A 144179-nucleotide genomic window follows, 5' to 3' on the forward strand; every position below is an offset into this window, starting at 1 on the left:
TTGGCAGTAGAATGGCCTTACTGAAGAGCTCGATGATTTTCAACATGTCACTGTCATAGGATGCCACCTTTCCAACAAGTCAGTTCGTCAAAATGCTGTCCTGCTCGAGCTGCTCTGTTTAACTGTAAGTGCTGTTACTGTGAAGTGGAAACGTCTAGAAGCAACAAAGACTCAGCCTCGAAGTGGTAGACCAAACAAGCTCACAGAATGGGACTGACTAGCGCTGAAGCGCGTAGTGTCTAACAATTGTCTGTCCTTCATTGCAACACTCACTACCAAGTTCCAAATGGCCTCTGGAAGCAATGTCAGCACAAGAACTGTTCGTTGAGAGCTTCATGAAATGGGTTTCCATGGCCGAGCAGCCGCACAAGCCTAAGATCACCATGCGCAATGCCAAGCATCAGCTGGAGTGGTGTAAAGCTCACCCCAAATTTGGGTTTGGCGGATGCCAGGAGAATGCAACCTGTCTCAATGCATAGTGCCAACTGTAAAGTTTGGTAGAGGAGGAAAATGGTCTGGGGCTGTTTTTCATGGTTCGGGCTAGGCCCCTTAGTTCCAGTGAAGAAATATCTTAATGCTACAGCATACAATGACATTTTAGACAATTCTGTGCTTCCAACATTGTGGCAACAGTTTGGGGAAGGCCCTTTCCTGTTTCAGCATGACAATGCCCCCGGGCACAAAGCGAGGTCGATGCAGAAATGGTTTGTCGAGTACTGTGTGGAAGAACTTGACTGGCCTGCACAGAGCCCTGACCTTAACCCCATCAAACACTGTTGGGATATTGGAACGCCGACTGCGAGACAGGCCTGATCGCCCAACATCAGTGATCAACCTCACTAATGCTCCTGTGTCTTGTGGCTGAATGGAAGCAAAGTTCCAACATCCTGTGGAAAGTCTTCCCAGATAGTGGAGGCTGTTATAGCAGCAAAGTAGAGACCAACTCCATATTAATTCCCATCATTTTGGAATGATATGTTCGACGAGCAGGTGTCCTACATTTGGTAGTGTAGTGTAGGTTTACAATAGATAAAAAATGGGTGAGACAAAATGCGTCACTCATTTTATATACAATATTATATAGGGAAAATTAAAAGAGCATCAATCTGTGAGCAGAACACATTTTATAGACAAGGTTTCATGTGTAGTTCATTGCGTATGCCTCTTGGAGACAGAGTGTTGAGGAAATGTATCCAAAAGGACTTAAACCAAGGTAAGTTGCTAGCTAGCATTAAACTTATCTTATAAAAAACAATCAATCATAATCACTAGTTAACTACACATGGTTGATGATATTACTAGATATTATCTAGCGTGTCCTGCGTTGCATATAATCTGACTGAGCATACAAGTATCTAAGTATCTGGCTGAGCGGTGGTAGGCAGAAGCAGGCGCATTAACATTCATTCAAACAGCACTTTCTTTGCATTTTGCCAGCAGCTCTTCTTTGTGTGTCAAGCATTGCGCTGTTTATGACTTCAAGCCTATCAACTCCCAAGATGAGGCTGGTGTAACCGAAGTGAAATGGCTGGCTAGTTAGCACGCACTAATAGCGTTTCAAACGTCACTCGCTCTGAGCCTTCTAGTAGTTCTTCCCCTTGCTCTGCATGGGTAACGCTGCTTGATAGCTGGTTCGAGCCCAGGGAGGAGGGAGGAGACGGACGGAAGCTATACTGTTACACTGGCATTACTAAAGTGCCTATAAGAACATCTAATAGTCAAAGGTTAATGAAATACAAATGGTATAGAGGGAAATAGTCATATAATTCCTATAATAACTACAACCTAAAACTTCTTACCTGGGAATATTGAAGACTCATGTTAAAAGGAACCACCAGCTTTCATATGTTCTCATGTTCTGAGCTGTTACGAGTAAATGAGTGAAGAGGTGTGGAGTCAGGCGCAGAGAGCAAAGGATGTGGGAAAAACAACACGCTTTAATGTCCTGGAAACATAACATGTACAAAAGTGGAAACACAAATGAACAGAAATATAAACGGACAGCGTGAAACCCAAATGCCAACAAAATACACTCAAACAAAGAAACAGGAGAACAAGCCCGCACGAAACAGAAGCGGGCTGAACAGACTATATATAACCCTATCCTAACAACCAAACAAGAAACAAGTGATACCAATTAGACAGAACTAAACGAACACAGAACAACGGATCAGCGATAGCTAGTAGACCGGCGACGACGACCGCCGAGCGCCACCCGAACAAGAAGGGGAGTCACCTTCGGTAATATTCGTGACAGTACCCCCCTCCTGACGCGCAGCTCCCGCAGCGCGCCGAAGCCGGCCTCGGGACGACCCGGGGGCCGAGGCGCTGGGCGATCCGGACGGAGGCGATGGAATTCACTCAACATAGATGGGTCTAGAATATCCCTCACCGGGACCCAGCACCTCTCCTCCGGACCGTACCCCTCCCAGTCAACGAGGTACTGCAAGCCTCTCACCCGGCGTCTCGAGTCCAGAATAGCCGGGGACCCCTCGATGTCCAGAGGGGGCGGAGGAACCTCCGGAACCTCATCTTCCTGCATAGGACCAGCTACCACCGGCCTGAGAAGAGACACATGAAATGAGGGGTTAATACGATAATACGAAGGAAGTAATAATCGATAACAAACCTCATTTATTCTCCTCAGGACTTTAAATGGCCCTATACACTGCGGACCCAGCCTCCGGCAGGGCAAGCGGAGAGGCAGGTTTCGGGTCGAGAGCCAGACCCTGTCCCCAGGTGCAAACACTGGGGCCTCACTGCGGTGACGGTCAGCGCTCTTCTTCTGCCTTATACTCGCTTGGCGTAATGACTCTTGGACCGCCCTCCAGGTCTCCTTAGAGCGCTGTACCCACTCCTCCACCGCAGGAGCCTCAGTCTGGCTCTGATGCCACGGTGCCAGGACTGGCTGGTACCCCAACACGCACTCAAATGGTGACATGTTGGTAGAGGAGTGGCTTAGTGAGTTCTGGGCTATTTCTGCCCAGGGAATATATCTCGCCCACTCCCCTGGTCGGTCATGGCAATACGACCGCAGAAACCTACCCACCTCCTGGTTAACTCTCTCCACTTGACCATTACTCTCCGGGTGATACCCAGAGGTCAGGCTGACCGAGACCCCCAGACGTTCCATAAATGCCCTCCAAACACGGGAGATAAATTGGGGGCCCCGATCAAAAACTATATCCTCGGGCACCCTGTAGTGCCGGAAGACATGGGTGAAAAGAGCTTCCGCAGTCTGTAGGGCGGTAGGGAGACCGGGAAATGGGATAAGACGGCAGGACTTAGAGAACCGATCCACAACGACCAGGATTGTAGTGTTACCCTGAGAGGGGGGGAGGTCAGTAAGAAAATCTACCGAAAGATGGGTCCACGGCCGTTGTGGAACGGGAAGAGGTTGTAATTTACCTCTTGGCAGGTGTCTAGGAGCCTTACTCTGGGCGCACACCGAACAGGAGGAAACATAGAATCGCACATCCCTCCTCAAAGTGGGCCACCAGTACTTCCTCTCAAGACCTCGCACTGTCCTATAAATACCTGGGTGACCCGCCGAGGGTAGACAATGAGCCCATCGAATCAATTGATCACGGACAGCCAGCAGCACGTACCTACGACCCTCCGGACACTGTGGAGGCGCAGGTTCCCCCCTATGCGCCCGCTCGATGTCTGCGTCGACATCCCATACTACTGGTGCCACCAGCTTAGCTGCCGGAATGATGGGAGTAGGATCGATGGACCTGTCCTCAGTGTCATAGAGTCTTGACAGCGGTCAGCCTTAGTGTTGAGGGAACCTGGTCTATAGGAGATAGTGAAACGAAATCTGGTGAAAAACATGGCCCACCTTGCCTGACGAGGATTCATTCTCCTAGCTGATCGGATATACTCCAGGTTACGATGGTCAGTCCAGATAAGGAAAGGGTGCTTAGCCCCCTCAAGCCAGTGTCTCCACACCTTCAGGGCCTCAACCATAGCCAACAACTCCCTATCCCCCACATCATAATTCCGCTCCGCTGGCCCGAGTTTCTTTGAAAAAAAGGCACAGGGGCGGAGTTTCGGAGGCACACCCGAACGCTGTGAGAGCACCGCTCCAACCCCAGCCTCGGATGCGTCCACCTCTACTATAAACGCCAAAGAAGGGTCCGGATGTGCCAACACCGGCGCCTCAGTAAACATCGCCTTCAACTTATGAAAAGCTCCGTTCGCCTCTGCTGACCACTGCAAACGCGCCGGACCCCCTTTCAGCAGTGAGGTAATAGGGGCAGCTACCTGACCAAAACCCCGGATAAACCTCCGGTAGTAATTGGCAAATCCCAAAAACCGCTGCACCTCCTTTACTGTGGTCGGAGTCGGCCAATTACGCACGGCCTTTAATGCGGTCACCCTCCATTACCAAACCAGAGCTGGAAATGCGATAACCCAGGAAGGAAACTGATTGTTTGGAAAACTCACATTTCTCCGCCTTCACATACAGGTCATTCTCCAGCAGTCGTCTAAGAACCTTGCGCACAAGAGATACATGCTCAGTGCGTGTAGCGGAGTAGATCAAAATATCGTCAATATACACCACTACACCCTGTCCGTGCAGGTCTCTGAGTATTTCATCCACAAAGGATTGAAATATAGCTGGAGCATTCTTTAAACCGTATGGCATGACGAGGTACTCATAATGGCCCGACGTAGTGCTAAATGCAGTTTTCCACTCATCTCCCTCCCGAATACGCACCAAATTATAAGCACTCCTGAGATCCAGTTTAGTGAAGAACTGCGCTCCGTGAAATGATTCCACTGCTGTAGCAATGAGAGGTAGTGGGTAACTAAAACCCACTGTGATGGAATTTAGACCTCTATAATCAATACACGGACGTAACCCACCATCTTTTTTCTTCACAAAAAAGAAACTCGAAGAGACAGGTGACATGGAGGGCTGAATGTACCCCTGTCCCAGAGCCTCGGTGATATAAGTTTCCATAGCCACCTTCTCCTCCTGGGGACAAAGGATACACATGACTCCTGGGGAGTGCAGCGTTACCCTGGAGATTTATCACGCAATCCCCTGCCTATGGGGTGGTAATTGGGTCGCTTTCTTTTACTGAAAACGATAGCCAAATCGTCATACTCAGCTGGAATGCGCACGGTGGAAACCTGGTCTGGACTCTCCACCGTTGTCGCACCGATGGAAACCCCTACACACCTGCCTGAACACTCATCAGACCACCCCTGTAGAGTTCCCTGTTTCCACGAAATCGTAGGATTATGAATAGCTAGCCAGGGAATCCCCAGAACAACTGGAAATGCAGGTGAATCGATAAGGAACAAACTAATTCGCTCCTTGTGATTCCCCTGCGTAATCATCTCCAACGAAATTGTGGCTTTCTTTACCAGCCCTGACCCTAATGGTCGACTATCTAAAGAGTGCACGGGAAAAGGGGGGTCTACTTTTACTAACGGAATCCTCAACCTCTGAGCGAGTCCGCGATCTATAAAGTTTCCAGCTGCGCCTGAATCTACCAGTGCCTTATGCTGGAGAGAAGGAGAATAATTAAGGAAACAAATTAATAGGAACATGTGACCAACAGGAAACTCTGGGAGAGTGTGGTGCTTACTCACCTGGGGTGACCGATGAGTGTTCTGCCTGCCCTCACGATTCCCAGATGAATTCCTCCAGCACCGACCAGACATGTGCCCTCTCCGGCCACAACTGGTACAGGAGGAGCTTCCTCCTCCGATCTCCCTTGACGCAGTCCCTCCTAGCTCCATCGGGATAGGGGCAGGATGATCAGGAGGTAGAACTGACAGGACCCTTTCGGAACGTCCACGAGCAGCTAGCAGATGGTCCAACCGGATCGACAGGTCTATCAGTCCATCCAGGCTAAGCGTAGTATCCCGACAGGCCAGCTCCCTACGAACGTCCTCTCTCAGGCTACACCTGTAATGGTCTATCAGGGCCCTGTCGTTCCAGCCTGCTCCCGCAGCCAAGGTCCGGAACTCCAGCGCGAAGTCCTGCGCGCTCTTCGTCCCCTGTCTAAGATGGAACAATCTCTCACCCGCCGCTCGACCTTCTGGAGGGTGATCGAACACGGCCCTGAAACGGCGGATGAACTCCGGGTAGTTGTCCTTCGCTGAGTCGGGCCCGTTCCAGACCGCATTAGCCCACTCCAGGGCTCTACCGGTCAGGCAGGTGATGAGGACCCCTACTCTCTCCTCCTCCGAGGGGCCGGCCGAACGGTGGCCAGGTAGAGGTCTAATTGCAGCAGGAATCCCTGGCACCCCGTCGCTGCTCCATCGTAATTCCTCGGAGGCGTCATGTGCAGAGCGCTGGAACCGGATCCAGATGGGGGAGATGGTAGAGTTGCTGGTAGGAGGGTCGGTGGGGTAGTAGTAGGGACCATTCCTCTCCCAACGATCCATCCTCTCCATCATCTGATCCATCGCTGATCCTAGGCGATGGAGGATGGACGTGTGATGTTGAACTCGCTCTTCCATAGTGGGAAGAGGAGTGGTCGCTGCTCCTGCTGACTCCATAGAGGGGTGCGGGCTTCTGTTACGAGTAAATGAGTGAAGAGGTGTGGAGTCAGGCGCAGAGAGCAAAGGATGTGGGAAAAACAACACGCTTTAATGTCCTGGAAACATAACATGTACAAAAGTGGAAACACAAATGAACAGAAATATAAACGGACAGCGTGAAACCCAAATGCCAACAAAATACACTCAAACAAAGAAACAGGAGAACAAGCCCGCACGAAACAGAAGCGGGCTGAACAGACTATATATAACCCTATCCTAACAACCAAACAAAAAACAGGTGATACCAATTAGACAGAACTAAACGAACACAGAACAACGGATCAGCGATAGCTAGTAGACCGGCGACGACGACTGCCGAGCGCCACCCGAACAAGAAGGGGAGTCACCTTCGGTAATATTCGTGACATGAGCAAGGAACTGAAACGTTAGCTTTCTTACATAGCACATATTGCACTTTTACTTTCTTCTCCAACACTTTGTTTTTGCATTATTTAAACCAAATTGAACATGTTTCATTATTTACTTGAGGCTAAATTGATTTTATTGATGTATTATATTAAGTTAAAATAAGTGTTCATTCAGTATTGTTGTAATTGTCATTATTACAAATACATAAAATCTAAAAAATTGTCCGATTAATCGGTATCGGCTTTTTTGGTCCTCCAATAATCGGTATCGGTATCGGGGTTGAAAAATCATAATCAGTCGACCTCTACTTGAGAGGTCTCAGTAGGAAACCGCTTCCCATGACTATGGTAGTAAATTGTCAATATCGCCCCCTCTTACGTGGCATTTTCACATGTTCAATTCCCAGGTAGTGGAGAGAGGACAAGTTGTGCTTTCCCCGTGAAATGTGCACAGCAAGGGGACTTTTGATATCGTTATTCATTATGCAACTCCTGCATTTCGTGATTTCTCCCAGGCACGCTAATCCGCATGGACATTTGATCAAATAAATGACGTTTGTGGTGTTGCAGAACATTTTGCCTTTGGTTTCTATCGCTTTGCCGGTTTCTGAGTGATAAGAAACCTGCCATTCGTGAGTAAAGTTGTCCTGTGTAATGCCCACGTACATAATTCCCATCGGAAATATCGCTGAGAAAGTGTCTAGCTGTGGGCGAGGGTGGGAGGTCCGCTTTCATTAACATGTCTCTGAGATTTTGTGGCCTCTTATTAAACACCTATCTTGGTGGTTCTTTAAAGATAGTGGGGCATCTGGGGTTTGAACTGATAATATGCCAATGTTTTTTAATTGTGTCTTGTATTACATTTCCCATATGAGAATATTACATTGTATTGTATTACTCTTTTTGCACACTGAGGGTTTCAAGCTATGCAACTGGCTAGTGTCCATGACGCACTCCACAGCTGATTGTAGGCACTCCTCAGAATAACCTCTCTCCCGGGAATCTATTCATCAAAACGGTACTTTGTTAGGAGAAAGCAGCTTCAGTGCCACAGATTCTATGGACATGTTTAAATGGACTGATAGGGTGGCTTTTCTTTAGAGGAATGGAGTGGAAACTATCGCTTCTTAAAAGTGGGTTTCGATCTTATTTTATTTATTTTTATTTAACTAGGCAAGTCAGTTAAGAACAAATTATTATTTACAATGACTGCCTACCAAAAGGCAAAATGCCTCCTGCGGGGATGGGGCCTGGGATTAAAAATATGAAATCAATACAATATAAATATAGGACACACATCACAACAAGAAAGACAACACAACACTACATAAAGAGAGACCTAAGACAACAACATTGCAAGGCAGCAACACATGACAACACAGCATGGTAGCAACACAACATAACAAAAACATGGTAGCAACGAAACATGGTAGCAGCACAAAACATGGTACAAACATTACTGAGCACAGACAACAGCACAAAGGACAAGAAGGTAGAGACAACAATAAATCACACAAAGCAGCCACAACTGTCTGTAAGAGTGTCCATGACTCTTTGAATGAAGAGGTTGAGATAAAACTGTCCAGTTTGAGTGGTTGTTGCAGCTTGTTCCAGTCGCTAGCTGCAGCGAACTGAAAAGAGGAGCGACCCAGGGATGTATGTGCTTTGGGGACCTTTAACAGAATGTGACTGGCAGAGCGGGTGTTGTATGTGGAGGATGAGGGCTGCAGTAGATATCTCAGATAGGGGGGAGTGAGGCCTAAGAGGGTTCTATGAATAAGCATCAACCAGTGGGTCTTGAGACGGGTATACAGAGATGACCAGTTTACAGAGGAGTATAGAGTGCGGTGATGTGTCCTATAAGGAGCATTGGTGGCAAATCTGATTTCCGAATGATAAAGGGGCACCCTTACCTGCCACTCGAGGGCACCCTTACCTGCCGATCTATAAATGTTGTCTCTATAATCTAGCATGAGTAGGATGGTCATCTGAATCAGGGTTAGTTTGGCAGCTGGGGTGAAAGCGGAACTATTACGATAGAGGAAACCAAGACTAGATTTAACCTTAGCACTGTCTAGCCATACTCCCAAGTACTTGTATGATGTGACTACCTCAAGCTCTAAACCCTCAGAGGTAGTAATAACACCTGTGGGAGGAGGGGCAATCTTCTTATCAAACCACATTACCTTTGTTTTGGAGGTGTTCAGAACAAGGTTAAGCGTAGAGAAAGCTTGTTGCACACTAAGAAAGCTTTGTTGTAGAGCATTTAACACAAATTCCAGGGAGGGGCCAGCTGACTAAAAGACTGTATCATCTGCATATAAATGGATGAGAGAGCTATGTTGTTGATGTAAATTGAGAAGAGCGTGGGGCCTAGGATCGAGCCTTGGAGGAACTCCCTTCGTGACAGGCAGTGGCTGAGACAGTAGAGTTTCTTTATACACTGCACTCTTTGAGAGACGTAGTTAGCACACCAGCCCAAAGACCCCTCAGAGACACCAATACTCCTTATCCGGCCCACAAGAATGGAATGGTCTACCGTATCAAAAGCTTTGGCCAAGTCAATAAAAATAGCAGCACAATATTGCTTAGATTCAAAGGCAATGGTGACATCATTGAGGACTTTTAAGGTTGCAGTGACACATCCATAACCTGAGCGGAAACCAGATTGCATACTGAAGAGAATACTATAGACATCAAGAAAGCAAGTAAGTTGACTATTGACAAGTTTTCCCAACACTTTTGATAAACAGGGCAAAATAGAAATTGGCCTATAACAGTTAGGATCAGCTTTAATCTCTCCCTTTAAATAAAGGACAAACCGTGGCTGCCTTCCAAGCAATGGGAACCACCCCAGAAAGGTTGGAGATAGGCTTTGCGATGATAGGGGCAGCAACCTTAAAGACGAAAGGGTATAAACCATCTGAACCAGATGTTTTTTGGAGGTCAAGTTACAGAGCTCCTTTAGAACCTCAGACTCAGTGACTGCCAGCAGGGATAAACTTTGTAGCAGGGCATGGAGAAAAGAGGGAGAAGCGTCGGGGATAGTCACATTAGAAGGGGTGGGAGATGAGTAAATGTTGGGCGGGCAAGTAGGGGCAGAGCCAGAGGTGTGTCCAGGGGGGCACTGGACACCCCTGACATCTAATTGGCCACCCTGTGTACCACCCCAAAAGGTAATTCGCTACTGGCAATTTGATGCTGATTGACATCTCATTTCACCTCTTGTTGAAGGAAGCATTTATTTTGATATTCGGCGGCGCATTTTTCAAATCAAGGACGAGGAAGAGAGAATATTAACATTGGTTGCGAGATACAGAAGAAGAAGAGGGAATGTTTCCTCAGCTCCACAAGCTCTTTTTGCGATTGTCGAAAGCATCATATTTGAAGTAAGTTTTAAGGTTTAGCATCGGGTTTAGGTTTCCTGAACAACTTTTACGAAAGTTGAGTAGCTATGGAAGTTAACTTTAGAACTTTGGCTCCATTAACAGAGTTAATCAGAAAAGACAGATCGGTTCCCACTTTAGCCTAACATTATGTTTACATCTGTGCTAGTAATACACACATATACAGTGCAGTGTCGTAAGTTACATCATATAAATGTTTAGCTAATGTGGGGTTACTAGTAGGCTACAGCTGTCAGTGTTCAGCAAGTTAACATTCAGCAATTTGAAATCCATTAAATCAGGTCGATTTTTGTACTTGAACTGAAAACGAACAATTGTTGTTATCAATCTGTTAATGTTACTCAAAAGATGACCACAATTTGCAGATAACCTGTTTGCTATCATATAAAGGTGTAAGAAATTATAGCTACAGTGGGGCAAAAAAGTATTTAGTCAGCCACCTGTTGTGCAAGTTCTCCCACTTAAAAAGATGAGAGAGGCCTGTAATTTTCATCATAGGTACACTTCAACTATGACAGATAAAATGAGAAAAAAAATCCAGAAAATCACATTGTAGGATTTTTAATGAATTTATTTGAAAATTATGGTGGAAAATAAGTATTTGGCCCAGTATTTGAATTTGTATTTATTTTGGATCCCCATTAGCTGCTGCCAAAGCAACAGCTACTCTTCCTAGGGTCCAGCAAAATGAAGGCATTTTATACCATTTTAAAAACATTACAATACATTCACAGATTTCACAACACACTGTGTTCCCACAGGTCCCTACCCCCACTACCACATATCTGCAGTACTAAATCCATGTGTATGTACAGTGTGTACTGTATGTTATTGTGTGTGTGTGTGTGTGTGTGTGTGTGTGTATGCATGTGTCTGTGCCAATGTTTGTGTTGCTTCACAGTCCCCGCCGTTCCATAAGGTTTTTTTTAAATCAAATTTTACTGTTTGCGTCAGTTACTTGATGTGGAATAGAGTTCCATGTAGTCATGGCTCTATGTTGTACTGTGTGCTTCCCATAGTCTGTTCTGGGGGGGACTGTGAAGAGACCTCTTGTGGGATGTCTTGTGGGGTATGCATGGGTGTCCGAGCTGTGTGCCACTAGTTTAGACAGATAGCTCGGTGCATTCAACATGTCAATACCTCTCATATATAAAAGTAGTGATGAAGTCAATCTCTCCTCCACTTTCAACCAGGATAGATTGACTTATTAATATTAGCTCTCTGTGTACATCCAAGGGCTAGCCGTGCTGCACTGTTCTGAGCCAATTGCAATTTTCTGGTCCTTTTTTGTGGCACCTGACCACACGACTGGACAGTAATCAAGGTGTGACGAAACTAGGGCCTGTACGACCTGCCATGTTGATAGTGTTGTTAAGAAGGCAGAGCATCACTTTATTATAGACAGACTTCTCCCTAGCTTAGCTACTACTGCATCAACATGTTTTGACCATGACAGTTTATAATTTAGGGTTACTCAAAGCAGTTTAGTCATCTCAACTTGCTCAATTTCTACATTATGTATTACAAGATTTGGTTGAGGTTTAGGGTTTAGTGAGTGTTTTGTTCCAAATACAATGCTTTTAGTTTTTTTTATATTTAGGGCTAGCTTATTCCTTGCCACCCACTCTGAAACTAACTGCAGCTCTTTGTTGAGTGTTGTAGTCATTTCAGTCACCGTAGTAGCTGATGTGTATAGTGTTGAGTCATCCGCATACATAGACACTCTGGCTTTACTCAAAGTCAGTGGCATGTTGTTAGTACAATTTGAAAAGGCAAGGGGCCAAAACAGCTACCCTGGGGAATTCTTGATTCTAACTGGATTATATTTGAGAGGCTTCCATTAAAGAACACCCTCTGTGTTATGTTAGACAAGTAACTTTTTATCCACATTATAGCAGGGAGTGTAAAGCCATAACACATATGTTTTCCAGCAGCAGACTATGATTGATAATGTCAAAAGCTGCACTGACGTCTAACAAGACAGCCCCCACAATTTCTCTCAGCCAATCTTCAGTCATTTGTGTAAGTGCTGTGCTTGTTGAGTGTCCTTCCCTATAAGCATGCTGAAATTCTGTTGTCAATTTGTTTACTGTGAAATAGCATTGTATCTGATCAAACACAATATTTTCCAGATGTTTATGAAGGGTTGGTAACAGGCTGATTGGTAGGCTATTATTCTTGGGTAGCGGAATGACTATATCTTCCCTCCAGGCTGAGGGCACACACTCTCTAGTAGGCTTAAATTGAAGATGTGGCAATATTGTCTGCTATTATCCTCAGTAATTTTCCATCCAGATTGTCAGACCCCGGTGGCTTGTCATTGTTGATAGACAACAATCATTTTTCACATCTTCCACACTGACTTTGAGGAATTCAAAAGTCCAATTATTGTCTTTCATAATTTGGTACAATATATGTGGATGTGTAGTGTCAGCGTTTGTTGCTGGAATGTCATCCCTAAGTTTGCTTATCTTGCTAATGAAGAAGTTGGAAATATCAGTGGGCTTTATGATGAATTAGCCATCTGATTCAATGAATGAAGGAGCCGAGTTGGCTTTTCTTCACAAAATTTCATTTAATGTGCCCCAAACTTTGTACGATCATTCTTTGTATAATTTATCTTTGTTTCACAGTATAGTTTATTTTTCTTTTGTTTAGTCACATGATTTCTTAATTTGACCAGCCAATATTCTTTACATCATCAACGTATGAATCAATACAAAACGTCTTGTATGACCTCTTATACACTATACTAGGCGCAGCCTTTGTAACTTCGGTTTTCCTAGATAAGGCTATTATATTGTGATTGCTACATCCTATGGATTTGGATACTGCTTTAAAGCACATTTCTGCAGCATTAGTAAAGATGTGATCAATACATGTTGATGATTTAATTCCTATGCTGTTTGTAACTACCCTGGTAGGTTGACTGACAACCTGATCTAGATTGCAGACATTGGTAACAGTTTGAATTTTTTTCATGGGTGGGCAGCTTGATGATAGCTAATCAATATTTAAATCACCCAGAAAATATACTTCTCTGTTGATATCACATACATTTCAAGCATTTCACACATATTATCCAGATACTGACAGTTAGCAGTTGGTGGTCTACAGCAGCTTCCAACAAGAATTAGCTTTAGGTGAGGCAGGTGTACCTGTATTTAACATTAGATCGTCTCTAAGCTTTACAGGAATGTGCAATACCGCCTCCGTTGGCATTTCAGTCTTTTCGGTAGAGGTTATAACCATGTATTGCTACCACTGTATCATCAAATGTATTATCTGATTGTGTTTTAGAGACATGAAAATATGAAAATATGAATGCCATCTGTTACAAGCAAGTTATTGAGTTCATGGACCTTGTTTCTTAGGCTACATATGTTAATATGGGCAATTTTTTAGCACTATTCTGGGTTGCTTGATTGTTTTGAATGCTTTACTGAGAAGCTTATCCTCTTGATGCACCCATCCCATTTGCGGGGTCATTTTCGTCAACATCCGCTGAATTGTAGAGCGCCAAATTCAAATTATATTACTAAAAATATTAAATGTTCATGAAATCACAAGTGCAATATAGCAAAACACAGCTTAGCTTGTTGTTAATCAACCTGGCATGTCAGATTTCAAAAAAAGCTTTTCGGTGAAAGCATACCAAGTGTTTATGTAAGGACATCTCTCTCAGTAGACAAAACATTACAAACAGCTAGCAGCCAAGTAGATTAGTCACGAAAATCTTCGGATGTTTGGACTCACAAGACTCCCAGTTACACAATAAATGTTTCTTTTGTTCCATAAAGATTATTTTTCTATCCAAAATACCACCATTTGGTTGGCGTGTTATGTTCAGAAATCCACAGGCTCGAGCGGTCACGACATCGCAGACGAAAATTCCAAATAGTATCCGTAAAATTTGTAGAAACATGTCAAACGTTTTTTATAATCAATCCTCAGGTTGTTTTTACAATATATAATTAATAATATTTCAACCGGGACTGTAGCTTCTTCAATAGGAGAGAGAAATGTCTGCTCCAAGCTGTTGCGCATGCAAAATGCTGCCAGCGTTCAGCCAGCCATCTGGCATCCAGCAAGCCATATTTCTCGCTCATTTTTCAAAATAAAAGCATGAAACTATGTCTAAAGACTGTTCACACCATGGGGAAGCCATAGGAAAAGGAATCTGGTTGATATCCCTTTAAATGGAACGAAGGCAGGCAATGGAACAGAGAGCTTTCAGGAAAAACAGCACCTCCGGGTTGGATTTTCCTCAGGTTTTCGCCTGCAATATCAGTTCTGTTATTCTCACAGACAATATTTTGACAGTTTTGGAAACTTTAGAGTGTTTTCTATCCTAATCTGACTTGTGGGGTTATTATATGCATATTCTATATTCTGGGCCTGAGAAATAGTCAGTTTCATTTGGGTACGTTTTTCATCCAAACATCAAAATACTGCCCCCTACACTCAAGAGGTTTTAACAGTGGTAGACTTACTCATGTTATTTACATTGGAGCTGATAAGGCAGGGTAGGCTGCATGAAGTGGTCTTCCTGCTAGTGCACACCGCCTCAGTGCTAACAGTGTAACTCTGGTTTATAGTCTCATGATTACTGCTTACAATAGCAGTAGGATAAACAGAGGGATACATAAATAAAATTACTTACATTGTGTTTGCCAATGCCCCTAAGATCATGTACATTTGATGCAGCATTATGACGACTAATTGTCACAATGGTAGGGATTAACTGAGCTGGTCTTGGATCAATTAACAGTCATTGTTTCAACGGAGCCTAGAAATGTGTGGACAGAGTCCAGGAGCTAAAATGATTTAGATGGACTCCGTCATTCCTGTAGAGTATCTTCTGTTTCCAGAAGGTGTCAAACTTATCAATAAAAGTGACTCCAGCAGAGCTACAGTAGTATTTTAGGCAGGTGTGTAATGCCAGCAGTCTGCTGAATCTTTCACACCTGTGGCCCAACGATGGTACTGGACCTGAAATTACTGGCCGTTTTCTGGAGTCTTTTAATGCTAAAATCAGTTATTTTAAAACTTCTTATGGCTTGTGGGCAGTATTTCAACGTCTGGATGAGAAGCGTGCCCAAAGTAAACTGCCTGTTACTCAGGTCCAAAAGCTGGGATATGCATAGAATTGGGAGATTTGGATAGAAAACTCTCTAAAGTCTCCAACTGTTAAAATAATGTCTTCGAGTATAACAGAACTGATATGGCAGGTGAACACATGAGGAAAATCCATCCAGGAAGTGGGATTATTTTTGATGTGGGTTTTTTCAATTGAATGCCTATAGTGTCTATTGGGTTATGACCCAGATTGCAGTTCCTATGGCTTCCACTAGATGTCAACAGTCTTTAGACATTGTTTCAGGCTTGTTTTCTGAAAAATGAAGAAGATTCTCAGTGGACTGTAGAATCATGCAGTGCTGGTTTGCGCGTGTGTGACTGAGTGCGCGACCCTTCATTATTTTTCTTTTCTATTGAATACGCTAATGTCCAGTTGAAATATTATCGATTATTTAGAGAATTGACAACCTGAGGATTAATTATAAAAATCTTTGACATGTTTTCGACGAACTCCACCGGTACTATTAGGATGTATTCGTCTGCATGTTTTGACCGCCAAACAGATTTTTTGGGGATATAAAGAGGGACTTTATCGAACAAAACAAACATGTATTGTGTAGCTGGGACTCTTGTGACTGCAACCATGTGAAGATCTTCAAAGGTAACTATTTCTGACTTTTGTAATTCCTTTACATGGTTGTAAATGTTTGTATGCTTTTGTAAGCGGGGAGCTGTCCTCAGATGATTGCATGTTATGCTTTCACCGTAAAGCCTTTTTGAAATCTCACAAAGCAGCTAGATTAATGAGAATCTTTAAGCCAATGTATAACACTTACATTTTTTATGAATGTTGATTATTTCTGTATTTTGAATTTGGCGCTCTGCAATTTCACCGGATGTTGTCGAGGTGGGTTGCTAGCGGAACACCTGCGACAGAAAGGTTCAAATCAATTTTCAAATGTTCCGAGCCACTGTAGCCCTCCTGATGTTGTTTGACCCCACATGAACTATGACAGTGTCAGCTCCCGGCATCTGTGGTAGAACAGTCGGAAGCAGCCTTGTTATGTCCTGTACTCATGTTCCTGGGTAGCTCAGGGTTTTTGCCTTGGGGACCGAGACATTTCTCACCATAGAGCTGCCTATGATGACAGCTGGTGATGATGAATGGGCCGGTCTCTCAGACAGCCTCCTTAGTCTGGTGAGGCTGGGAGCTCCGAGGATCTGAACCAGAGGTAGAAGCCACCGGAGAGGGAGACAGAACCGAGGATGAAGATGGAGGTACTTCTGGATCCAATCTTGATTGGGAAGCCACCAAGGAAGAATCCAGGATCCAGGGAGGCAAAGCTGTTTCTGTGTCAGTTCCGGACTCAACATCTCCATGGAGACCCTCGTTGCCAGAGGACGCCTTCTTTGACTTCCATGGCGAGTGACGTACCTCCATGGCTGGTTGGTTGGGTCTAGAACAGTTCCGTTCTACCAGGGAAGGGGGAGACATCTTCGGGGATGGAACCCTACCGATCACCAGGCAGATAGCTGTGGAGAGTCGAAGCGGCGACGTAACTTCCACCAGACCAGAGCAGCGTCCGGCTACTGGTATGGTAACTGCTCAGCCTCCAGCTGCAATGCACTACATTCGAGCTTCTACTTTTAATAATGTACCTTTCCAGAAACAAGTCTCTCACCATTTCCACTTGCTATAGACCATCCTCTGCCCCCAGCTGTGCCCTGGACACCATATGTGAATTGATTGCCCCCCATCTATCTTCAGAGCTCGTGCTGCTAGGTGACATAAACTGGCACATGCTTAACAACCTGGCCGCCCTACAATCTGAGCTTGATGCCCTCAATCTCACACAAATTATCAATGAACCTACCAGGTACAACCACAAATCCGTAAACACAGGCACCCTCATAGATATCTCCATAACCAACTTGCCCTCCAAATACATCTCTGCTGTTTTCAACCAAGATCTCAGCGATCACTGCCTCATTGTCTGCGTCTGTAATGGATCTGCAGCCAAACGACCACCCCTCATCACTGTCAAACGCTCCCTAAAATACTTCAGCAGGCAGGCCTTTCTAATCGACCTGGCCCGGGTATCCTGGAAGGATATTGACCTCATCCCATCAGTAGAGGATGCCTGGTTGATCTTTAAAAGTGCCTTCCTCACCATCTTAAATAAGCATGCCCCATTCAAAATCTTTAGAACCAGGAACAGATATAGCCCTTGGTTCACTCCAGACCTGACTGCCCTTGACCAGCACAAAAACATCCTGTGGCGTACCGCATTAGCGTCGAATAGGCCCCTTGATATGCAACTTTTCAGGGGAGATAGGAACCAATATACACAGGCAGTTAGGAAAGCAAATGCTAGCTTTTTCAAACAGAAATTTGCATCATGCAGCACAAACTCCAAAAGGTTCTGGGACACTATAAAGTCCATGGAGAATAAGAGCACCTGCTCCCAGCTGTTCACTGCAATGAGGCTAGGAAACACTGTCACCACCGATAAATCCACTATAATTGAGAATTTTAATAAGCATTTTTCTACGGCTTGCCATGCTTTCCAACTGGCTACCCCTATCCCGGTAAACTGCCCTGCACCCCCCACAGCAACTGGCCCAAGCATTCCCAATTTCTCCTTCACCCAAATCCAGACAGCTGATGGTCTGAAAGAGCTGCAAAATCTGCTGGGCTGGACAATCTGGACCCTCTCTTTCTAAAATGATCTGCTGAAATTGTTGCAACCCCTATTACAAGCCTGTTCAACCTCTATTTAATATCGTCTGAGATTCCCAAAGATTGGAAAACTGCCGTGATCATCCCCCTCTTCAAAGGGGGAGACACTCTAGACCCAAAATGCTACAGACCTATATCTATCCTACCCTACCCTTCTAAGGTCTTCGAAAGCCAAGTTAACAAACAGATTACCGACCATTTCAAATCCCACCGTACCTTCTCCAGTATGCAATCTGGTTTCAGAGCTGGTCATGGGTGCACCTCAGCCACGCTCAAGGTCCTAAATGATATCATAACTGCCATCGATAAGAGACATTACAGTGCAGCCGTCTTCCTCAACCTGGCCAAGGCTTTCGACTCTGTCAATCACCACATTCTTATCAGCAGACTGAACAGCCTTGGTTTCTCAAATGACTGCCTCGCATGGTTCACCAACTACTTCTCTGATACAGTTCAGTTTGTCAAATCAGAGAGTCTGTTGTCCGGACCTCTGGCAGTCTTTATGGGGGTGCCACAGGGTTCAATTCTTGGGCCAACTTTCTTCTCTGTATATATCAATGATGTCGCTCTTGCTGCTGGTGATTCTCTGATCCACCTCTATGCAGACGACACCATTCTGTATACTTCTGACCCTTCTTTGGATAGTGTGTTGACTATCCTCCAGACGAGATTCAATGCCAGACAACGCTCCTTCTGTGGCCTCCAACTGCTCTTAAATGCAAGTAACACTAAATGCATGCTCTTCAACTGATCGCTGCCTACACCTGCTCGCCCGTCCAGCATCACTACTCTGGACGGTTCTGACTTAGAATATGTGGACAACTACAAATATCTAGGTGTCTGGCTAAACTGTAAACTCTCCTTCCAAACTCACATTAAGCATCTCCATTCCAAAATATAACCTAGAATCTGCTTCCTATTTCGCAACAAAGCATATTTCACTCATGCTGCCAAACATACCCTCGAAAAACTGACCATCCTACCGATCCTTGACTTCGGCGATGTCATTTACAAAATAGCCTCCAATACTCTACTCAACAAATTGGATGCAGTCTATCACAGTGCCATCCGTTTTGTCACCAAAGCCCCATATACTACCAACCACTCCGACCTGTACGCTCTCGTTGGTTGGCCCTCACTTCATACCCGTCGCCAAACCCACTGGCTCCAGGTCATCTACAAGTCTTTGCTAGGTAAAAACCCCGCCTTATCTGAGCTCACTGGTCACCATAACAGCACCCACCCGTAGCATGTGCTCCAGCAGATATTTCTCACTATTCACCCCCAAAGCCAATTCCTCCTTTGGCCGCCTTTCCTTCCAGTTCTCTGCTGACAATGACTGGAACGAACTGCAAAAATCACTGAAGCTGGAGACACATATCTCCCTCACTAGCTTTAAGCACCAGCTGTCAGAGCAGCTCACAGATCACTGCACCTGTACATGGCCAATCTGTAAATTGCCCATCTCATCCCCATACTGTATTCATTTATTTATCTTGATCCTTTGCACACCAGTATCTCTTTTTGCACATTCATCTTCTGCACATCTATGTGTTAAATTTGTATATTGTAATTACTTCGTCACCATGGCCTATTTATTGCCTTACCTCCCTTATCTTACCTCATTTGCACACACTGTATATAGACCTTTTCTACTGTATTATTGACTGTATGTTTGTTTATTCCATGTGTAACTCTGCGTTGTTGTATGTGTCGAACTGCTTTGCTTTATCTTGGCCAGGTCGCAGTTGTAAATGAGAACTAGTTCTCGACTAGCCTACCTGGTAAAATAAAGGTGAAATTTAAAAATAATAAATACATCTACAGAGGGTAGTGCGTACGGCCCAGTACATCACTGGGGCAAATTTTCCTGCCACCCAGGAACTCTATACCAGGCGGTGTCAGAGGAAGGCCCTAAAAATTGTCAATGACTCCAGCCAACCTAGTCATAGACTGTTCTCTCTGCTACCGCACGGCAAGCGGTACCAGAGTGCCAAGTCTAGGTCCGTTGCCCCCCCCCCCCCCCCCCTTTACGCTGATGCTACTTTCTGTTATTATCTATGCATAGGTCACTTTAATAACTCTACCCACATGTATATATTACCTCAATTACCTCAACTAACCGGTCCCCCACACATTGACTCTGTACCTGCACCCTCTGTATATAGCTTCGCTACTGTTATTTTACTCCTGCTCTTTAATTATTTGTTACTTTTATTTATTTATTTGGTTGTATTTTTCTTAAAACTGCATTGTTGGTTAAGGGCTTGTAAGTAAACATTTCACTGTAAGTTCTACCTACACCTGTTGTATTCCGTGCATATGACAAATACAATTTGATTTGATGTGCTCAAACTAAGCTTTGGACATCATTGATCACATTATAAAGTTTATTTGAAACGAGCATCAGTACATTGTGTCAGATCTGTAGTGCTTTGAAAACTACATTGGAGCGTCAGAGCTCTGGTATCAATCGTCCCATCACTAGATTTGGATGAAATGTAAGTCTCACTTTGTTAAATGATTCAATAAAACAATGCAATGGTTTATTGTGAAGGTGTTCATGTAGTAATATCTTGCAATGTACAAACTATAGCCTGCATGCACTCATAAGCAAGTGCTACACTAAGTTGATAAATCTGTTGACAGACTGTCAGTTCCATTTGTGCTTTGGTGCATGGAGAAAAAGTGGGTGCGCTCGATTCAAGTTAACACCAAGGGTTCCCAAACTTTCATACTCAGGCCTCCCTTCCAGCATTGGGAGACTTCCATGCTACAAATATTGTCCTGAAATGTGATTCTCAAAATAACTTTTTCATGAGTCAATATATTACTTATAAATATAAATGTATAGCACTTTGTGACATCTGCTGAATTTGATTAATTGATTGTGAGCTTAGTTCAACTGTCATACCCCATCAGAACCCAAAATATTAACTTGTTTTATAGTGTAGAAAACAAAGATAATATAGCCTCAAAACATGTTTAAAACTATACTATTGATGTAATGTAAGTTACATACACAGCTCTGTCTGCGAATTTGAGACATTTATCCAGCCCCATCCATAAGCTTTTACTGAAACAGGGGCGGGGAATTCGCTTTGTTATTGTTTCAACTAATGATCAAAAACTCAAAGGAAATAGAGTGAAAAATATTATTATAGTCTATATTATAGTATCCTATAAATGGACACTATCCCGCCCACCTCCCGTGCACTATTTGTAAAGTGTGTGTGTGTAAGCAACGTGTATGAACGTGCGCCTACGAGAACGCGGAAAAGAGTTTCATTCAATGGGACTAAATTCAATGGGCATAGACTTTGACCTTATGATAATTTTGCAGATAACGATTAAGATAGCCTATACGTGCACTTGGTAGCTTAATACATTGCACACGCAAGCGCTCAAACGCTCCACCTCTTCTTGCCTCCCTCTCCCACTCACTTCGGCTCGTGTGATATACCCATATTTCTATGTAGACAACAATTTACATGTATTTATATTTATGTCCTTTACTCTGTCGTCGGAAATGGCCTCTAACGGAGATGGACTGAGTAATTTTTATGCATTGCCGTTGTATTTTCTCAGTTAACGGTTCTTAGGCTTTGCCCAATCATTATGTAGCCGTTTTATTAATGGCATTTCTACAGACGAGATTGAAAGTGCTGAGAGCTTGCTCTGGGTGACTCTGGATGTCTTTAGACCATGTCCTATGTCTCTTCGCAAGGTAAGATAGCCAGATATTTAACAGCTCTTACCATCTCCCTTCCTCTGGTTGCCTCATCACCCACAAAGAGTGAGGAAGTGGCACAGTGCAGGTTGTGAGATTGTGTCGGGTTGTATAATTTCGTAAGGTATGAAATCGTGTTGCTTTGTCAACTGGACTATTGGATTTGCTGTTAACAGTGGTGGCCAAATGTTGTGCGTTTATGCACTGTATCTGAAGTGTTGCTGTATGTTTTTTTAAAAGGACGTCTTGACTATTTCAGTTGACGGAAACACTGAATGCGTGACTAGTTGGTCCTGAAATACTCTGAGATTATTATACAGCATTAAAGGTACTTGATGTTCTAATAGTGTGTATAGTTAAGTCACTATTCAATCATTGATAGGACATTTATTTTTGTTATCAATGCACAACCTGACCCTTTCTACAGTGCACTTCTCATTTGTAGAGGGGAGGTGTTAGCCTCGGGGTATTTTACTAAATCCTACGCCAGCCACTGCACTGCACACATAGTGTATTTTTAGATTTCGAAATAGCCCAACGGTGAAGAGTTGTGGAATTGAGGTGAGAATATTTGGAGCAGGGGGTCATGGGAGTTGGAGTATTACACCAATGAGTTGAGGGTCATGAGAATTTGTGTTGTGCATAGCCCCAAAACATGAAATAATTTATTATTTCTTAAATATGGATATACACAGGATCAAGCTGATACAGGTTTGTGTTATAGCTTTAAAACTTTGGAAGTCTCAATGTCGAACTGTTAATCGGAACTGTGTATCTGTCGTGGATTAATTTCATGTTGTAAATATATTACTAGACTAATTGGTTAATCACCCTATTAAGCAAATATATAATTAACAGACCTTGTATATATAGTTTTAAGGCTCATGCTAATACTGTGATGCAGTCAGGGGTTAACTACACTCACACGGACATGAATATACACTGAGGGTACAAAATATTATGAACACCTGCTCTTTCCATGACATAGCCTGACCAGCTGAATCCAGATGGAAGCTATATGACCCCTTATTGATGTCACTTGTTAAATCCACTTCAATCAGAGTAGATGAAGGGGAGCAGACAGGTTAAAGAAGTATCAAGGCTTGAGACAATTGAGACATGGATTGTGCATGTGTGCCATTCAGAGGGTGAATGGGCAAGACAAAATATTTATGTGCCTTTGAACGGGATATGGTACCTTCGCTGGTGCCAGGCGCACCGTTTTGAGTGTGTCAAGAACTGCAACGCTGCTTGGTTTCCCTTGTGTATCAAGAACGTTCCAACATCCAAAGGACATCCAGCTGACTTGACAAAACTGTGGGAAGCATTGAAGTCAACATAGGCCAGCATCCCTGTGGAACGCTTTCGACATCTTGTAGAGACAAATTGAGGCTGTTCTGAGGGCCAAAGGTGAGGGGGGGTGCAACTCAATATTACAATGGTGTTCTTAATGTTTTCTACACTCAGTGTATGTTTGAAGCAACTTAGGCTGCCTTTACACTGGCAGCCCAATTCTGATTTGTTTCACTAATTGGTCTCTTGACCAATCAGATAGGATGTTTTGCTAACATTTTTGCAAAATATCAGAAATGGGCTGCCGTAAGGCTTATGTTAAAAAAAAAAACTTTAATTCATACCATAATAAGGAAATCAAAAGGCCTTGCTCAGTCAGAACTCATTTGTTTAGTTCATTACAAATATAACATTAATAATCTCAAAGTCCATCTCAATCTTAGTCTGAGTACGCCCCTCCACAAAATAAAGCACAATAAACATTTACCAGCTTAGCTTTTGTAAATTGAAAAATAATAGTTTTGTTTCCTTAATATTTCAAATAGCAAACATGCAACTTCACACACACATGTTTTGACATTCTGAAGACATTCATCTGAATATATATATATAATGATCTCAGTTTATCAACCGAATTGTCAAACATGTTCGATTTTCTTTCCCCAAAACATTTTGAAATGATCTGGATTTACAGATGACTGGAGACATTAACATTACTGTATGTGCTGTAACTCAATCATTGAGCTTGTTGCTGTAATGCACAGGTACTTCCTTGCAAGTTTACTAAGCTTTGAGAAGGTCACTTCGACCTTTAAAGTGTCTCATAAAGTGTATCAGAAAATATCATAATTATGGTATGTGTTTTTAGGGTTTTCGTCCTAAACCACTCCTAACTCAGAGATGGGTGTTGAAATATGTTATGAAACTGTTTGACAGTTCATCAGGTGTTACATTTTGATTTGGTGTAACTCTTTATTTGAAGGGTACTTAATATAAGGACATCTTAAAGCAATGTTATTCAAACCTTTTCAGCGGGGACGCCATTGCTTAGCAAGAGTTTCTAGGGACCACATTTATTCCCCAATCATTTCTTGTGACCCCACCCCACCCCAAATCTAATGTGCCAACCTTAAAATCGTTAACCTTAGATTTGTACCTTTTTACAATAACCTTATCAAAATGAAAAGAAACCAATAAATACCCAATCTCAGGGCGGCAATCCGTGCCAATGTATCCTCAAAACACAGCTTCGAGGGCATTTTCAATTTTATGCAACGGGTTACCAACATATTCAAACAATGATTAACATATTTTCATTAAACGTTATTTGATGAATTTATTCAAACGATTTTATCCTTCCACAAGATATAGCCCAAAAATAAATCCAGGGTTGCTACCCAAGCCAGCTGGTCGTTCCTTCTATCGGTTCGGTTGCCAGAGACACGACCCAGTCATTCAGTCTTTTTGTTCTGTATCTATGGATGCGCCCCAGTCATTCATGGCTGGCAACATTCTTATCCCTTGCTTACTAGCTTGCCAACTACGGCTAACTTACAGTCACGTCAAAAAGGGCAGCCAAAATAACAGCAAAGTCGCTGCATTTGAATTTGTTTAAGCTGTTTTCTAGTGACATTTATTTGGATGCATCCATAACAATGAGCCAACGAGGCGCGTTTTCGCCTGACATAGAAAATGTGCTCACTCGTCGGGACACTGTTGTTCAGAAGAGCTAGCCAACACAATCACTTCAAACTGAAGCTGGAAAGACTGCAAGCAAGTTGCACTTGGTTTCATTTTACCTTTTTTCAATTTATATTTCTTTGTCAAATATATATCCATAAAAAATGATGCCAGCTGATTCATGATTTCGAATGGCTGTGAAACGTTGCCTGTCTGTCTGTTTCGTCCCGACACATTCATTACTAAAGGACAGCTGGAGATCGAATTTGAATCTTGAAACAATGTTGCAAATGTTGGAGAGAGACAGCAAAGTTTATACAAATCTTTGCTGTTGAAAACTAAATGTTAGTCTAAAAGAATGTGAGATAATGTCTAGATGCTTTTTATAGTGGAGATCAAGTTTATAAATTGCTTGGCTTGGGCTGGTGAGACAGTGGATTGTGCAGTCAGATGGAACAGAGTAAATAGGCATTTTAATGTCATAGATTCAGCCGTTGGTGACTTGTGGATTATAAACTGGTTGCTCGAGCCCTGAATGCTGATTGGCTGACAGCTGTGGTATATCAGACCGTATACCACAGGTATGACCCACATTTTGTTTACTGCTCTAATTACGTTGATAACCAGATTTTAATAGCAATTAAGGACCTTCGGGGGTTTGTGGTATATGGCCAATATACCATGGCTAAGGGCTGTATCCAGGCACTCTGTGTTGTGTCGTGTATAAGAGCAGCCCTTAGCTGTGGTATATTGGCCATATACCACACCCCTGTGTGCCTTATTGCTTAAATAGACATCAGCTGGATTGTGGTTTTAACCAATTAGCATTCAGGATTAGACCTACCCATTGTATAAAAATGAATAGAGGACGTGTAGAGGAAGTGGCTTTGGTCGGGCATTTTGGGGAGGGAATTTTGACTGTGGTCTCAGACCCTCGTAGCTATGTCACAATGGGATGCCGGACTATCAACTCTCAGCATCTGTGGACCCTGAATTACTCTAAGACAATTAGTTACTCACCCTGTGAAACAAACCTAGTGTGTTCCATTTCAACTAGAGAGAAATGGAAATGCAGTTTTTGTCCTGTGAGATGCAGAATATAGTAATCTGTCCTTGATTCATAGATAGGCTGAAAGGAATGTAATAGCCCCGAGGAAATGCATCATCACTTCCCTGGCACACACCCCAACACACCCACCCATTTACTGATAGAGCAGCATGCACACAAAAAGAAACAGTTTCATGCATACACTCAGAGTAAGTAGAAGTTTGCCAGTGTAAATCCAGGGCTGACTGAAGGAATCTGGCAGGTGTGAGGTGGACAGATACTAGTGTTACTGAGTGAGTTCAGACACGGGTCCCCATCTAGGGTGACCACATTTAAAATACCCATCTGGAACAACAGTATGATTTTGTGGGACATTCGCAGGACAGTGTCGCCTAAGCATACCAGTCATTTGATCTCAATCAGTTTCATGGGAATATGCATTTAGATCTTCTTGAATGACTGTTTAGTGAACAAATTAGAGCAGGATGTTAACAAACTATACCCTAGCCTTCAGCCTTCCTGTATTTTGTTTAAATCCAAGTACATTTTGCATAGTGGCCGCATGAGAACAAAAACAAAAAAATTCCTGTTGATGTAACAGTAACGTTATACTATGCTGTTATATTTGTTTGTGTTATATAGAATACCAATTCATCATTATGTTATCTTCCAAGACACTGATTCAGCTTTGATCTAGCTACTAAAAGAGCACCATTGTGAGAAGTGGCGGAGCGACACTCCGGTGTTCTCCAGCAGCACTACCATCCCTGTTCCAACTGCACCAAACAAGCTAATTGAAGTGCACCTATTCTATTTCTTTGCCTCGCTCAACATTTTGTGATGAAAATAAGACACCACATGTGTGAATGTTTTATCAAAATCTGGGAATATTTGGCAAAGGAAACATTTCTGGATGGTAAAAACATTTAGGAAGGGTGACTTGTTTTAAAAAGGGGATTGAGAGAAGTAGCATTGTGTTGAATGAGCAACTATTGAGAATGAAGAGACCCATAAGTTTGACAGAATTACCTTATTTCTTTGTCTAATACGGCTATTTACTTATGCCTACTTCTGTAGGTCTTCATCCAAAGCACGTTTTTTTGTAAGTAGTTAGTCCTAACTGTCCTGTTGAAGTTTAACTGGAATTTAACCCAAAAGGATTTGAGAAACGTGATTAGTTGACAATAGGCCTATGACATTGGCCAACCACACATCTTGCGCTGCACAGAATTTCAAATTTCAACAGCCATCTGAGAAAGAAGTGTTTAGCATCACCAGTACCACATCCTTAAGATATATATACAGTATCTTGTCATAAGCCAACATAACTCCAAGAGACAGATTGGAATGTCTCACTCAAATATGACACAAATCAACTTTTTTCTAAATGAGTGGTGTTTGTTTTTGTTGATCAACTGTGGCACATGATTGTTTGGTTGAGGGAACAAAGGGACAAAATGTGTGGGACTGTCCCGCACAAACTGGGACATGTGGTTACCCTAGCCCCATGTGGTGTGTTTTGTTGTTGATTGAGAGTGATATGTGGTATGCATTGTAAATACATAATTGTGTAAAAAAAATAAGTTCATTATCATTACTGATACAAAAAAAAAGTCATGTTGCTTTATGGTCTAGTCAATGCTAGCTAGCTAACTAGCTCCGCTGATGTTGCTATAGTTCTAGAAATCCCTTGTTGATATTAGCCAAATAGCCACAGCTATATAACTAGCTAGCAAGATGACACAAAAAATGAATACAGCGCATAGCTACATGTTTAACCTTTTTGGTTTAGGGGGCAGCATTTTCACTTTGGATGAATAGCGTGCCCAGAGTGAACTGCCTCCTACTCTGTCCCAGATGCTAATATATGTATATTATTAGTATTATTGGATAGAAAACCCTCTTAAGTTTCTAAAACTGTTTGAATGATTTCTGTGAGTTTAACAGAACTCATATGGCAGGCAAAAACTTTAGAAAAATCCAACCAGGAAGTGGGAAATCTTAGGTTTGTAGTTTTTCAAAGCTTGGCCTACCGAATACACAGTGTTTATGGAGTCAAGTTGTACTTCCTACGGCTTCCACTAGATGTCTACCGTCTTTAGAAACTTGTTTCAGGCTTCTGCTATAAAGGAGGGGGGAATGGGAGCTGAATGAGTCAGTAGTCTGGCAGAGTGTTTCAGGCTCGTGACGCTCGTTCCCGACAGAGTTAGCTCTCGTTCCATTGCTTTTCTTCAGACATAGGAATTCTCCGGTTGGAACATTATTCATTTTTTATGTTAACATCCTAAAGATTGATTCCATACATCGTTTGACTTGTTTCTATGACCTGTTATGGAACTTTTTGAGTTTTTGTCTGGACGAAGGTCTTGCGCCTCATGAAGATGGATTACTGGGCTGAACACGCTAACAACAAGTGGCTATTTGAACATAAATGATGGACTTTATGGAACTTTATGGAACAAATCAGTAATGTATTGTCGAACTGGAATTCCTGCGAGTGCCTTCTGATGAAGATCATCAGAGGTAAGTGAATATTTATATTATTTATTTATGTTATTTCTAACTTCTGTTGACTCCAACATGGTGGATATTTCTTTGGCTGGATTGGGCTCTGAGCGCCGTTCTCAGATTATGCTTTTTCCTAAAGTTTTTTTGAAATCTGACACAGTGGTTGCATTAAGTAGAAGTCTATCTTTAATTCTGAGAATAACACTTGTATCTTTTATCAATGTTTATTATGAGTATTTCTGCAAAATCACCAGATGTTTTGGAATCAAAACATTACTGCACATAACGCGCAATGTAAACTGAGATTTTTGGATATAAATATGCACATTATCGAACAAAACATACATGTATTGTGTAACATGATGTCCTATGAGTGTCATCTGATGAAGATCATCAAAGGTTAGCGATTAATTTTATCTATATTTCGGCTTTTTGTGACTTCTATCTTTGGCTGGAAAAATGGCTGTGTGTTTTTTTGACTTGGCTATGACCTAACATAATCATATGTTGTGCTTTCGCTGTAAAGCATTTTTGAAATCGGACACAATGGGTAGATTAACAAGATGTTCATCTTTCATTTGCTGTATTGGACTTGTTAATGTGTGAAAGTTACATATTTCAAAAAAATATTTTTGAATTTCGCGCACTGCCTTTTCAGCGGAATGTTGTCGAGGGGTTCCGCTAGCGGAACGCCTGCCCTAGAAAGGTTAATTAGCTGGCTAACATTAGTGTAGCCCATGCCCTCTACTACTACCAATTAATGCCAGGGAAGATGGCACAAACGGGGCAGTTAAATTGGGCAGAGCATAAGTTAATTCCGTTTCCACCAATAGCAAGCCTGAGGGCCTGAGGGGACTGGTCTGGTGTTGAAGTTAGAGCAAGCAACTGTGTGTTTCTGAGAAGACTTTCATCCCCAGTGAATGGCGGACAGCTGTGACCGTTTGCTGGATTGTAAATAATGTGTGTGTAGAGTATAAACTGTGTGAGTGGCTAAGAAGAGTTGATCATCAAGTGACGAGACCAGATAACGACATCTATACCAGCAATTCTAGAGTTACTGTGTGTTCAGAGTAGCTATTGAGACAGTTGTATTGTGTGTCAGAGTAGTTTTGGTCTCGTGACGAAACGTCATCTGGCTTGCCCTCTGTTTCCTATCACTGCACTGAATACGGACCGCTCTTGATGCATTTTTTACTCCTGCTCCCAGAACTCACACACACCCACACACACACAGAGAAGCACAAGGACTGCACTTGCTCTTGTTCATCTAGTCCCGTTGAGGGACGAAGCACTGCAACGTAGTAAGATAATTGTTACATTTCAGAGCTCTGAATAATAATGAGGGGTACTCCAGGTTTTTAAAGGTTGCAACCAGGTTATACTTTATTGAATGTTTATATTTTTTCTGATGTTGGATTGCTGAGTTAACTATGAGTTAATGAATTCTAGTTCTCGTGCATGATAAAATACTGATTGGTTTTGTTTCTGATTGAAGCCCTTTCTCTTGCATGATGCCATACTGATTGGTTTTGTTTCTGAATTGTATTGCACCATACTATTTGGGTTTATTCTGAGTTATATGCCTTACATTTGATTCCAGTCTAAAGAGTTATATTTCTGTACATTACTGAATTAAGCCCGAAGGTAATTTATACTGTAAAAATGTACATTTTCCAAATACAAAATACGACAATTACCTTCCTTTGGTTATTTTTTAGTATGTGGTCACCTCTGTTTTACATCCTACAAAGCTCAGTTACAGTAGGGGGATTACATTAGCTAAATGATGAGCATGATTCGCTGGCTAGCTGTTGTGCTAGCTAAGTAAAGTAAAGACGTTACATTTGCTCTCGGCAGCCAGCTACAGGCAGCTGCTTCATGGGCAGCCATTGTGATTTAATTATAATGTTACTAGCTACAGTGGCCAGATAGCTGGCTTGGTAAAGCATTTAGTGGTGTGCATTGTGCTGCACTTACTACGCCATCCGTTTCATATGAAGTCTGTGTGACTGCCTCGCTCAGTTAGCAAGCTAACATTAGCCAGCTAGCTAGCTAACTTAATACGCCAAGAAAACTTGCTCAAGAAAAAAAGACGTACGCCCTATTATGCAGCTCTATTGTTTTAGTTGGAACAATTCTGATGAAAAGAAGGTGGATTCGACTGGAAAAAGTGCCCTATCCTTTTAATTTTGTCTTGTCACTCCTGTCGGTCCTCCACATATAGGTTTGTGCCTTCTGATTGGCTCAAAGTCAAGTTGTCGGCCACTGCCGACTATTGTGATGTACAAGTAGAAACAACAAGTTTGTCGTTACCATGTCAGTGCACAGGGGGTACGTATTTAGTTCTAGTAAGAGAAGGAATGGCCTCCTACTGTGATAAGTACATATTGGCATCTAGGCGTTTAACCCCTAATTACTACAAGGGTAGTGCTCTGAGACAGATCCCAGCCCGTTGTGTGTCAGGAGGTTGGATAGATTGACAGTTTTCATTTTAGAAAATATTCTACAAGACTTATATTTTGAGAACTGCCTTTCACTGATAAATGTGTTAGGAATGTTGTTATGAAAGATACCTTTCTGAGTATTGCAGTATCATGCCTGGTCATGAAGGTGTTATGAATTCCTTATGTACAGTGCCTTCAGAAAGTATTCATACCCCTGACTTATTTCACATTTTGTTGTGTTACAACCTGAATTTAAAATTGATACATTTTTTTACATTTTTTTTTTTACAAATGTATTGAAAATGAAATAAATATCTAATTTATGTAAGTATTCACATCCCTTAGTCAATACATGTTAGAATCACCTTTAGCAGTGATTACAGGTTTGAGTCTTTCTGGGTAAGTCTCTAAGAGCTTTGCACACCTGGATTGTACAATATTTGAACATTATTATTTAGAAAATTCTTCAAGCTCTGTCAAGTATGTTGTTGATTGTAGCTATACATTTTGATGTATTGCCATAGATTTTCAAGCCAATTTATGTAACAACTGTAACTAAGCCACTCAGGAACATTCAATATCATCTTGGTAAGCAACTCCAGCAAATATTTGGCCTTGTGTTTTTGGTTATTGTCCTGCTGAAAGGTTAACGTGTCTCCCAGTGTCTGTTGGAAAGCAGACTGAACCCAATTTCCCTCTGGGATGCTTAGCTCTATTTCCATAAATGTTTATCCTAGAAAACTCTCTAGTCCTTGAATATGACAAGCATACCCATAATATGATGCAGCCACCGCCATGCTTGAAAATATGAAGAGTGGTACTCAGTGATGTATTGTGTTGGATTTGTCCCAAACATAATGCTTTGTAAGCACAACCCCCACCTGTGGACGTCGGGCCCTCATACCACCCTCATGGAGTCTGTTTCTGACCGTTTGAGCAGACACATGCACATTTGTGGCCTGCTGGAGGTAATTTTGCAGGGCTCTGGCAGTGCTCCTCCTGCTCCTCCTTGCACAAAGGCGGAGGTAACGGTCCTGCTGCTGGGTTGTTGCCCTCCTACGGCCTCCTCCACGTCTCCTGATGTACTGGCCTGTCTCCTGGTAGCACCTCCACGCTCTGGACACTACGCTGACAGACACAGCAAACCTTCTTGCCACAGCTCGCATTGATGTGCCATCCTGGATGAGCTGCACTACCTGAGCCACTTGTGTGGGCTGTAGACTCCGTCTCATGCTACCACTAGAGTGAAAGCACCGCCAGCATTCAAAAGTGACCAAAACATCAGCCAGGAAGCATAGGAACTGAGAAGTGGTCTGTGGTTATCACCTGCAGAACCACTCCTTTATTGGGGGTGTCTTGCTAATTGCCTATAATTTCCACCTGTTGTCTATTCCATTTGCACAACAGCATGTAAAATGTATTGTTAGTGTTGCTTCCTAAGTGGACAGTTTGATTTCACAGAAGTGTGATTGACTTGGAGTTACATTGTGTTGTTTAAGTGTTCCCTTTATTTTTTTGAGCAGTGTATTTTAAAGTCACCATTTATCACGACTCAGGATATGACACAGATGCAGACACAGGAGGCGGATAGTACAGTTCTCAATGATTTATTATAACATGGGACAAAAGGCAGGTCGAGGACAGGCAGAGGTTCATAATCAGGTCAGAGTCAGGCAGATACATGACGGCAGGCAGGCTCTGGGTCAGGGCAGGCAGAATGGACAGAACCGGGAAAACTAGGAACCAAAGACTTTTGAGAACCAGGAAAGTACGCTGGTAAGACCTGACAAGATGAACTGGCAACAGGCAAACAGAGAACACAGGTATAAATGCTCAGGGGATAATGGGGAAGATGGGTGACACCTGGAAGGGGGTGGAGACAAGTACAAAGACAGGTGAAACCGATCAGGGTGTGACACCATTGGCCACTTGCAGGGGCATGTATTCATGGATGCCAAGGGAAGCCAGCCTTCCCTCCCAAGAATGACCAAGAAAAAAATTAATAAAACATACAAAATAATCTATCTTTTGTCTCTCAGTGTTTCATAAATGTCCTTCAATTCGCAAGAGGTTGAATGTATCTCACCGGCGAAAGCATCCAAGCGAACAAACAGCGCCTCTCTGTATGTGTAGCCCATCTTTATTTAACCAGATAGGCTAGTTGAGAACAAGTTCTCATTTACAACTGCGACCTGGCCAAGATAAAACATAGCAGTGTGAACAGACAACAACACAGAGTTACACATGGAGTAAACAATAAACAAGTCAATAACACAGTTATTGAAAAAAAGAGTCTATATACAATGTGTGCAAAAGGCATGAGGAGGTAGGCGAATAATTAAAATTTTGCAGATTAACACTGGAGGGATAAATGATCAGATGGTCATGTGCAGGTAGAGATACTGGTGTGTAAAAGAGCAGAAAAGTAAATAAATAAAAACAGTATGGGGATGAGGTAGGTAAATTGGGTGGGCTATTTACCGATGGACTATGTACAGCTGCAGCGATCGGTTAGCTGCTCAGATAGCAGATGTTTAAAGTTGGTGAGGGAGATAAAAGTATCCAACTTCAGCGATTTTTGCAATTCGTTCCAGTCACAGGCAGCAGAGACCTGAAAGGAAAGGCGGCCAAATTAGGTGTTGGCTTTAGGGATGATCAGTGAGATACACCTGCTGGAGCGTGTGCTACGGGTGGGTGTTGCCATCGTGACCAGTGAACTGAGATAAGGCGGAGCTTTACCTAGCATGGACCTGTAGATGACCTGGAGCCAGTGGGTCTGGCGACGAATATGAGGCGAGGGCCAGCCGACCAGAGCATACAGGTCGCTGTGGTGGGTGGTATAAGGTGCTTTAGTAGCAAAACGGATGGCACTGTGATAAACTGCATCCAGTTTGCTGAGTAGAGTATTGGAAGCTATTTTGTAGATGACATCACCGAAGTCGAGGATCGGTAGGATAGTCAGTTTTACTAGGGTAAGTTTGGCTGCGTGAGTGAAGTAGGCTTTGTTGCGGAATAGAAAGCCGACTCTAGATTTGATTTTAGATTGGAGATGTTTGATATGAGTCTGGAATGAGAGTTTACAGTCTAGCCAGACACCTAGGTACTTATAGATGTCCACATATTCTAGGTCGGAACCATCCAGGGTGGTGATGCTAGTCGAGCGTGCAGGTGCAGGCAGCGAACTGTTGAAAAGCATGCATTTGGTTTTACTAGCGTTTAAGAGCAGTTACAGTGTTGTATGGCATTGAAGCTCATTTGGAGTTAGTTAACTACACATGGTTGATGATATTACTAGATATTATCTAGCATGTCCTGCGTTGCATATAATCTGACTGACCTTACAAGTATCTAAGTATCTGACTGAGCGGTGGTAGGCAGAAGCAGGTGCGTAAATATTCATTCAAACAGCACTTTCTTTGCGTTTTGCCAGCAGATCTTTGTTGTGCCTCAAGCATTGCGCTGTTTATGACTTCAAGCCTATCAACTCCTGAAATGAGGCTGGTGTAACCGAAGTGAAATGGCTGGCTAGTTAGCGTGTGCTAATAGCATTTCAAACGGTCACTCGCTCTGAGCCTTCTAGTAGTTCTTCGCTGCTTCGATGGTGGCTGTTGTGTTGCTGGTTCGAGCCCAGGGAGGAGCGAGGAGAGGGATGGAAGCTATACTGTTACACTGGCAATACTAAAAACATCCAATAGTCAAAGGTTAATGAAATACAAATGGTATAGAGGGAAATAGTCCTATAATTCCTATAATAACTACAACCTAAAACTTATTGCCTGGGAATATTGAAGACTCATGTTAAAAGGAAACACCAGCTTTCATATGTTCTCATGTTCTGAGCAAGGAACTGAAACGTTAGCTTTCTTACATAGCACATACATTCTTACATAGCACATACATTGTTAAGCACATACATTGTTAAGCAATTTTTACTCCTGGACTAATTTAGGCTTGCCATAACAAAGGGCTTCAATGACTGAAGACATTTCAGATGTTCTTTTTTAATTAATTTGTAAACATTTCTAACAACATAATTCCACTTTGACATTATGGGGTATGTGTGTAGGCCAGTGACGCACGTTTTTAAAATTCAGGCTGTAACACAACAAAATGTGTCAAAAGTCAAGTGTTGTGAATACTTTCTGAAGGGCTGTATTTACATTTTCAGTTTGCGGAGGTTTAAATCTGTAAAAAATAACTATGTTAAACTATATAAAAACATCTTTACATTTGTACACTACCAACCCATTTTGACATGTTTAGTGTTGGAGTGATAGTTTACTCTGGACCATATGACTATAATGTCACCTGTAGTTGTTTTTAATCATTTTTTATAACATATTCTTTTATTAATGCACCCTCTTCCGATGTCAAAAATAGCAATTATTTTTCGTTTTTCAGCTTTTTTGTTACTTATACAGTACCAGTCAAAAGTTTGGACACACCTACTCATTCAAGGGTTTTTTAAAATGATTTACTATTTTCTACATAGAAGAATAATAGTGAAGACATCAAAACTATGAAATAACACATGGAATCATGTAGTAACCAAAAACAGTGTTAAACAAATCAAGATAATATTTTAAATTTCTTCAAGGTTCTTCAAGGTAGCTACCCAAATTAGCCAGTTCTAATGTATCCACAATATTTGCGATCTCTTTAAGTGCTGAGGGTGATAGTTTCCACCAAAGCTCACACAGTCATTCATCCCGCATACAAACAGTATGCAGTAAAGGTCTTCACAGGTCCCTCAGAACCTGTATACTGACCCTACCGGGGATCCAAACCGGTCTGGGCCCAAAATTCAAACGTGTCCCTCCAGTCCAAGTTGGTTCCTGTTCGACTTTCACAGGTCTCTGGTCTATGTAACTACAGTTGATATACCCAAGAGAACCCGACTGTGGCTCTCCATAGCCTATATCCTATTTATTTTTTAAGGCAAAGTTTTTGACCACAGAAAAGACTAGTGTCTGCCACAACTGATTTTAGGGATATAATCTATATGCGTGCATCAGTTGGCACTGCACCTGTCGGACACTTTGTATCATGGCATGTTGAGACTCGATGCCCCTCACACATACAGTACCGGTCAAAAGTTTGGACACACCTACTCATTCAATGTTTTTCCTTTATTTTTTTTTACTATTTTCTATATTGTATAATAATAGTTAAGACATCAAAACGATGACATTTACATGGTGTGTAGGTAGTCTCCAAATACTGTATTTTCTTCCCTACAATGACAGGTATGCTAAATGCAAATTTGGGGAAATGTAAAAGTGCTGGATGACTTCCTGCAAGTTGGATTCCAATAGAGATTGGATATTACATTGCAAACCACTATAATGTTACAAATGAAGAAATATTTAAATATGGCTTTACACCCTTATAACTCAAAGGACTACAACTGAAAGAGAAATGTACTCGGCTGGAGTTGATTGTTAACTACATTTTTAAACTTTTGCATTTTCTGGTTTTCTTGGTCTTGGAATAATCTCCAGAATTTGTTCAATTTAGAGTACTTTATCCAGATAGAGGAGTTCAAGGCTAAAGCTACCCTTTCAGGTCTGGATGACAAAGCCTTCATGTTTTACAATGATGGTGGGTATTTCTTGATATTTATGTTTTTTATGCAGCACTGTAGTTGTTTTAAATGGATCAAATAGTATTCAAACATCAATGGAACATTGCGGTTTAATAAAGGTTAAATAAAATATATTCCATAGTAGTCCATTGTGTGCAGTGGCTTTTGTCTTGGCCTTGTATTGTTTTACACAAGCTCTTTCCTGTTGCTAATCTGGCCACTTTCTTATAACCTTTTGTGAGTATGTCAGATCGCTACTTTTAAACATTACTCTGTGCCAGTCTGTTCCACCCTAGCAGTCATGTAGTAGAGCAATGGATGTAGTCAGATGTACGTCAGTCTTTTGAGGCTAATGTATTGACAAAAGTCTATACTTAGCTGCAGATAACCTTTTGATTTAAACTCCCTCAACTCATTAACAACTAAGTGAACACAATCAAGTGCTGTGGTTCCCAATGCTGCCCAATAAAACCTGATTCATATGGCCTGGCCATTGGTCTTAGTTACTATATAAAGACCTACAACTATTACCAGGTAGACTCACCACACAGGTATGCTATCATTGTTCAGAATAAGAAGTGTGTGTGTGTGCATGAGGTGAAGTGGTGATGTTTGTAAACAAACACATGAATACATATTGCTATGGCGGGTTTGATAGAATTCAAGCCTTGGTCAGTTGATATGTTTTGGCACGATTTTCCATTGATGATATCAATGGAGCATTTCTACTTCATACTTCGTTAGCGCTAGCATGGATGTGACCATGGTCTTAATGTGAATTAGATCAATTGTTTACAGGTGTGGGTGTGTCTGTGAGAGCAGTGCGGACAATTATGTGGTGCATAGGTATACAGTACCAGTCAAAAATCTAGACACACCTACTCATTCAAGGATTTTTCTTTATTTTCACTATTTTCTATATTGTAGAATAATAGTGAAGACATCAATACTATGAAATAACACATATGGAATCATGTACTAACCAAAAAGGGTTAAACAACTCAAAATATATTTGAGATTCATCAAAGTAGCCACCCTTTGCCTTTGACAGCTTTGCATACTCTTGGCGTTCTCTCAACCAGCTTCAACTGGAATGCTTTTCCAACAGTCTTGAAGAAGTTCCCACATATGCTGAGCACTTGTTGGCTGCTTTTCCCTTCACTCTGCGGTCCAACTCATCCCAAACCATCTCAACTGAGTTGAGGTCGGGTGATTTTGGAGGCCAGGCCATCTGATGCAGCACTCTAACACTCTTCTTCTTGGTCAAATAGCCCTTACATAGCCTGGAGGTGTGTTGTGTCATTGTCCTGTTGAAAAACAAATGATTGTCCCACTAAGTGCAAACCAGATGTGATGGTGAATTGCTGCAGAATGCTGTGGTTTATTTGCAATTCGAGCACAAAGGCCTGATTCACGCAGTGAACTTAGCTACAGGAACAACATTGCACAACATAATAAAACAATTTACATAATAAAAAAATCCCCATCAATCCACTGCATCTGCCAATATCGCCCTTCCACAGCTGCGGTGAAAGGTGGCAGAGCCAGAGCAGTGTTTATCAGACCATGAGCCTTCCCGAAAATCGGTCTTCTCACGAAAACATCTGTAGTGTCCGAACAGTTTGGCCTAAACTATCATGGCCACTCCATTGAAAGATGAGACTAACAAACACGAATGGTGTTCTCCGTTTTGCTCAAGGACACACACAAGCCTCACAAGCCTCCTCTGAAGGTCCCGGTACCAGTTTAAAAAATGAATGGAAGTATATATGGACATAGTTCAGTGCCTAAAATAATGGGATAATTACATGATAAAAAAAAAAGAAAAAAAATCTAATATTTCTTATACTTCTCAGATATAGGACAGATACTTCACAACACACTTCTTTAGAATATGTTATTCACTGTTTCTATTGGCTAATAGCAGTAATGCCAAATTCAATGTTTTATCAAATAATTTAAAAATATATATTTTTTGATACCTTAATGGGTCTTAAAATTCAAACTCAAATAGCTAAGTGATCCTTGGTATGACCAGCTGAAAACAATTCCATATGTTAGTTTAGAAAAATTGGGAGAGTGGGAGAGAGTGAAATGCAGGGAGTGAAGTGGAGGAAAGGGAAGGAAATAGGGACAGATGGGTAAAAAGAGAGGGGGAGGGGTAAGCCATAAGGAAAAATGTGATTGTGACTATGAAGTAGACCAATGTTTCCAGTGTGTAGTGGTCAAGGTTATCACAAGCCCACACACAACTACAGTGGTGGAATATCTAGTTTCTACTTTTGGAATCTGCAGGGCCTCCTACATACGACATGTGATATTGTACATTTAAAGACTATAGAGGACGAGAGAGGGAGGAGACTAGTCACGTGTATCAGGGTTGCCATGGAGACAAAGTGTGGGCTTCACTTAAAACATTGTGCCCTCCTTTCCTTTAGTTCCTCCCCCTTCTACTATCTCTCTCTTCCACCTTTTCCACTGTCAATGGTTCACAAACATCAATTTCCCCTTTAGGTAGTTAGTTCTATCAGATGTTCTCTTCTCTTCCTCTCCTTTGGAACGCTAGCCCTATTCACTCTCGAACCCATTTTCCTCTTTCCATTTCTCTCTTTATCCTGCTTGGAATCTTTCGCTCTATCCTTTGCAGATCATCTTTCCCTCCAGCAGTCCCTTAGTCTATTCTTTTCTCAGTTGCCATGGCGATGGGCTGGGGGTGTGTGTGTGAGTGAGAGCGAGTGAAGGAGTGGGCGTTGCGGAAGTGACCTCGCCAGAGCAGAATTTTAGCTTCCTGTGCACTCCTTCTCTATTTCTGGATGTACATCTTTAACAGTGCACAAAATATGACACACAGTCAAATTGTATATACAGTATTGCATTATTGTATGAAAATCACCATACCTCCAAGTAGGTGGATAATAATTATGTTGCTTGGCTTTCCTCCCAGCACAACGGCAAATTAGAGAAATGGTTCTCTATTATTATTTTTTATCATTGTCATTGCACCAATGGAGAATTAACACAGAATTGAAATGTCACATACTTTTCCATCAACATCATTATGTTTGCTATATTGCCAAATACAATACGCAAGAGTATGTCCGTTTTATTAATGTCAATGTTGTAGTTTTTGTTATGCATCTCTGTCTCCTAGATTTGGGCACACTGCTGTGGTACATATAGACTTCTTGGGTAACATTATTTATCTGTAGTATTTGAAGAATGCGGCTTCGTGTACTACTTCCTTACTTTATTATAATACCCCAAAATAAATGGGGCAGGGATGCGAGGTGGTGTTAAATTGTTTGTTTTCATCTACTGAGAAAGACAACTAATCGTGAAAGAGGATTAGCTGTTTGTATCTGCAACTTGCCAGTAAACAAGCAACTTATGATATATAAAATGTATATATTATAAGTAAGCCTTGTCCGAGCCAGAACAGCCCTCATGGTCAGGAGCAAGTTTCTGTATCATGAGACAGCACATAGATATATATCAGGTCTCTTACTTTTGACAAAAAAAGACACCACTGTCTTTCTATCTCATGGAAGTTTCTGAATTGAGGACAGGTCTATTTTATTTTTAGGACAATCAGTAGACCTGATTGCCAACTCTATTTTTAACAAGTAAAAAATGGAAGCTCTGCTGCTACCTCCTGGAGAAAAAATATTAATTATTATTTTTCTGGCATTGTCAATTGTGCTATTGATCCCAGCTGCTGTGCTGTTTTTTTTCTGTACAAAGTTAATTCACTAATTCCTTTTTATCTCATTCTAAGATGGAAGGTGTGCCTCCCCGTTATCTTCGCGGCCCCAGACCCCTTCCAATGGCCTGGCTTATGATTCCCCCGGTTGGAACCTACGCCGCTCAATGAGAACCGGGAGTCAGCGCTACATGTTTGACCAGGAGGAGGTAGGATAAATACCTCCATCTTGTTCACCAGAGACAAGCACATGCAGGACATGGCAGACAACCACAGTCCTGCTGATTTTTCATTTCTCCCTAGCCCTTAATTGGACAGTGAATGTATTTGATTGACTAGAGTCAACCTGATGGGTTGAGAGTCCACATTGATCACTGATTTATTTACCTACAGGTACAGTATATTCAGAAAGTATTCAGACCCCTTGAATATTTCCACACTTTGTTATTTTTACAGCCTTATTCTAAAATGTATTAAATAAATGTTTTTCCTCATCAATCTACACACAATACCCCATAATGACAAAGCGAAAACAGGATTTTAGAAACATTTTCAAATTTATAAAAAATTGTACGCACCAGTCTATATAAGGTCCCACAGTTGACAGTGCATGTCAGAGCAAAAACCAAGCCATGAGGTCGAAGGAATTGTCTGTAGAGCTCTGAGATAGGATTGTGTCGAGGCACAGATCTGGGAAGGGTACCTAGATGGTCCCCAAGAACAAAGTGGCCTCCAATCTTAAATGGACAACGTTTTGAACCACCAAGACTCTTCCTAGAGCTGGTCGACCAGCCAGGCTGAGCAGTTTGGGGAGAAGGGCCTTGGTCAGGGAGGTGACCAAGAACCCGATGGTCACTCTGACAGGGCTCCAGAGTTGTTCTGTCTGCAGCACTCCACCAATCAGGCCTTTGTGGTAGAGTGGCCAGACGGAAGTCACTCCTCAGAAAGAGGGTCATGACAGCCCGCTTGGAGTTTGCCAAAAGGCACCTAAAGGACTCTCAGACCATGAGAAACAAGATTCTCTGCTCTGATGAAACCAAGATTGAACTCTTTGGCCTGAATGCCAAGCATCACATCTGGAGGAAACCTGGCACCATCCCTACGGTGAAGCGTGGTGGTAGCAGCATCATGCTGTGGGGATGTTATTCAGCTGCAGGGACTGGGAGACTAGTCAGGATCGAGGGAAAGATGAACAGAGTATAGTACAGATAGATCCTTGATGAAAGCCTGTTCCAGAGCACTCAGACCTCAGATGGGGGCAAAGGTTCACCTTCCAACAGGACAACGACAAAAAGCACTCAGCCAAGACAACCCAGGAGTGGCTTCGGGACAAGTCTCTGAATGTCCTTGAGTGGCCCAGCCAATGCCCGGACTTGAACCCAATCTAACATCTCTTGAGAGTAGAGGTCGACAAATTAATCGGAATGGACGATTTAATTAAGGCCGAGTTCAAGTTTTCATAACTATCGGAAAGCGGTATTTTTGGGCCCTGATTTACCGTTAAATTTTTTTTTTTATACCTTTATTTAACTAGGCAAGTCACATTCTTTTTTTCAATGATGGCCTAGGAACGGTTGGTTAACTTCCTCGTTCAGGGGCAGAATGACAGATTTTCACCTTGTCAGCTCGGGGATCCAATCTTGCAACCTTACAGCTAACTAGTCCAACGCAATTAACGACCTGCCTCTCCCTCGTTGCACTCCACAAGGAGACTGCCTGTTACGCGAATGCAGTAAACCAAGGTAAGTTGCTAGCTAGCATTAAACTTATCTTATAAAAAACAATCAATCATAATCACTAGTTAACTACACATGGTTGATGATATTACTAGATATTATCTAGCGTGTCCTGCGTTGCATATAATCTGACTGAGCATACAAGTATCTAAGTATCTGGCTGAGCGGTGGTAGGCAGAAGCAGGCGCATTAACATTCATTCAAACAGCACTTTCTTTGCATTTTGCCAGCAGCTCTTCGTTGTGTGTCAAGCATTGCGCTGTTTATGACTTCAAGCCTATCATCTCCCGAGATGAGGCTGGTGTAACCGAAGTGAAATGGCTGGCTAGTTAGCACGCACTAATAGCGTTTCAAACGTCACTCACTCTGAGCCTTCTAGTAGTTCTTCCCCTTGCTCTGCATGGGTAACGCTGCTTCGATGGTGGCTGTTGTCGTTGTGTAGCTGGTTCGAGCCCAGGGAGGAGCGAGGAGAGGGACGGAAGCTATACTGTTACACTGGCAATACTAAAGTGCCTATAAGAACATCTAATAGTCAAAGGTTAATGAAATACAAATGGTATAGAGGGAAATAGTCCTATAATTCCTATAATAACTACAACCTAAAACTTCTTACCTGGGAATATTGAAGACTCATGTTAAAAGGAACCACCAGCTTTCATATGTTCTCATGTTCTGAGCAAGGAACTGAAACGTTAGCTTTCTTACATAGCACATATTGCACTTTTACTTTCTTCTCCAACACTTTGTTTTTGCATTATTTAAACCAAATTGAACATGTTTCATTATTTACTTGAGGCTAAATTGATTTTATTGATGTATTATATTAAGTTAAAATAAGTGTTCATTCAGTATTGTTGTAATTGTCATTATTACAAATACATGAATTTAAAAAATTGTCCGATTAATCGGTATCTGCTTTTTTGATCCTCCAATAATCGGTATTGGTATCGGGGTTAAAAAATCATAATCAGTCGACCTCTACTTGAGAGACCTGAAAATAGCTGTGTAGCAACGCTCCCCATGCAATCTGACAGAGCTTGAGAGGATCTGCAGAGATGAATGGAAGAAACTCTCCAACATGTATGCCAAGCTTGAAGTGTCATACCCAAGAAGACTCGAGGCTGTAATCGCTGCCAAAGGTGATTCAACAAAGTACTGAGTAAAGAGTCTGAATACTTACGTAAATGTGATATCAGTTTTTTTTTTGTAACAAATTTGCAAACATTTGTAAAAACCTGTTTTTTCTTTGTCATTATGGGATATTGTGTGTAGATTGATGAGGGAAAAAATCATTTAATCAATTTTAGAATAAGGCTGTAACGTAACAAAATGTGGAAAAGGTCAAAGGGTCAAAGAATTCTTTCCGAATGCACTGTATATGGGTATGGTGCACTAGGTTAACACACCTAAACCCTGTTTGGATTAGAGTGTTGTCCTTAACCAATAAAGGTACCATTTAGATAATTTGAGTATCCAGGTCTTACTTTTTTCTGTTACTGAACTTTCAGGGCCAAACCCTATTAAAGGTGATGTGTTTAAACTTTATAACGCTACTAGAGAGTCCGTACACCAGGCTACCTAGGTCTTTATTAGTTTCCGATTGAGAGACAGGGGCGACAAACTCGGTACCGCAGTGGGCAGCTAATACAGGTTGTATTGAATGTGGTGTCGTATGGGCAGCCCAATTCTGTTTTTTTTACAGCACTAATTGTCTTTCATCTTTTCACCTATATCACATCAGATCTCATGCAGAGCTGGTCTGATCGATCAAAATGCCTTTGAGTGAAAAAAAGATCAGAATTGTCTGCCTGTGTAAACGCAGCCATAGAGCGGTACATCCACATTATATCCCGAGCTCAATTATGTTTCTTTTAAGTTCTGTATGTTTCCATTAGGTCCAAGTGGGAGTATTGAATTATTTAGTTAATACGAGGAGTGGGTAAGAGCAGATTTAAGGAATAGCTAGTATAAAGAACTGCAAGCATGTTATTGTAGGATACCATTTTGTTGTATTTTTTCTTTTAATCCCCCACTTGAATACGCCTATTTTACAACCCATATACGGACAGATGCTGGAAATTAGCACAAGCTAATGCATTGATGATGCAATGCAATTTATCAGTGTTTTGTTAGTTCTGAGTAGGAAAGTAGAACTGGGCAGATTTGTGGAATACATCACGGGCCCATCAATAACAGGGCAGCCCAGATGTGAGAGATGAAGTCCCAAAACAAGCCATTGGGGGGAGACATTATTCAACTTTACAATGTGGTATCCCAAAATAATCGTTCCTCTTCTAAATTGATATGGCAGGTACTCTTGCAAAGACCCCCTACTCAGGGAGACACGTTTTTTTTATTGTAAATTTAACCTGATATGATCGTAATCATACACAGGTGATTCATGTGAATTGTTTGAGGGTTAGGGTTTTCTATGAAAATGAGAGGAATTCCTCTACTTATGTAACCTTTTCCTTTAGTGTGTATCTGGATGGGATAGGGGATTACATTAATATATTGATCTGAGAACATACTGTACAAGCGTTTAATATAGTTAATGATTAATTAGTCATACAAAACATCCCCAATATGTGTTTTACCTGCTGCACTTAAAAAATATGTGCAGTACTGTATTACTGAATAAAGGAAAATGCTATTCAACTTACATTCAACTTAGTAGATCTTAAGTCAATTGGGATGGCAATTTGTCATTGTTAACGTTACCTGAACTCAATTTGTTTGTGTTTTCTGCTATTTACTATGGCAAAGTATCACAATGCGAATATAATTTCTCTCTCTCTGAACTTCAGCACTTTCTGGTGATGCAGTTACCAGTGCTGGCTCATGTCACCTGTCTGGGGAAATACCTGTGGGAGAAGCTATTTTGGGCCACACACTCTTGTCCTTTCACTGTCCCTTAGCCAAGGGCTCTTTGCCACAGCTAACAGCAGAACCCACTAAATATAATGTACAGTAGCTCTCCAAGTTCATTGAGGTTGTACTGAGCCATCTACTTTTCTCTCTGTGGTATGTCAAACAACTATATATAGTCAAATGAACTCAATGAAATATGTGGGATGGAATATTTTAATTCAATGCAATATTTGGGAAAATGTTACAATTTCAACGAATAAGAGGATCAACAAAGCTAGCATTTACAGAGTGCATAGGGGACATAAGAATGGCTCACAAATGATATATGACAGTACAGTATGTGTGGCATGGTTTTGGAGGTCACAGTAACCTACAGTATATGATAAATTCATATTTTCAGAGACAAGGTCAACAAGCCTGATTTTGAAGAGATATTGGCAGCTCTGAAGTTTACATAGTTGTTAAAGTGACTTGAGTTGCCTCCGGTCTCACGATTTCACAATTGGAAATGACACACGACTGATGGTTAGTAATACGATGAAATACAATACAAAACATTAAATACAATACAATAAAAAAAAAACACAATACAAACATGTCACGACTTCCACCGAAGTCGGTCCCTCTCCTTGTTCGGGCGGTGTTCGGCGGTCGACGTCACCGGTCTTTTAGCCATCGCCGATCCACCTTTCATTTTCCATTTGTTTTGTCTTGTCTTCCCACACACCGGGTTTCAATTCCATCATTACATGTTGTGTATTTAACCCTCTGTTCCCCCCATGTCCTTGTCCGGAATTGTTTATTGTAAGTGCTTGTGCACGTTATACTGGTGTTTAACGGGTTTTGTTTACCCATTGATTTATTGTTCTGTTTACGGTGGTTTTGTTTATTAAACTGCGCCATTGTAAATCAGTTTTGGCTCTCTTGTGCCTGACTTCTCTGCCGCCAGAACACACCCCCTACAAAACATTAAAGGTATAGTCTAGGATTTGGAAATCTGTACAATGGTAATTTAAATGAATGGATATTTATTTACCAATTGATTCCTAAAGAATATAGCTTCTAAATGCATCATGAGCTTAGCACAACATCCGTTCTATATTATAATCCAAATAATGTTATGTTGTTTACAAGCAACAAAAATATAAACAATCAATGTATATTTTCTAAATGTGTAAAACGATAATGTGGATGTCAGTCTGTGCTGTTTAATAATATAAGAGGGGTTACATTTCCCTATCCCCATCCCTCAGCTGTATACCAATGCAAGTGGCAGTTTATTGTTTTATTAAATACCTGAATGTAGCTTTAATGCCAACCTATTCACTTTGTTAACTATTTGTTTCACATAGAGACAAAGTGCTTCTGGGTGAGGCTTTGTGTGTTGAAAAGCAATTTGACCTCTCACCTCTGTAAAGCACATTGGGAATGTGTTGTGCTAAGCCTTTATTTTAAGTGTGGGTGGAAAATGCCCCTGGTCCTTGAGACGCTCAACTCTCAACGGTCTGGATTTCAGTAGGGGAGGTTTTCAGTTTATTGCTTTATTACGTTAAATACATAAATATCAAGTCATATGAAGCTAACTCTGAAACATTTACACCTGTGAAATTGACATAAATAAATACAAATAAAAAAACATGTAGCTGTGTTACACAACTAACTTTTTCTTATACAGTATATGCTCTGGTTTGATATGATCATTTAGTATAAATGAAATGATCCATAGTTTAAGATCTTGTGCCATCACTTTTTTCTTACAGGACAACAGCTAAACAAAGTGAGGCCCAACACAAGTGATTTATACAGTATGTAGGGGAAGTGCTAGGAGGAGCGATGGTCAGGCGTGGAGTGACCAAGGCACAATCTTAACTTCTTAGGGCTGCATTCCCTTTTGAGAGATAGGTCAAAGTCAGGCTGAAAACCCATCTGACCTCCTGTTCTTACCTTAGGTTCACCCTTTACTGATGCATGAGCGTCGCCCAGGCTCTCAGCGCAGTGAGCGCACCAAGCTGCTCCGAAGGACAGTCAGTGTGCCGGTGGAGGGGAGAAGTCAGGACCCCGAGATAGGTATGTAGAACCCATACCGAAAAAGATGTGTATTGGATTGCAAAGTGCAAACAATGTAAGTGTATTGCAGTTCAATAGAACCAATTCAAATACATTGTTTTTTATTTTTCTGGATGTCTGCAAGCTCTGGTTTGGTACATGCATCCTTGCATTTCCCAAGCCATTGTATTTGTTGGAGACTATTTAAATACGCCACTATGAAAGCATACTGTTGGTTACCCTTCTTTTTTGCACTCCTTCTCTGTGCCTTTTTTTATGTGCCTTTTTATGTGTCGGTGAAATCAAATTGTGTATTATAAACCCTCAGTAGCACACATTCAAGGTCACACCTTGAATATGGTAAATAGGAAGTGTCCACTTGCAGTTTAAGTACTGTATTCTTTTGTTGTTTAAGTGATGCATTGACGTGATGCGCTATGTCAAACAACACTTTGATCGTATTGGTATTTGTCAGCTTCAAAAAATTATAAGTATTTTTCATTATACTACTATGCTGGAAGCATAGAATAGTTCAATTATTTGAATACGTTTGTATTCAAACTGCACCATGAAACAAGCTAAGGGAGCTGCGTTCCCTGATGGCTGGCATGTATACCATACTCATGTACAGAGATGAAGACATGCGTATTGATAACAATCATTTAATGATTTTCATGAACAGAATTAAGTAACTATGATTGTGTCTCTAAGAATATATCTATTGGCTTTGTTGATACATTTGTTAATACAAGGCAGTTAACCCACAGTTAACCCACTGTTCCTAGGCCGTCATTGAAAATAAGAATTTGTTCTTAACCGACTTGCCTAGTTAAATAAAGGTAAAAGAAAAAAAAAAATACTCTGTTACCTGTACATTAGTTGGTGGGTCGTTGCACCAATTCGGTGCCTTTTGAGATGTGTAACTTAAAAATAATATAATCTAATTTTAACATTCTGTCATAAAAGAGCACATGTTCAGGTTCATAAAAAACATGTTTACCATCTCAAAAAGATCACGATAGTAAGTGCCTATTAAGTGCCTATTAAATGCCTATTAAATGCCTATTAAGTGCCTATTAAGTGCCAAATAAAGTAGCTGTGTTGACAATTTAATCTTAAATCAGTAATAAATTCCCTTGTGACAGGGAAAAAAGACGCTTGTTGTATGCAACAGGGAGGGGCAGTTGAATGCAAGTTTAAACATGTTTTTTATTGTTAAAACATTTCTAGCCTGTCTATCTATGCTGACTATCTACAGGAAACATGGTTTAACATGTTATGCTTAACCCATTCAGTTTTCCACCACAAAACACCAGAAAACTGCCAAAAAAAGAGTAGAACCAGCTCACCTGCTTTTACGCTATGATTTGCCTAGGAGATGTTCAATGTTTCTTTTGAAAAAAAAAAGTTTTTTAAAAGGAATAGTAATAATTAAAAAGGAATAGTTTCACCATATTAAAATGAGAGTTCAGTTCACATAACAGGGTTGACCTTAAAATGAGGGACAGACGTCAATGAATCACTAATCACATGAAATAAATAATAATCTTCAGAAATTACTTTGTCTAAGCAATAAAATAACTAAGGCTTTACAATGATGGTGAAAACGTGGAGAAATGTCAGGATTAAGCATGTTAAATCTTCCTGGCAGTCACAGAGGGTGCATGGAGGCACATTTCAAAATGCTACATTTTTGCACTTTAACAAATCTGATTGATTTAATTATCCATGTGGTCCATATTAAAAGGGCACTTTATTGAATATTAAAGCATTTCAAATTCAATATTGCTGCACAATTTCTATTTAAAATATCAAAGGGACACCAAAGGCACTCATTTCATGGAACGACACTGGCACATTTGTATATTCTGAATTGGAGATATTTCTAAAAATGTTTTCAGATTTGTCTATAGTGCCCCATGGAATTGGCTGATGGTGGTAATGTGCAATTATGATCATTAACACGTTTTCTAATTCAACAGTACTTTCGAGTGGATTTCACAGTGGGACTGCAATATGTATTCATATAATTACCAATGAAGGGAATAAGTCATTTTTCCACATCAACATTTAATGCTGGCTACTTTATTAGTGGTTCACAAATTGGTTCACAAATTCTTCACTTTTAATTGTCCTATTATTCTATGTCGATGAAATGTGTACATTTTGCATTATGATGTTGTGACTTCATGGTCAGGTGGTACAGTATGTTACCTTTAAGTTTTGTAAATGCCAATGTAGCAATACATGTATTTATCTGGTTGTAATTTGGTTCAATAATCTGGTATCTGACTAGATAACCAAAATAAGAAGTCTTTCCAAAGACGTCTTGATGTTATAAAGAGAAAATAAATCTTTGTCTGGTTATGATCACCAGAATAGAAGTTTACAACAATTATGACATCAAATGACACATTTTGCCAACTGGGTACTGACTACTAACTGCTAGGTTGATGCTGCAGGTATATAGTGGATGAAACCATAACCACCCATTCAATATCAATTTAAGAGCGTGGTTATTATTTGAAGTTGTTGCTTCAGGCCTTTGAACATTTGGTCCCCTGATAAACTCAGCAAAAAAAGAAACGTCCTATCACTGTCAACTGTGTTTATTTTCAGAAAACTTAACATGTGTAATATTGACTGAGAAATATTGACTGATAACTGAGAAAAAAACTGAACAAGTTCCACATACATGTGACTAACAGAAATTGATTAATGTGTCCCTGAACAAAGGGGGGTCAAAATCAAAAGTAACAGTCATTATCTGGTGTGGCCACCAGCTGCGTTAAGTACTGCAGTGCATCTCCTCCTCATTGACTGCACCAGATATGCCAGTTCTTGCTGTGAGATGTTACCCCACTCTTCCACCAAGGCACCTGCATGTTCTCTGACATTTCTGGGGGGAATGGCCCTAGCTCTCACCCTCCGATTCAACAGGTCCCAGACGTGCTCAATTGGATTGATATCCGGGCTTTTCAGAACACTGACATTCCTGTCTTGCAGGAAATCACACACAGAACGAGCAGTTTGACTGGTGGCATTGTCATGCTGGAGGGTGATGTCAGGATAAGCCTGCAGGAAGGGTACCACATGAGGGAGGAGGATGTCTTCCCTGTAACGCACAGAGTTGAGATTGCCTGCAATGACAACAAGCTCAGTCCGATGATGCTGTGACACACTGCCCCAGACCATGACGGACCCTCCACCTCCAAATCGATCCCGCTCCAGAGTACAGGCCTCGGTGTAACGCGTATTCCTTCGACGATAAACGCGAATCCGACCATCACCCCTGGTGAGACAAAACCGCGACTCGTTAGTGAAGAGCACTTTTTGCCAGTCCTGTCTGGTACAGCGACGGTTCGTTTGTACCCATAGGCGCCATTTTTGCTGGTGATGTCTGGTGAGGACCTGCCTTACAACAGGCCTACAAGCCCTCAGTCTAGCCTCTCTCAGCCTATTGCAAACAGTCTGAGCACTGATGGAGTGGTTTTGCGTTCCTGGTGTAACTCGGGCAGTTGTTGTTGCCATCCTGTACCTGTCCCGCAGATGTGATGTTCGGATGTACCGATCCTGTGCAGGTGTAGTTACATATGGTCTGCCACTGCGAGGACGATCAGCTGTCCGTCCTGTCTCCCTGTAGTGCTGTCTTAGGCGTCTCACAGTACAGAAATGGCTATTTATTGCCCGGACCACATTTGCGGTCCTAATGCCTACTTGCAGCATGCCTAAGGCACATTCACGCAGATGAGCAGGGACCCTGGGCATCTTTCTTTTGGTATTTTTCAGAGTCAGTCGAAAGGCCTCTTTTAGTGTCCTGAGTTCTCATAACTGTGACCTTATTTGCCTACCGTCTGTAAGCTGTTAGTGTCTTAACGACCGTTCCACAGGTGCATGTTCATTAATTGTTTATTGTTCATTGAACAAGCATGGGAAACAGTGTTTAAACCCTTTACAATGAAGATCTGTGAAGTTATTTCGATTTTTACAAATGTACTTTGAAAGACAGGTTCAAAGCAAAACACCAGTCTCAACGTCAATCGTGAAGAGGCGACTCCAGGATCCAGAGTTGCAATGAAAAAGACATATCTCAGACTGGCCAATAGAAAGAAAAGATTAAGATGGGCAAAATAACACAGACACAGAACAGAGTAACTCTGCCTAGAAGGCCAGCATCCTCTTCACTGTTGATGTTGAGACTGGTGTTTTGCGGGTACTATTTAATGAAGCTGTCAGTTGAGGACTTGTGAGGCATCTGTTTCTCAAACTAGACACTCTAATGTACTTGTCCTCTTCCTCAGTTGTGCACCGGGGCCTCCCACTCCTCTTTCTATTCTGGTTAGAGCCAGTTTGCACTGTTCTGTGAAGGGAGTAGTACACAGCGTTGTATGAGATCTTCAGTTTCTTGGCAATTTCTCGGATGGAATAGCCTTCATTTCTCAGAACAAGAATAGCCTGACGAGTTTCAGAAGAAAGTTCCATTTTGAGCCTATAATCGAACCCACAAATGCTGATGCTTCAGATACTCAACTGGTCTAAAGAAGGACAGATTTAATGGTTTCTTTAATCAGAACAACAGTTTTCAGCTGTGCTAACATGAATGCAAAAGGGTTTTCTTATGATCAATTTGCCTTTTAAAATTATAAACTTGGATTAGCTAACACAACGTGCCATTGGAACACAGGAGTGATGGTTGCTGATAATGGACCTCTGTACGCCTATCTAGATATTCCATTCAAAATCTGCCATTTCCAGCTACAATAGTCATTTACAACATTAACAATGTCTACACTATATTTCTGACCAATTTGATGGTAATGGACAAACAATTTGCTTTTCTTTCAATAACAAGGACATTTCTACCCCAAACAGTTGAAGTCTTAAGTTTACATACACCTTAGCCAAATACATTTAAACTCAGTTTTTCACAATTCCTGACATTTAATCCTAGTAAAAATTTCCTGTCTTAGGTCAGTTAGGATGACCACTTTATTTTAAGAATGTTTCATGTCAGAATAATAGTAGAGAAAATGATTTATTTCAGCTTTTATTTCTTTCATCACATTCCCAGTGGGTCAAAAGTTTACATACACTCAATTAGTATTTGGTAGCATTGCCTTTACGTTGTTTAACTTGGGTCAAACGTTTCGGGTAGCCTTCCACAAGCTTCCCACAATAAGGGGTGAATTTTAGCCCATTCCTCCTGACAGAGCTGGTGTAACTGAGCTGGCACACACTTTTCTATAGGTTTGAGGTCAGGGCTTTGTGATGGCCACTACAATCCCTTGACTTTGTTTCACGGTTGGATGGTGTGCTTCAGCTCCCCCTTTTTCCTCCAAGCATAACGATGGTCATTATGGCCAAACAGTTCTATTTTTGTTTCATCAGACCAGATGACATTTCTCCAAAAAGTACGATCTTTGTCCCCATGTGCAGTTGCAAACTATAGACTGGCTTTTTTATGGCGGTTTTGGAGCAGTGGCTTCTTCCTTGCCGAGGGGCATTTCAGGTTATGTCGATATAGGACTAGGATTTTTTTTATAGGATTTCACTGTGGATATAGATACTCTTTTACCTGTTTCCTCCAGGATCTTCACAGGGTCCTTTGCTGTTGTTCTAGGATTTATTTGCATATTTTGCTCCAAAGTACGTTTATTTCTAGGAGATGAGCGGTATGACGTCTGCGTGGTCCCATGGTTTTTATAGTTGCACGCTATTTGTACAGATGAACGTGGGACCTTCAGGCGTTTGGAAATTGCTCTCAAGGATGAACCAGATTTGTGGATTTCTACATTTCTACATTTTTTCTGAGGTCTTGGCTGATTTCTTTTGATTTTCTCATTATGTTAAGCAAAGAGGCATTGAGTTTGAAGGTAGGCCTTGAAATACATCTACAGGTACACCTCCAACTGACTCAAATGATGTCAATCAGAAGCTTCTAAAGCGATGACATAATTTTCTGGAATTTTCTGAGCTGTTTAAAGGCACAGTCAACTTAGTGTATGTAAAGTTTTTTTATTATTGTTATTTATTACAAAAAACACAAGGAAGGGGTAACATTAAAGTATTAGAACATGAAGGACAAACAATACAGCATCAAGACACTATCAAACATGTATGAGTCTTTGCACAACAGAGCCATCCTTATGTGTGAGGGTGCGTGTGCATGATAGTGATATAAAATATATGTCATAGTTTCCTTTTTCATGATCACAATCTTGTGAAACCCGAACCCTCCAAGATCCACCCCACAGTTCCCGATAGCTGTCCCTCAACCATTCGAGACCCCTCCCACAGTCCCGCCCCTGGAAGAATAATAAAAAATAAATACAAATTATTCCATTCCCCATCCCCAAGAAGCCCCCAATGCACCAACTACCAAGAGAACTAAAGAGAAAAAAGGAAAAGAAAGGAGAAAACAGCAAACAACAATGCAAAAAACATAGAACAAAATAATGCATTTAAAACAAAGGACATCATAACAGAAATCATAAGAGCAATGACAACTGTATATGTTTGTGTTCATGTCTGGCACTATTACACGTATGTGTGTGTTCTTGTATGTGTTTATTTGAATGAGAGTGTGTGTATATGCGTGTGTACAAACACCTGCGCGGCATCAGCCTTAGGCAAACCGGCATTAGTTGTAAAGACACTGCCACTTAGTGTCATTCAAATGTACTTTTATTATGTTTTCTTTTGACATTCTTTCCTCCTTTATCTTTTGAGCATCATTCTCTCTCACACACAGCAACTCCACTCCCACCTGTCTCCAATACCACATACTAACCCTCAGCCCATTCCATCTATCTCTGCTGGCCACCCACTTCGTGTTTCTACGCAACACATATCTTTCAACTATGCTATGATGTTTAACGTACAATTTGAATCTATCTAATCGAATAGAATCTACAGATTGCGTGTTGAAGATAAATACTTTTACTAAGAGTATCAGTATATTAGTAATTGACTGACCTGGTCTCTCCAGATCTCCTAACAGTACTATTTCTAGGGTCAATTTTAGATCAATGCTATGTATTTTCAGCCATTCCTGAACCTGAGACCAGAAACAGGCTACCTGAGGACAATACCAAAATACATGGTCTATTGATTCTGTATCCTCACAACAAAATCTGCAGAGCTTTGATGATTTTATGCCCCAAATATTCAACATTTTGTTTGTGGCAAGAATTCTATATAATACTTTTAGCTGAAAAGCACAAAGTCTTGAATCTTGCATTGTTTTAAATATCAACTCATACACCCTGTACCATGGAATCGGTACATCAATAATCTCTTCCCAACTATTTTGCGATCTGTATGGCATAGTTGTCAACATCCTGGTCCTCAAATGAAACGGGTATACTTTCCTATTTATGCTATTTTTATTCCTCTGCCAGTTTGGATCCTTTAAATTGGGCAGACAGATCAGTTCCCTACTTCCTCCCGCTGCCACCCGCCTCCTCCATTTTTGGGGCAATGCTGTAATCAATTGGTTGTACTCTTGGATTGAGCAGACCTTCCCATACAATTCTGATAACTCCACGAAGGACATAACTCTACCATTACAATATAATTGAAGAACAAAATACCCTTTTCAAACATCTTTCCCATAAATACAGGTATTTTATCAACCAGCACATTTGAGTTCAGCCATAATATATGTTGTAATATATATATTTTCAGGGGGATGAAATTGAAATTGTAGCCAGCTCTGCAATGCTTGTTTGAAAAAGACAGATACTCTGAAAAAAGTATCATTTTTGATTAATCAAAAATGAAACATGCAAATCTGCACAAAGGCAAAAAGGCCATTTTTAAACAATGGATGAGCTTTTCTTATTAATCTACTTGAGAACCATTTAGGGTTCAAATAAAACTTTTGAATGAGTGAAGCTTTTAGAGAGAGGTTTAGTGCTTTTATATTTAATCATCTCAACCCACCCAATTCATTATATAGATAGGCACGTTTTATTTTGTCTGGTTTAGCTTCCCAGATAAAGCGACATATTTTTTGATCATATGATTTGAAAAACTAAACATCAGGACTAGGCTGCGCCATAAGTAAGTGAGAGAACTGAGATATGACTAAGGAGTTAATCAGGGAAAATCTTCCATAAATAGACAGGTATTTACCTCTCCATGGTTGCAGGATCTTGTCGGTTTTTACAAGTTTTCTATTGAAATTCATTGTGGAGAGCTTATTTATATATTTTGTGAAATGAATACCAAGTATGTCTAGTTCACCATCCAGTTTGCATTATTTTTGTAATAGATTAAATTAGTTCCTCAAGTTCTTTTTGTTTTTCCTCTAACTTATTTTGTACTTATTTTGTATCTCTGTAGTATCGTTTTTATTGCTATCTACCTGTACTATTAGTTCATGGATTTCCCTTGTCAGTCTTGTTTCTTTAGCCAGAAACTGCTTTGTTATTATTGATGAATATTGAATTGAATGACCCCTGAAGGTACATTTGAAGGTATCCCAAACAATAAGGGGATTTGCTGAACCTATATTATACTGGAAATATTATGTTATAAGTTATTTTGTCTTAGTCAAAAATAAGTTGTCCTCCAGTAAACTTTGATTAAATTTCCAATATCCCCCCCGTCCACGTGGAAAATCTATAAGAGTTTTGTGAAGGCCAATTAGATGATGATCCGATCGCATTCTGTCTCCTATTTAAACTTTTTTAACCTTTGATGCAAGAGACAAAGTAGTCAAGACGACTAGATTGATTAAGCTATATCGCACTAGGTCAGGGTTTGTTAGTCTCCAAATATCAACTATTTCTAATGTGTCCATAATATGTGTGATTTCCTTAAGGGCACGGTGATGATAGTGTTTAGAGGGATTACCTTTACGGTCTATTGAGGTACTTAACCATACCATAATGATTAGATCAATTGTTGCCTGTAAGTTCAATAAATTGGTATAAATGTTTTTGAAGAAGTGTGGATGTGTATGTAAACTTCTGACCCACTGGAATTGTGATACAGTGAATTATAAGTGAAATAATCTGTCTGTAAACAATTGCAGGAAAAATTACTTGTGTCATGCACAAAGTAGATGTCCTAACCGACTTGCCAAAGCTATAGTTTGTTAACAAGAAATTTGTGGAGTGGTTGAAAAATGAGTTTTAATGACTCCAAACTAAGTGTATGTAAACTTCTGAATTCAACTGTATATACAGTACTAGTCAAAAGTTTGCACTCACTATTTCATTCAAGGGTTTTTCTTTATTTTTACATTGTAGAGTAATAGTGAAGCCATCAAACTATGAAATAACACATATGGAATCATGTAGTAACCAATTTCTTTTAAACAAATCAAAATATATTTTATATTTTTCAAAGTAGCCACCCTTTGCCTTGATGACAGTTTTGCACACTCTAGGCATTCTCTCAGCCACCTTCATGAGGTAGTCACCTGGAATGCATTTCAATCTACAGGTGTGCCTTGTTAAACATACATTTGTGGAATTGAATTCCTTCTTAATGCGTTTGAGACAATCAGTTGTTTTGTGACAAGGTAGGGGTGGGGTACAGAATATAGCCTTATTTGGTAAAAGACCAAGTCCATATTATGGCAAGAATAGCTCAAATAAGCAAAGAGAAAGGACAGTCTTCATTACTTCAAGACATGGAGGTCAGTCATTCCGGAAAATTTCAAGAACTTTTAAAGTTAGTGTTGTCTCAAAAACCATCAAGCACTATGATGAAACTGGATCTCATGAGGACCGCCACAGGAAAGGAAGACCCAGTGTTACCTCTGTTGCAGAGGATAAATTCATTAGAGTTACCAGAGTTCAAGTAACAGACAAATCTAAACATCAACTGTTCAGAGGACACTGCATGAATCAGGCCTTCATGGTCGAATTGCTGCAAAGAAACCACTACTAAAGGACACCAATGAGAAGAAGAGACTTGTTTGGACCAAGAAACACGAGCAATGGACATTAGACCGGTGGAAATCTGTCCTCTGGTCTGATGAGTCCAAATGTTTGATTTTTGGTTTCCAACCGCCTTGTCTTTGTGAGACGCAGAATAGGTGAACTGATGATCTCCGCATGTGTGGTTCCCACCGTGAAGCATGGAGGAGGTGTGATGGTATGGAGGAGGTGCTTTGCTGGTGACACTGTCAGTGATTTATTTAGAATTTAAGGTACACTTAAGCAGCATGGCTACCCCAGCATTCTGCAGCGATACTCCATCTGTCACGTCCTGACCTTAGTTCCTTTTTTATGTCTCTGTTTTAGTTTGGTCAGGGTGTGAGTTGGGGTGGGCATTCTATGTTTTGTAGTTTAGGTTTTGTATTTCTATGTGTTTGGCCTGGTATGGTTCCCAATCAGAGGCAGCTGGCAATCGTTGTCTCTGATTGAGAACCATACTTAGGCAGCCTATTTTCCCACTATGGGTGTGGGTAGTTGTTTTCTGTCTTTGTGTGTCTGCACCAGACAACTGTTTCGTTTGTTCCACTTTGTTGTTTTTTTGTTCTAGTGTTCAGTTTCTTTATTAAATCTACCATGATCACGTACCACGCTGCACCTTGGTCCTCTTCACCTTCTTCCACCTACAACAACCGCTACAGAACTACCCACCAAAAAAGGACCAAGCAGCGTGGTCACCAGGAGCAGCGTGGAATGGACTCATGGACATGGGAGGACATTCTGGACGGGAAGGATTCATACACATGGGATGAGATCCTGGCTGGAAGGGATCTCCTCCCATGGCAACAGGTGGAGACAGCCAGGAGAGCGGAGGCAGCAGGTAAAGGGAGCCAGCGCTTTGAGGGAACACGGCTGGCAAGGAAGCCCAAGAGGCAGCCCCAAAAATGTATTGGGGGGAGCACACGGGGAGTGTGGCTAAGTCAGGTTGGAGACCTGAGCCAACTCCCCGTGCTTACCGTGGCGAGAGGTGGACCGGGCAGGCACCGTGTTATGCCGTGAGGCGCACGGTGTCCCCAGTGCGCAGGCATAGCCCGGTGCGCTTCATCGCAGCTCCTCGTATCGGCCAGGCTAGAGTGGGCATCGAGCCAGGAATAATGAAGCCGGCTCAGCGCATCTGGTCTCCAGTACGTCTCCTCGGCCCAGGTTATATGGCACCAGCCCTACGTACAGTGTCCCCGGTTCGCCAGCACAGCCCAGTGCGGTCTGTTCCACCCCGTTGCACTTGCTGGGCTACAGGGATTATCCAGCCAGGACAGGTTGTGCAGGCTCGGTGCTCTAGACCTCCAGTGTGCCTCCACGGTCCGGTCCATCCGGTGCCACCTCCACGCACCAGGCCTCCTGTGGCTGCCCCACGCACCAGGCTGTCTCCATCTCCTCCCTCCAGGTGCTCCCTCCTGTCCGGAGCTGCCAGAGTCTCCCTCCTGTCCGGAGCTGCCAGAGTCTCCCTCCTGTCCGGAGCTGCCAGAGTCTCCCTCCTGTCCGGAGCTGCCAGAGTCTCCCTCCTGTCCGGAGCTGCCAGAGTCTCCCTCCTGTCCGGAGCTGCCAGAGTCTCCCTCCTGTCCGGAGCTGCCAGAGTCTCCCTCCTGTCCGGAGCTGCCAGAGTCTCCCTCCTGTCCGGAGCTGCCAGAGTCTCCCTCCTGTCCGGAGCTGCCAGAGTCTCCCTCCTGTCCGGAGCTGCCAGAGCCCGCCGCCCATCAGTCAGGAGCTGCCAGAGCAGCCGTCAGTCAGGAGCTGTCGGAGCCGCCTACGACAATCGTTACACCATCCCACCTGGTTTGTGCTTAGCGGGACTATCATCTGTTTTTCAACAGGACAATGACTCAACACACCTCCAGGCTGTGTAAGGACTATTTGACCAAGAAGGAGAGTGATGGAGTGCAGCATCAGATGACCTGGCCTCCACAATCACCTGACCTCAAACCAATTGAGATGGTTTGGGATGAGTTGGACCCCAGAGTGAAGGAAAAGCAGGCAACAAGTTATCAGCATATGTATATGGGAACTCCTTGAAGACTGTTGGAAAAGCATTCCAGGTGATGCTGGTTGAGAGAATGCCAAGAGTTTGCAAAGCTGTCATCGAGGCACAGGGTGTCTACTTTGAATAGTCCTTTTTGGGGTTCCTACATGATTCCATATATGTTATTTCATAGTTTTGATGTCTACACTATTATTCTACAATGTAGAAAATAGTAAAAATAAAGAAAAACCCTTGAATGAGTAGGTGTGTCCAAACATTTGACTGGTAGTGTGTATATATACAGTGCCCTCAGAAAGTATTCACTTACAAAATGTGAGTGATACAATTGGTGCTCTTGCAGTCGCAGCGCAACGAGGGAAGAACACCATCAGATGTTTTACACATCAGCAGTGTCCTGTGATTGGTTAGAATCTGTACTTTAACTATATCCTACAATTCATTGGGCCCCATTTGGTCTATGTAAAAAAAAAGCAGCCCTTGTGCCAAATGAGGTCCTACACTGCCCGTATGAAACTATAGGTTGTATGAAATTCATACATATCAAACCTGAACTGTACATCAGTTCAAACATGCACTCTTTCATAATGCACGAATGCTTTTACACTGAACAATTTGATACTTTTCTAGATATTCCTAGTAACCAGTTTTGATGAAATAGGGTAATGCCCAATTCAAATGGGATTTTTTTTCATCTTGACATCAGCTGAAAAGTGTATTTTTGTGCCATTTCTTAAAATGTATTTTACCTTTATTTAACTAGGCAAGAGTTTAGAACAAATTCTTATTTTCAATGACAGCCTAGGAACAGTGGGTTAACCTCCTTGTTCAGGAGCAGAATGACAGATGTTTACTTTGTCAGCTTGGGGTTTGATCTGGCAACCTTTTGATTACAAGTCCAACGCTCTAACCAATAGGCTACCTGCCAGCCCAAACTAGCCAGTTTTAGTAGCAATTACGTATCAGGTATTTTAATAGTCCAGGAGCTGAGCACAGATGAACCTTGATATGATAATCGGCATTGTGTGTGTATGTTTAAAATAAAGGAATTATAATAATATAGTGGGGGGAAATACAATGAGACTGCAACATTACCGAGGTCAAAGTACATCTCTCTCCTGATGGTAACCATGGTAATAACCAGGCTGAAGTCTGTTAAATAGTAACCCGTTCAGTTTGTTACGCCACCATCACCTTGACCTCTCTCTCCTCACTCTCTCCATGTTCCTCTATATTTTCCTCCTCTTCAAGTAAAAATCTCCTTTTGTGCTGCCTGCAGTGAAAAAGGAGAATATTCATAGGCATACAGTAGAGTTGTCATGGAAACTGGGAATACTGATTTATCCCCCACATGTCTGGCTTGGTTGGATCCAGGAACCATGATTGGCTAACACCGTCCCATCTGGACTAAACTACTGTAGAACATGGAACGGGTTGTCAGAATACAATTTTTGCAGTTATGTGTTCATTCAAAGATGTGTGTAATAAGAATCCTTCTGTTTAGTGAGGGTATTATGTTTAACGAAAGCCATCTGCATCAGTGGTTGAATTAAGTGTAATACGTTTAGACCTACTCTATCCGTTGTTGATCAACAACAAACTAAAATGGTCCAAACACACCAAGAAGAGGGAACGACAAAGCCTATTCCCCCTCAGGAAACTAAAGATTTGGCATGGGTCCTGAGATCCTCAAAAGGTTCTACAGCTGCAACATCGAGAGCATCCTGACAGGTTGCATCACTGCCTGGTACAGCAACTGTTCGGCCTCTGACCACAAGGCACTACAGAGGGTAGTGCGTATGGCCCAGTACATCACTGGGGCTAAGCTGCCTGCCATCCAGGACCTCTACACCAGGCGGTGTCAGAGAAAGGCCCCAAAAATTGTCTAAGACCCCAGCCACCCCAGTCATGTACTGTTCTCTCTACTACCGCATGGCAAGCGGTACCGGAGTGCAAAGTCTAGGACAAAAAGGCTTCTCAACAGTTTTTACCCCCAAGCCATAAGACTCCTGAACTGGTAATCAAATGGCTACCCGGACTATTTGCATTGTGTGCCCCCACACCAACCCCTCCTTTTACACTGCTGCTGCTCTCTGTTTATCATGTATGCTTAGTCACTTTAACTACACATTCATGTACATACTACCTCAATTGGGCCGACCAACCAGTGCTCCCGCACAGTGGCTAACCTGGCTATCTGCATTGTGTCCCACCCACCACCCTCCAACCCCTCTTTTACGCTACTGCTACTCTCTGTTTATCATATGTGCATAGCCACTTTAACCATATCTACATGTACATACTACCTCAATCAGCCTGATTAACCGGTGTCTGTATGTAGCCTCCCTACTTTTATAGCCTCGCTACTGTATATAGCCTGTCTTTTTACTGTTGTTTTTATTTCTTTACCTACCTATTGTTCACCTAATACCTTTTTTGCACTAGCCTGTAAATAAGCATTTCACTAAGGTCGGCACCTGTTGTATTCAGCGCACGTGACAAATAAACGTTGATAGAAATGTAGGGCATGAAGTTTGGGCTTGGAATGGTGAAGGAATTGAAAGCAAACTTCACTGTAACCCTGTAGGCAAATTATCTCTCTCAAAATGCTTAGCATTTTTTTTCTTGAAGTGCTGATGCTACAGATCTACTAGATTCAGAGAGACAGCATTTGTGTGTAAGTGGTCTTCAATCCTGGTCCTTTGAGACCCAGGATGTGTACAGTAAGTGTTTGTTCTAGCCCAGCTCGAACACAACTGATCAAGCCCTTGATTAGTGATTGGTGTGGCAGCATGTGGGATGAAGTGCTGATGCTACAGATCTACTAGATTCAGAGAGACAGCATTTGTGTGTAAGTGGTCTTCAATCCTGGTCCTTTGAGACCCATGATGTGTACAGTAGGTGTTTGTTCTAGCCCAGCTCGAACACAACTGATCAAGCCCTTGATTAGTTAAATCAGGTTTGTTATTATTGGTCTTCAACAAAGGGCTACACATCCAGTTGATCGCCAGGACCAGGGTTGAACAACACACGTCTGTGTGTAATAAATGAAGTACACATGCTACTGCTGGAGGAGCATCTTTTGAACAGATGGAGATTTCCTATGAAGTCAAATATGATGTATCAACCCTGTTGGTTGGTTTTTACGCCAATGCCTCAATGACAATGTATAACTGTCAGTATTCTTCAGACGGAATACATATAAATGACTGAAGAGTCAAATAGAAAGGTCCACTTACAGTATGCTATAGCTGCCAAAATATCACCCTGTAGGCACATATTTTCAAATGCAGTGTCTTCAGAAAGTATCCACACCCCTTGACTTATTCTACATTTTGTTGTGTTACGGCCTGAATTCAAAATGAATAAATTTTGTATTTTTCTACCCATCTGTACATAATACCCCTTAATGTTAGAATAACCTTTGGCAGGGATTACAGCTGTGAGGCTTTCTGATAAGTCTCAAAGAGCTTTCCACACCTGGATTGTACAATATGTTCTCCATTATTCTTTTCAAAATTCTTTAAGTTCTGTCATTTCTAAGTCTTGCCATGGATTGTCAAACAGATAAGTGAAAACTGCAACTCGGCCACTCAGGAACGTTCACTGTCTTCTTTGTAAGCAACTCCAGTGTAGATTTGGCTTTGTGCTTTTGGTTATTGTCCTACTGAAAGGTGAATTCATCTCCCAATGTGTGGTGGAAAGCAGACTGAACTAGGTTTTCCTCTGGGATTTTGCCTGTTCTTAACACCATTCTGTTTCTTTCTTATCCTGAAAAACTCAGTCCATAACGATTGCAAGCATACCCATAACATGATCAAATCAAATCAATGCTTGAAAATATGGAGAGTGGTACTCAGTAATGTGTTGTATTTGCCCCAAACATAACACTTTGTATTCAGGAGAAAAAATGAATTGCTTTGCCACATTCTTTACAGTATTACTTTAGTGCCTTGTTATAAACAGGAAGCATGTTTTGGAAGATTGTATTCTGTACAGACTTCCTTCTTTTCACTCTGTCAATTAGGTTAGTATTGTGGAGTAACTACAATGTTGTTGATCCATCCCCAGTTTTCTCCTATCACAGCCATTAAACTCTGTATCTACTTCAAAGTCACCATTGGCCTCGTGGTGAAATCCCTGAGCGGTTTCCTTCCTTTCCGGCAACTGAGTTAGGAACGACGCCTGTATCTTTGTAGTGACTGGGTGTATTGATACACCATTCAAAGTGTAATTAATAACTTGACCATGTTCAAAGGGATAGCCAATGTCTGCTTTTTTAACTTCCAATGCCCTTCTTTGTGAGGCATTGGCAAACCTCACTGGTCTTTGTGGTTAAATCAGTGTTTGAAATTCATTGCTCGACTGAGGAACCTTACAGATAATCAAAAATCATGTTATTAAACACTATTATTGCACACAGAGTCAGTCCATGCAACTTAATATGTGACTTAAGCAATTCTTTAGGCTTGAATATATTTAGGCTTGCCATAACAAAGAGGTCGAATACTTATTGACTCAAGACATTTCAGCTTTTCATATTTAATTAATTTGTAAACATTTGGTAAAACATACTTCAACTTTGACATTATGGGGTATAGATCAGTGATAAAAAAAAATCGAAATTTAAAATCCATTTTAAAATCAGGCTGTATCACATCAAAATGTGAAAAAAAGTTGAGGGGTGTGAATACTACACTAATTATTTTGAGTGCTGTGTCCACACTGCAGAGGGAAACCATCAGATGGATTCCAGATGTTAGACAGCCCATCACAATCAATCTTGCATGAAATAACATAAGTTGGTTTATCCAGGGAACAAGGACATGGCTACTATTAAATCATGTAATTACAGTGCATTCAGAAAGTATTCAGAACCCTTCCCGTGTTCCACATTTTGTAACGTTCTAGCCTTATTCTAAAATCGATTAACTTATTTATTTTCCTCATCAATCGACTCATAATACCCCATAATGACAAAGGGACAACAGGTTTGCAAATTTGTCAAATGTTTTAAACAGAAATACCTTATTTACATAAGCTCAAGTGCACCCTGTTTCCACTGATCATCCTTGACATGTCCCTACGGCTCGATTGGAGTCCTCCTGTGGTAAATTCAATTGATTGGACATGATTTTGAAAGGCACACACCTTTCTATATAAGGTCCCACAGTGCATGACAGAGCAAAAACCAAGCCATGAGGTCGAAGGAATAAAAATTTTGCAAAACAATTTGCAGCATTAAATGTCCCCAAGAACACAGTGGCCTTCAATTATCTTAAATGGAAGAAGTGTGTAACCACCAAGACTCTTCCTAGAGCTGGCCGCCCGGCCAAACTAAGCAATCAGGGAGAACAGCCTTGGTCAGGGAGGTGACCAAGAACCCAATGGTCACTCTGACAGAGCTCCAGTGTTCCTCTGTGGAGATGGGAGAACCTTCCAGAAGGACAACCATCTCTGCAGCACTCTACCAATCAGGCCTTTTATGGTAGAGTGACCAGATGTAGGTAAAAGCAACATGACAGCCGCTTGGAGTTTGCAATAAGGCACCTAAAGTATTGTCAGACCATGATGAAACCAAGACTGAACTCTTTGGCCTGAATGCCAAGTGTCATGTCTGGCTGGCACCATCCCTACGGTGAAGAATGGTGGTGGGAGCATCATGCTGTGGGGATGTTTTTCAGTTGCAGGGACTGGGAGACTAGTCAGGATCGAGGGAAAGATGTACAGAGCAAAGTACAGAGAGATCCTTGATGAAAACCTGCTCCAGAGCGCTCAGGACCTCAGGCTGGGGTAAAGGTTCACGTTACAAAAGAACAACGACCATAAGCACAAAGCCAAGACAACGCAGAACTGGGTTCGGGACAAGTCTCTGAATGTCTGAGTGTCCCAGACAGAGTTCTGACTTGAAGCCGATTGAACATTTCTGGAGAGACCTGAAAATGGCTGTACAGCAACGTTCCCCATCGAACCTAACAGAGCTTGAGAGGATCTGGAGAGAAGAATGCGTGACACTCCCCAAATACAGGTGTGCCAAGCTTGTAGACTTATAACCAAGAAGACTCGATGCCGCAATCGCTGCCAAATGCGCTTAGACAAAGTACTGAGTAATGGGTCTGAATACTTATGTAATATTTAATTTTTAATTGTTTTTTATACATTTGCAAAAAAAAAAATGTTTTTGCTTCATCATTATGGGGTATTAATTGTGTGTAGATTGATGAGGGGGGGAACAAGGTAATCATTTTTAGAATAAGGCTGTAACATAACAAAATGTGGAAGAAGTCAAGGGGTCTGAATATAGCCAACTGTTATATGCCACACTTTTGATTGTAGCCTAATGATAATACCAGCAATGATGTGCATAATTGTTATTCTCTCAGATGTGGGCATTTTTCAGACACAATTTAATGTTTTAGTCTTGGGAGAGCTGTTTTCTTTAGCCAAAAAGGAATGTGTAGTTGGTTGGCTGTTGTCTGGTTCGTTTGTGACCATTTAGTCTACCGAGCATCCTGTAAACCGATACCGTTATTGAGCACAACCTTCCCACACACTTTTCCCTCTCTCGTAACCTCGTTTTGTTAAGCTGCGTGTTTGTGTGTGCGCGAGAGCGAGAGACGGAGAGAGAGTATAATCGAGAGAGATTTTCACCAATCACTTTACAACACCTCCTTCGCCTCTTTCTGACTATTTGCGTCTCAATCATCTCGTTGCAAGTGACGGAGCTAGAGGAACAGCGACACGAGAGATGGGAGACAATGTATACAAGATCACCAACCTGTGCGACGCCATCGATCAATCCATCTTTCCAAGCTACCGATAAAGTCTGACGCAGCACCATAAAGAAATATATTTGACGATAGAACAGAGGGAGCATCAAAGCTGCAAATCCTTTGAATTAATTAACCAGTTACTTTGGATTGTGATGCATTTACAATACATGTCGGTTTATTTTACTTCAATGAAGGATGACAGACTACGGACGTGTCCACTGCTTCCCCGCTGCTATCAGCAAACAGAATGTAGTCTACGAATTGTAAAATAGTCCATGTTTTACGTATCTTCTGGATTTTGGGCATATGCGCGCATTGGAAAGGTATAATAAGTGTATAGGCTATATTTTCTTTATTGATGGACAGACGTGGTGTGTAAGCGCACATAGCCTAAGCACGATGATGCATTCGTAGCCTAGCTGTTGGCATACACCCTAAATCTCTACACACGTTTCTGCAGGTATGATAACCCCGACCTTGTCATATCGATGAAAGTAGTGGTGATTTATGGTACGCATTTCACCCATCTCAATACTGACACATCTGGGAATTTCAACCACATTTCTGATTGCTTGCAATAATCAGCAGTTTATTTCACAGAATACTGAATGCATTTGACAAACATTTGACAGAGTCGCCTACTTGTTTATTCATCATTAGGCTACCAGAGAGTGTTTTTTAAAGAACGCCAGTTACGTATTGAAAGAGTAATAGGCTGCAAAAATAAACACAACAAAAAGATGAAAAATATCAGCCTCAGAAGAGATTCTGTAGGTTACCGAGAAAACGGCAAAGGGGTCACATTTCAGCGTTGGGGTTGTGAGACAGTCAGAAGAGAAGGAGCCGCTGCGGCCAAGGAGCCTTCTGTGGGACTGCACGACAAGGAGCTACCGCTGCCAGCGTTGAAAAGCATGGCTTGGGGTTGGTGGAAGAAAGAATCGAATAATCTTGAGACATCATAACGATCATTATAACAATATACATCACGAAATAGGCCTACCACATTTTTGATTGTGTTAAGAGGTGTGGCAAGTAGCCATTTCAACAAAATATATATATATATATATATATTGGTCATTATTAGCATATTTTAACAAAGGCTATTTATAATGTGTATGTTGTATTTACTAATATGTATAATCTAAAGACTGTGTGCAGGTATATTTGAATAATAGCCTACTTGTATTCTTAGTTGCACTGACCATATAGTATTGTAATAATGAGTTGTTTGGAAAGACGTTACCACAGACACAAGCTAAGTCCATGTCACAAGCGACACAAACTCATTTGAAAACAGTATCCTGTTAATGTGCTTCTCCAAAATCTGCACACTGATGAGAACTGCCAGCAAGATGAACAGCCTTATCACTCATTGTCCTCAAAAATGCACAACATTTTGGCAAATGATATATGCTTACTTCACAGAGAGCTATCTTCATTTATTGAAAGTGTATTATCATAAATGCAATTGCACACATTCAAAGAACATCTACAGTAAAGGTGAACATTTTCAAATGCATACTAATTTAGCTTAAAATAACGAGATGCACACACTCCTATTCCTGTCCATTGTGATGTGAAGAGTACCAATTTGGTAGTGATAAAGGAGCATGGATATCAGGCCACTTTAAGTGTCTCAAATGTGGTCACAGAGAATACTGTTAAGCACAAGCTAACTTAAAAAGGAGAGGAAACTATACCCTATTACTGGACACATCTCAGCCTACACCCCCTGTGTTGTGGACCAACAAAACCTGGAACCTTTCTACTAACCTCCCTGCTTAAGCTACTTGGAAACCAACCCTGACTCTGACTCCCTGATATAACTCAGTTGTCGAGCTGCAGTACTTGGAAATCAACGACTCACAGCCTGACTTTTGGGTAAGGCCTGTAAATCTATCAGCGTCTTTGATGATTTGTCCATGTAATCCTCTCCAATGTTGAATGTCAGAAGTGTCTAACTGAGACTGAATTGTAACTGTAAACTGCAATTGCACTGAAGTTCCAATATATAGCCGCCTCGACAAGGGCTCTGTCCAGAAACAACCCCTATGGCCATGTGAATCTGAATTTATTTCATAGGTATACGTGATATGGTAGTAGCTCCTTCACCCTCTGGTATGCTAGATGGAGCTACTACCATATGGTTTTACCTGTCCAATTCCTTCAGATCTACATGAAGTGCCCAGGGATTGTTTTTGGACCAGGCCGTGGGCTGTTGTGGAAAAAGAAGGATCCGGAATAGAAATCTGGATAAACACAAGCCAATGAGGTGCAAGGGATGGGACTGGTCGGCTTGTATGTTACTGATTGCTCAAAAGTGTTATTGTCACATTCATTTTGGCCATGCATGCCATGTGCTGTTCAGAGGCTACCTGAACAGTCACATCACATCTTGATTTGTTGATGGAGGACCTGAGGCTCACAATGTTGTTTTTACCAGTATTTCTTCCTGGTTAATGTATTGTAACCAATAATGTAGTGGAGTCTTTTTATATTTGGTGAATACCCTTATGCACCTATTATTCTAAATGAGCATTGTTAGTGTTATCTTTAGTGTTTGGTACTCTGCACCCTTTATATTCCCCAATGTCTATGTCCGCTTTTTTACCCCTACATCCCTGCTTGTAACACTACAGTATACTTAGGTCCTTAGTTTGTTCCTGTTAAAACGCTAGTCTTGCCATTTCCACATTTTAGCCAGAATTAAATCATTACAGATGGTGGATTTTCCACAAATGGTTTTCAGAAGTTTTTGACGTGCACATTCTTGGTGTGTCCTGGATTGGAGAGAGTCGACACTTGATTTAGCAATAAGCAGTCTCATTCCGTGAGCTGGATGACATTCCATCCAGGTTTGCCACCCGCACTGAATGGGTCACACCATGGGACAGACCATTTCTAAACTCACTAGACCCTGGATGTGCTGCTATGCAAATCAAAGGCACTCCTGATAGCGTTCCAGCCCTTGTTCTGTGCTCAGTCTACCTGGCAAATACATGAGCTCCACACCTTCTTGGATGCTAGTCATAGCTCTGAACTTTTGCCATCAAGATGTCTATTGATGACGTGCTTCCAAATGTGAAGCTCCTGTTTTCTGACTCAGTTTAGTCCCTTATATAGCATTAGCTTTGTACTGTACCTAACAGATTGGAACTGAAGTTAGTGTGTGCAGTGAGAACTTCAAATGAATAGTTGTCATGGTAACAATAGAAAAAGGGGAGCACTGGGAACAGTATTGAAGCAGATATAAACCTACCGTAGATGCTGTGGCAAACTCTTGCAGTATCATTCCTGTTGTTCACGCACATCAAATTGTTCAGCCAACACTAATCGAGTGTGCTTGAGTGTAGTTAGCTACAGATTATATGTTAATTAAACCCAGAGTGTAAGGCTCTGGCAATATCTATTAAACTACTAATATTTAGCATTTTCTAAGATGGTCATAAGATGGCCGGACCATTGCTATTTGATTTGGAATTGTAGGACCCTTGTAGGTATCCAAAATAAATATTAAAAAAAATATTTGATGAAACATTGAATTTGGCTTTACTGCTATTAGCCCATAGAAACGCATTGAATAACACATTCGATACAGGGCAAAATAAAATTGTACAAAAATAAATAAAAAGGAAGTATGATTTTAAATGTCTGAAATGCATCTAAGAGATATCAGAAAGCACCAGGGATGGAAAAAAGGTGACATGTGCAACCCTGGTTTCAAAATAAGCCTATTCACCTGTGAAGTTTGTGGGCGTCGTAGAGCAAAACGGACGACACGTTTGTTCCAAATAATGGGCTCAAACCCTTCAGACTTTACAGATGTTTTCATGAGAAGACCTGTGCTGAGTTGGCAAGTCGACGGGACCGACTTTAGATGAGTCCTGTAAATCTTGTGGGCGTTGTTGAACAGAATGGACGACATGTTCCAATTCGTTCAGACTTTACAGATGTTCTCATATAAAAAAAGACATTTACTAAAATATGTTTTATTGTCACGGACCGGATTAGGTGCAGTGAAATGTGTTGTTTTACAGAGTCAGCGATAGTAGTACGGCGCCCCTGTAGCATATTGGGGTCAAGGGCAGAGTGACAGATTTTTCACCTTGTCGGCTCGGGCACTCAAACCAGCAACCTTTCAGTTACTGGCCCTCCGCTGGTCAACAAAAGCCGGAACTATTTTTGAATAGGCCATCTATTCCTATTACTTCTTAAAAATGTAGAGATGTAGGCCGATTAAAGTTTTAGTCCACAAAAATATCTCAAACTCATGAACAGAGAAACATGTGGAAGGCTTGGGGCTATTGTGTACTTCTCAAACACCCACTCTCAATCTTCTTTGCTCTCCCTTTCCCTCCCCTCTCTCTCTCTCTCAGTTATCTGGAAGCTATTACCACCCACACACACTCTGGCCTGATATCAAATTTACATTTAGAATATAAACACGCACACACAAATACAGAGATTTTCACAACGATGTCATCACACACACAAGACAATAATGTTATTTCAATGTTAAAATATTTTGTTGTGTGATATGTAATAATGTCACAGCAAGAGCCATAAGGCATGTGTTTGCACTAGGATGCCAGCTGTGTGTCTTATTACTGTTCCATTGCTCTGGTACCAGGCCCTATGCAAAACTATTTTATTTGTTCCTCACACATGATTGTGAAAAATTCACTCTGATTTGCACATTGTGTGGGTGGTGTTTGTGTACTGTACGTGTAGAGTGTGTGTGTGTGTGGTAATGTATGTTGGTGTGAATTGACTGTGGTCTTGGCCTGGATGATTAACTCTCAAGTCTCTTGCTCCAAATTATTAGTTGTGCCAATGTCTTATGGTTCAAGTGGAAGCTTTTAGAGTTGTTACCATGGATGCAATACAATGAGCTGGAATCCAGAATAGAACATAGAGAGAGAAAGAACGAGAGAGAGAGAGTGACTCACTGCTCAATGTCAGAATGGCTCACCATCCCATTCTGACATGTGAACACTTATACGATAATGTACACCTTGATCAGAACAGTGTCATAACCTTTGCTAAGGACCTAAAGGATGCAACACTTAGCAGGGACCCACACACCCATCACCCCCCTGCTCCACTATCTGAAACAACAGCACCCCCACCATCCCCAGGACAGAAGCGCCAGACATGGCTTATTACAGCAGAGATCTACAAGACCGGGCCCAACACAGCACAGATTTACCAGACCAGCCTCTGGACAGTACTACTACACCCGGCCCATCCCAACACAACTCTACTAGACCCGGCCCATCACAACACAGCTCTACTAGACCCGTCCCATCACAACACCGCTCTACTAGACCCGGCCCATCAAAACACAGCTCTATTAGACCCGGCCCACCACAACACAGCTCTACAAGACCCGGCCCACCACAACACAGCTCTATTAGACCCGGCCCACCACAACACAGCTCTACTAGACCCGGCCCATCACAACACAGCTCTACTAGACCCGGCCCATCACAACCCAGCTCTACTAGACCCGGCCCATCACAACCCAGCTCTACTAGACCCGGCCCATCACAACACAGCTCTATTAGACCCGGCCCACCACAACACAGCTCTACTAGACCCGGCCCACCACAACACAGCTCTACTAGACCCGTCCCATCACAACACAGCTCTACTAGACCCGGCCCATCAAAACACAGCTCTACTAGACCCGGCCCATCACAGCATAGCACTGACCACTACTGTAAGGTTGGGCAGAATACTTTCCTTCAGAGAAGTGGACCACATGATGCAGTCTACACCATGTGTAATTTTCCAGCAGCATACCACCCTGCATCCCACTGCTGGCTTGTTTCTAAAGCTAAGCAGGGTTGGTCCTGGATGGGAGACCAGATGCTGCTAGAAGTGGTTTTGTAGGGCCAGTAGGAGGCACCTTTCCTGTGGTCTAAAATAAATAAAAATACCCCAGGGCAGTGATTTGGGACATTGCCCTGTGTAGGGTGCCTTCTTTTGGATGGGACGTTAAACGGGTGTCCTGACTCTCTGTGGTCACTAAAGATCCCATGGCACTTATCGTAAAAGTAGAGGTGTTAACCCCGGCGTCCTGGCTAAATTCCCAATCTGGCCTTCATACCATCATGGCCAACTAATCATCCCCAGTTTACAACTGGCTCATTCATCCCCCCCTCCTCTCCCCTGTAACTATTCCCCAGATTGTTGGTGTGAATTAGGATGTGTTCTCAGACAGATTTCTTACCTGGTAAAATAAGGGTAAAATAAATAAAAATGTATCAGCCGACATATAGTGAGGTATCCTCTCACAAAAGACACCTAGAACTATCAGAGATTAATATGCAGACTACTGGACTAGACAGACCTTTTAATTCACACACTCACACTCTCACACACACAGACACACACACAAGAAAAACATATATACAAAGGTTTGAAGATTGCATTGCATTGCACCAATTTTTTATGCAATCTTATTCCATTCTTATTGATTTGTTTATACACTTGAAGTCGGAATTTTACATACACCTTAGCCAACTACATTTAAACTCAGTTTGTCACAATTCCTGACATGTAATCCCAGTAAAAATTCCCTGTCTTAGGTCAGTTAGGATCCCCACTTTATTTTAAGAATGTGAAATGTCAGAATAATAGTAGAGAGAATTATTTATTTCAGCTTTTAGTTTTTTCATCACATTCCTAGTGGGAAGAAACCATGATTGAACTCTTTGGCCTGAATGCCAAGCGTAACGTCTGGAGGAAACCTGGCACCATCCCTATGGTGAAACATGGTGGTGGCAGCATCATGCTGTGGGGATGTTTTTCAGCGGCAGGGACTGGGAAACTAATCTGTATCGAGGAAAATATGAACGGAGCAAAGTATAGAGAGATCATTGATGAAAACCTGCTCCAGAGCGCTCAGGCTGTGGTGAAGGTTCACCTTCCAACAGGACCATGACCCTAAGCACACAGCCAAGACAACGCAGGAGTGGCTTCAGGACAAGCCTCTGAATGTCCTTGAGGGGCTCAGCCAGAGTCCTTACTTGAACCCGATCTAACATCTCTGAGAGACCTGAAAATAGCTGTGCACCAATTCTCCCCATCCAACCTGACAGAGCTTGAGAGGATCCTGCAGAGAAGAACAGGAGAAACTCCTCAAATACAGGTGTGCCAAGCTTGTAGAATCATACACAAGAAGACTCAAGGCTGTAATCGCTGCCAAAGGTGCTTCAACAAAGTACTGAGTAAAAGGTCTGAATACTTATTTAAATGTAATATTCCCGTTTTTTCTACATTTCTAAAAACCTGTTTTTGCTTTGTCATTATGGGGTATTGTGTATAGATTAATGAGGGCAAAAAAAAAACTATTTTATACATTTTAGAATAAGGCCTAACAAAATTATACCTAACAAAACAACATTTTGAAAAAGTCAAAAGGTCTGAATACTTTCCAAAGGCACTGTATATATGTATATGTGTCTATACAGTCCCAGTCAAAAGTTTTGACACACCTACTCGTTGTTTATTTTTTATTATTTTCTACATTGTACAATTATAGCGAAGACATCAACACATATGGAATCATGTAGTAACCAAAAAGTGTTAAACAAATCAAAATATATTTTTGATTTTAGATTCTTCAAAGTAGCCACCCTTTGCACACTCTTGGCATTTTCTCAACCAGCTTCACCTGGCATGCTTTTCCAACAGTATTGTAGGAGTTCCCACAAATGCTAAGCATTTGTTTTTCCTTCACTCTGCGGTCCGACTCATCCCTAACCATCTCAGTTGGGTTGAGATCGGGTGATTGTGGAGGCCAGGTCATCTGATGCAGCACTCCTTCACTCTCCTTCTTGGTCAAAAAGCCCTTACATAGCCCGGAGGTGGGTTAGGTCATTGGCCTGTTGTTAAACAAATTATGGTCCCACTAAGCTCAAACCAGATGGGATGGCGTATCGCTGTAAATAAATCACTGACAGTGTCGCCAACAAAGCACCCCCACACATCACACCTCCTCCATGCTTCGAAGTAGGAGAGATGCAGAGATCATCTGTTCAACTATAAATTCACCACATAGCCTGGTTCCTCTCTAGGTTTCTTCCTAGGTTTTGGCCTTTCTGGGGAGTTTTTCCTAGCCACCGTGCTTCTACACCTGCATTGCTTGCTGTTTGGGGTTTTAGGCTGGGTTTCTGTACAGCACTTTGAGATATCAGCTGATGTACGAAGGGCTATATAAATACATTTGATTTGATTTGAACTACTCTGCATCTCACAAAGACATGGCTGTTGGAACAAAAATCTAAAATTTGGACTCATCAGACCAAAGGACAGATTTCCACCGGTCTAATGTCCATTGCTCATGTTTCTTGGCCCAAACTTCTTCTTATTGGTGTCCTTTAGTAGTGGTTTATTTGCAACAATTTGACAATGAAAGCCTGATTCACGCAGTCTCCTCTGAGCAGTTGATGTTGAGACTTGAACTCTGTGAAGCATTTCTTTGGGCTTCAATTTCTGAGGCTGGTAACTGTAATGATCTTATCCTCTGCTGCAGAGGTAACTGTGTCTTTCTTTCCTCCGGCGGTCCTCATGAGAGCCAGTTTCATCATAGCTCTTGATGGTTTTTGCGACTGCACTTGAAGAAACTTTCAAAGTTGTTGAAAATTTCCGCATTGACTGACCTTCAGGTCTTAAAGTAATGATGGACTGTTGTTTCTCTTTGCTTATTTGAGCTGTTCTTGCCATAATATGGACTTGGTCTTTTACCAAATAGGGCTATCTTCTGTATACCGCCCTACCTTGTCACAACACAACTGATTGGCTCAAACGCATTAAGAAGGAAAGAAATTCCACAAGCATTAGATTATATTTGGCACGAAGGTCTATTCTTCAAAATTCTCCAACGTGTGCTTGGTGGTAAGGTTTTTAAAGTTAATATAGCAAGCAAAGATTTTGCCCTCTTTTTTAGGTGGATGTGTTTATTAATTAGTGTGACTTAATAAAATGTATGTACACAGAAAACAAGTGTGCAATAAAAATCTAAAACCAAAGAACATCATTATTTTTGCGACGTTGAGGTGTGAGATAAGACCACAGTTTGAGTGCAAACCTTTTCAACATTTATATCACTGACTTAGCAGACAGGTTGGACCATTCCGCAGCCCCATTTGACAGAGTTAAAATATCTGCTATATGCTGATTATTTGGTTCTTCTATCACAAAGCATAGGAGGTCTTCAACATAACCTTAATATTCTAGAGCAATATTGCCATAATTGGGCCCTGGCAGTAGATGTATAAATTCACCTTGAACAACAACCTAATTGAACACCCAAAAAGTTACTCATACTTTGGTCTGACCATAGCTGCAGGAAAGTGTAATATGGCAGTGAATGCTCTCAAAGAAAATGCCAGCAGAGCATTGTATCCAATACAAATGAATTGATTCAAAATCAACACCCCAATTAGAATTTTGACCAAAATAATTGAGAGCGTAATCCAACTAATAGCTCTTTACGGAAGTGAGGCTTGGGGGCCCCTCAATAAACTGCACTTTAAAATGTGGGACAAACATTCAATTGAAGCCCTACATGCAGAATTCTGTCGGAAAATTTGACAAGTTCAAATAAATACACCAACTATTGCATGTAGGGTAGAATTGGGCCACTTTCCAGTGGTAATGGAAATACAGAAATGATCATGAACATTTTGGCTACATCTAAATTCAAGTCCAAATTCAAGTCTCCAATTTAAAACACGTCAAACCCAAGAGCTGAGCCCTGAAACGAGCCCTCTCAGTCATCTGGTGTTGAACCGAACCAACCAAGCTGACACCAGCACTGTTTAAAAAAAATAAATAAATAAACAAAATCATGAACAATCAAAGGACTCATATTTACAACATTGGAAAAAACGAAACAAAATCCCAAAGCAGACTAAATTGCTGTCTGGCCCTAAACAGAGAATATGAATTGGCTGATTATTTCTACTCTGTCAGAGATACGAAGCAGAGACCGATCCTTACCAAGTATAGGCTGGCAATAGAAACCGGCAGACATAAAAAGACATGGCTACCCAAAGAGGAGTGTGTATATGGTCACTGTACAACAGGGGAGGTAGAAACAGAGGATGCACTTTCTCTTTTAGTGTGATAAATATTCCCCATCAAGATATTCATTATTCACAGAAATTCTACATTTATTTCAAATTTTAACTTATTAAACCCAGAGAAAAAACACGAAATACTCATGGGCAAAGGAGCAATGGCTCCTCTTCCAGCCAAATATATATTTGCCTGCCATAGCCTAATAGCATCTGGATAATAGGATCTGCATAGTAAACAGTAACTTTAGTATTATTGTTATTAATATTATTATTGTTATTAGTGTTATTATTCTCATTACTCTTATTATTATTGTTGTTGTGATTATTATTCCAAAAAGTTGTGGTACGGGTAGTAGGGGTGATGGAAATGATAGCAGTTTAGTGATGGTGGTGGTAGTAGTAGTAATGATGGTAGTTGTAGTACTGAGAGTTAGTTAGTTTTAAGTTAGTTATAGTTTCATTTTCCACGTTTAGCCTTTGGTATTTATTATATTTCTACTATTGACTGTTTTTGACATTTTATTGTTGTTATTTTTGTGTTTTTTTTAGTATTATTATTTACTACCTTTATCTTATTATTTTTTATTCTTTATAATATTATTACAATGCATATTGTATACATTGTTGCTTTGGCAATATTGCCGCAATATTTTTCATGCCAATAAAGCAGCGTGAATTTAAATGTGAATTTGAGAGAGAGACAGTTCAATATAGGTCATTATCAATAAAACGTCACAATAAGGTGCAGAGCGATTGATTTGCCTGCCGGCGGCAAGGAGACACCAGCTCTGGTAAAACGTTTGACAATACATGCCGTTTTCAGGGGATTGTTAAATTAATTTGAATTATTTGGTTGTAATATCATCACCTTAGTCAGAACAATTGCGCACATGTAGCTCTGTCATCAGAGTTATACAGCAAGTAACTGCATGTTTTTCATGACCAGTAAACATCAATTGATCATGTCATTTCAGATACGTGAGGATAGACTCACGATATCGCTCAGTTTTGTCCACCATTAATTGGATGTTTGAGTGATTTCAAATAAAAGTGAACTATACCTGACAAGTGTGAGTGGTTTAGGTTAATTTCCCATCCTTGGTGGGCTCTGCCTGTCAAGCAGCAGAACGGCTCATTTGCAGGCTACTGGTAGAAACATTGTACAGCTGGCTAATGTACTTTTTTCTTCAACCAACATAGGGCTGGCTACCTTGTAAAGTTAGCTAACATTATCCCTTTTCAACATTGTTATGAGCTCTGGAACACAAACATTTCAATTCATAATGTTATCGTTAACATTGTAGTAAATGTGTATGAGGCCTAAGAAACACAAAATAATCTCGGATTTAAAAAAAAATGTGTGCATTATTGAACAGAAAGAGACCTTTTCAATAATATCCTCAGTTAGATTAGTCTAGCAGGCAGTAAAAACCATTTTAGAAAAGTTTATATAATTGCTAATAGTATTGCTAATTAAACAGTGCATTAAAAGGGAAATAAATTGAATTTGATGTGGCACTCTCTCTACTCTTGTATCAGCAGACTTAATTGAACGGTACTAAACACTTTCAGTTAGGTCTGAAGAAAACTGAGTGACGGGCTGACGGCACATAATGTCCCTAATGTAATCAAATAGCCTGGACTCAACATAGTCACTTTTTGAGCAAGAGTGTATGACATACAGTGTTTGGTGTATGAATCTTTTTTTTTTGGACCTGGGTTTAAAGTGGTCTTAAACTGTACAGTAAAACGGAGCCTCTACTCAGTCAACTATGTTTGTTTTTGGCCAAATGATCAAATCTCTGGTTCTCCATCTCATCAATATTGGCAGGTATGTTTGCGTAGTTGAGATCTTTCAGTGAGATAACTTGGAGGTGCGTAACTTGGTCTTGTGAGCAGGTCTTCTATCGTACATTCGGAAAGTATTCAGACCCCTTAACTTTTTCCACATGTTGTTACATTATAGCCTTATTCTAAAATTGAGTAAATAGTTTTATCCTGATCTCTCTACACACAATAACCCATAATGACAAAAAGAAAAGGTTTTTAGAAATTGTTGCAAATTTATTACGAAGAAAAAAATGGAAGTTACATTTACATAAATATTCAGACCCTTTACCCAGTACTTTGTTTAAGCACCTTTGGCAGTAATTGCAGCCTCAAGTCTTCTTGGGTACAAGCTTGGCACACCTGTATTTGAGGAGTTTTTCCCATTCTTCTCTGCAGATCCTCTCAAGCTCTGTCAGGTTGGATGGGGAGCGTCGCTGCACGGGCTCTGGCTCGGTCACTCAAGGACATTCAGAGACTTGTCCCGAAGCCACTCCTGCATTGTCTTGGCTGTGTGCTTAGGGTCATTGTCCTGTTGGAAGGTGAACCTTCGCACAAGTCTGAGGTCCTGAGCGCTCTGGAGCAGGCTTTCATCAAGGATCTCTCTGTACTTTGGTCCGTTCATCTTTTCCAAGATCCAACTAGTCTCCCATTCCCTGCTGCTGTAAAACATACCTACATCATGATGCTGTCACCACCATGCTTCACTGTAGGGATGGTATTGGCCAGGTAATAAGAGGTGTCTGGTTACCTCCAGACGTGAAGCTTGGCATTCAGGTCAAAGAGTTCAATCGTGGTTTCATCAGACCAGAGAATCTTGTTTCTCATGGTCTAAGAGTCCTTTAGGTGCCTTTTGGTCAACTCCAAGTGGGCTGTCATGTGCCTTTCACAGAGGAGTGGCTTCCGTCTGGCCACTCTACCATCAGGGCCTGATTGGTGGAGCGCTGCAGAGATGGCTGTCCTTGTAGAAGGTTCTCCCATCTCCACAGAGGAACTCTGGAGCTCTGTCAGAGTGACTATCAGGTTCTTGGTCACCTCCCTGTCCAAGTCCCTTCTCCTCGATTGTTCAGTTTGGTCGGACGGCCAGCTCTAGGAAGATTCTTGGTGGTTCCAAAATTCTTCCATTTAAGAATTATGGAGGCCACTGTGTTCTTGAGGACCTCAGTGCTGCAGACATTTTTTGGTACCCTTCCCCAGATCTCTACCTTGACACAATCCTGTCTCGGAGATCTATGGACAATTACTTTGACTTCATGGCTTGGTTTTTGCTCTTACATGCATTGTCAACTGTGAGACCTTATAGACAAGTGTGTGCCTTTCCAAATCGTGTCCAATCAATTTACCACAGGTGGACTCCAATCAATTTGTAGAAACATCTCAAGGCTGATCAATGGAAACAGGATGCATCTGAGCTCAATTTCGAGTCTCATAGAAAAGGGTTGATTGATTGAATTAATTGTTTCCCTCATCAATCAACCACATAATGACAAAGCAAAAACAGGTTTTTAGAAATGTATATAATTTAAAAAAAATGAAATACCTTATTTAGATCATTATTATATAAATTTCTAAAAACCTGTTTTTGCTTTGTCATTATGTGGTTGATTGATGAGGGAAACAATTAATTCAATCAATTTTAGAATAAGGCTGTAACGTAACAAAATGTGGAAAAGGGGAAGGCGTCTGAATACTTTCCCAATGCATTGTATCATCAACTTTTAAGATCTCGTAAGAACCTAAAGCCTGAAATAATAGGTTGTACTGAATGACACATTTGGCCATGTTTTGGAAAGATGCTATTTTTGTCAAGATATGCTACTCAGGACAATGTAGCATTTAGGAGAGCCAAGTGACACTAAATTTAAAAAAAGAGTTACTCTGAAATGAAAAGGCTAGTAACAATATAAATCCATATGTGAATCGACTGTATGTGACTCAGTCCCTTCCTATGTGAGTCATTAGGACACAAAAAGACAAAGAATGTGTTATGAAATAGAGGGTATTCTATCCAGGACATTTCAGACGCTAGGTGATGGAGTTTACAAAGAATCTTCACTGTATAAATATTCACCAGGGTGAAATCCTTGGCTGTTAGAAAATGTCATTTCCTCCGTTCCAGCTGTGTGAATGAGATTGAGGAAAAAGCCCTGCATTTTTAGATACAAATTTATAGGAAACAAGGTGGATCTTTGGTGATGCTGGTTTTATCTGATATAAATATGGAAATAATGGTCTATGGCTCTATGGTAGCCAGGATTTTGTCAGGATTTTGTCTGCTTTGAGTCACACTGTGGCAGGGATGTTCAAGGTTATTCTAAATAGGGCCTGTGCAGTTTGATGCCTTCTCACCAATGTGCTCAGGCGCACAACCTTGGCTGGCATTAAAGTTGATCTCTCATCTTTTTTTCATACATAGTTTTGCAACATTGCCACAAAAACCTGCAAACCAATGTGAACGTTCTAGTTTAATCCTTTTCTAGGACGATGTGATGATTTTATTTTCTTCTCCCTCATAGAATGTGCTCATGAATGCCTTTTGTATTACCAACTCATATTGAAGTACACATAAGTCCATATAATAGTTTATTATTATAGGCACTTATTTCAGGGTGTTCACAGTTCACGACATCCGATTGCCCTCAGCAAGATGAATTATGCATGTTCAATGAGAGTGAGCAAACTAACTTTCGCAATGCCACCGCATTGATCAAAGCTTGCATTCCATTAGGACAAATTTCACTCTTGTTCGATATTTCAAAATCAAATGTGATTTCCTTGTTGTGTATCAGCAGATTTAAGCTGGAAAAGGCTGGCTGAATATTGATGTTGAGAGCCGAATCCAGTAAAACATTGCCAGCACACATATTAATACAAATCTATGTTGATTCCTTTTTCAGGTCCATGGTAGATAAGTACTTTTTTTAAAGCTGTTTACACATCAATGACTGGGGCAGTTATATTTTGGTGATAATCTACGGTACCTCAGATTGTACATCTTTCCAATGACCCTGGAATAATGGAATAATATACATTATTTAAGACTGTGGGATGAAATTGGTTAAACTCTTCCTATTTTATTTGTTCTATCTGGAGAACCCACATTACTTATTACCTCATGATGTAAAATACATGGAATCTATTGAATTCTACCATCCATTACATACATATTTTAATGTGAGTTGATACATAATCAATTCAGCATAGGTCTAAGAAGTAATGCACTTCAACAGCTGTTATAAACAGTTATTTAAAAAAAAAAAGAAAATTAGTCAAGACTTTCATAAGGATTTGTGTGGGTGGTTGTGTGCATGCATGTACTGTATGTACTGTATGTATGTATGTATGTATGTATGTATGTATGTATGTATGTATGTATGTATGTATGTATGTATGTATGTATGTATGTATGTATGTATGTATGCATGTATGTATGTATGTATGTATGTATGTATGTATACAACCTAAATAAGGGTCAGCTTTTAGGGTCTGTTATTTTTTTCTTCACTAATTGATATGTATCAACTCACATTAAAATATGTTGCCCTTCTAAGAGAAATGACTAGGAGGGGAAATTTGTTAGACAGCAGGATAGAATGAAAAGAGAGAGAGAAGAGAGCGTGCAGAGTTGAGGGGAGGGGAGGATGACAGATAGATAGAGACGAGAGGAGGGGGAGTACACCACTGGAATTATGTAAAAAAGTGCGTGGGAGAGAAGAACAGATAGAAAGAAGGAGAGTGAGTATTTATGGTGCCTTAAGTATCCACTGGGAAACTGAGGAGAGTGTAGCCAGGAGTGTCAGATATTTAGGGGGAAATAAAAGGGGTGTGGGTCAATGTTCCCTCAAATTTGTTTCGGCACTGAGCAAATTTCAGGTCTACTGAGCGCGAACTTGAAAGCTGTGAAAATTCTGTGCTACTTCCAGCATGTGTTTACTGTGAACACAAAGGCTGTACCCGCTTTAAGTTACAGTTTTAACAGTGGCCATGTAGACTACTGTGGCTATTTGTTAATAATGTAAGTCTACCAGAGTGGCCTACCATCCAAAACAACGGAGAAAATCCTATAACATTTTTACATGGAAATAGCTCATATCATTAGCCTATAGTAGCAGCCAATGTGTGTTGTTCAATGTAGGCCTACATTCCATGAGACTTTTGAGAAGAAAAAAAACATGCAGGGCTTGACATTAACCTTTTTATCCACCTCAGACAAGAAGATGACTGAAAATGTTGTTGTGTTGTTTGATGCAAGAAACCACTTTACAAAATAAAATGAATTATTATTCCCATACCATTAATACAGAGAATCAGACATATTATGCTACCCTCTGCCTATTGGCTTCGTAGCTTATTCATACCTGTCTTAAAATACTACTCCTTTAAGTAAAAAAAAAAGCTGTTTACCTTCTAAGATGTCTAGAAATGTACTATTTGTGAAAAGATTAAATGTAATTTAGCTTCTTAATGAGAGAACAGTTTGTCATAGAGTAAACTCTGCTAACTCAGTGGCCCCGCCCATGTGAACAGACAGTGGTTGTAAACTCTGCCAACTCAGTGGCCCCGCCCATGTGAACAGACAGTGGTTGTAAACTCTGCCAACTCAGTGGCCCCGCCCATGTGAACAGACAGTGGTTGTAAACTCTGCCAACTCAGTGCCCCCGCCCATGTGAACAGACAGTGGTTGTAAACTCTGCCAACTCAGTGGCCCCGCCCATGTGAACAGACAGTGGTTGTAAACTCTGCCAACTCAGTGGCCCCGCCATGTGAACAGACAGTGGTTGTAAACTCTGCCAACTCAGTGGCCCCGCCCATGTGAACAGACAGTGGTTGTAAACTATGAAACACAGCCCTCTCTCCCAATCCTATTTAAGCCCCTTGACGGAAATGTAACTTCCTATTCTGAGGACGTTAGGGTGACGGTCTGCTAAACACTTGTATGTGACCAATAACATTTGATTTGACACTGAACCAAAAAAGGCACAATCTTCCAGCTGATGGTGAAACTTGATTTGTACCACATTATTTCACCCTAAAGCACAAATTCATGTTGTTACTGCTATGAACGGAGAAAGTTAAATATTCCTCGCTCTTAAAAAAGACTAAAGCCACTAATAATAACAACGCAAGCCTATAGATACACTCTCCTACCCATTCATTACTACTGCAGTGCTTGTTGTAGCGCTGGGTGGAAATAGGAAGAATGCGCATTTTATAGTTTATATAAGTGTTGAACACAAAGTGTTGACAGTGCTGAGTAAGAACTTAAACATGAACTCACTCATAAAAACAGCAGCTCTTTGCTGTATTCGTTGACAGTCTCTCTCTAGTAATTTTTTTTAATATTTTTTTTTTAATCTCACAGTATCAACTTTGCTGGACTTTTTTTGTATGCCTGCTTCGTTACTGCAGACACGGTCATCTGAGCCATCCGATTGGCCAGCGGTTAGCTTATATTGCACTTAATTTGATCTCTGGGCCTGCCGGGAAGGAAGAGTTTGTACCTTCCGACACATGAAATGGTACAAAATGGCAACAGTTCGCCTACCCGGCGTGTAGGGCAGCTGAATCGCATGCACCTACCGGCAACAGCCCGAGACTAATAGAAAAACACAAGGCTTTATCGTTGTTTTTTTTACAGAAATGTTTGGTGCTCGACTAGAAATGCCTTGAAGATCGACCAGTGGGTCGATATCGACCGTTTAGTGACCACTGCTCTAGAAAGTTTAGTGAAGTTCAATCTCGTGCTTCTCTCAGTAGGCATCTGTGCGGCAGTCCTGGGGGAGCTGCACGGGCAGTCTCGGGGCTACGCACGTGTGCAGCTTAGAGTGAACATTGGTGAACATAAGAGCAGCTCTTGTTTACAGTCTGGCAACCATCTTGGTGTTGTGGTTTTAAGATATTCAAGTTACCATTACTTTAAGGAACAAAGTCGATGACCTTGTGTTATAGGTTGTGTAATAGTAGAGTAGAGGCAGTCCTATTCTTATATAATTGACTTCCCCTGTTGGCTAGCCAACTGAAGCTCCCTCAGCCACTTGACTCAATGGAGTCGGGGGAACAAACGTATTGACGCAGATGATAATTCTATTCTGCCCATATTCCAAGGAGTATTTTAATGTAGTCTGCTTGCCAGTTGGTGGTTATTTTCCATGTTCACATAATTTTGCTGGTGGCCTACTTTTTGATCTGCTTCTGAATGTAGACCTACATGATGGATGACAGATAGATAGAGACGAGAGGAGGGGGAGTACACAGCTGGAATTATGTAAAACAAAAGTGTGTGGGAGAGAAGAACAGATAGAAGGAGAGTGAATATTTATGGTGCCTTAATATGTATTAAAAGGTTATTATTGCTCTACTGGGAAACTGAGGAGAATGTAGCCAGGAGTGTCAGATATTGAGGGAAAAATTAAAGGGGGTGTGGGTCAATGTTCCCTCAAATTTGTTTCGGCACTGCTGAGGGCAAACTTGAACGTTGTGAAAATTCTGTGCAACTTCCAGCATGTGTTTACTGTGAACACTGAGGCTGTACCCACTTTAAGATACAGTTTAAACATTGGCCATGTAGGCTACTGTGGCTATTTGATAATAATATAGGTCTACCAGAGTGGCCTACCGTCCAAAACAATGGAGAAATTGCAGCCCATAACATTTTAACATGGAAATAGCTCTTCTATCATTAACCCACAGTAGCAGCCAATGTGTGGTGCTCAATGTAGGCCGGGCTTGACATTAACCTGTTTATCCACCTCAGACAAGGAGATGACTGAAAATGTTGTTGTGTTGTGTGATGCAAGAAACCACTTTACAAAATAAAATGCATTATTATTCCCATACCATTAATACAGAGAATCAGACAAATGATGCTACTCTCTGCCTACTGGCTACTTAGCTTATTCAAGCCTGTCTCAAAATACAACACTGCTCACTGCTCCTTTGATACAAAAAAAGCTCTTTACCTGACTTGATTTTCTAAGATGTCTAGAAAAGTACATGTTTTGTGTTCTTGTAGGAAGCAATCACTCCCCTAATGCTGACTACAGATGATCTATAACTGGGCTAATAACTCACTAACTAGCAAAGGATATGAACTAAATGTGCACACGTGGCTACATGCAGCTCTCGCTTTGATCTCAAAACAAGTGCATCTACTCATGGCCACTCATGCTGTAAACACAGTCCAGTTGAATGTAAATGACACAGATCCATATATGGCAATGGTCTATTTGCATATAGGCCTACTGCAGCTCTGATTGTTTATGCCGCACTGGTCTGGGTAGATTACAGGCTGAGTAGTGCGTGTCAATGCAATAGAATCCTAGTCCAATGTGTTCTGCCTGCAACAAAATATCTTGCATAGCTTGTTTTGTTACCGTATGTTGCATTGAAAGTGGATAATATTGCGTTGATTCAATCACAAATGCCACAGTAAAGGGTAAACGTTGATAGTGTTAACAGGGAAAACCCTAGAACAGTGGTCACCAACCTTTTCTGAGTCAAGATCACTTTGAGTCAAAATGCAAGCCGAGATCTACCGGTCCAATTTTTTTTAACATTACTTTAAGAAAATGTAAGCCTATGTAACATGAATTCATTAATAACAGTACTGTAGCAGTGAGGTTTATGCAGTAAGCTACAATATAGGCCCAGTACATTATCACCGCATGTTGACTTTCTTGAATTGCCCAGCCAATGTATTGTTGTTTGGGCCATTTTTTACATTATATTTCTACATTTAAGGTAGGCTATATGATCACACCGCTGATAGATCCGTTGTTGTATTACTTGTGAAGCACAGCTGAGTGAGCATACATTTAAATCATTAGCTTTTTATTTGTATTTTATTGTGCTGAAGGTGACTGCATCTGATGGTCAGTCTCAGTGGAGGGACTGAGGGTCCGCCTCTCAACCCTCTGCTCTCCCTTTCCTCTGCTGACACTGACTGATGGTGAAACTCGAGTCGCAACGCATTATTTCTGCCTCATGCGCACATTTATGTTACTGCTATGAACAGAGAAAGTTAAATATTCCTCGCTATTAAAAAAGACCCCCAAGCCGCTAATAACAACAACGCAAACCTATAGATACACTTTCCTACTCGTTAATTACTGCTGCAGTGCTTGTTGTAGTGCTGAGACGAAATAGGAAGAATGCGCATTTTATAGTTTATATAAGTGTTGAACACAAAGTGTTGACAGTGCTGAGTAAGAACTTAAACGTGAACTCACTCCTAAAAACAGCATAGATTTGCTGCATTCGTTGACAGCCTCTCTCTAGTCATGGTTTTAAACATTTTGAAATCTCACAGTATCAACTGTGCTGTGCCGTATCTTATTGCTGCTATATTGCTGCAGACACGGTCATCTGAGCCATCCGGTAAGTTTATAGTGCACATGATTTGCTCTCTGGGCCCGCGGGGAAGGAAGAGTTTGTACCTTCAGGCACATGAACTGGAACAAAATGGCAAAAGTTAACCTACCCGGAGCACAGGGCAGCTGAATCGCGTGCATCTACCGGCAACAGCCCGAGACTAATAAAAACAATATCTTTGGGGTTTTTACAGAAATTAATTCCTTGGAGATCGACCAGTGGATCGCGATCGACTGTTTGGTGACCACCATTCTAGAAAGTTTTGTAAAAATCAGTCTCGTTCTCTCTGTTGGCTTCTGGGCGGCAGTCCGGGGGGAGCTGTGCATGCAGCTTAGAGTGAACATGGGTGTAACCATAGAAATAGAATTGGTAGAAAATAGCTGAACATAAGAGCAGCTCTTGTTTACAGTCTGGCAACCATCTTGGTGTTGTGGTTTTAAGATATTCAAGTTACCATTACTTTAACGAACAAAGTCGATGACCTTGTGTTATAGGTTGTGTAATAGTAGAGTAGAGGCAGTCCTATTCTTATATAATTGACTTCCCCTGTTGGCTAGCCAACTGAAGCTCCCTCAGCCACTTGGCGAGATGATGTCGGGGGAACAGAAGTGTTGACGCAGATTCTAATTCTCATCTGCCCTTTATTCTAAGGAGTATTTTAATGTAGTCTACCCGACAGTTGGTGGTTATTTTCCATGTTCACGTCATTTTGCTGGTGGCCTACTTCTTGATCTGCTTCTGAATGTAGACACACATGACGTGGACATATGGCTAACATTTATTTATTGTGTAGCTGACAAACTGTACTTGTGATTTCTTCATCCTTTATCTCGACTTCGTCTCGGGCCTAACAACACCCGTGCCAATACATGCTCCAAACAGCGGTTTCTCTGGCATTATCACTTAAATAGAACAAACATGCCTCTCTAACATTTTGAACTTCTCAGAACAATAGTTTTGCTTGTGTTTGTATTTTTTTGTTAGAATTTGGACTAATCTTGTACTTTTTCCCATGGTTACAGTTTCAGGTTGCACTTTTTAAGGTTCTGGTGTTCCTTATCTCTTTTCTCTCTTTGACCCTCTCTCTGCCCCCCCCCCCCTTCTCTAATTTTCTATTTAATGGGCTGTATAGGCATGGGAAATATATCTTTACATTGCCAAAGCAAGTGAAATAGATAATAAACAAAAGTGAAATAAACAATAACAAATTAACAGTAAACGTTACACTCGTTACACATTCCAAAAGAATAACGATATTTCAAATGTCATATTACATCTATATACAGTGTTGTAATTGTGTGCAAAAAATGAAATAAATAAACATAAATATAGGTTGTATTTACAATGGTGTTTGTTCTTCACTGGTTGCCCCTTTTCCACGCTCATACATTGGGCAGGAGGTTAGGAAGTGCAGCTCAGTTTCCACCTCATTTTGTGGGCAGTGTGCACATAGCCTGTCTTCTCTTGAGAGCCAGGTCTGCCTTCGGCGGCCTTTCTCAATAGCAAGTCTTTGCTTGCTGAGTCTGTACATGGTCAAAGATTTCCTTAATTTTGGGTCAGTCACAGTGGTCAGGTATTCTGCCACCATGTACTCTTTGTTTAGGGCCAAATAGCATTCTAGTTTGTCTCAAGTAATTATCTTTTTGTTTTCTCATGATTTGGTTGGGTCTAACTGTGTTACTGTCCTGTGGCTCTGTAGGGTCTGTTTGTGTTTGTGAACAGAGCCCCAGGACCAGCTTGCTTAGGGGGCCCCGTCTCCAGGTTAATTTCTCTGTTGTTGATGGCTTTTGGAATCGCTTCCTTTTAGGTGGTTGTAGAACTTAACGTCTCTTTTCTGGATGTTGATCATTGGTGGTATCGGCCTAATTCTACTCTGCATGCATTATTTTGTGTTTTACGTTGTATATGGAGGATATTTTTGCAGAATTCTGCATGCAGTCTCAATTTGGGCTTTGTCCCATTTTGTGAATTCTTTGGATGGTGAGCGGACCTCAGAACTCACAACCATAAAGGGCAATGGGTTCTATAACTGATTCAAGTATTTTAAGCCAGATCCTAATTGGTATGTCGAAATTTACATACAATTGAAGTCGGAAGTTTACATACACTTAGGTTGGAGTCATTAAAACTTGTTTTTCAGCCACTCCACAAATTTCTTGTTAACAAACTATAGTTTTGGCAAGTCGGTTCGGACATCAACTTTGTGCATGACACAAGTCATTTTTCCAAAAATGGTTTACAGACAAATTATTTCACTTATAACTCACTGTATCACAATTCCAATGGGTCAAAAGTTTACATACACTAAGTTGACTGTGCCTTTAAACAGCTGGGAAAATTCCAGAAAATGATGTCAGGGCTTTAGAAGCTTCTGGTAGGCTAACTTACATTATTTGAGTCAAGTGAAAGTATACCTGTGGATGTATTTCAAGGCCTACCTTCAAACTCCTCTTTGCTTGACATCATTGGAAAATCAAAAGAAATCAGCCAAGATCTCAGAAAATAAATTGTAGACCTCCACAAGTCTGGTTCATTCTTGGGAGTAATTTCCACACACTTGAAGGTACCACGTTCATCTGTACAAACAATAGTACACAAGTATAAACACCATGGGACCACGCAGCCGTCATACCGCTCAGGAAGGAGATGCATTCTGTCTCCTAGAGATGAACGTACTTTGGTGCGAAAAGTGCAAATCAATCCCAGAACAACAGCAAAGGACCTTGTGGAGATGCTGGAGGAAACGGGTACAAAAGTATTTATATCCACAGTAAAACGAGTCCTATATCGACATAACCTGAAAGGCCGCTCAGCAAGGAGGAAGCCACTGCTCCAAAACAGCAATAAAAAAGCCAGACTACAGTTTGCAACTGCACATGGGGACAAAGATCGTACTTTTTGGAGAAATGTCCTCTGGTCTTATGAAACAAAAATAGAACTGTTTGGCCATAATGACAATCGTTATGTTTTGAGGAAAAAATGGGAGGCTTGCAAGCTGAAGAACACTATCCCAACCATGGTGGCAGCATCATTTTGTGGGGGTGCTTTGCTGCAGGAGGGACTGGTGCACTTCACAAAATAGCTGGCATTTTGAGGAAGTAAAATTATGTGGATATATTGAAGCAGCATCTCAAGACATCAGTCAGGACTTCAAAGCTTGGTCGCAAATGGGTCTTCCAAATGGACGATGACCCCAAGCACACTTCCAAAGTTGTGGCAAAATGGCTTAAGGACAACAAAGTCAAGGTATTGGAGTGGCCATCACAAAGCCCTGACCGCAATCCAATTGAAAATTAGCGGGCAGAACTGAACAAGTGTATGCGAGCAAGGAGGACTACAAACCTGACTCAGTTACACCAGCTCTGTCAGGAGGAATGGGCCAGAATTCACCCAACTTATTGTGGGAATGTTGTGAAAGGCTACTGGAAACGTTTGACCCAAGTTAAACAATGTAAAGGCAATGCTACCAAATACTAATTGAGTGTATGTAAACTTCTGACCCACTGGGAATGTGATGAAAGAAATAAAGCTGAAATAAATCATTCTCTGCTATTATTCTGGTATTTCACATTCTTCAAATAAAATGGTGATCCTAACTGACCTCAGACTATAATTTTTACTATGATTAAATATCAGGAATTGTGAAAAACTGAGTTGAAATGTATTTAAATGTATGTGTATGTAAACTTCTGACTTAAACTGTATGTTCCTTTTGATGGCATAGAAGGCCCTTCTTGCCTTGTCTCTCAGATCGTTCACATCTTTGTGGAAGTTACCTGTGGCGCTGATGTTTAGGCCGAGGTATGTATCGTTTTTTTGTGTGCTCTAGGGCAACGGTGTCTAGATGGAATTTGTATTCGTGGTCCTGGCAACTGGACGTTTTTTGGAACACCATTATTTTTGTCTTACTGAGATTTACTCTCTCTCTCTCACAGAGCACGCTCGCGCTCGCAGGAAGAGCATTGCCACTGCGAGACAGCCAAGCATGGAAATCCCTCCCACTGCCCCCCAACAACCCTTCAGACAACAAGTAAGTACTCCAAAATGCTATATTACCTCTTTCCATTATTATTGTGTCATTTCCACTTATTCTGGGCCATACAGTAAAGTGCTACCCACTATTAGCTTCACTTCCTGCTCTCTATCATTATTCTCCCTCATTACCCTGTTCTCTTTTGTTCAGAGCAAAATTGATAATAGTCATTCTTTCATTTTTTATTTAACCTTTTATATAACTAGGCAAGTCAGTTTAAGAACAAATTCTTATATACAATGACGGTCTACCCCCCCAGGCCAAACACACCCCTAACCCGGATCATGCTGTGCCAATTGTGCACCGCCCTATGGGACTCCCGATCACTGCCGGTTGTGACACAGCCTGGGAACAAACCAGGGTCTGTAATGACGCCTCTAGCCTTGCAATGCAGTGCCTTAGACTGCATCGCCACTCAGGAGGCTAGTAATAGATAGTTGGCTAACTGTAATGCTACTAATTTACCGATTCCAAATTAAAAGTACATTATAGCAGTATGGGATACACCTGTACATTTCACCAGTTCAACCTCATGCCAGTTGAGTTTTCAAGTCTTCAAATAGGCTTACACCATCCATCTTAGTGGCTGAATTCGCATAGCCCACTGAAAGAACATTATTGAATTAGCCATTGTTGCTTCATCTGTAGCCCAATAGGCTCCTCCAGTGGTCATCTGAAGGAAGCAAAACACAAACACTTCTAAAGTGGGTTCCTCTCCTCAACCTCCATCAGTACCACAACCATCACCACCACCAATAACATGGATTCATGCTAACACTGATTTCGCAGATAGCGCCTATTTTGAAAGAAGGGTTTAATGCACTGATTGTAAGTCGGTCTGGAGCGAATTACAAGAGCTTCTGCTAAATTACTTTTTTTTTTTATGAAATGGACATCTCCACCTGTGTAATGGTCTCCACTCTTGTCCCCAACAGAGCTTCCTCAGTCGAAAGTTGAAGGGCTCCATCAAAAGGGCAAAGAGCCAGCCCAAGCTGGATCGAACCAGCAGCTTCCGCCACATGATTCTACCCCGTTTCCGTAGTGCTGATCAGGAGAGGTAGGTAGCGCTTTCCCAAACGATTGGATGTGTGACACTCTATAAATATTTATTTTACACTCCTTTTTTTGTGTATTTACCTGGTGTTTTCCAATATGTACAGTTTATGTTAACAGTAGTTACTTTTGGGTACTTATTGCAAGAATTGAACACAATTTTTAACCCTACCTGGTACCAGATTTTATGTTTAGTAGTGCTTGTTTCAATGCACTGTTTCCCTTAACATTGTAATGGGACCACAGTGTGTCTTAACCACTCTCTCTCTCTCTCTCTCTCTCTCTCTCTCTCTCTCTCTCTCTCTCTCTCTCTCTCTCTCTCTCTCTGTCTCTCTCTCTCTCTCTGTCTCTCTCTCTCTCTCTCAAGGACTCGTCTAATGCAGAGCTTCAAGGAGTCCCACTCTCATGAGTCCCTGCTCTCCCCTAGCAGTGCAGCGGAGGCTCTGGACCTCACGCTGGATGAAGATGCTGTCATCAAACCTGTCCACTCCAGCATATTGGGCCAGGAGTATTGCTTTGAGGTGAGTGCCCTTCTGGGAGAAGAATAGTGTATAGTATCTCTCCTAATATTAAATCTAAAACAGTTATTACAGCTCGGTCTTCCAAGTTGATGTGTCATGGTGATAGTAATTGATCAACTGTTACACACTAACAAGCAACAAACGATATCATTGATGAATTCACTTCTGTGTCTGTTTGACGGTAGGTGACCACCGTTTCAGGGACAAAATGCTTTGCCTGCCGCTCGGCTGCAGAGAGAGACAAATGGATTGAGAATCTACAGAGAGCTGTCAAGCCCAACAAGGTGAAAAAAATAGAGAGGAACAAGGACCCTGCTTGCAGTCCACACTCAAAATGCCTTTTATCAAAATGCCTTTCATCTCCATTAGTTTCAGCAGTCTTCACCTCTCTCTCTCCAATGCTCCCATTTTAGGACAATAGTCGAAGGGTGGACAATGTGCTTAAGCTGTGGATCATTGAGGCCAGGGACCTTCCTCCTAAGAAGCGGTACTATTGTGAGCTGTGTCTGGATGACATGCTGTACGCTCGCACCACCAGCAAGCCCCGCACGGACACTGTCTTCTGGGGCGAGCACTTTGAGTTCAACAACTTGCCTGCCATTCGTAGCCTACGCCTGCACCTTTACAAGGAAACAGACAAAAAGCGACGCAAGGTGTGTGTCTGTCTATGGCGGTTGTATTTTTCCTTGTGTATCTTTTGTGTTTGCAGAGTTACTCAAATATTTACTTCTATTCTATTCTCCGTTCTGTTCTCTAACCTAGGAGAAGAGCACGTACCTCGGCCTGGTCACTATCCCCATATCGAGCATCACAGGCAGGCAGTTTGTGGAGCAGTGGTATCCGGTGATCCAGCCCAGTGCTTTGGCTAAGGGTGGCGGTGTAGGCGGTGGCAAGGTCATCAATGCCTCAATCCGCCTCAAGTCCCGCTACCAGACCATGAGTATCCTGCCCATGGAGCTGTACAAGGAGTTCGCTGAGTACATCACCAATAACTACCGTACGCTGTGTGCCGTGCTGGAGCCTCTGCTCAGTGTCAAAAGCAAAGAGGAGGTGGCGTTCGCGCTGGTGCACATTCTCCAGAGCACGGGCAAGGCGAAGGTAGGAAGGAAGGCACTAAAGCAGGGGTGGCCAAGCACTCCTGTTGGAGAGTAACCTCTTTCTGAGGTTATTGTAAATGAGGCCTTTAGCATCTTTCCTGGCCCCTGTGTCTGTTGTACAATGTGTTTGTGTTGTTTGTTTGAGGAGCATGTTCTTTTTTCAGGACTTCCTGTCAGACATGGCGATGTGCGAGGTGGATAGATTCATGGAACGAGAGCATCTGATCTTTCGAGAGAACACCCTTGCTACTAAAGCCATAGAGGAGTACCTCAAATTGATTGGGCACCGGTACCTCAAGGATGCCATAGGTAAAACTGCAAATTATTTTATTTTATACCAATACCAGTGTAAAATGACCAAATCCAGACCTGGGTTCAAATACTATTCGAAATCATTCAAATACTTTTAGCATTTGCTTTAGCCTGCCTGGAGTGCCCACTGAGCGAGCTTTGCTAAAGTATTTGAAATGATGAGAAGACTATGATGGTGATGAAGAAGAAGATACTGATGAGGATTAATGGACGGTTGTCTCGTTGACAGGGGAGTTCATTCGAGCTTTATACGAGTCAGAGGAGAATTGTGAAGTGGATCCCATGCGTACTCCACCGTCTGTCCTGGCTGACCACCAAGCCAATCTTCGCATGTGCTGCGAGCTGGCACTCTGCAAGATTGTCAACTCTCATTGGTCAGAATTTCTTCCACATGACTACGCCATTGTACAAATGTGTCAGTAACACAGTGTCCTTTCTAGTATGATGGGCTGTTTGTCCCCCCCCCCCCCAAAAAAAAAGTTTGCAATGAAAAATAAAGTACTATTCTATCCTTCTGTCCTACCCTTCTATTCTAGTGTGTTTCCACGGGAGCTGAAGGACGTATTTGCCTCCTGGAGGGTCCGGTGTGCCGAGCGGGGAAGGGAGGACATCGCAGACCGCCTCATCAGCTCCTCCCTCTTCCTACGCTTCCTGTGTCCCGCCATCATGTCGCCCTCTCTCTTCAACCTCACCCAGGAGTACCCCGGAGAGCGAACCTCCCGCACACTCACCCTCATCGCCAAGGTGGTGCAGAACCTGGCCAGCTTCTCCAAGTTAGTCACCACCTTCCCTCCTATGTAGCCTTCCCTTTTTTTTGCATGACCTTTCTTTTAGCCTTCCCTCACATTTAGCCTCCCCTCACCTGTCCTCTAACAATTAACCTGCCTTTCCCAAAATGATCCAGTATGTCCACTACCAACCAAGCCTTGTTAAGTCATTATCTATGTCCTCAGCCAGTTCCTCTTCCAGGAACCAATCCATTAATTATTTCCACGACATTGCGATTGGGTCATACATGCTTAAGACTTGCTTGAGTCTTACTATGCGTTATAACTGTATAATAATACATTATATCAGTCAGCATGAAGTAAACTATTCTGAAATAAGCTTGTCCTTTGGTGACAGTGAATGAAGAATTCATCCAACATGATTGTCCACAAACAAGATGATTGTGCACAAAAGTGACCGTAACAGGTTTCAATGGCGCAAATGTTCAGAGGGTGGAGAAGTCTGTGTGCACAGAAACTATTTCTTTGAGCGATGTTCTTGGCACATTGCAGACAAGGTTACAGTACGAATAATTCAATTCTCCCCCTCACCATCACCTGTTGTTCATACTGTATCCTTCCATCTTCCTCACCTGCTCTTTCATTCTTTGCATTCTCACACTGTCTGTCTCCCCTCTCTTGTTTTCTCTCCGTACGCCCTTATCACTATTTCTCTGTACTTCGCCATACTATGTATCTTGTCCCTTTCTCCCTCAATCTTACACTGTTGTGGGAACTTCTTTCTCTCTTTGCCCCCACGCTGCTGTCTCTTCTGCCCTCAGGTTTAGTGGCAAAGAGGACCACATGTGTTTCATGAACGAGTTTTTGGAGATGGAGTGGGGCTCCATGCAGCAGTTCCTGTACGAGATCTCCAACATGGACACGGGGAGCAATGCCGGGGGCTTTGAGGGCTACATCGACCTGGGCAGGGAGCTGTCAGTGCTCCACAGCCTGCTGTGGGAAGTCATGGCCCAACTGAGCAAGGTAATGGGGAATGTAACCTATCCAGGCTGTTGTGCATATAAGCCTGGGACATCAACGATTCAAAGTTGGCCTTTTTGGGAGTGACCATAGAATTCTATGGGAGTGACCTTACTGAGTAAATTATTTGTCATTTAATTTGAGCAAATCACACGACTGTGAGGCGTGGCTCCAAATGGAGGCAGGACCAGGCACAAGAAACCTACGGTGTAGTGTTAGGGGGGAGGTGTTGTGGGAGAAGATTGGCTGGTAGATTAAGCCTATTAAGCCAATGCCTAAGTTTCTCCCAATCTTTCTGTATAATTGCCTAACAAATGCCAAGTTTGACATGTTGGTCCACCAGACTCTTCAGGCATTTGGGCGGAATTGTCTGTGAACGAGATTATGAGGAATGTGACCGTCTAGGGTCAAACCCTGGTCGTCTGAACACCACACACATGCGTAAACCCGCAGAATCTAAAGCCTGGTCACAGTCTTTAGGTCTCAGGTAAGGTTAGTCATCACCCATGAAGAAAATACTGTCGCTACCTCACTTTTCATTAACCGAAAAGCAAATCTTGGAGGACAAAGGAAGTTAAAAAGACTTATTTCTTATTAAAACCAACATGTTTTTGCGTATACTGTACCCTTCCTTGAGATATCCCATCCTAAATGCATTCGTTTGGATAATACGTGTTTGTGAGGACAAATTCCATTGTCCTCCAAGAGTTGCTGAATATTTTGCCATCTCCAGCTGAGCAAGGTAACAGCAATGCTACACCTGCCACCTTTTTCTTCACGGCTTGAGCCACGACTGATTACACTCCTGCTGTTGTCAATGCTGCCCGCAACACTGTCCGCATGAGGCGGAGCGTGTTAGTGAGGCAGCAAGGCATTAGACATGCCTTTTATCGTACAAAAGTAACTTTTTCTGTTTGCTACGTTTGCATTTGAAGTGTAACAATACATCTAAAGTGACTGTAATACAGCTGTAACACACTTTTATTCTGCTGATATAACTCCTGCTACTAGTTATTCTCCCCCACCCCTTTACACCTCTTCTCTCACCACCTCTTGGCTAAAATCCATTTGTATTTTCACTCCCTCCACTCCCGCTGTTCACTTGGCTGAATTCCATTCTATTTTGGCTCCCTCCACTCTGTTCACTTTAAAATGACAAAATCCATTTTATAAGGGAGCATGAAAATGCTTTGGAGGACTGGCAAATATCACTTAGGGGGGGAAGGGAAAATCACTTTTTATTGTCTGAGATCAAAATTCACAACAATAGGGTGAAATGACACAACATCTGCAAAATCTACACCTCAACTGAAATATTGGACACCTCCAACTCTAGGGTTTCCCCATGTAATCAATGAGTGGAGTGAGCGACTGAACAAAACTTTTTCTGAACTCAATTTGTTTTAATTGAGCCCGTGGCTGCATCTCAATAGACTACAGTGGCTTCCTCTCTTCGTCTCCCTTCCTCCATGTGCACTGTTCTGAGAACACAAAACAGGTGATAACAATATGGTTGACATCTGCTTTCACCTGCTCAACTCCTTCACCTTAGTGTCGGTGAATGAGAGGAAAAGAAGCCACTCTAGACTATTGAGATGTAGCCAAATTCTCTCCATGATCCCTGTATCCCAATTCCATGTCCTTTCTCCAGAAGTGTACACTTATGCACGCCTCCCCACTCATTTATAAGCACTTAGGCATGGGCGTGATCAAAGCTGTTCAAGTCCGGTTTTGAAGGGCCAAAACACTTCTCGTTTCTGTTTTTAACTGGTAGTTAATTTCACTCATCTCGTATCCCAGGTCTGAATCAGTCCCTGGTTAGAAGGAAAGAATGAAAACCAGAAGTGTTTTGGCACTCCAGGACCGGAAATGAACAGCCCTGCGCTAAATAGAGGTTCCAACACATTTCTTATAACAGTATTTTCCTTTTGAATCCATTAATGGAAGTGAATGAGTGCACTCTTTGGGAGAAAGGACAGAATTTGGGATAAACAGTCACATCTTTTCATTTACGCTTTGTCTCCCAGGACGCTATTCTGAAGCTTGGTCCCTTGCCACGTCTGCTGAATGACATCAGTGTAGCTTTGAGGAACCCCCAGCTCCACCGGCAGGCCAGCCACCAGCCAGACAGGCAGCAGGACAGGCTCATCACACGGCCCTCCTTCAATCGCCTGGTATCATCCGATTTCCAGAGCCTCATGATGCGGGACCTGAACAGGTAACTGCGTAAGATTTCTTCAGGTTCAATAGTCATTTCAAATGATCGGGGCGGCAGGGTAGCCTAGTGGTTAGAGCGTTGGACTAGTAACTGGAAGGTTGCAAGTTCAAACCCCTGAGCTGACAAGGTACAAATATGTCATTCTGCACCTGAACAGGCAGTTATCCCAAACGCATTGTCATTGAAAATAAAAATGGTTTCTTAACTGACTTGCCTAGGTAAAAAAATAAAATATGCATTGATTATTGAAGAGCATAAGTTATAAATGCCTTGTTTCACCTTTAATATAATCCAACAGCTAGGGTGGTACAATTTCATTGTTGATGCTTTTGGTTGTCGTTTGTAGTCTTTGTAAACAAATAATGTCGATGCAAAGAGGGGTGAGGTGTGAGCCTTGAGGGTCCCCTACAATATATACTGTAGTATAGCTTTAAAATACAGACCCTGACAATGGCAGTGATGATAGATAATGATGATGATCATCTCCAGCTCAATAGACATCTCCCGTCTCCCCTCCCCAACCGCGGGATTATCTGGGGGCGGTGTCCTCTCGTCTCATGTAAGCATGGGAAGCTTTGCAGAACGAGACCCCCACGGCTCAAAGGATGTTTTCTACGTGACCCGTCCCCCCTTGGCTCGGTCCAGCCCTGCATACTGCACCAGCAGTTCTGATATCACTGACCCAGACCCAAAGGTAAACTTTGATGCATCGATTTATCGCCACTAGCAGACATCAGTAAATTGACCAACAAAAACTTTGAGTTGGACACATACACTGAGTATACAAAACATTAAGAACACCTGCTCTTTCCATGACATAAACTGACCAGGTGAATCCAGGTGAAAGCTATAATCCCTTATTGATGTCACTTGTTAAATCTACTTCAATCAGTGTAGATGAAGGGGAGGAGACAGGTTAAAGAAGGATGTTTAAGCCTTGAGACAATTGAGATGTGGATTGTGTATGTCTGCCATTCAGAGGGTGAATGGGCAAGGCAAAAAATGTAAGTGCCTTTGAACAGGGTATGGTAATAGGTGCCAGGTGCATCGGTTTGTGTCAAGAACTGCAATGCTGCTTGGCCTTTTATGCTGAACAGTTTTCCGTGTGTATCAAGAATGGTCGACCATCCAAAAGACATCCAGCCAACTTGACACAACTGTGGGAAGCATTGGAGTCAACATGGGCCGGCATCCCTGTGGAAGGCTTACCCTGTGGAAGGCTTACCCTGTGGAAGGCTTACCCTGTGGAAGTCCATACCCCGACGGATTGAAGCTCTTCTGAAGGCAATAGGGGGGAGGGTGCAACTCAAAATTAGGAAGATGTTCCTAGTGTTTGGTATACTCAGTGTATATTACAACTTGTAGTATACCTCAAAATGTAGTTATGAATTTCCCGAATAACTAAGTAGTGAACATTGTTATAAGTGACATTGTAATAGGTTATTCCCGTTGACAGGTTATGTTCTGTCTCTCTCCTAGGTCCTCAGTGTTAACAAAAGCGTGTCCATGATGGACCTGCAGGACTCACGCATGAATAGCATCTCCAACCTCCATTCAGTGGGCGATATGCTCAACTCCTCCCAGGCCTCTATAGCAGGCTTGGGCCACAGTTTCGGGAACCTGGGCGGCCCGCTTCGCATGGGAGGCCATATGTCCGCCGGTGGCTCTGGGAGCTCCGGCTTGAGGCTAAGCCAGATGGGGGGACCCCTTCACCACATGGGGGGTCCCACTGACTCTCTCTCCCAGCAGCAGCAACATGCGGCAGCTGCCATGCACTTCCCCCTCTCCTTCCAGAATCCCCTCTTCCATCTGGCTGCCGACAGCCCTCGGGGTCAGCCCCACAGTCGTCCTCAGGCCCAGCCACCTCCCCCTCCACTCTTGTTGGCCCCAGAGCTTGACAATGCCCACCACCAACAGGGCTACGTGCGGGCATTTGGCCACGGCGGCTTCTCGCGTAGCGAGGACCTTTCAGCCCTGCGGCCACAGAGCAGTCTGGTGCAGCCCAGTGTTGTCCACTCGCACAGCTACAGTGACGACTACACGCGGCAAAACCAGAACGCTGAATACGCCCGGCGCCAGCTTTCGCTGCAAGTACAGGTCGGTATTCCAGGAAAATATCACGAAATCAATTTCAATTAAATTCAACTTTATTCATTCCGGTAGCAGCATTTAAGATGACATTGGCAGAGCCTAAGTGCATGTTAACAAGAATACATCCCTTCATACTAAACATACACCACACAGTGCATGTAACACCTGTAGACATTACATTTAGCAATCAGGCTGTTGCAGACTGTTGTTGCGGTCTGTTGCATTGATAAACCCCATCATAGATTTAAATAGATATTTCATATAATTTCAAAATAAATTGACAAGATGAATTCACCCAGCAGTCACTTTTTAGAAGCATTGATAGTGAAATGTACAGTATGTGCCTATTGTTTGTATAACTACTTTAGATGCTTGAAAACAAGTTAGACAGGGATTGTCCAATTAAAAGGGATTGTCCAATTAAAAGGGATTGTCCAATTAAATTGACTTCACAACCATTCTTCATCTCCTTCCTTGTCTCTCCTCTTACACTCTCTCCCTCTCTCTCCCTCTCCTATAGTATTTGATCTCAAATACTGTATCTTCTTTTTCTAAATATTTCCTGCCCCCCCTCCCTCTTTCTCCCTCTCTTCCTTTTCCCGCCCACCCTCTCTCTCTCAGGAGAATCTTCAGCAGCAGATTCTTATGGGCATGACCCCTCAGACGGCCACAGGCACGGGCACTCCCACTTCCTTGGCCACTCCCCCCTCCACCGTGTACCCTGTCCGTCATGGCTCCGTAGCACCGCCTCCCCCACAGCGCCTCAAATCCCAGCTGTCCATCAGCCCCGGGGCCACCTCCACCCCTCCCAAGGCCCGCCCCCAGAGCAGGAACCTCCTTCTCCAGTCCCCCGACTCCAGCTTTGGCGGCAGGCAGCCCTCGCAACAGCAACAACAGCAGCAGTTGTCCGTCAAACAGTCTGACAGCCCAGCCCCTGGTCTCCCGCACCAGTCGAGCTCTGCCAGGGACGGCCAGGGGGCGCCACAGGGGGAACGGAGAGACCACAGACACCCCGACTAAGAGCACAAAGCAGCCTCAGACCACAGACACCCCAACTAAGAACACCAAGCAGCCCCAGCCGCAGTCCCAGCAGCAGCAGCAGCCTCCACAGCAGCACCTGCTCAAGCCGACAGTCAATAAACAGGTCTATTAGTGGAACGCCATGGGCTCTGTGTTGGAATGCCTGGGTATCCAGCTGGAGAAATCCAGGAGACTTGAGATCGTGTTAGTCCACTGAGCTAAAGCCTTGGCATTAGCTCTGGGAGCTAAAACGAGTCTAGAGTTCTCAGGCAAGGTTACTTGTCACAAACCACCTCGGCTACATGTACAATCAAACCTGTTAATAACCGGTGCCAAAATGAATCACACTTCTGTGATTCTCAGAGTCTCCGCTGATTTAGGAGGGATGGATTACTGAGATAGCTTAGCCTGTGTCACAACTTCAGTGTTAATAACATGTCATTTCTGTTCGATTTTAAACAAATCTATATTTGTTTCCCATAATGTAAAAATTATGTAATGTAGATGTAAGATCAAAGAAAATCAATTATGTATTGAAGGCTATTGTTTGAACATTACGGGCATATTGTAAAAATCCAAGTACTTGTAAGTCCATAGAGATACATGTAGAAGATGGATAGCCAACCAAAAAGCACAGAAAGGTGTTGCTGGTTTAGCTAGTAATTTAAGTAATCTGTTTTAACAGTTTAGACAACATCACAAGCTTTCCTAAATACTTTCTGAGATAGGAGTACCTTTTAGTCTTAATAATCTTGATAGCATGATCATGCGATTTCTGAGCCTCTTCCTGTATCATCTTGCCTCTTTGCTTTCAGGGTTCTCAGTCCCCCTCCACCCTGACCCCCAACGAGCGCACTGTGGCCTGGGTGTCCAACATGCCACACCTCTCTGCCGACATCGAAATATTGCGTAGCTCATCGAACCTTGAGGACCTCAAGCTGAAGGAGTACTCCAAGAGCATGGACGAGTCACGCATGGATAGGGTGAGTCTATTTTGGTGGTGATGACAGCCTCTCTGGTAAATTAAAGAAGGTTTCTAGATTATAAGGGAATGTCTTTATCTGATTTCCATTTTGTTGTATGGTAACATTTGACCTCCAGCATGATGTTCCAAGAATGTTATGGCAGGGTCAAAGGAAAACCTTCACTCTATGTCATAATTTGATGCACCAGGATTGGGACCTGAGAATATTGCTAGACTGTTCCTTGAATTAACAACTGCTCCTTGAAGAAAGGAATGCTTTAATTCATTTAATTCCTCACCTACCAGATGGTACATACATTTTTTCATGCATGTTTTTCACACTGTGTAAAAGTCGGCAATAAATTGCTACAGGTGTGGAATAAAGTGTAGTGTAGAAGCCCTGAAACATTGGGGTCAGCCCTAATACCATACCCGTCTCCACGACGGGGCTAGCTTTAGTTTTATCAACTTAAATAAAAAATAGAAAAAAAGTTCGAATGATTGAGTGGTGGGTTGACGTGACTAATTGAGGATTTTCTGAGGGCAAAAGGGGGGTTCAACTCAATATCAGGAAGGTGTTCTTAATGTTTTGTTAACTCAGTGAATTTGTAAATATCACCATCATTGTTGAAACACCAGCGCTTAATGGTTATTGTGGTATAGCGTGATATAAATAGAATTCAATATAATTCCCCCCGATTTCAACTACACCCTTAGTCAATATATCCTGGGGCCGGGTATGCCTAATACAGTTGAAGTCGGAAGTTTACATACACCTTAGCCAAATACATTTAAACTCCGTTTGTCACAATTCCTGACATTTAATCCCAGTAAAAATTCCCTGTCTTAGGTCAGTTAGGATCACCAATTTATTTTAAGAATGTGAAATGTCAGAATAATAGTAGAGAGAATGATTTATTTCAGATTTAATTTCTTTCATCACATTCCCAGTGGGTCAGAAGTTTACATACACTCAATTAGTATTTGGTAACATTGCTTTTAAATTGTTTAACATTGGTCAAATGTTTCGGGTAGCCTTCCACAAGCTTCTCACAGTAGGTTGGGTGAACTTTAGCCCATTGCTTCTGACAGAGCTGGTGTAACTGAGTCAGGTTTGTAGGCCCCCTTCTACCCACACATTTTCTATAGGATTGAGGTCAGGGCTTTGTGATGGCCACTCCAATACTTTGACTTTGTTGTCCTTAAGCCATTTTGCCACAACTTTGGAAGTATGCTTGGGATCATTGTCCATTTGGAAGATCCATTTGCGACCAAGCTTTACCTGACTGATGTCTGGAGATGTTGCTTCAATATAACCATATAATTTTCTTTCCTCATGATGCCATCTATTTTGTGAAGTGTACCAGTCCCTCCTGCAGCAAAGCACCCCCACAACATGATGCTACCACCCCCGTGCTTCATGGTTGGGATGGTGTTCTTCGGCGTGCAAGCCTCCCCCTTTTTCCTCAAAACATAACGATGGTCATTATGGCCAAACAGTTCTATTTTTGTTTCATAAGACCAGAGGACATTTCTCCAAAAAGTATGATCTTTGTCCCCATGTGCAGTTGCAAACCATAGTCTGTCTTTTTTATGGCTGTTTTGGAGCAGTGGCTTCTTCCATGCTGAGTGGCCTTTCAGGTTATGTCGATATAGGACTTGTTTTACTGTGGATATATATACTTTTGTACCTGTTTCCTCCAGCATCTTCACAAGGTCCTTTGGGGTGTTCTGGGATTGATTTGCACTTTTCTCACCAAAGTACGTTCATCTCTAGGAGACAGAATGGGTCTCCTTCCTGAGCGGTATGACGGCTGCGTGGTCCAATGGTGTTTATACTTGTGCACTATTGTTTGTACAGATGAACGTGGTACGTTCAGGCATTTAGAAATTGCTCCCAAGGATGAACCAGACTTGTGGAGGTCTACAATTTATTTTCTGAGATCTTGGCTGATTTATTTTGATTTTCCGATGATGTTAAGTAACGAGGCACTGAGTTTGAAGGTAGGCCTTGAAATACATCCACAGGTACACCTCCAATTGACTCTAATTATGTCAATTATCTGATCAGAAGCATCTAAAGCCATGACATCTTTTTCTGGAATTTTCCAAGCTGTTTAAAGGCACAGTCAACTTCGTGTATGTAAACCTCTGACCCACTGGAATTGTGATACAGTGAATTATAACTGAAATGTTCTGTCTGTTAACAATTGTTGGAAAAATTACTTGCACAAAGTAGTTGTCCTAACCGACTTGCCGAAACTATAGTTTGTTAACAAGACATTTGAAAACTATTTTTAATGACTCCAACCTAAGTGTATGTAAACTTTCGACTTCAACTGTATATGCTAATGCATTCAGAATTCCAGAGCATTGATCTCCCTCTCCTGTCGTCTCTCTGCCAGGTAAAGGAATACGAGGAGGAGATCCATTCCCTGAAGGAGCGTCTGATAATGTCCCATCGGAAGCTGGAGGAGTATGAGCGCAGGATGCTTTCACAGGAGCAGCAGACCAGCAAGATCCTATCACAGTACCAGAGCCGGCTGGACGACAGCGAGCGCATGCTGAGGCAGCAGCAGCTGGAGAAGGACAGTCAAATCAAAGGCATTATCAACAGGTGAGCTCGACCAAAACAAGACAAGAAAGAAGGTTCATGTCTGCTTGCTCACTTGCCTAGATAGCATTTACTTTGAATGAATTTACTTTAGAGAGAATTTCAATTCCCTGAACATCATATCTGTTTCAAAAAACGGAAAGGCTAATGTTGGGGAGCCAAAATAGTAGAAATAAAAGGAATCATGGCTCTGTAGCTTTCTCTAAAATAAACATTGTCTCCTTCTTTTCCAGGCTCATGGCTGTGGAGGATGAGTTGAGAGTGAGTGCCATTCCTGAAATCAAGCCCAGAATGATCAGAGAGCAGGTCTGTCCGTTTGTCTGTATGGCTGAGAGTGTCTTCTAGTCTCTGAGTCTATGGCGTGTACGTCGACATGGTTTATTATGGATTCACTGGTCTGTCATACGTGCCATTTTTACATTAGTAGTGGCAGCATGTAGCTAGTGGAATGCATTTGGAAACCTGCCACTCTGCAACATGCTTACCCAGATATGACTGGGTTACCCAGATATGCCGTAACTGTGGCAAAAAAGACTGTAACATACACTACCATTCAAAAGTTAATGTCCTTGTTTTTGAAAGAAAGGCAACTTTTTTGTCTATTAAAATAACATCAAATTGATCAGAAATACAGCGTAGACATGGTTAGTGTTGTAAATTACTATTGTAGCTGGAAACGGCAGATTTTTTTAATGGAATATCTTCATAGGTGTACAGATGCCCATTATCAGCAACCATCACTTCTGTGTTCCAATGGCACGTTGTGTTGGCTAATCCACGTATCATTTTAAAAAGGCTAATTGACTCTTTTGCAATTATGTTAGCACAGCTGAAAACTGTTGTGCTTATTAAAGAAGCAATAAAACTGTCCTTCTTTAGACTTTTTGAGTATCTGGAGCATCAGTATTTGTGGGTTTGATTACAGGCTCAAAATGGCCAGAAACAAAGGACTTTCTTCTGAAACTCATCAGTCTATTCTTGTTCTGGGAAATGAAGGCTATTCCATGCGAGAAATTGGAAAGAAACTGAAGATCTTGTACAATGCTGTGTACTACTCCCTTCACAGAACAGAGCAAACTGGCTCTAACCAGAATAGAAAGAGGAGTGGGAGGCACCGGTGTGCAACTGACCAAGAAGACAAGTACATTAGAGTGACTAGTTTGAGAAACAGACGCCTCACAAGTCCTCAACTGGCAGCTTCATTAAATAGTACCCACAAAAACACCAGTCGTCGCGAAGAGGCAGCTCCGGGATGCTGGCCTTCTAGGCAGGGTTCCTATGTCTGTGTCTGTGTTCTTTTGCCCATCTTAATCTTTTATTTTTATTGGCCAGTCTGAGATATGTCTTTTTCTTTGCAACTCTGCCTTTCTAAGTAAACCCAAACTTTTGAATGGTCGTGTCCTTAACCCCATAAAGGGCCTTGATAACTCATGGACCCAATCCAGTTTCTCAACATCAGTTTCCCTTGAAAAAACCCATGCCGAAACATCTACAATGGTGTTCACTTTACATTGATGAATTAGTTTACTTGACAACATACTATATATATATATGTGTGTGCACTATGTCTGTTCCGTTGTATGTAAGTTGTTGAATGTCTGTCTAGGCACAATGTCCCTACATTCTTACATTTTTACCACCACTGACAAAAGACAAAAGTTTCATATTGAGGCATGTCTAACTCAAAGTTGGTGTGAATGGCATCTACTGTATGATGGAGTAGACCGGATGTATTTCTTTTTTATTTTTTTATTTCACCTTTATTTCACCAGGTAGGCCAGTTGAGAACAAGTTCTCATTTACAACTGCGACCTGGCCAAGATAAAGCAAAGCAGTGCGACAAAAACAACAACACAGAGTAACACATAAACAAACGTACAGGCAATAACACAACAGAAAAATCTATGTACAGTCTGTGCAAATGTAGAAGAATAGGGAGGTAGGCAAAAAAATAGGCCATAGAGGTGAAATAATTAGAATTTAGCATTAACACTGGAGTGATAGATGTGCAGATGATGATGTGCAAGTAGAGATACTGGGGTGAAAAAGAGCAAGAGGGTAAGTAATGATATGGGGAGGAGGTAGTTGGATGTGCTATTTACAGATTTTCTATGTACGGGTACAGTGATCGGTAAGCTGCTCTGACAGCTGATGCTTAAAGTTAGAGAGGGAGATATAAGACTCCAGCTTCAGTGATTTTTGCAATTTGTTCCAATCATTAGAAGCAGAGAACTGGAAGAAAAGGCGGCCAAAGGAAGTGTTGGCTTTGGGGATGACCAGTGAAATACACCTGCTGGAGCGCGTGCTACGGGTGGGGTGTTGCTATCATGACCAGTGAGCTGAGATAAGGCTGGGCTTTACCTAGCAAAGACTTAGACTTGACCTGGAGCCAGTGGGTTTGGCGACGAATATGTAGTGAGCACCAGCCAACGAGAGCCTACAGGTCTCAGTGGTGGGTAGTATATGGGTATTTGGTGACAAAATGGATGGCACTGTGATGGACTACATCCAGTTTTCTGAGTAGAGTGTTGGAGGCTATTTTGTAAATGACAAAGCCAAAGTCAAGGATGGGTAGGATAGTCAGTTTTACAAGGGTATGTTTGGCAGCATGAGTGAAGGAGGCTTTGTTGCGAAATAGGAAGCCGATTTTAGATTTAATTTAGGATTGGAGATGCTTGATGTGAGTCTGGAAGGAGAGTTTACAGTCTAACCAGCCACCTAGGTATTTGTAGTTGTCCACATATTCTAAGTCAGAACCGTCCAGAGTAGTGATGCTAGTCGGGCGGGAGGGTGCGGGCAGCAATCGGTTGAAGAGCATGGACTCTATCTAAGAAGTAGTTGATGAACCAGGCGAGGCAGGCCTGCTCACTGAGGTGTTTTAGGGAGCGTTTGACAGTGATGAGGGGTGGTCATTTGACCGTGGACCCATTGCGCACGCAGGCAATAAGGCAGTAATCTCTGAGATCCTGGTTGAAGACAGCAGAGGTGTATTTAGAGGGAAAGTTGGTCAGGAGGATATCTAAGAGGGTGCCATTGGGTACGGATTTAGGGTTGTATCTGTAGGTTCCTTTATAATTTGTGTGAGATTGAGGGCATTTAGCTTCAATTGCTGGAAGGCCGGGGTGTTAAGCATGTCCCAGTGCAGGCCACCTAAGAGTACGAACTCTGAAGATGGATGGGGGGCGATCAATTCACATATGGTGTCCAGTGCACAGCTGGGGGATGAGGGTAGACTATAGCAAGTGGCAACGGTTGGTGACTTGTTTATGGAAAGGTGGATTTTTAAAAGTAGAAGCTCGAATTGTTTGGGCACCGACCTGGATAGTAGTTTGCAACTCCGCCCCTTTTGGCAGTTCTATCTTTTCGTAAAATGTTATGGTTAGGGAGGAACAGGATAAAAGTATTGCTAAAGGCTATAAGAACTGGTCATCTAGTGCATTTGGAACAGAGTAAAAGGAGCAGATTTCTGGGCGCGAAAGAATAGATTCAAGGCATAATGTACAGACAATGGTTTGGTAGGATGTGAGTACAGTGGAGGTAAGCCTAGGCGTTGAGTGACGATGAGAGAGGTTTTGTCTCTAGAGGCACCATTTAAGCCTGGTGAAGTCACAGCATGAGTGGGGGGTGGAAGAAAAGGGCTAGCTAAGTTATATTTAGCAGGGCTAGAGGCTCTACGGTGAAATAAGACAATAATCACTAACCAAAACAGGAATAGACAAAGCATGTGTAGCCGAGTGATCATAGGGTCCAGTGAGTAGCTGGGCGAGCTGGAGACACGGCGATTCAGACAGCTAGCAGGCAGGGGCTAGCAGATGGGCCTCAGGGGGACGTCGCAACTGGAGAGCCTGTTGAAACCCCCTCGAACGGCTATGTTGGCAAACCAGTCGTGATGGATTGGCGTGCTCCGTGTCGGCAGCAAAGGGTCCAGGCCATTTGGCAAAATAGGTATTGAAGCCCAGGAATTGTCTGATGGATCTCTTTGGCTAGCCGGGAGATGGGCCTAGCTCGATGCTAACTCCAGGCTAACTGGTGCTTGCTTCGGGACAGAGACGTTAGCCAGGAGTAGCCACCCGGATAGCAGCTAACTAGCTGCGATGATCCGGTGTGCAGAGCTTGCGTTAGGAAAAGGTTCAGAGCTTGCGGTAGGAATCCGGAGATGTGGTAGAGAAAAAGCAGTCTGATGTGCTCTTGGTTAATATCACGCTGCGCAGACAGTCAGGAATTGACCGGGCTGAGGCTGGCTGATGTCCTAGTTAACGGTGATGACCGCTAGCAGTGGCTAACTGACTACTAGCTAGTAGCTAGTTAGCTGGCTAGCTCCTCATGGGGGTTACGGTTCTAAAGTATAAAAAATAGTAGATCCATACCACATTGGGTGAGGCGGATTGTAGGAGAGTATGTTGAAATTGAGATTAAAAATATATACGAAGAAAACAATATATACACGGGACGGGACAAGACAAGACAGGACAAAGACGTGTGACTGCTACGCCATCTTGGTAGAAGGTTGAATGGTGTAGTAAATATTTGGGGTGTTGCTATGCATTGCAATATATTCTAGAGAATGGAGTTTTATCAACTGGACAACATTTGATTGGTTGAAGGTGATCCAATCACTGACCAATTTGTTTTGCAAAATTCCCTCATTACAGATGTAGGCACAAAAAGTTTACCCCCTATATTTCTGAAAACAAAATGCCTTAAGTAGCTTACCATGGTACAACTGTATTAACTTCTATTTAATCATTTGAAATATTCGTACATTGTTTTAATTTTTCAAAAGCAAGAGGCTCAATGTGTGAATCAGAAGGAAGCTGGGGATTGCACTGATAGTAAACAGGGTTGAGGAAAAAAGTAGAGTTCGGTAAAAAAATATAAATAAAGAAAACATTTAAATAAGTGGATTTAGAAATGATGCAAACAATGACATTGATAAAACTCACAATATCTGCTATATTAAAGCTTCAAACAGCAATGGTTCTATGTAGCACTTTTTGTACTCAAACAACCCCTTTCTTTGAGAGGGTACTTCACTAGATTCTTCGCTTTCTTAATGGTTGCAAAGAGGGTTTTCTTCTTGCTAGAGGGTTGTGGGTAATGTGAATTTCTGTTTTCATGTAGCATGATCTCGCATACCGTGGTACCTGTGATTTTGGTTGTGGGTAATGTGAATTTCTGTTTTCATGTAGCATGATCTCGCATACCGTGGTACCTGTGATTTTGGTTGTTGTTTTATTCAAACTGTGTTGCCTCTGTGTTTATGTTCATCAGTTCTTTTGGGGTGGTGGGGTGGATACATTAGCATCTTTGTGTACTGATACATCTTTACGGGAAATTCTTTGTGTACTGATACGTCTTTACAGGAAATTATGTTTGTGTACTGATAAATCTTTACATGAAATTATTAATAAAACAAACATTAAAGGCTATTTATTTTTGTAAGTCTTAGAGTGCATGTCTAATGCTAGTTTTCCATGCATCTCTGTGTTGAGGTTGAGTTTGTGGCATCTGCCAGATGCCTGAAACAGTGGTTTTGATTGATCAGGAGCATGAGTTTTTGATGATCCGAACAGAGGTTAAACATGAGACTTTTCTTTTATTATTTGAGAAAGGATAGGAGCAGAAGCAGAGAGACAGCATAAATGGAGTACAAATGTGTCGGGCTCATGATCGAACCAGGATCCAAAGGCGAGAGCATTACCCACACAACCAGGCCATATCTAGCTTTACTTGTTCATTGAGTGTATAAGGTCACAGTCTGCAGTGAATTAAGGCAGCCAACACTGTTAGGGTGTCACTGATATGAAGCCCATTGACAACTACATTTTCTCAAATGTTAATGACAAACACTGACTTTTTTATCAATCCCATTACATGAAGGGAAAGGTTTCTACTGCCAGCTGAGGCTGTATTGCCTCAGACAAATGGTTGGACTACACCTGGTTTGTGTTTATTAAGGCATACAACAACAAAACATTTTTTGCAACGCAAAATGAAAAGTAGCTTTTCTTAGGTATATCAGTCTGTCTTCTTCAGTTGGGTTCCTAATGAACCCTAGACCGACCCCGTGCCCCCCCCCCCCCTCTCTGTCCTGTGCTTTCTTGTGGGGTCTTTCTTTATTTTCTTTCTTTCTTTCTTTTCTTTCATCTCTGTTGGAATTTATCATTCCTCTACTTTATAACCCATTTTTCTTCTCTCCCTCTCTGCAAAACTCCCCCCATCCCCCTCCTCTATCCCCTCCTGTGTGACGTTCTCTCCCCATGCGTTCTCTTCTGACTCCTTCCCACCCACCATTCCGCCTTTTCTCCCTCCCTCCCTCTATCCTGCTATCGATAGGAAGAGGACTCTTCCTCTCTGGGTTCGGCAGACCCCCATGGTCTCCCCGGAGGTGGGGGGGGGACAGCCACCGCCACTGCCAGGCCCGGGGTCTCCTTTTCAGGTGTCTCCTGTGCCAACTCCCCTTGGAAAGGAGCCCTCCCTCCCCTCCCACCTCCCCGCCTACACGTCAGCCACAATGGGGAACTCCATGGCAACCGAGCCTACCCCTCGACTACTACCATGGTTACGCCAGCCAGGAGCACGGCATCATGGACCTCGGCAACAGCAGCATCAAATCCGAGTTTAACCGGGGGGAGAGCAGTCTAATAACGAAATGTGATTACTGAAAGTGGAGAGACGAGCTTTCACTCCCAGAACATCCTCTTGGCTATGTTTCTCCTTTTGGCCTTTTTTCAAATAATAGTAGATTTACTTGATAGGGACAGATTTAATGACATTGACACATTGATTTACCAGATGGCAGATGCATTGCACCGTCTTGCTTTAGCTTGCGCTAATTTCCAGCATCAGTCACTAAATGGGCTTTGAAATAATGAGAATTGGTTCTCAGTTAACAAACCTTGTTGAATAAAGGAATAATAATAAAATTACATGTTAGTTTTAAAGACTAAAGGAGCCATGCTCTGATGTTTGACGGCTGATCCAATGATGGTGGTTATGTCGTTTTTAATTCAATGGTCAAATGGGCTTCTATCAGTTTTGAGGTTGACAATTTAGTAAATCATAGTTAATAACGTGTGGATTGGGAAGGCTTTTTGTACCTCTTTATTTGCCTCATTTTTTATTTCCCTACTAGGGGTTTCATGCTGTGTGTGTGTGTGTGTGTGTGTGTGTGTGTGTGTGTGGAGAGACAGGTGGAGAGGGTATTTTGTTTTACCATATAGTTCTATTGCAGTGGTTGCTAAATGTTTAACTGTATTGCAGTCTAGAATAACTCAAAGATTCGTATTGTTACATTGTCCATTGCCCTTTCACCATCTTCTTCTTTCCCTCCCTCCCTTCCTGCAGCCAATCCAACCGTTTTACGGAGGACACCCTGGAACCTGACTGGCAGAGGTGATATGGGTCCCGGCATAATTCTATTGGCTGGCAAAACATAGAAGAGGTCTGCAGTACATGGCTGCTCCAGATCTGTTGACTTCCCACAACAAGCTGAACTTTTGGATAATTCAAGGGGGGGGGGGTCTTCACATGCTAACACACACACACAAACACACTCCTTCATGCATTTGCTCTTTCTCTCCCTCTCTCTGCAATACCACTGTAAGTTTTGACCCTGGTGACAATCAGCTCAATATGAGTGGTGATGTTTACATTGTCTGCTTGTTGCAGTGACCCATTCACGAGTGATGAAACATGGCAATATTGAACCTGTTGTTTCTGTTTAAATAGGTATGACAAAGCACAATACTGAGAAAGAGAGAGAAAGAGACTTTGGGGTATCCCAAGATTCCTCCCCCTACCTCAAATATTCACATCACTTTATTAATTCCCCTGTGACAAACCTACTACACCGAGGCCTTCGCGAAAGCAGTAGGTTTTTTAACTGTTATGCTGAACGCGTAACCCGCGGCCAGAGGGTAGAATTCTTGAAAACAGAACCAGCACCCGGGAGCCTGTCGGAGAAACATGCTGCCTACGCCCATGTTTTATTGAAAACAATGGCAGCAATCGGATACTTTTACTGGGTAACGCATCCAGTTATGCTGTCAAACACTATGGCTCCAATTTATGTTTTTTTAATGTTCTTGAGTAGATTAATACTTAGTATTACAGACGGTGAATGAAATGAAAGCCTAATGCCAATACTGCCCCTGTTCTCAGACTATATATCTCTGTAATGCCGTGAACATATCTATCTCTCTGGCCAAATTGTTTCCTCCTTTTCCCTTGTACTGCTCTTCTCTATCTCCACCCGAGAGTAAACAAACTAAATATGCACAGCCCTATGTTTCACAACAGAAGGACAAAAGGTTTCGATTATCTATGTCATCTGGATACAATTTAAACCTAAGGAGCTGGGACATATGGACATTGTTTTACATTTCCTACATATGTGTTTTAATGATATGAATTACTCACCTGGACATGTGTGGTGTTTGTTTCTTTAAATTGATATCCCAGTAAGGTTTCTTTACATTGTGGACAATTCCTCTGGACCACTTCGCTTTTGTATGTATGGGTTCTCTTTGAGATGGAAAAGAGGTGGATTTGACCTGCTCTGCCTCCATCAAAGTCTGGGACACACTGCCCTCTTGTGACCATAGTATCAATCTGCACTCGATAGCAGAGGAAGGACGCTTCCTCAAGTGGTGCTCAGCTACAGAGCTCGTGTTTGGCTGGGGATCAGGGATGCTGCAATTGTCATGTGTGACCTGTTCCAGTTGAATTGACACCACTCTTTCACCTTGGACTCGTGCAGATGCCTGGACTCCAACCTTCAGGTCGTACTCACCTCCCCTTATCATCACATAGGGGTGTGGCAGAACAATCATCCGATGGAATTACTTAATGTCTCAATTATTGAATGGGTGTATCTGTTCCTTGCATATATATATATATGTATGTATATATATGTATGTATATGTAGTACCAGTCAAAAGTTCGGACACACCTACTCATTCAAGTCTTTTCTTTATTTTTTACAAATGTATACATTGTAGAATAATAGTGAAGACTTCAGAACTATGAAATAACACATATGGGATCATGATATAACCAACAATGTGTTAAACAAATCTAAATATATTGTATATTTGAGATTCTTCAAAGTAGACACCATTTTCCTTGATGACAGCTTTGAGCACTCTTGGCATTCTCTCAACCAGCTTCACCCGCAATGCTTTTCCAACAGTCTTGAAGGAGTTCCCACATATGCTGAGCACTTGTTGGCTGCTTTTTCTTCTCTCTGCAGTCCAACTCATCCCAAACCATCTTAATTGGGTTGAGGTCAGGGGATTGTGGAGGCCAGGTCATCTGATGCAGCACTCCATCACTCTCCTTCTTGGTCAAATAACCCTTACACAGCCTGGAGATGTGCTGGGTCATTGTCCTGTTGAAAAACAAGTGATAGTTCCACTAAGCGCAAACCGTGTGGGATGGCGTATCGCTGCACAATGCTGTGGTAGCCATGGTAGTTAAGTGTGCCTTGAATTGTAAATAAATCACAGACAGTCTCACCAGCAAAGCACCCCCACACCATTACCCCTCCTCCTCCATGCTTCTCAGTGGGAACCACACATGCGGAGATCATCCATTCAACTACTCTGCGTCTCACAAAGACACAGCAGTTGGAACCTAAGATCTCAAATTTGAATTAATCAGACCAAAGGACAGATTTCCACCGGTCTAATGTCCCTTGCTCGTGTTTCTTGGCCCAAGCAAGTCTCTTCATCTTATTGGTGTCCTTTTGTAGTGGTTTCTTTGCAACAATTCGACAATGGAGGCCAGATTCACGCAGTCTCCTCTGAACAGTTGATGTTGATGTGTCTGTTACTTGAACTCTGAAGCATTTTTTGGGGCTGCAATTTCTGGTAAGTCTAATGAGCTTATCCTCTGCAGCAGAAGTATCTCTGGGTCTTCCTTTCCTGTGGCGGTCCTCATGAGAGCCAGTTTCATCATAGCGCTTGATGGTTTTTGTGACTGCACTTGGTAGAACATGTCTTAAAGTAATGATGGACTGTTACTTATCTTTGCTTATTTGAGCTCTTCTTGCCATAATATGGACTTGGTCTTTTACCAAATAGGGCCATCTTCTGTATACCACCCTACCTTGTCACAAGGCAAAGGTGGCTACTTTGAAGAATCTCAATTCTAAAATATATTTTGATTTGCTTGACTTTTCTGGTTACAACATGATTCCATATGTGTTATTTCATAGTTTTGATGTTTTCCCTATTATTCTACATAATGTAGAAAATAGTACAAATAAAGATTGAGTAGGTGTGTCCAAACTTTGACTGGTACTGTGTGTGTATATATATAGTTAATATACAAGAAAAATGTTCCATGTACACTGAGTATATAAAAAATTAGGAACACCTTCCTGATATTGAGTTGCCCCTCTGCTTTTTGCCTTCAGAACAGCATCAATACATCGGGGCACAGTGATGCTGCCCCATGTTAACTCAAATGCTTCCCACAGTTGTGTCAAATTGGCTGGATGTCCTTTGGGTGGTGGACCATTCTTGATACACACAGGAAACTGTTGAGCATGAAAAACCCAGCAGAGTTGCAGTTTTTGACACCAACCAGTGTACCTGGCATCTACTACCATTTCCCATTCAAAGGTGTTCAAATATTTGGTCACCCTCTGAATGGCACACATACACAATCCATGTCTCAATTGTCTCAAGGCTTAAAAGTCCTTAGTCTCCTCCCCGTCATCTATACTGATTGAAGTGGATTTAACAAGTGACGTCAATACGGGATCAAAGCTTTTACCTGGATTTACCTAGTCAGTCTATGTCATGGAAAGACCAGGTGTCCTTAATGTTTTGTACACTCAGTGTATATGGTTGGCTTGTACAGTATGTGTGAATATGCAGTGTGTGTGAAGAATTGTTCCCTAAGACAAAAAAATCTATAAAAATACACCTCACAACGGCAGGGACGAGAGGGGGTACACAAGCATGGCTACACACAGGAGCAGATCCCATGTCTTCTCATTTGAGTTTGACTTCTCTCTTGGTTCCCCCCACACGAAGAAAAACAAAACATCAATGTTTTGTTTTCCACCCATGCATATACACACCACCCTGTTCTGCTCACGCATACGCAAAAATAACTATTTCAATCCTCACACACACAAAAGAACACCCTTTCACACAGACTCACATACCAACTCTAACAAAATGAATCCCACAGAGATTTCTGTAGATTTATCTTTCCCTTCTAGTCAAACTATGGAACTTTGACATTATTTTGTGTGTTGGTAATTTCTGTATATAAATTGGGGCAGTGGATATTACAAATTCCTGCTTGAAACTATTTAATTCATTTAATCACTTTTCTTTTTAATATTTTATTTTCTCATAGTTCTATTAAGGTACATATATTTACATACAGATCTTTGTTGGTTTTATGAGTAGACCTTATGGTACGTTGATTTTGTAGTGTTTGAGATAGTTAAGGATGTAGATAGACTTAAGATCATGCTTTTCATAGATACAGGTGCACTATATTTAAATGATATACTGTGCCTCTGTTCAAATATCAGATAAAAAAAAAAAACAATGCCACAACCCCATTTCTCTTTTCATCTACAAAAGCCTCAGATCAACATCTTCTCACGTCAATAACCGAGTGGCCAAAATACAAGTGAATAGCATAGAAATGTTTGCTGTAGCCACAAGGAATGAATTGCCATATATTGATTTAGCCAATATAGGCATTTTTTCAAGTTTCAAATGTAAATCATTCTCAGCTGCTTTGCTATAACATTTCATGCATATTACTCCTAGACACGAGTAGATTGTCATACAAATCAACTGAACCCTTAATCGATCATATTGAAACTACCTATTTATTCAAAACATTGAGTGACGTGATATAATGCCTTTTCTCTTAGCCTTCCCTTTGATGCTACCCTTATGATGGGGCCTTCCCTTAAAGTCAGACATGCCCCTTGACAAGCCATAACCCCTGAACACCCCACCCCCTCCTATTGTAAAACTTTGAATGGACATTAGGGAATGTCACAGACATTTGTATGCAGACATTATTTTGTGTGTATACTGTAGATCAATGAAAAACATATTTAACGAAATGTTATGGAGATTTCATATGAATATTAGTCTCATGATGGTAATGGTTATTGTAATTAGTATGATGATGATTGTAATTATTATTGCTATTACAATGATTTTATTGATATTTACTTAATTATTCAACAGAAATTGCTTTTATGTGAATAAGGGTGAAGTTTATATTTCTGGAGATTTAAATAAGCAAACAAATGAATAAATAGATATATCCCTATCCTCCCACATTGCATTGTGTGTTCTGTCAATTACGTTGCTGTATCTAATCTAACTATAGTCTTTTGCTTTTGCCATTGAGGGCTTCCACTATTTCAAATGATTCAACAGGGTGGGGATTCCTATTGGTTGGGAGTGATCAGCCAACAATCAGGGAATTGTCTTCAAATTGGGTTGATTATAATTTGTTAATGGCTTTAAGCTATATTACCGCCATCTAGTGACCATAACAAATTAATAATAAGATTTGTTCTGGACTGTTCATAAATCACCAATATTAGCTTTACGTTTTATTCAAACACTAAATAAGAAAATTCACTACTTTAAAATGGAGATAGCCTCAATGGCACTGCCTGTCAGAGATGCCATAATGGCACAGATACAAAGATGAGTCTTCTATCTCTATGGGAAACATATGTACATTTATAATTAGCGTGAACTATCCCTTTAAAATAGGTCTGGAAGAGAATCCTGGGTATAGTAAATTAATGGGGAATAATTGTTGCTGACACAAGCACACTAACTACCTTTTTTTGCACATTGTAAGCAATGAAAATTGTTTAACTGATATTTCAGCTATTGTTGTCACGACTTCTGCCGAAGTCGTTGCCTCTCCTTGTTCGGGCGGTGCTCGGCGGTCGATGTCACCGGCCTTCTAGCCACCATTGATGCATTTTTTCATTTTCCATTGGTTTTGTCTTGTCTTCCCACACACCTGTTTTCAATCCCATTCATTACCTGTTGTGTATTTAACCATGTCTTTGTCAGAGATTGTGTTGTTTTTGTTGTATAGGTGCGCGACGGGTCGTCATACCCATGTTCGTTTATGTATTTAGTGTTTGGAGCATGTTAAGTGGACTTATATTAAAAGACTCCATTTACACTCCGTTTGACTCTCCTGCGCCTGACTTCCCTGCCACCTATACACACGACTCTGACAGAATCTCTGACCAAAAATATGAAGTCAGCAGGAGAAGACACTTCGCTCATGGAGATGGAGGAATGCGTCCAGGAACAAGCAGAAGAGATTGACTGTCTGAGCACCGCCATGGATCGCATTGTCCATAATATGGACCGCTGGGAGAGACAGAGAGTTTCTCCAGCGCCTCCACCACCACAACCGGGATTTCCCTCGAACGCTTTCCCCCTCCTGAACCGAACAAGATCCATTTATCCCTACCCACGGGATACAACAGAGATACTGCCGGCTGCCAGGGTTTTCTTGTTAAACTGAACTTGTATCTGGCCATGGTCTCCCCAGTACCATCGGACCGTGAGAAGAGTTGCGCCCTCGTCTCATTCCTCACCGGGAAAGCCCTGGAGTGGGCCAGCACTGTGTAGAAAGGAGGATACAGCGTTGGACCATTTTGAGGAGTTCACCCGCCATTTCAGGACAGTATTCGACCATCCACCCGAAGGCAGAGCGGCGGGTGAGCGCCTCTATCATCTGAGGCAGGAGACGAGGAGTGCACGGGAGTTTGCTCTGGAGTTTAGGACCCTGACTGCCTTCGCTGGATGGAGTGACAGGGCCCTGATCGACCATTAACATTGTAGTCTACGCGAGGATGTCCGTCGGGAGCTGGCCTGGACATGTCCATCAGGCTGGACAACATGCTGGCTAAATAAATAAAAATAAATAAAATCACAGTGAAATATTACAGACCTTCTCTTCCTGGTGGACCAACCATCTCTGGCTGACCCAGCTACAGAGAGGCTGAGACCCATGAAATCACCTTACAGACCTTCTCTTCCTGGTCGACCAACCATCTCTGGCTGACCCGCTACCTCTAAATACAGTTGAGTCAATGCAGGGGGCACGCTTCTTCACAAAATTGGATCTCAGGAGTGCATACAATCTGGTGTGTATTCGGAAGGGTGATGAGTGGAAGACTGCATTTAGCACCACCTCAGTTCATTATGAGTACCTTGTCATGCCATATGGGTTGATGAATGCTCAATCAGTCTTCCAATCATTTGTAGATGAGATCTTCAGAGACCTGCGGGGGCAGGGTGTAGTGGTGTATATCGATGATATTCTGATATACTCCGCTACACGCGCCGACCATGTGTCCCTGATGCGCAGGGTGCTTGGTCGACTGTTGGAGCATGACCTATACTTCCAACAGTCTGTATCCTTCCTAGGGTACCGCATTTCCACAAACCGGTGCGTTTGCAGTGGTCAGCTGAGGCGGACAGGGCTTTTGGTCAGCTGAGGACTCTATTTACCTCGGCTCCCGTGCTGGCTCATCCGGATCCCTCTTTGGCGTTCATAGTGGAGGTAGACACGTCCGAGGCTGGAATAGGAGCCGTGCTCTCTCAGTGCTCGGGTACGCCACCAAAGCTCCGGCCCTGTGCCTTCTTTTCGAAGAAGCTCAGCCCGGGGGAGCGAAACTATGACATGGGGGACCAGGAGTTGTTGGCTGTCGTCAAGGCTTTGAAGGCGTGGAGACATTGGCTAGAGGGGGCTAAACACCCTTTTCTCATCTGGACGGACCACCGCAATCTGGAGTACATCCAGGCGGCGAGGAGACTGAACACTCGCTAGGCAAGGTGGGCTATGTTCTTTACCCGTTTTGTTTTCACCCTGTCCTACAGACCAGGTTCCCAGAACGTGAAGGCAGCCGCACTGTCCCGGATGTATGACACAGAGGACCAGTCCATGGATCCCACTCCCATTCTCCCAGCCTACCGGTAGTGTGGGAGCTGAACACGGACAACGAGAGGGCGTTACGTACAGAGCCCACTCCCCCCAGCTGGGCGTCTATACGTTACGTTTGCTGTCCGCGACCATTTGATCTATTGGGCCCACACGTCACCCTCCTCTGGTTATCCGGGCATCGGTTGGACAGTGCGCTGTCTTAGTGGGAAGTACTGGTGGTCCACCTTGGATAATATAGTGCGTCTTCATCCCACAGAGATTGTAGGCTATTGTAGGCTAATAAAGAAGAAGCCTTTTGAACTTAGACTTTGCGCTCCAGTACCACTTGCCGTGCTGTAGACGAGAGAACAGTCTATGACTAGGGTGGCTGGAGTCTTTGACAATGTTTAGGGCCTTCCTCTGACACTGCCTGCTATAGAGATCCTGGATGGCAGGAAGCTTGGCCCCAGTTATGTATTGGCCGTACGCACTACCCTCTGTAGTGCCTTGCGGTCGTAGGCCGAGCAGTTCCCATACCAGGCAGTGATGCAAACAGTCAGGTTGCTCTCGATGGTGCACCTGTATACATTTTTTGAGGATCTGAGGGGGAATAGGCTTTGTCGTTCCCTCTTCACGACTGTCTTGGTCTGTTTGGACCATGATAGTTTGTTGGTGATGTGGACACCAACGAACTTGAAGCTCTCAACCTGCTCCACTACAGCCCATTTGATGAAAATTAGGGGGTGCTCAGTCCTCCTTTTCCTGTAGTCCACAATCATCTCATGGATGCCAAGGGAAGCCAAACTTCACGCCAAAAATGTAACCCCACCACCCCTAAAAAAACATACAAAATAATGAATCTTTCGTCTCTCTGTGTTTCATACATTTCCTACAATTCGCAAGAGGCTGACTGTATCTCACTGGAGAAAGCATCTGAGCGACCTAAACAGTGGCCCTCTGTCTCAGCATGTGAAGCAAATCTATCTGATGCAGTCTGGTCAGAAAGAGTATGACATTGTTGTCGCACATAGCATTGAGTGCAAGGAAAGCCAGCGAGCATTTGGCCTCCCTTGATAAAAAATAAATAAATGTCAGCTCAGCTATGAATAGTCCTGGCGTACCAAAAAAAAAGTGTAAAGGGAATATCGTTGTGTTGTTGTCATCAGGTGGGTAGCTAGCTAATAGCGTCCCTTTCCTAAATTAGCCATGCATGGAAATAGGGATTTGGAATTGTGGTTTTACCTAATTCTCAGTACTGGCCAATGATTATAACTGCAATTCTGACCCAGTCATAAATTCATACATTTGATAAATGTTTGATAAAATACATTTTTTTCCTCGTCACTCTACACACAATACCCCATAATGACAAAGTGAAAACAAGTTATTAGACATTTTTGAAAATGTATTACGAATAAAAACAGAAATAACCTTATTTACATATGTATTCAGACCCTTTGCTATGAGACTCCAAATTGAGTTCAGGTGTATCCTGTTTCCATTGATCATCCTTAAGATGTTTCTACAACTTGAGTGGAGTCCACCTGTGGTAAATTCAATTGATTGGACATGATTTGGAAAGGAACACACCTGTCTATATAAGGTCCCACGGTTAGTGCATGTCAGAGCAAAAAACCAAGCCATGAGGTTGAAGGAATTGTCCTTAGAAGTCTGAGACAGGTTTGTGTAGAGGCACAGACATAGGGAAGGGTACCAAAACATGTCTGCAGCATTGAAAGTCCCCAAGAACACAGTGGCCTCCATCAAGCTGGCCGCCCAGCCAAACTGAGCAATCGGGGGAGAAGGGCCTTGGTCAGGGAGGTGACCAAGAACCCAATGGTCAATTTGACAGAGCTCAAGAGTTTCTATGTGGAGATGGGAGAAACTTCCAGAAGGACCACAATCTCTGCCCACTCCGCCAATCAGGCCTTTATGGTAGAGTGGCCAGATGGAAACCACTCCTCAGTAAAAGGAGTTCTTACTGGTTGGTAGGTGATCAAATACTTATGTCATGAAATAAAATGCAAATTAATTACTTAAAAATCATACAATGTGATTTTCTAGATTTTTAGATTCCGTCTCTCACAGTTGAAGTGTACCTATGATAAAAAATTACAGACCTCTACATGCTTTGTAAGTAGGAAAACCTGCAAAATCGGCAGTGTATTAAATACTTGTTCTCCCCAGTGTGTGTGTGTGTGTGTATATATATATATTCACGGTGTCAAGGCATATGAACTAACAGGTTAAAGAGCAAGCAACACAATTATCACAACACATAGGTTGTAATATGGCATTTGTTCTGTATTGGCTTCCCCGTTGATTTTACATACGCACAGCTACTGTATTTTAAATACTTTATTGTAGGGATATGAAGGCTATGCCTACATTCAAAGGAAGATGGTGACTGTTTCTTCTACATGACAGGAATCTGGTCAAGTCTGTAGGGTCAACACGTAACGTGTTCATCGGTAGGCCTAATCCACTGGTAAACATGCAGAGAAAATGTTTGTTTTGTTCTGCTACTTAAAGACAGGGAGAGATGGCTTAAAGGTCCAATGCAGCTGTTTTTATCTCATTATCAAATCATTTCTGGATAACATTTCATTCCCTAAATTGTATTGTTTTAAATTAAAACTTTACAAAATAAACTGAAATAGCTGCTTAGCAAAGAGCAATTTCTCAAACAATAATTTTGCTACTGTAGGACTGTCTGGGAGTGGTTTGGGTGGGGAGGGGGAAAATTAAGATTTTCTTTTATTGGCAAAGAGATTTGGAACTCTTTTTCTTATTGGTCTATTAACAAATGTACCGCATGTTGACGTCACCACAGAAGGCCAAAACTCCCTCCCAAACAGCTCTTACACTAGGAGGGCATTATAATCATTTTCACAATATTATTACAAACTCGATGTGTGGAAATATATATAAAACATGGGCACTGGGCCTTTAATGCAGAGAGATAAGATAATCTGTGTTAGTCCCTCTGTATCACCCTGCCTTTTCCACAGCTAATCTAATCAACTCATTCATTGCTGATGACCTTTCCAATATCAACAGTGGACTCTGCAATAAAGAGCCCATTCTTGAAAAATCTAATTTAGAGAACGTCATTACCAATTTGAAAAAAATTGATGAAAACAGATAACCTAGTGCCTATTTATAACGTGTCATATACCTTGATCAATATCGATATCTAAGTACACATAGCTTTATGAGTAGCCTACATAGCCTAATTTAACCTCCCCACTGGGCATAAAATGAATGGTTGAATCAACGTTGTTTCCATGTCACATCAATGATGTTGAATCAACTTGGAAAAGAAGTTGAATTGACTTCCCTATCCAGTGGGCTATGGCTTGATTCTTTCTCAAATATGTAGGCCTATATGAAATGTAGAAGAAAACAGGCAGTTAGTTTGTAGGCTATATGTATAATATTTAAAGCAATTAATATGCTAATCTCCTCCAGACATAGCTCAAAAAGTATTGGAACATAGATATTTTTCTTGTCATTTTGGCTCTGTAGTCCAATACTTTGGATTTTAAATGACACAATGACTATGAGGTTAAAGTGCAGACTGTTTGCTTTAATTTGAGGGTATTTTCATCCATATCGGGTGAACTGTTGAGAAATTACAGCACAATTTGTTAGATGCATTTGTGTTTGTTTTGGTTGCATTTCAGATTATTTTGTGTCCATTATAAATTAATGGTAAATAATGTCTTGTGTCATTTTAGTCACTTTTATTGTAAATAAGAATAGAATATGTTTCTAAACACGTCTAAATTAATGTGGATGCTACCATGATTAAGGATAATCCTGAATGATTCGTGAATAATGATGATCCTATGTCTAGAGGAGATCATTTTTTTTAAATGGTAGAGTACAGATAAAAAAACAACATATGTCACTGTCCAAATACTTTTGTAGCTCACTGTAGACCTCGCCTTGATATGAACAATGGTTTTTCACTGCAACTGGGCAACATGCATGAATTAAAAGGTAGACCACTTATTTAGTGTAAATCCGATATTGTTGGAGGCAATTCTGGCTACATGTTCTGGCAGAACCTTTTTTTCGTTTAAGATTCTCTAGGCCACTATGCCATCACACCTTTCACTTTCCCAAACATATCCCGTTCATTTGAACTGTGTAAAGCTATGACTTCGTTGATATCGTGGAACTTTTGATAAGGGCAACAGGGGGTATGTTTTCATTTTATTTGGCTCTTGGTTCAATTTAAGAACGACAATTTGTCGCCTTAATTCCAGTCCATTTATTAATACGTGTAGTTGCTATATTAAACGCGCAACGTTAGTGGATTCCAGGCAAATTGCATCGGGTTATATAACCCTTTCGATGAGTAATGCATTCACTTCTCAAACGTCATTCACACAGGTTATTTGTAGTTTACAAAACGAGCGTCCCCACCAGTGAACTGTTCCGAAGTGTTTCGTACCAGCGGGACAGTGTGAATTTAGGAACTGCAACGGGGAGGGACAGATGCAAGGTTGCAGTCCAGTCTGCATTATGTTCATCTGTTCATAACTGTTCCACTGCTACATTCATACGCTGCTGAGGCAGGTGGTCTTTTCGGATGGTGCGGACCTCCAAAAGCGGACCTGTGGAACATTGGCATCGGAGCAACTGAAGCCCACTGAACTGATTACCGTCCATTCAAGTCAGGTGAGAGCTCATCTGTAATGTTAGGCAGACTTTTACATTCACGTCCGATATGTATTTCCTGTCATTGTTAGTTGGATAACTTTCCATTGCACATAGATCGAATTAATTTTTATGACAAGCGCACTTGTCTGTTTCAATTCTAAAAGGGATACGTGTCCCCGGAATCACCTAGGCCACTTGATTTTGTTAAATTGCTCGCTTGACCATAAACCATCTTTTCTAATATTAGCTGTCTCGTTTGAATAACTAAAGCAGGCGGCAGGTAGCCTAGCGGTTATGCGGTTGGCCCAGGAACAGAAAGGTGGCTGGTTCGTTATTCCCGAGGCGATGTGCGCTTAAGCAAGGCACTTAACACTCATTTGCTCAATGGGCGCTGTGCTACTATGGCTGAACCTGTAAAACAACACATTTCACTGCACCTATGTGACAATAAAACATGTGTTTTCCCAATTATATTTTGTTGATAACACTTCGTTGCTACTCCTTCCTACACCATACATGATTATGATAAAAACGTGTACATTTCTCCTTAAATGAAAGATTGGCAATCGTTACAAGGGTTAGTTAAGAATGGTTAGTCTTCATTTTAAGCAAGTTTTCATAAATCAATTTCATAATAAAGTGAGAGAAAAAATTACAATGAGACCATATGGCAACGCTGTGTGATAATGGTAGTAAACCTTCAAAATCAGTACAGTGCCTTCAGAAAGTATTCACACCCCTTGACTTTTTCCACATTTTGTTGTGTTACAGCCTGAATTAAAAATGTTTTAAATGTAGATGTTTTTATCACTGGCCTACAATATCCCATAATGTCAAAGTGGAATGGTCTTTTTAAACATTTTTACAAATTAAAGCTCACATATATTGAGTCAATGTATTCAACCCCTTTGTTATGGCAAGCCTAAATATGTTCAGGAGTACAAATGTGCTTAACAAGTCACATGAAGTCACATGGACTCACTTTGCATGCAATAACAGTGTTAACATTATTTTTGAATGACTACCTCATCTCTGTACCCAACACATACAATTATTTGCAAGGTCCCTCAGTCGAGCAGTGAATTTCAAACACAGATTGGCTGTGATTGAACCACAAAGACCAGCAAGGTTTTCCAATGCCTCGTAAAGAAGGGCACCTATTGGTAGATGGGTAAAAAAAAAAGCAGATATTGATTTTTACATCCCTTTTTGAGCATGGTGAAATTATTCATTACACTTTGTATGGTGTATCAATACACTCAGTCACTACAAAGATATAGGCGTCGTTCCTAACTCCGTTTTCAGAGAACGGAAACCGCTCAGGGATTTCACCATGAGGCCAATGGTGACTTTAAAACGGGAACAGAGTTTAATGGCTGTGATGGGAGAGAACTGAGGACGGATAAACAACATTGTAGTTACTCCACAATACTAACCTAAATAACAGAGTGAAAAGAAGTAAGCCTTTACAGAATAGAAATATTCCAAAACAAGCATCCTGTTTGCGACAAGGCACTAAATTATTACTGCAAAAAAAAATGTGGCAAAGCAATTCACTTTTTGTACTGAATACAAAGTGTTATGTTTGGGGGGAATCCAATACAACACATTACTGAGTACCAGTTTCCATATTTGCAAGCATAGGGGTGGCTGCATCAAGTTGTCGGTATGCTTGTAATCATTAAGGACTGGGAGATGAATTCACCTTTCAGCATGGCAATAACCTAAATCACAAGGCCAGATTTTATTTTATTTTTATTTCACCTTTATTTAACCAGGTAGGCTAGTTGAGAACACCTTTATTTAACCAGGTAGGCTAGTTGAGAACACCTTTATTTAACCAGGTAGGCTAGTTGAGAACACCTTTATTTAACCAGGTAGGCTAGTTGAGAACAAGTTCTCATTTGCAACTGCGACCTGGCCAAGATAAAGCGGAGCAATGCGACACATACAACAACACAGAGTTACACATGGAATAAACAAAACATACAGTCAATAATACAGTAGAACAAAAGAAAACAAAAAGTCTATATACAGTGAGTGCAAACATCTACACTGGAGTTGCTTACCAAGAAGACAATGAATGTACCTGAGTGGCCGAGTTACAGTTTTGATTTAAATATACTTGAAATCTATGGCAAGACCTGAAAATGGTTGTCTAGCAATGATCAACAACCAATTTGACAGAGCTTGTGGAGTTATGAGAAAATGTTGCACAATCTCGGTGTGGAAAGCTCTTAGAGACTTACCCAAAAATATTAATTTACATTTTAGCAGACACTCTTATCCAGAGTGACTTACACTAGTGAGTGCTTACATTTTCAGACTGGTTCCACATGTGAATCAAACCCACAACCCTGGTGTTGCAAGCACCATGCTCTACCAACTGACCTACATGGGACCTCACAGCTGTAATCACTGTCAAAGGTGCTTCAACAAAGTATTGACTCGGGTGTGAATACTTATGTAAATGAGATATTTCTGAATTTGAAAACCATTTTTAAAAACCTGTTTTTGCTTTGTCATTATGGGGTACTGTGTGTAGATTAATGAGGATAAACATGTATTTAATCCATTTTAGAATGAGTCTAATGTAGTAAAATGTGGGAAAAGTCAAGGGGTCTGAATACTTTTAGAATTTTGAAGAATACCAATTATAAATACCTTAAGAGCTTAGTTCAACTATAACCCATCATAACCTAAAATATAAGGTTGTTTTAATTCATAGTTTGTTAATAACCATGTATAGCTTAAATATTGCCCTTGCTTCTTGCCACACGCAGATAATACTGTTGCGCCATCTATAAATATGAGAGTGGTTATATTTCTCAAGCCCCATCCCTCAGCTTTATGGCAAACCCAGTGGTGAGGCTGCCATTTTGTTGTTTTTCAAATACATTTTGAAATTAATCTTATGATGGATATTTTCATAACAATTACATCCCTCGAAATTATCAAACAAGTATGGCTTTCATATGTGACACCCTTTCATTTAATCAGATGAGCAATGTCCCTTTAGGCATGAAAAATAATATGCATATCTCCTTTTCTTGCAGGAAATGGAGGACAATCAATAAATGTACATTAACTTGTCATCGGACCAACCAGGAATGACCTGTCTTTTACCATTGTAAAAGCTTCTTCTTGACAGCTTCTTCTACACAGCCATAATTCAGAATTCTCTCAACTGTTCTTTTGGGTGGGTTTTCTCCTGGCCACATCCAAAATGTCTGAGGCTGACTTCCAGAGACTTGAGATGTTGTACCAGATCCTGCACAAGGACCCCTCCTGCAACCATTCCCACCTGACCTTCCATAACACCAGCATGGTATACAATCTGGACTTCCCTGGCGATGGCTCCCACTGGCTGCGCGCCATCATCTCCGTGGTGTACTGTGCCGTGGCCACCGGCGGACTGCTGGGCAATCTTCTCGTGCTGTACCTTCTCTGCTCCACCCGGACCATCGTCAAGAGTGCCATCAACTTCTTTGTGTTCAACCTGGCCCTGGCTGACTTGCTACTCTCCGTGGCGCTGCCGTTCTGGGCAGTAGACATCACCCTGGACTACAACTGGCCTTTTGGTTTGGCCATGTGCAAGGCCGTGTCCCTCCTGACGGGCCTCAACGTCTACGCCAGTTGCTTCTTCCTGATGGCCATGAGCTTGACCCGCTACTGTTCAGTGGCTACTGCACTCAAGCCCGCTGCACCACTCGGTCACAAGCTTTGTGATTCCCGGGTAACTACCGCACTTATATGGGCCGGGGCACTGGTGGCTGCTGCACCGCGTGCCGTGTTCGCCGATCTCAACAGAGTAGGCATGGCCAATGACACTGCATGTCTGCTCCGCTTCCCTAAAGGTACGAATTGGCTGGCTGTCAACCAACTCCTGAGGCTTCTGTTTGGCTTCCTGTTGCCCTACTTCATCATGATCCTCTCCTACCTGCTCCTGCTGCGCTTCCTCTGCCGGCACAAGCTGAACGGTGTCAACCCACAGCGACAGGCTCATGTCTCCAAGTCCGTGGCAGTTGTGGTGCTCTCCTTCTGCACCTGCTGGTTCCCGTATAACGTGCTAACTCTCTGGAGTGCGCTGATCCAACTGGATCTAACAGAAATCAGTCCCTCCTACTACTTTGTCCAGACCTACCTCTTCCCCTTGGCCAACTGTCTGGCCTTCACCAGTTGCTGCCTCAACCCTGTCATCTACTGCCTCATTCGCAGGGAGTACCGCAAGGCCCTGCGCACCCTGGTCTTGAAGTCAAGTCTCGCAATCGCTTCCAAAGCCTGCCTCTCGGCAGTCAACTCCAATGAGGGCCAGAACCGCGATGGACAGCTGGGCATCCCGCTCAACAATATGGAAAGCCACACGGCCCAGTCTTACACCAAGAGGTCAGCACTTCCCTCTACCACTCTATCGCTGGGTCCCAGTCCCAAGGGCCTCTGTCCGCTCAATGACCTCACCTGAGAAGGATATCGCTGAACCTCAGACATAGATTAATTAAAGCTTCAATTCAATTTTGTTGGTGTTTTCGCATGGGTATGACAAAGCTTTTTTTCCTTTACCAAAAACAAAGTTGTATCTATATTATGAGACAAATGCCTTGTTGCCTTTTGCATGAACACGACAAGGGTGTGAATTTTTGTGAACATCATCAGGACATTCCTTCAAATTATGCATTGTGTTGTTTTCTATAGTTTGTGGGATCATTTCTTAAATTAAACTTAATTATTGCAAGGGAAAGCAAATCAAATTTCAAATCAAATTAGGAAACAAGTTAACAACATGTTATTGCATCTTATTTTGAGATGGAGTGTAAAATTAATTATTGAGACAAAATCTTTAGGTATTCAGCCCCCAGAAAACTGAAACAACACTATATATATAAAAGTATGTGGACACCCCTTCAAATTAGTGGATTCGGCTATTTCAGCCACACCTGTTACGGACAGCTGTATAAAAATCGAGCACCCAGCCATGCAATCTCCATAGACAAACATTGGCTGTGGAATGGCCTTACTGAAGAGCTCAGTGACTTTTAACATGGCACTGTCATAGGATGCCACCTTTCCAACAAGTCAGTTCGTCAAATTTCTGCCCTGCTAGAGCTGCCCCGGTCAACTGTAAGTGATATTATTGTGAAGTGGAAACATCTAGGAGCAACACCGGCTCAGCCGCAAAGTGCTTGGCCACACAAGCTCACAGAATGGGACAGCCGAGTGCTGAGGTGCATAGCGTGTACAAATTGTCTGACCTCGGTTGCAACACTCACTACAGAGTTCCAAACTGCCTCTGGAAGCAACATCAGTACAATAACTGTTCGCCATGAGCTTCATGAAATGGGTTTCCATGGCCGAGCAGCCGCACCAAAGCCTAAGATCACCATGCGCAATGCCAAGCGTCCGCACCATTCGACTCTGGAGCAGTGAAAATGCGTTCACTAGCTATGGATCAACCTTGACCATCTGGCAATCCGACCAACGAATCTGGGTTTGGTGGATGCCGGGAGAACGCTACCTGACCGACTGCTTAGTGCCAACTGTAAAGTTTGGTGGAGGAGGAATAATAGTCTCGGGCTGTTTTTCATGGGGCGGCAGCGTAGCCTAGTCGTTAGAGTGTTGGACTAGTAACCGGAAGGTTGCGAGTTTAAACCCCCGAGCTGACAAGGTACAAATCTGTCGTTCTGCCCCTGAACAGGCAGTTAACCCACTGTTCCCAGGCCGTCATTGAAAATAAGAATGAGTTCTTAACTGACTTGCCTGGTTAAATAAAGGTTAAAAAAAATAAAAAAAAATTAATGGTTCGGGCTAGGCCCCTTACTTCCAGTGAAGGGAAATCTTAACACTACAGCATACACTGATAACTTTGTGGCACCAGTTCGGGGGAAGGCCCTTTCCTGTTCCATTATGACAAAGCCCCTGTGCACAAAGTGAGGTCCATACAGAAGTGGTTTGTTGAAATTGATGTGGAAGAACTTGACTGGCTTGCACAGAGCCCTGACCTCAAACCCATCGAGGATCTTTGGGATGAATTGGAACACTGACTACGAGCCGGGCCTAATCGCCCAACATCAGTGCTCGACCTCACTAATACTCTTGTGACTGAATGGAAACAAGTCCCCTCAGCAATGTCCCAACATCTTGTGGAAAGCCTTCCTAGAGTGGAGGCTTTCATAGCAGCAAAAGTGGGCAGTGAGATGTTCGATGAGCAGGTGTCCTAATACAATTTTTGGTATGATATTTATTGCAAATGACCCATGTCTCTCAGCTCAAGAGATGCAAGCTATTTGTCCTGTTAGAGCAGCATGGTTAGACACACAAGGGGTTGGCAGTTAAAACCCAGTGTGGGCCACTTCCTTTAATGCTGTATATTGATATTGTTGGGGTACCATTTTTTTGTTGCATTTTTAAGACTTCTTTGCTAGATCTATATGACTGGCATTTTGAGTCAACAGTTGATTGCTCCTTAGGAATAAGCAAATACTTTTTGGGGTTAAAAATATGGGAAAAAGGCCATAGACTACATTTACAAGAAAAGTGGGACAAGAAACACAATGTTGAAGTCAAAACCCCTGCCAACTAATATTAACACTTATATTTTGTTTTGGAGAAATGATTTACCTTCTGTAAGTTTAAGAAACATTGCCTTGGGCCTTGTAATTCCTTTACCAAAATCCCACATCTCTTTAAGATATTTTCTCATTTCTCTCCCTCGTGAGGATAATGAAAGTTCACAGAGGTAACAAGTAAAGGTAAACCTACCAATTTGTTATACTGTTTTACTGATATCAAGTTTGTTTATGAATTATTAAGTGATTCAAATTCGTAGTTCAGTCACCAAATCAGTAACAGAATTACAGAAAAATCAGTAATGGAATTACTGCAATTGAATTGCCTACAATGGGAAATCATAGAACTCACAAACCACGCTACTGTCCACCCTTCCACTGGCATAATTTTATGTTCAGCTCATAACTGTTTTTTCTCTTTCTGTTGTCTGATGGTCAATGCAAGACTGTGAAAACAGTCTGGGCAACCCCTTCCTCTCCCTCTCTATCTCTCTTCCACTCTCTCTATCTCTGTCTACACTTAATGTCACCTCTCCCTGTCATGTCCTGATCTCTTTCAACTGTTCCTGTGATTGTCTCCACCCCCTCCAGATGTCGCTTATTTTCCCCAGTGTATTTATCCCTGTGGTTCCTGTCTCTGTGCCAGATCGTCTTGTATGTTTAGTCAAGTCAACCAGTGTGTTTTTCCCGTACTCCTTTCTATTCTCTTTTTATAGTCCTCCCAGTTCTGACCCCTGCTTGACTCTGGACTACTTTCCTGCCTGCCTGTTCATCCTGCCTGCCCTGACCTTGATTCTGCCTGCTCTTCGGTACCTATTGGACTCTGATCTGGTTTTGACCTTTTTTCCTGTCCACGACCATTCTCTTACCTACCCCTTTGGATTAATAAACATTGTAAGACTCCAAACATCTGCCTCCTGTGTCTGCATCTGGGTCTCGCCTTGTGCCTTGATACTCTCAGCTCTTATTGACACCTACCATGACACCTACCACCTATCCTCTTTCCACTTACTGTAAGAAGCATCCTCACCCAATGAGCACCGACCGACACCGGATGTCCATGGATGTTGAAAGCGAGTTGAAATTTGATCAGTCCGCCCTGGCCGGACCAAACCTTAACCAATCATCTATGTTTCACAAGTTTGGACATCAGAGTGCAGTACAGTAAATAACATTAGAGTAGAGTTTACTGCAGTACAGTACACCAGAGTAGAGTACAGTATAATATACTGTATTGTACTGTACTCTACTATGCTCTACTGTGCTGTACTGTGATGCCCAAATTTGTGAAACATAGACTTCTTTCATTGTTTCCGATTTGGTCTGGTCCGGACAAACCAAATGTGGTCTTGTTTGGGGGCGGAGCTCATTACAATAATAGCCAGTGTGTAGAACAATACCCAAATATGCAAAATAAGAATATGCATATTTCTACCTTTGTGTACCTATTCAGGATACATCATCATGAAGAGAATGACATTCATCTCCATAAATATGATGATGAGATGCATGTGTTGGTCCCATGTTTCATGAGTTGAAATAAGAGATAGATTAGGGCCTAATCCGCATCTTTGACTCTTAATTTGGTGCAGATATTTAACAAAGTTTCTGCGAAACGTGGTCGCATAAGTACATGTAAATGTGTTTTCGTGAAATGCTCTGTGTAAATTGTTCAAAGGAGACCTTCTGCATAGAGTTTTATGGTTTGTTCAACTTTAAAATCAATGGTTTTTGTTTGGCATATATTTTAAAGTGTAATTCCGTTACCGTGGCATTGCCCTCTAGCATTATTTCTAATCATCCTAATGTGTATGTCCTCATCATGGACAAGTGAATTAAAATTATCCTGTATCTGGTGGTCTCCACAAGAGGTAAAACTAAATAACGGGGACAAACATTGTTGGCAAGAAACTGTTTTTAGTGACATATTTCAAATATACTCAAAGATGATTGAGATATCATTTACAGATTAAACTGTTGGGAACCAGTTGTACAACAGAATGTACTCAATGAACCACTTCAGATGAGCTGAATTAACCAGTGGCATGTCTCCAAGTTACAGATGCAATATATAATTATGTTGTACAAATGCCTGTGTTGTCAGTTTGCTATTCCTAATAGAAATGTAACTTATGTTTTGGTTGTGAAGGCTATGCAACCCACCGGGTGCAGACGTCAATTCAACGTCTATTCCACGTTGGTTCAATGTAATATCATTGAAATTACGTGGAAACAACATTGATTCAACCAGTGTGTGACCAGTGAGCTTCAAATGATTGTTTTGCTTTAGCAAGTTTAATGTCATTGTATTGGGACATCTCACATTTCTCACATTTCAAGTAGTTGTTAATAATTATACAACGGGTGGGTCTTATCCTGAATTCTGATTGGTTAAAACTGCATTCCAGCTAGTGTCTATTCCACAAGTTACCACCAGCTAAATCTATGACGTTAAAATGCCTATTTACTCTTTTCCACCTGACTGCGCAATCCACTGTCTCATCAGCCCAGCCAGCCAATGTATAAACTTTATCCCCACTATAAAAAGCATAGTGGGGATAGCATTTAGACATTATCTCACATTTCTTTTAAACTAACATTTAGTTTTAAACTAAATTGTAATAACCTTGCTGTCTGTCTGTTCCGACATTTGCAAAATTGTTTCAATATTCAATATCTCCAGCTGTCCCATAGTAATGAATGTGTCGGGATGAGACAGACAGGCAGGCAACTTTTCTCAGCCAGTTGAAATCATGAATATGCATAATTTTTATGGATATATACAAATAACTTTCAATAGAAAACAGGTAAAACAAAATTAACTGTAGCTATTTTGCAGTCTTTCCAGCTTCAGTTTTAAACTGTGTTAGTGTTAGCTGTGTTGTTGGCTAGCTCTCGAACAACAGTGTCTTGACGAGAGAGCACATATTTCATGCCAGGTGGAATTGCGCATGATTAGTTCATTGTTATGGACGTACCAAATAAATGTCACAAAAAAACAGCTTAAACAAATGCAAATACAGCTACTCTGTTGTTATTCTGGCTACACTGTTGGACGTGACTGTAAATTAGCCGCAGTTGGCTAGCTAGCAAGCAAGGTATAAGAACATTGCCAGACAGTATGGCAATGGTACATTTAGAACGAACGACTGGGTCGAGTCCGTACAGAACAAAAAGACTGAACGAATGTGTCACGTTTCTGGCAACCAAACCCATAGAACAGACGACCAGCCAGCTTGGCTAGCAGCCCTATATATCTGTCGGGACTACATCTTGCGGAAGGATGAAATGGTATGAATAAATTCATCAAATATGTTAATCATTATTTGAATATGTTGGTATCCCATTGAATAAAAGCAATAATGCCCTCGAAGTCGATGTTTGGAGGATATATTGGCACGCTTTGCATGCCCTCGACGAACACCCAGGCGAATATATCCTCCAAATCCCGGCTTCTCGAGCATTATAACTTAAATAAAGCATAATTGATGATGGTTGTCAGTTTTTGGGTGAAACGCTATTGTTACATCTGATAGAGATTGTTACATTTAGCATATTTGTTAATTGAACGTACTGTGTGTGCTTTCTCAAGGTTGTCTTTCATCTGTAAAGTTTTTTTCTGTCATTAAACATGATATTCTATTATTTGGATTGGAACTTTTATTTAAAGTTGGCACTGATATTACTGATGTGAAACTTAAGGTTTCTGCAAAAAAAATATTTAGGCAGCCCAAAAATGACATCTTGTCGATATTCACATCATGCCTACAGTTGAAGACAAGTGTCTTCCCAACAAACCAAGAACATTCCCAGGACATAAGATAACATGCCCAGTATGGCAGGCACGGGAAGACCCCCACTTGATTTTCGTTGGCTGATCGCTCAGTCCATCACCATCTCTAGCATAACACTTAAGCATTGTTCACACCGCAGACCTTAACGCTCAAATCAATCCGTTTTGGAATACTGACTGTCCAAACAGCAAGTTACAAGTGACCAAATTGGATTTGTGTGTGGTCAGACAGCCGTCATTTGCTGACATGCTATGCTAGTTGTCATAGGAACTACGTGTGTGTGTGCTGTGGGGTAGGTTTATTGGTGGTGGTGCTCATGCTTCCTATCACTCAGAAGTTATGTAGCAAGCGAAGGTAGAAACAATGACTGTCATTGATGTTTCCCAGTTGCTTTGAATGTTCAAAATCATAGTGTAAGAACACTTTTAAAGCCTCACCTCACCTCACTTAAAGTCACCTAGCAAGCTAGGTAGCTGATTAGCTTTCTAGCACATTCACTCATTTGTTTGTAAAAAATTAACAAGCTACCACATGTTCTTGTCAAACTGTCAACAGAGTAGCTAGCAAGCAACAATATATTCCAAATATATCAGATATAGCAAATATATCAGATTTGATTGTGCCGCATGGCCGGGAATTAGATTTGTATCTGACTTTAAACCACCTATGAAGGTGATTTGAGTCACTTCAAACTGCCAATGTGAACAAAGCTTTAAAACCTGTGGATTTCAATGTGCGAGCAGCACAAGTGACTTAATCCTAAGGGAGATACTCAATTGGGAATAAAGTCTGTCCTCTCCTTGACTCCTCTGTCCTCCGTGACCCGGAAACCGATAAGTGACATTCTTGAACTGTTTTGTTGGTTAAGGACTTGTAAGTAATCATTTCAGGTCCACATCTGTTGTATTTGGCGCATGTGACACATACAATTTGATTTGATACGTAGGAGAGTATCAATTCGTTAATAGGCAAACAGAGGAGTATGCTTCTCTCCTCAATAGCCCCCTTCATTCAAATCAATCAAATTGTATTGGTAACATAAACATATTTATTTGTGGGTGTAGTGAAATGCTTGGGTTCCTAGCCCCAACAGTGCATTAGTATCTAACAATTCACAACAATACATACAGAAATTGATGATCTTGTTGCCATCTAATGCACATGCAACTGTTATAAATTAACACTGCAGAGCTCTCCCTGTCCTCTGCCGTGCCCTGATGTTATTACTGCTGATTATATCTGGAGATGTGCATGTACATCATGGCATATCTACTGTTGCTAGCCCCAATTCTGATTTGTGCTCTGTTATCTGCTTCACTGATTTCTGCTCTCGTAAAAACCTAGGTTTTCTATACATTAACACTAGAGCTTAATACCTAAAATGTATAAATTGAAAGTGTGGGTTAACAATTCCAATCCAGATGTGTTGGTCATTACTGAGATGTGGTTAAGAAAGAGTGTTTGGAACACTGATGTTTACCTTTCTGGTTATAACCTTTTTCGGCAAGACAGATCTTCCAAAGGTGGGGGAGTGGCAATCTTTACCAAGGATCACCTTCAGTGCTCGGTTGTCTCCACCAAGTCTGTCCCCAAACAATTTGATGCCCTGGTTTTACGCATCAAACTTTCCAATAACTCTTTGTTGACTGTTGCTGGGTGTTATCGGCCACCATAAACACCGGACTGTACCCTAAATAACCTAACTCTCTCATGGCTCCTTATACTAAGTCTGAATTTGTCCTGCTAGGTGACCTAAACTGGGACATGCTTAAACCACCTGACTAAGTCCTAAAGCAATGGGACTCCCTAAATCTTTCTCAGATTATAACCAATCCCACAAGGTATGACTCCAAACACCCAGAAAAGGCTACTTTCCTTGATGTTATCCTTACAAATAATCCTGATAGGAATCAGTCGGGTGTTTTCTGTAATGACCTTAGTGATCACTGTTTTGAATCACCGAGCTGACAAGGTAAAAATCAATCTGCCCCTGAACAAGGCAGTTAACCCACTGTTCCTAGGCCATCATTGAAAATAAGAATTTGTTCTTAACTGACTTGCCTAGTTAAATAAAGATGAAAACATTTTAATCACTGTTTTACAGCCTGTGTTCGTAATGGCTGCTCAGTGAAACAACCTTTCCTGACTTGTCATAGACACTTGCTAAAAAACTTTAATGAGCAAGCCTTCCTTCATTATCTGGCCTCTGTAAATTTCCCTCTGGAATGTACCAGTAGTGAGGAATCCCAGAGTGGACAGCACTTGGACAGATACAGGTATGGCATGAATACAGTCTTCCTTTTCAGATTAGGGGCTAAATCCGTGCAAAACTCTGACAGACCACTTCTTGTGAGACCATAGCGACTTAAAAGCCATGGATCATCATGCGCAAAAAAAGTCATTCTGGTCTCTGAAAACTCTCTCCCTTCTAAAAGCACGGTTTTCAATGTCTTCCAATAACTCAGGAACAGCCATGGCTACCTTTTCTAATTTGACACACTATTTATAGAACATCGCATCCTGTTTTTAATTCAAAACACCTTGCGTGTGGCAATTCAGTCCTCACACCTTTAATGGATAATTACTAACAACTTGTTCATAAAGCTAATGTAATGTTCACCACAGGGTGGACGCGTATGGGTCCCAAACGGGCAAAACCCCTACATAACCAGCAGGAAAATCACTTACGTCAAGTCTAGACTTTGCGTAGAGATAAGCTCATTTCCAAGTCAAAGTAAGGTTTTATGAATAACTACTTATATGAGGTTTTCTGCGGATGTCATACTTAAGTTCAAAATTGATCGTAAGTCTGTTTTATAAATTAGACACTTTCTTCTTTAAGATTGCTGTCCTTACCATCGCCAAGCCCATCTCTGACTTTTTTAACCTGTCTCTCCTCTCTTGGGAGTTTTCCATTGCTTTGAAGGCAGCCATGGTGCATTCTTTATTTAAAGGGAGAGATAAAGCTGATCCTAACTGTTAAATGCCCATTTCTATTTTTCCCTGTTTATCAAAAGTGTTGGAAAAACTTAAAAAGCCCTTCAGTTCAGCTGATATCTCAAAGTGCTGTACAGAAACCCAGCCTAAAACCCCAGACAGCAAGCAATGACTATTATGAGGTTTTTCTGCGGATGTCATACTTAAGTTCAAAATTGATCGTAAGTCTGTTTTATAAATTAGACACTTTCTTCTTTATGAGGTTTTCTGCTGGATGTCATTTTTCCCTGTTTATCAAAAGTGTTGGAAAAACTTGTTCAAAATTGATCCCCAGACAGCAAGCAATAAAGATCTGTTTTATAAATTAGACACAAGGCTAAGGAGTATTAGTGTCTCTGAGGGGTCTTTGGCCTGGTTTGCTAACTACCTTTCTCAAAGAGTGCAGTGTATAAAGTCAGAAAATATGCTGTCTCAGCCATTGCCTGTCACCAAGGGAGTACCTCAATGCTCGATCCTAGGCCCCACACTCTTCTCAATTTACATCAACAACATATAAAGCTCAAGCCAGCCTGTCACCAAGGAACCTCAATGCTCTCTCATCCATTTATATGCAGAATCATCAAACACGGGACGATATGTTAAAAAATGTCAATTGTGCCAATAGATGGTATGCACTCACATGAGATTTGCCGTGATGTTGACAGAGTGGCATGGGAGGTTTATTTCTTAGACTGGGTTAAGATGTCAATTTTGGGACACATCCTCAGTAGTGTGCCTTCGAATCAGTGGGTGTTTGGGCCTTTAATCACTAAACACCCTCATCAAAGGTGGCCAGCTAAAGGGTGATCAAGCCTTAGCTTGTGTCCCATGCCCAATTAAAGATTTCCTACGGGACTATGCAAGGCAGGGGCATCCTCTTCCCTGAGCCAGCCCTACAGCTGACCGCATACCTCATATGCCCTCCTCAAGTTGCAGATTATACCGTCTTATACTCAGCTGGCCCCTCCCAGGATTTTGTGTTAAACACTCTATAACAAAGCTTTCTTAATGTCCAATAAGTTATCTCTGCCCTTAACCTTGTTTTGAACACCTCCAAAACAAAGGTCATGTGATTTGGTAAGAAGAATGCCCCTCTCCCCACCGGTGTGATTACTACCTCTGAGGGTTTAGAGCTTGAGGTAGTCACCTCATACAAGTACTTGGGAGTATGGCTAGATGGTACCCTGTCCTTCTCTCAGCACAAATCAAAGCTGCAGGCTAAGGTTAAATCTAGACTTGGTTTCCTCTACCGTAATCACTCCTCTTTCACCACAGCTGCCAAACTAACCCTGATTCAGATGACCATCCTACCCATGCTAGATTACGGAGACGTAATTTATAGATTGGCAGGTAAAGGTGCTCTCGAGTGGCTAGATGTACTTTACCATTCAACCATCAGATTTGCCACCAATGCTCCTTATAGGACACATCACATATACTCCTCTGTGAATTGGTTATCTCTGTTTACACATCGCAAGACCCACTGGTTGATGCTTATTTATGAAACGATCTTAGGCCTCACTCCCACCTATCTGAGATACCTACTGCAGCCCTCATCCTCCACATACAACACCTGTTCTGCCAGTCACATTCTGATAAAGGTCTCCAAAGCACACATATCCCTGGGTCGCTCCTCTTTTCAGTTCGCTGCAGCTAGCGAATGGAACTAGTTGCAAAAACTGAAACTGGACAGTTTTATCTCCATCTCTTCATTCTAAGACTCAATCATGGACACTCTTACTGACAGTTGTGGCTGCTTCGCGTGATGTCTCTACCTTCTTGCCCTTTGTGCTGTTGTCTGTGCCCAGTAATGTTTGTACCATGTTTTGTGCTGCTACCATGTTGTACTGATGCCAAGTCGTGTTGATACCATGTTGTTGTCATGTTGTAATGCTACCATGCTGTATTGTCATGTGTTGCTGCCATGCTATGTTGTTGTCTTAGGTCTCTCGTTATGTTGTGTTATGGTGTCTCTCTTGTTGTGAAGTGTGTTTTGTCCTATATATATATATTTTTTTTTTAATGTTTTAATCCCAGCCCCTGTCCCCGCAGGAGGCTTTCTGCCTTCAGGGTAGGCTGTCATTGTAAATAATAATTTGTTCTTAACTGGCTTGCCTAGTTAAATAAAGGTTAAATAAAAAATATGAAATGTTGCGCCTTCTTCACCACACTGTCTGTGTGGGTGGATCATTTCAGAGTTGGAGGCTTGCTTGGCCATGCAGTCATGGGTGAACAGGATGTACAGGAGGGGGCTGAGCACGCACCCTTTTGGGGCCCCTGCTTTGAGGATCAGCAAAGTGGAGGTGTTGTTTCCTACCTTCACCACCTGGGGGTTGGCCCGTCAGGAAGTCTAGGACCCAGTTGAACAGAGTGGTGTTCAGACCCAGGGTCCCTGAGATTAATGATGAGCTTGGAGGGTACTATGGTGTTGAAGGCTGAGCTATAGTCAATGAACAGCATTCTTACATAGGTATTCCTCTTGTCCAGATGGGATTGTGCAGTGTGATGGCGATTGCATCGTCTGTGGTCCTATTGGGGCGGAATGCAAATTGAAGTGGGTCTTAGTTGTCAGGTAACCGTAGAGTTGATATGATCCTTAACTAGCCTCTCAAAGCACTTTGCCTTCTTGGGTAGAGGAACAATGGTGGTCATCTTGAAGCATGTGGGGACAGCCAGATGGTCTGCGCATGGTCTGAGGACACGGCTAGGGATGCCTTCTGGGCCGGCAGCCTTGCGAGGGTTAACACGTTTAAATGTCTTACTCACGTTGGCAAAGGAGAAAGAGGGGGGGGGCCCACAGTCCTTGGTAGCGGGCCAAGTCAGTGGCACTGTATTATCCTCAAAGTTGTTTTAGTTTGTCTGGAAGAAAGACGTCGGTGTCCGTGACGTGGCTGGTTTTCTTTTTGTAGTCCGTAATTGCCTGTAGACCCTGCCACATACGTCTTGTGTCTGAGCCGTTGAATTGCGATACATACGGTACATGCTTGATTTTTTGCTCTACAACGCCAACAAGCCTCACAAGACTCATCTGAAGGTAAACCAGTACCAGTTTCAAAAAGGAAAGGAGGTATAGAAGTACTTTAGTGCCTATAAAAAAAAAATATGGGTAACAAAATAATTATATAACTTCCGGAGATTTCTTATACAGTATCTCTCAGATATAGGACAGACACTCCAAAACATATATTCTTTTTACTATCTGTTTTACCATGTAGGAATATGTTATTCAATGCTTTATCTATGGGCTGATAGGAGTAAGGCCAAATTAAATGTTTGTTTCTTTTATTTGTTTAATACCTATAGGGATCTTAAAATTCTAACTCAAATAGCTCAAATATGATCATCCTAAAACAATTCCATATTTTAGCTTAGTAGGAACCCAGCCACGGGCCCTTAGACGCTAGGGTTAATCAACCCAACCCTTAATCTAATTTATTTGTCCATTTCCTGCCAACACGAGACCTGGAAAAGAGAAGGGTGAAACTCAGTGGCATAAAATGGTAATTAGAGCTCTGCTTTGAGCACATACTGTGAGATAAGGCCATTCTATACTTTTCGGGGGCTCGTGGTTCCCACAGAGAACCACTAGCATCCCTGAAAAAGTGTCTACGTGGACAATTTAGCCAATTTCTCAATGCGGTCATTTTCTTTTTTCTTTACTGTTAAACTACACTGCATTGCTTTCAGCACGCTACACTAGAAGCAGTCAACTGAAGCAGCAATCAACAGCATGTGACACTCAATTAGAAGGCTTCAGAAGGACAAGTAAAATGCTTGAAATAAACTGGCAGTACAGGTGCACTTCACTTATGTTATGTATCTGGTTGTGTTTGGCCATAATAAACAGAGAGAATACAGAGTTGAAATGACCAGTGAGGCTGGGATTCGATCCCATGCAGGAGAAGGGACCATACTTACAAAACCAACACAATGTGGTGCTAAGATGGGATATTTGTTTGTCCCTGTAGAGGACCCTTTGGAGGATTTCTTTTAACGGTTCAATATAGTATCATCCACAAATGATTCTACCTTTATAAGAGGTTTCTAAGTAGCAACATTAAGGTGCTATGTAGAAGCCATTTTTTGAAGAACCTCTTTTGCTGAAGGAGATTTATGTGACATTGACAAGAATCTGGTTGCTAGGTTGCAAGAAAAAGTCCCTTGTCTGTTCTAGTAATTGACACCAACAGGTTGCCATCTCTCCTTGTCCTTGTCAAATGAACTCCTTATCAATCTGGATTTATGACAGTTTCAACGTGTTTCTTCATAATTCTTATCAAGGTCCTGCCGGACCTGTTCCTGTCAGACATAGGCTTCAATGTTTACTGACAATAAACGCTTACAGGCAAGCAACAATGTAACAGTGGATTTGAACCCCTCACACTCACAGAAGGCTCTCTGTGTATCCTCCACGTGCTTTATATATGATAGATATAACAGTGCAAATGTGAATGATTTGTCAAATTGTATTTGAACTATAAAGCTGATTTAGAACAAATTGAATTTACACCAACAATGGAAAGAAGTTGCTGTACATAAGTTCTCAAACAGACACGTGGGGTATCACACAAATTCACACACCCACAATGGATGATGTAAAATATATAAACTAAATAAAATATATAAATAAATATATAAACTAGAACAAAAAGAAACGTTCTCTCACTGTCAACTACGTTTATTTTCAGCAAACTTAACATGTGTAAATATGTGTGTGAACATAACAAGATTCAACAACTGAGACATAAATTGAACAAGTTCCACTGACATGTGACTAACAGAAATGGAATAATGTGTCCCTGAACAAAGGGGGGATCAAAATCAAAAGTAACAGTCAGTATCTGGTGTGGCCACGAGCTGCATTAAGTACTGCAGTGCATCTCCTCCTCATGGACTACACCAGATTTGCCAGTTCTTGATGTGAGATGTTACCCCACTCTTCCACCAAGGCACCTGCAAGATCCCAGATATTTCTGGGGGGAATGGCCCTAGTCCTCACCCTCCGTTCCAGCAGGTCCCAGACGTGCTCAATGGGATTGAGATCCGGGCTCTTCACTGGCCATGGCAGAACACTGACATTCCTGTCTTGCAGGAAATCACGCACAAAACGAGCAGTATAGCTGGTGGCATTGTAATGCTGGTGGGTCATGTCAGGATAAGCCTGCAGGAAGGGTACCACCTGAGGGAGGAGGATGTCTTCCCTGTAATGCAGTGTTAAGATTCCCTGCATTGACAACAAGCTCAGTCCGATGATGCTGTGACACACCGCCTCAGACCATGACGGACACTCCACCTGTAAATCATTCCTGCTGCTTCAACGATAAACGCGTATCCGACCTTCACCCGTGGTGAGACAAAACCGCAACTTGTCAGTGAAGAGCACTTTTTGCCAGTCCTGTCTGGTCCAGCGACAGTGGGTTTGTGCCTATAGGCAACGTTGTTGCTGGTGATGTCTGGTGAGGACCTGCCTTACAACAGGCCTACAAGCACTCAGTCCAGCCTCTTTCAACCTATTGTGGACAGTCTGAGCACTGATGGAGGGATTGTTCGTTCCTGGTGTAACTCGAGAAGTTGTTGTTGCCATACTGTACCTGTCCCGCAGGTGTGATGTTCAGATATACCGATCCTGTGCAGGTGTTGTTACACATGGTCTGCCACTGCGAAGACGATCAGCTGTCCTTCCTGTTTCCCTGTAGCGCTGTCTTGGGCGTCTCACAGTACGGACATTGCAATTTATTGCCCTGGCCACATCTGCAGTCCTCATGTCTCCTTGCAGCATGCCTAAGGCACGTTCACGCAGATGAGCAGGGACCCTGGGCATCTTTATTTTGGTGTTTTTCAGAGTCAGTAGAAAGGCCTCTTTAGTGTCCTAAGTTTTCATGACTGTGACAGTAATTGCATATCGTCTGTAAGCTGTTAGTGACTTAACGACCATTCCACAGGTGCATGTTCATTAATTGTTTATGGTTCACTGAACAAGCATGGGAAACAGTGTTTAACCCCTTTATAATACAAATTATCTTTGAAAGACAGGGTCCTGAAAAAGGGAAGTTTCTTTTTTTTCTGAGTTTATGTATGTAAGTAATGTATGTAATCAATAGGTAGAATGTACAAGCATATATAATCTGTCATTGGTTTTCATGATGCCTGGAAATTATCTTTGCAAACATTTTACCTTCTGTATAACACAATGTCAATTTTTCCAACCGGGTCTCAGAACATTTCATATTATTCTGTACGTAAATCATAAACACCCCGTTTAGTATGATACGTTACAATTCGTATGGTATGTATTCATTTGTGGATATCCATCATCCAGTTCGTACGACTTACAATTTGTATGATATGTTACGAATTTTCAAATTGTACAATATGTTAGGAATTTTAAAAAAGTACAATATGTTCCGAATTCGCAAACGTATTACATGTTACGAATTCCATTTTGTTGTTGCTAACGTTAGCTAGGTGGTTAATTCTAATGTTAGCTAGATGGCTAACATTATTTACCTGGCTAACGTTAACTAGACTAATGGTTAGGGTTAGGGTTAAGTGGGGCCTCCCGAATGGTGCAGCGGTATAAGGCACTGCAGTGCTTGAGGATTCACATTAGATCCAGGTTCGATCCCGGGCTGTGAGACCCATTAGGTGATGCACAATTGGCCCAGCATCGTCCGGGTTAGGGATATCCCTGTCCCATCGCGCTGTGGTGGGCCAGGTGCACATACGCTGACACGGTCACCAGTTGTACAGTGTTTCCTCCGATACGTTAGTGCGGTAGACGTCTGGGTTAAGCAAGCAGTGTTGCTTGGCAGGGATGTGTTTCGGAGGACACATGGCTCTCAACCTTTGCCTCTCCCAAGTCCATACAGGAGGTGCAGCAATGGGAGAAGACTGTAACTACCAATTGGGGAGAAAAAGGGGTAAAAAAAATGGCAGCCGAAAAAGATGACAGCACTTTAGAGATCCCCTGATACCCGCATGTAAATATTGAAATTCAACAGCATACTCTTTCATTTTTGTCTTAAATATTGACTTGAAGTACAGTTTAATATAAAGATAATTTACCATATGAAACATCTCTCTAAAGTGCGTTATTGGAATGTCGACACACACTAAAAACATATTCAAATCTAACACATGGTATTCACAGAAGGCCACATCAACTACCAAACAAACAGCAAGTCCTCCTGAATCCCTCCACCAAGACATGGATAAACACATAAGCCCATAGAAATCTGTAAATCTGAAGGATCTATTTGAGCCAATGGGAAAGATGGATACAACTTTATTGGGTGTTGCATCTGATGTCTCCATGATGAAATCAACAACAACTACCAAGCTAAATGAAAAAGCTGATGCAATACAAGAAAATATGGAAGGAGCTGAGCGACGGATTTCGACAGTGCAGAATACAGTCTCCCATCTGGAAAAGGGTGATGAGAATCACAAGAAAAATCTGGACATATTGTGGAATCGTGTCGAAGAACTTGGGAACAGACGTAGGAGAAATACGGTTAGATTGGTTCATCTGAAAGAGCGGAGTGCTGGCGGTAGACTAATCTCTTGTCTGCAGAAAATCATCCCAGAAGGATTCGGATTTGACGACAAGCACATGAAACCATCGCTGCTTAGACATACCTGACAAGAATGGGCCCCGAGAACGGTTCTCATCCGCTTCCTACGATCTACAGCCTGGTACAAGGTATGCAAAGTGGCAAAAGAAAAGAGTGGAGTTCAGTGGGAAGACCGCCAGCTATTGTTTTTC

General features: G+C 41.9%; 1 protein-coding gene and 1 pseudogene across 1 annotated transcript; both read left to right on the plus strand.

Moving 5' to 3' along the window:
* The first annotated feature begins 21464 nt into the window (after positions 1–21464).
* Positions 21465–115781, plus strand: LOC115128504 (ras/Rap GTPase-activating protein SynGAP-like; annotated as a pseudogene).
* Positions 115782–126142: 10361 nt separating this feature from the next.
* LOC115129025 (relaxin-3 receptor 1-like) lies at positions 126143–131132 on the plus strand. The gene has a single exon (XM_065017080.1). It carries the CDS (start codon positions 126308–126310, stop codon positions 127541–127543), a length of 1236 nt encoding a protein of 411 aa, XP_064873152.1. The 5' UTR covers positions 126143–126307; the 3' UTR covers positions 127544–131132.
* Positions 131133–144179: the final 13047 nt, after the last annotated feature.

This window comes from Oncorhynchus nerka, linkage group LG4 (genome assembly GCF_034236695.1).
Source record: "Oncorhynchus nerka isolate Pitt River linkage group LG4, Oner_Uvic_2.0, whole genome shotgun sequence".
In the NCBI taxonomy this organism is placed as follows: domain Eukaryota; kingdom Metazoa; phylum Chordata; class Actinopteri; order Salmoniformes; family Salmonidae; genus Oncorhynchus; species Oncorhynchus nerka.

What these genes read in the sequence shown, in the direction of transcription:
- LOC115129025 (XM_065017080.1), top strand. Translation starts at nt 126,308, where the DNA reads ATGTCTGAGGCTGACTTCCAGAGACTTGAGATGTTGTACCAGATCCTG.